This window comes from Lampris incognitus, chromosome 5, assembly GCF_029633865.1.
Source record: "Lampris incognitus isolate fLamInc1 chromosome 5, fLamInc1.hap2, whole genome shotgun sequence".
Classification (NCBI taxonomy): Eukaryota; Metazoa; Chordata; class Actinopteri; order Lampriformes; family Lampridae; genus Lampris; species Lampris incognitus.
Genome location: NC_079215.1, coordinates 25,601,455 through 25,745,633, shown reverse-complemented (window position 1 = coordinate 25,745,633; position 144,179 = coordinate 25,601,455). Strand labels below are relative to the sequence as shown.

The window sequence follows — 144,179 nt, the reverse complement described above, 5'->3', positions numbered from 1 at the left end:
CCAGCTCCAGCTGCAGTTTGAACGGCTAGTTGTCCTTGATTACATCATCAGAAACACAGGCATGTGGTTATTCTGGTTTCAGCACAATTAAGGTTGTGATATGGGGTTGTCATTTTGAATATTTAAAACAATAAAAAAAAAAATCACAAATATATTAGAATTACATTATAATCCTAATTAATTTGATAATTAATTAAAAATACACTATACTACTGCAAATAGTTTGTAAACTCACAACTTTGATCAGGGTATTAATATGTTTAGATATGACCGCATTGTTTTGTCTTCCAGATAGAGGAAATGACAACTGGCTACTTAAGTATGACTGTCCCATGGACTCTGTTGGGAATAGGGTGAGGACACTTTGCACATGTAGTCAGAAATCCTCAGATGTGCTTTTTGCCTCTTGTACTTTCTATTTTTTTCTTGAACATATAATCTAAGACACAGACACAGTGAGAGAGAATATTTCTGAGCATTTATAATATGCTACTGTCACGCATCCTAATGTGTTCTTCCTTATCAATGCTACCCCACTCGCCTTTCAATCTAGGACACAGAATGGGTGGTGGTAAAAAACCCTATTATCAAGCTGGCAGCCATAGACAACGGCCTAGCCTTCCCCCTCAAACACCCTGACTCTTGGAGAGCCTGTAAGTATTTCCACTGAAATTCTATTTAATCGGTCTGTCAAAACTAAGAACATACACATACATACATACTACTTCGGATGAGTGGTGAAGCGTTTTCGAAGTGACTGATGGTTCAGTCACTTTGAAAGAGAGACTGACATGCCCTTTCTGAACACATTTTTTAACATTGGGAGGTGTGGTTTTATGAATTCAAAGCTATTGGCTACTGTTTTCCTGGGTGGTCAGTTGGGTGTGGCTTGGTGTTTGCGTGGTTGGGGCTTGCTGGGGCTGGCGCTGGTGCTCGGGCATCCAGGGACCACGCATTTCGCATGCGACCACGGCATGGTGGTAGACCTACGGCACGGCAGTGCATTACAGCTTGGCGAATAATATGTTCGATGATACAAATAACTGTTAGATAGATAGATGGTAGATATTTAGATAAATAGATAGATAGACGGATATATATATATATATATATATATATATATATATATATATATATATAGATAGATAGATAGATAGATAGATAGATAGCATTACGTCATAGCAAGATCGATAATAAAGTCTCAGCAAAATAGCACAAACTCGAGCCACGTAGCTAGCAGGGGGAGGTGAAAGAACGGCTTCTCTGTGGTTTTATAGCATCTCGCTACAGACACACCCTATATGCAGATTGACTGGTGTCTACGTATCCACCGGCACAATTTGTCATTGGACACCATCTACAGTCAATCGTAGATCTCTCTCGAGTGGCCGCAGATGCGTTGTTTTGGCCACTGAATTTCTCCGTGGTCACATTCCAACTCGGAACATAGCCTATCAATAGGAATTTTCAGATTTTGATGTCAGTATCACTTGAAAACGTTTCGCCACTCATCCGATTGGCTTGTTCATTTCTGATGTCATGTGCCAGCTCTTATTTCACAGAGAAGTCGCTCCCTTTGGTGAATGAGGATATAAGTGAGGACATCCATTCCAAAGGTGGCAAACGGATACCCTCACTTATGTCCTCTTTCATATGTAATCTCTCTGATTTATACTTCCAATTATAATCGGATATAATTGGATATAATTATATCCAATTTCCCCTTGAGGATGAATAAAGTATTTCTGATTTCTGATTATACTTGCTAAATTAGTTCTATGCCCACACACTACCTTTTACAGTTAGAGAATCATTGTATTCAAAGTTATTTGCTGCTTTTAGCAACTCGGCATATGTCCTTTGTTAACAAAAATATAATTTTTCTGTTTTCACCAGTCAGCTTGATTACGTATATACATGTATTGAGCTTTTTTTTTCCCCCAGTACATTTTTGTTGTATTAAGTCTAAATATGAGTTTTGAGAGAGATTTTTCCTTTGCCAATCACCAGACCCGTTCTACTGGGCGTGGCTTTCCCAGGCCAAGGTTCCTTTCTCACAGGAGATCAGAGAGTTAGTGCTGCCCAAACTCTCTGATCCCAACTTCATCAAAGACTTGGAGGAGGACCTCTATGAATTATTTAAGGTACAGAGTGAGTGAGCTTGGAGATTTAAAAATAATGAATGGGAGGCATCATGTAAATACAAATAATGTGGGAAAAGTCGTGAGTAAAAAAAATGAGAGGAAAAATCATCTTCCCCAGAGGGCAAACTGCAGGATGGATGAAAGTTCAGATAGATGGGTTGTAAAAGCTTCCAGGAGTAGAGGGCTTTAGTAATAGACAGCCTTCCTTAGTTGATTGGTTTCAATACATGTAAAAGCACATTTCTCTCCTTACTCATGCTTTTTTACTTTTCTGTGCATATTTTTTTTGTGTTACAGAAAGACCCTGGTTTTGACAGAGGACAATTCCATAAACAAGTAGCTGTAATGAGAGGGCAGGTGAGTCTCTTTTCCTTTCTATTCCAATGACACACAAACAGTCCTCTAAACATGCCTGTGAACCCATGGTGTATTTGTGCAGTATCTCCCAAGGCATGCAAACAGTCTGTTTTCCCCACACACACACACAAAAAAAAAATTACTTATATTTGTTCATTTGAATTTTATTACAAGGTAAGGTATCCAATCCTCATACAAATAAACAACTGCAGTTCAGACTTCACCAATTGATGTTCAGTCACTCACTTAGTCGAGGAGGTTTTTCTGGGATGTAAAGCTTTGAAACAAGGTTTTGTGGCATAGAGTTTCAGTCCTAAATAATTTTTCCACACACAGTTTGTGTTTGTATTTTAACTCCATGTTCCTGAGAGGGGAAAATATGCTCTTGCTTCGTAATTGGTTGTGAACAGTATTAGTTGTCAAAGCGTCCTCTGGCTACGCTTAGTGCTTGGTATGTAATAACCACAAATCTGACAACTTGTGTTGAAACTGTGCTTTCAGAGCCTCACATGTTGAGACGTCAAGTCAATTTATTTGTATAGCCCATTATCACAAATTACAAATTTGCCTCAGTGGGCTTTGCAGCAATACAACATCCTGCCTGTAGACCCTTGCATCAGGTAAGGAACTCCCTAAAAAAAAAACACCAACCTTTAACAGGGAGAAAAAACAGGAAGAAACCTGAGGGAGCGCAACAGAGGAGGGATCTCTCTCCCAAGACGGACAGACATGGAATGGATGTTGTGTGTACACAATTTACAGAATACAACATTGAAAGAGGATAACAGAGTTATAATGGAATTAAAAGTTGTTTGAAGAATATGATGAGGAGGATGCCAAGCAGTGTCCAGATGCCACCAGAACAGCCTAGGACCTTAGGCACACGACCACCATCACTATGTAGACCTGACAGAAGGACAGACTACACATGCACACAAGAGACACATCACAACATTTGCATACATGGGAGAAGAGACAGGAAAAAACATTAGTCACACATCGGAGTGAGAGAAGGATATAACATTGAAACAGGATAGCAAAATTATATATATATAGATATAGATAGACGACAAGGATGCTAAGCAGTGTCCAGGTGATGAGGAGGATGCCAAGCAGTGTCCAGCTGGTAACCACCATCACCATGGAGACCTGGGAGGAGGAGAGACTACATGGGCACACAGGGGCGACTCGCATCATACCATTCACATACACAGAAGAGAAAGGAGAAGACATCATTCAGAGAGAGAAAAGACACGAGAGAAGAGAACAGTTTGCAATAGTCAATCTATACTCTATAATCTTGTCAGCAGAACAGTGCTTGATAAATTCATTGAGACAGAAACTGACCCACTATGCAGTAGGCCTGCACGATATATCGTTTATACATCGTCATCGCGATGTGCGCATGTGCAATAGTCACATCGCAGGGCCTGCGATATCTTTCCTACTAGTATGTAGCCGAAGGTACTCAAATTCATGTCATACTGCAACATTTTTGCTCCGTCGACTTTCTTTTAGCAACAAACTCTCAACACCCCTTACTCTGTTATTTTTTTATTTCTTCTACTTCTTCGTCGCTCAACTCAGGCCCGTCTAGACACGTTGACGTTACCTAGCAATGTTAGTGCTACGCGTGTGCATAAATGAAGAAGACGAATCCACGTGTGTTCGGGAGAAATGAAAAATGGCAGAGCCAGAGAAAGGAGAGTTAAGGCCCAAACATACTCGGGCGGAACGTACGCGTAGCGGACTCCGCCGGACTAAAAGCGGGCTTCCGCAAGCCCTGTGCGCGCAAAGCTCAGATTTTATGACCGCGATGAGTCCGCGCCGCGCACCAGTGTCAGCAGCGCGGACTCATCGCGGTCGTAAAATCCAAACATCCAAACGGCAGATCGAAATCACCAAAGCCATAACCTTTCACCTCGCCAAGGATATGATGCCACTCAACACAGTTACCAAAGACGGATTTCAGAAGATGGTCCGCACAAGCGCTACGTTATACCATCGCGGATCTGTTTTTCCCAAATCGCAATCCCAGGGCTGTACGACAAATGCAAGGCAGAAGTAGACCGAGAGCTGGCACAAGTGGAATACTATGCAGCGACAACAGACCTGTGGTCAAGCCAGACAACTGAGCCCTACATCAGTTTAACAGTCCACTTTATCACTGAAGACTTTAAGCTGAAACTAGTTGCCTGCAAACCGCGTCTTTCCAGAGGATCACACAAGTGAAAACATCGCAACAGGGTTAAGAGAAGCGCTGGCTGCTTGGGGGCTAGAAGAAACCCGACTAGTCTGCATCACAACAGACAACGCGTCAAACATGATCAGGGCGGCCGCTCTGAACGACTGGTTCAGGTTGCAATGCTTTGGCCACAGACTCCACCTCCTATAGCAAAAAGAATGAATGTGCATTATTGTGCATGCACTTTTTTACTACCCACGCCTTGTTTAATATAACGCAATACATCGTGCAATATAGCGCAAAAGATTACATCGCCGCAATGCATGTTTTTGTCAATATCGTGCAGGCCTACTATGCAGCAGAGGTCATGAAGTACTCAATTTAAGGGCAACTAATTGTATATTAAGGCAAAAAGATGAGTTTAAGTTTGGATTTAAAGGACTCAACAGACTCTGATTGTCTGATGGCAGCAACCAGGTTATTCCACAAGAACGGGGCCCAATAGGTAAAGGCCCTGCCACCAGCTGACTTCTTTTTAACTTTGGGTACACACAGGAGCCCTGTATTTTGAGAGCAGAGAGCTTGAGCTGGAATGTACGGTTTAAGGATATTGGACAGGTATGATGGGGCAAGCCCATTTAGGATTTTATAAGTCAGCAGAAGCACCTTGAAGTCTGATCTAATGTGAATAGGGAGGCAAGAATTTGTATAACATGCTCAAATTTTCTAGTTTTAGTTAGGATTCTGGCTGCAGCATTTGTAACATGTGGCAGACCTGAAAACAGAACATTACAGTAATCAAGTCTGGGTGGAACAAATGCATGTATTAGAGTCTCTGCGCAAGCCATAGACAGGAAAGACCGAATTTTAGTTATGTTACGTAAGTGAAAAAAGGCAGTCTTGGTGATTTCTTTAATGTGCTTATCGAAGGAAAAGCTGGGATCAAACATAACGCCAAGATTTTTTTGCTGTCACACGTTGTGAAATCACAGAGTTGTCGATTGTTATTGTTACTTGATCAAATTGGTGTGTCTAGCAGGGCCAATGACCAGTATCTCAGTTTTATCCAAATTTAAAAGCAGGGAATTTAGTGACATCCAATTTTTAACAGCAGGCCTCTAAATTAGTAATTTGAGTACAATCATCAGCCCTTATAGGCACATACAGCTGAGTATCATCCGCATAGCAATGGAAATTTATTCTGTGACTGTGTATAATTTGGCCAAGAGGTGAACTATGAAGAGAGAAAAGGGCCAAGAACTGAGCCCTGAGGTACACCATATTTAAAATCGGAGAATTTCAATGTAATTTTTTTAGCAGACACACTGTGTTCTTCCAGATAAGTAGGACTAGTAAGTCTACATCACAGTAATTACTAAAGCAAGCGAATAAGAACAAGAGCCTCAAAAGTTTGGAATTTAGATTCCAGTTTTTGAAGTTAAATTGAGGGGTGTCCGGGTAGCATAGCGGTCTATTCTGTTGCTTACCAACACGGGGATCTCCGGTTTGAATCCCCGTGTTACCTCCGGCTTGGTTGGGCATCTCTACAGACACAATTGGCTGTGTCTGCGGGAAGGAAGCCAGATGTGGGTATTTGTCCTGGTCACTGCACTAGTGCCTCCTCTGGTCGGTCAGGGTGCCTGTTCAGGGGGGAGTGGGAACTGGGGGGAATAGCGTGATCCTCCCACATGCTACATCCCCCTGGCGAAACTTCTCACTGTCAGGTGAAAAGAAGCGGCTGGCGACTCCACATGTATTGAAGGAGGCATGCGGTAGTCTACAGCCCTTCCTGGATTGGCAGAGGGGGTGGAGCAGCAACCGGGACAGCTCAGAAGAGTGAGGTAATTGGCTGGTTACAATTGGGGAGAAATTCCAAAAATCCATCCATCCATTATCATCCCAACCGCTTATCCTTACTCAGGATTCCGGGGATGCTGGAGCCTATCCCAGCAGTCATTAGGTGGCATGCGGGGAGACACCCTGGACAGGCCGCCAGGCCATCACAAAAAAAAAAAAAGTTAAATGGAAAATACACTTATATATATGAAGGTGGCATCCCCATCTTGTTTATTTGCCCAAGCTACATGGGCATAAGTATTGTCAGGTGGGGAAGCTTCATTTTATTTTACTCTTTTACTCTTACTTATTTTGCTTTATTCTCATTTTTGCATTGTCTGGTTTAATTTCTTTGTAAAGCACTTTGTTTTAGAAAAGTGCTATATAAATAAAGTTATTTTTATTATTCAATTTAATGGAAGGAAAACATTTGGTTTCAGCCATGTTTCACATAACCCAATTATATCAAAACTATGTTCAAGAATCAGATCATTTATTAGTAAGGCTTTGGTAGACAGTGATCTGGTATTTATGAAACCAAATTTAAGTGTCTTGTTGAAGTGATCAGTAGTAGTTCAGAATTTTAGAGCTACCACTAGATGAAATATTAATTGGAATTAGACACCTTGTATTATTAGTTGACAAAATTGACTGTTGTGCTGCTAATTGAGACTTCAGTTCTGGCAATTTTCTGGTTCGTAGAGCTGTTTTCACTGGGAAATCTGTATCATTTAAATACTGCTCCAAATTAGTCTTCTTCGGTGTAGCCACAATCACATAGCAGATCAGACAGATGGATTTTGCGTTGGAATAAATGAAAAAATAATCTTCCTCCTATTCATTGTGGAAATAAGTTTTCGATCTTTCGGCTCCTGCCATTTTTGTTGTTTGTTGTCTCCGACCACACAAAAGAAAATTAAAGAGAAGTCAATCTTGTTAACGTCAGTCACAACTCTCGTCTCCTCTTCTCCACTTTGACACCGACAGTGAATGTCAGGTTACGCCTTCATACGTCAGAGCTTGCAAGTGAGATAATTCGCCAATAATATCTTGATTGATGATGAATCTGACTAATACAGCACTAATGCAGACCTTGCCTCTTAATGGTTTGTCAGATTCGATGTCAATCAAAATGTGAACACAAGGGACCGCATAATTTTTATTAATTTTTTTCAAAAACTCAATTTTTCAAAATCATCTCACGATCGACTAGCAATCAGCCCGCGAGGGACTGGTTGATCACAATCGACTGGTTGGGCACCCCTGATCTAACCTGACTAAGCCTGCCCAGGCATGCCTAAGACAACGTTTGCATAGCACCTGAACTGAGTGCATGCCCAGGCATGCTTGGACTGACCAAAACAGCTTGCTTTGTGGGCAATATACTAATAGACTTAAAACATGACGGGAAGGTTATATCTATAAAATGGTGTGTGATAGGAACATTTAAAGGTGATTTTCGTGATCAGCAGCCCAAAATCCGTAAAATACACCCGAAAGTGTTCAGGAAGCAAAATTGTCATTGTCCAGTCAACAAAGCCTGATTCCTGCTAATTACAGTAATGAACCAGCCAGCTGTTAAATTGAGGGGTGTCCGGGTAGCATAGTGGTCTATTCTGTTGCTTACCAACATGGGGATCTCCGGTTTGAATCCCCGTGTTACCTCTGGCTTGGTTGGGCATCTCTACAGACACAATTGGCTGTGTCTGCGGGAAGGCGGCCAGATGTGAAGGCAGCCAGTTTGTGCCTTTCTGACTAGACCCAGCTTGGTCTTGTCAGAAAGGTACGAACTGAGGAAGCCTCTTGGATGAGAGGCGAAACGTCTTCACGGATATATACCAAGTCCAGTTGCACTTGATTCAACTCCTTTGGATAACCATGACCACAGACAACCGAACAGAACTGACAGGAAAGGAGGAGTTGAGAGGCAAGGATGTCATTTGAATGGCAGCTCCTGTGTCCCATACACTGCACGACCCCAGTAGTGCTCCTTTATTTTGCCCCTCCCCAATGGTTGCTGAACAATGGCTTCCCTCAATGAGGTCACTATCGAGAGCACCAGTCTGAGTCACGGTCCTACAGTCAGGAAAATGGTCGTCTACCCAGTCCGAGTCAAACCCCCAAACAAACAACGCAACAATAATCAAATCATGAACACAACATTACTAAAACAATAATCTGAAGATGAACATTAACAGTCCCAGAAACCCTTGCACTTCCCCAGCGCATAGCTGTCAATAGTCCAGCGACCGCCTTCCCTGGTCGCTACAATATAGAGAAGAGATAGTAAGAAACAGCTGGCAGTGATGCGCAGCATGTCCTGTTCCGAGATGTCATTAAGACTCTCCTGCTCAGAAAGTTATGGGGGGAGCAGAGGTGAAGGCCTACAGATCCAGTCATGTGTTTACTGTTTTTGGGAAATCAGCTGCACAGTGTGATTACTGCTCACTTTGTCAGCTCACGCGCAGAAACGATCAAATTAAGTTATGCTAAAATTGGTAATGCTAGGAATTTTTTTTAACTTTTTATTGCAACTTCAAAGCCCACCAGAATCCATCTTAGTAGATAAATGCATAATAATTGTATGCATAAACAAAAGCAAAATTGTCAAATAATGTGGTTGTAGGTTGTACATTATTACAGGTGATCTTTTTAACACCCCAATGCAGATTTCAAATATGCCAAAATGGAGATGGATGTGGAGCCCTGTACTTGGAAATCAAAATTATTACACACCAGAGGTCCATGGTGTAATGCTTTGCTACAATGGCAATGCACACATACAATTGGGAAATAAAACATGAGTGGAAGTGTAGTTGCTTTCTTTTTTTAATAGCTTTGCATACTCATTATCCCTGGGAGTTGGCATCTCAAAGTTTGCGAATAATGGCTATGAACCCCGTGTTAATGTTTAGATTATATACTAATAGAGACTACAGGGAGAAGTGTACCTCATGAAGTTGTTTTTTTAAATCTGAGGAAAAACATACAATACAACCTTCTTTTTTTTTTTAATAAAGTGGCACCAGGGAACTTTTTGCTTTAACATATTTAACATATTAAATTCATTGATCATATAATGTGATGGCTATGGGAGAATGACACAATTGCCATTTGGCTCATTTCCCAGAACAGCGTTTCCCAACCCAGTCCTCAAGGAACACCTATGCTGCAGATTTTCATTGTAACCCTGCATAGGTAGCCCTGCTTGTACTTACTCAACCAATCATCTCACAGCACTTAATTATGCAAGGTGTGCAACATCTGACATAATTCATTGCTGATTGGTTGAATAACTACAAACGGGTACCTATTCAGGATTGCAAAGAAAATCTGCAGGATAGAGGTTCCTTGAGGACTGGGTTGGGAAACACTGACCTAGAAGCCTTATTTTTACTCTGCATTTTGTCTGCCACCGGGCACAAAATCTCCACGGAATTATAAGGTTTGCTTTATGACACTCATACAAGTAGAGCAGTTTTACTTTTACCTCGTCTATAAATATAGCTCCTCTTCCATGATAGTGTTTTGAGCTTTGGCTTGTGAATAAATGCATGTATCTTGAGCGACACTATGAAGAAATGGAGAAAAAAAATAGCCCCTTGATTGTCTATGCCAGTGGTTTTCAGACTTTTTTGCCCAAGGCACACCAAATGCCAAGCCACAATCTCAAGGCACACCTGTATTCATATCTGTGCAAAATAGTCTCTATAGGTCCGCGGTGGTTTAGCGGTCTAAGCATCGGCTTTGTGTCGATGCAGTTGCCCACTGGGGACCGGGGTTCGCGCCCCGGTCTCGTCAGCTCCAACTATGGCTGGACTCTATGAAGCAGCAATAATTGGCAACGCTGTCTTCGGGAGGGGGGTGGAGTCGGCTTGTGTTCATCACATGAATGCGTCTCTGTGTGTGTCGGAAAAAGCAGTGGTTCGGCCTGGATTCGCCTTGTCACGAAAGTGGCGAGGTGTCTCCTTCGAGACTGCCGGCCAGGGAGATGCAGTTGGCGAATGCATGCAGTACAAGGGTGGGTGTTTGAACTAAAATAGGGATTGATTGGCCACTAAATTGGGAGAAAAAGGGAAAAATCAGAAATAAAATTATTTTAAAAAAGAATGGCCTCTATAACCCGTTATCACTCTGTAAACGTTTATTTTTATTTACTAATCCTAAACAAAATTTGACAAACAACTACATTACTCATGAAATATTTAACAAAATAATTCAATAATTAATTTTAAACTTTGTAAAATATCATCAAATAGAGCAGCAACACTATCATTTAAACCAGACAGGTCCCACAATTAACTGAAAAGAGGGAGAGACAGAAAAGCATGCGAGTGAAAGAGAGAGAGAGAGAGAGGAGGAGAGAGATAGCTTAAAACAGCAGCATCCCTGGTTGAGCGAGATGCAAGCAGGGAGGATGAGTATCTCCACTATTGTGTGAGGTTTCTTCTGCTTTGCAGTAAGCTCCGCTAGCATATAACTTTCCTCCATCGCCTTATCAGACACTTTCACACAATCCATCAAACGGTCTTGCTGCTTCTGGTTCAGATCCTGCACTCCTTTGAAGTACGCCAAGTCTCTCTCAATGTGGAAGGGATGTTTGGTTTCCAAGTGCCTCTTCAACTATTATTAAGGGCAGTTTGATACCTTGCACATCTAATTCCATTGCTAATGGTTGGGGGATCACCAGTTTTCAAAGATTGGAAAAAAATGTTGACTCGGCAATTCATAATTGCACCAAATGAGGAAAAACAAGTCTTTTCCATAATAGCAATTTTTCCATTTTCAGGAAATCACTTGGCGTGGGAGGCCATGGAATCTCCTCCTTGGAAAATGTTGTCATTTATAAGACTCATTTCTATAGATTGTTAAAACGTTCCCACACCCATTCATTTTGCTCCTTTTCTTTTGTGAAATGAATAGACCATAAAGCTTTCTGATCTCACTCTCTCTTTGTCCTTTTTCACCCCTAAGATCCTGAATCTGTGCCAAGCCCTCAAAGATGGCAAAACACCCCTGCAGCTGGTCCAGATGCCCCCAGTGATCGTAGAGACGGCCAGGGCGCCTCAGAGGGCCAACAGCGAGTCCTACACACAGAGCTTCCAGAGCAGAAGACCCTTTTTCACCTGGTGGTAGAGTCAGAGGAGGGGAAGGGTGAATGGCAAGAAGAGGATCTTAAGCCAGGGTGAAGCTGTGTGGAATGGAGTGAATGCGTCTGCGAGTGCAGATGTGTGAGACAGGACAGTTTATCTGAGAGTGCGTGGTTACCCAAGTTGAAAAACATCATCATCATCATCCCCTCCTCTTCTTATGGACACTGGTTATTGGCAGTAGTTGAGGGGTTGAAAGATGAGGCCAAAGGAGAGGAATATTTTGTGATAGATATCTCTCCCTGTTTGCATCTGTGCCTTGTGTGAATGTGAATGAAGACAGATGACTAAATGGAATAGATGAAGGTTGTGGAGCTTTTAAGAAAGAAAGAGCCTCGAAGAAGATTTCTATGTAATGTCATATTTTTCCTGGACTCTTTAAGCAGGTGTACATGCACACATACACAACCACCAGTCTGAGGCCTCTCATTTTTGTTCGGATGGGAGGTTGCGCATTCCATTTTCTTTTCTTCATTCCCTTCTGCCTTTTAAATATACACCTGCACACTACTTTCCACAGAGAAGTGAAAGCAATGGTTGGTGAAACATAATGACACTTATAATTAGCCTTTTTCAATCAAATAAGGGTGCCTTTTGACAGTGTTTCAAAGAGTTAGAAACTGGGCACTCATTGTCTTTACACAGAACTTACTTAAGCTATGCAAATTGGTCTTACATTTATTCCCCGTCCCCTTCCATCAATTTTGATCTGGACCTGCATGAAATCTGGAGCAATGGTATCAAGAGATGAACTTTGGCAATGTAAATTTTGCTCCTTCCACTGAGTAAGAGACATATTGATGGAGGAGATGTGCAGCTCTTTAGAAGTTTACCCTCTGTCAAGGCATGGGGAAATTATTCAAAGCTAGCAAAAACATAGCATGGGCAGAAGTATCCCATAAACAAGTAGACAGGCGGTGGTTGGGGCTCCCTAGGTTCAGGCTCCCGTTTGTCTTTCAGTGGTCCATTTTGATTTCTGTCCATTTTCTTTCTGTTAACTTCCTGCTGTATGTAACTGACATGAAATGTATTGTGGCAATGCACTGTATAATTTGTATGTAATATTTAATGACAGATTATAACAAAACTGCAATCCATGAATACCACTGGCTCTGGTGTCTTTTCCCAAAAATGCAAAAGGATACACATTCAAACACATGAAACAGATATGAAGAGAGAAATTCAGCACTCTTAATATTCTGGTTTTCCCAGGACAGAGATGTAACTGCTGTCACACTTACGTTTTTGTTTTATTCCTTTTAACGATGAAGTTCAGTTGCTCCATTAAAATATATTGTACCCACTAGCAGTGTCATTTAACATTGCCTGTATATGGGCGTTCGGGTGGTACGGTGGTATATTCCGTTGCCTACCAACGCGGGGATCGGCGGTTCGAGTCCCCGTGTTACCTCCGGCTTGATCGGGCGTCCCTACAGACACAATTGCCCATGTCTGCGGGTGGAAAGCCGGATGTGGGTATGTGTCCTGGTCGCTGCACTAGCGCCTTCTCTGGTCGGTCGATCGGGGCGCCTGTTTAGGGGGGAACGCGTTCCCTTAGTTACATGCACCGAATGTGCGTGCGCAGATTGTGGGGCAAAAAGGGGCCACGAGTCTTGTGTTTCATTTCGAAGAGATCGTCAAGGGGAAATTGATTTGAAACGAAATGCCTCACAGTTGTTGCGCTGTCGGTTGTACAAATCGTAAAGATGGTAAAAACAAGCATCTGCGTTTTTATCGCATGCCGAAAGGGAAAACTCCAATCGAAAAACGAAGAAGACAAGGCGTGGATTCACGCGATCCGTCGGGAGGACTGGAAGACGTGGCGAGAATAGCAAATATCAAACGCGAAGATTTTGCGGAGAACATTTCATATCCGGTATGTATCGGTTTCTTACACAAATAAGTGTTGGGATTGAACATAGGTAAGTAACAGCTCTAAATGTGATACCGTCCTAGTAGAGCAACTGCCAAACCAAAGTTTGAGTTAATGTCTAGCCTTCCTCAAGTTTCATCAAGGCAATTTGCTATGAAGAAAATAATACTGAAATGTAGTTTTTAACAGCGAAGAATTTCTAAACTGGCCCATATGATATGACAAAATCGCAACCAGCATATTCTGTTAATTCCAATTTGCTTTTTGTGTTTTCAATCATGCAACATCACTTGGTTTTAATGAAAGGAAGTCAAACTCTTGCACTGTTTCTAAAACGTCACATGGAGTTGGTTTTGTCAATCAAAAGATGAAGTTGAATCAGTTCATCTGGTTTGGACACAAACTTTAGTTCGAGAAACTGTTAGAAGACTAGACTAATACTTTATGTCTATCTCTGCGCAGATGAAGTGGATTATTAAACCGTTATAAAGAATCGTACTGACTACCGAACTTCTGCTGGAGGGAAAAATGCAGCTTCCGTTTATTCGGTCGTTTTGGGAGAAGAAAATGAACAGCGTCTCAGTGACGTAATCAATCCGCGCATGCAAGCGCAACACCGCCCACTTGTGGACAAACAAAGTCGTAAACAAAATAATAGTACACAGTAACACATAGTCATACAAATACACTGGTGTCATATCTCAACACTCCCACTTATGAATCATGAGCTTACTGTATACCTTTTCATATTCATAGAACAAAATGAAAAGAAACTTGGTATAACCCATACCACTCATATTTCACACACCAAACATTGCCTTAGCAAATGTCTTCAGTTTTACCTTGGATGCGGGCTTTGTCATTACATCCGCAACCATTTCGTCTGTAGGGCAATACACCAATGACATCCTTTCCTTTGACTCCTTGGAGTACACACAATGGTCTGATTGGTTTTGTGTAAAACCATCACCTGTCAAACACTTGTGTAACAGTAAGTTCCAATTGCGGCCAGACTGCTTGAGGCCGTAGATTGACTTCTCTAGTTTACACACTAGTTTTTCTCCCTTCTCAATATAACCCTCAGGTTGTTCCATGTATATGTCATAGTCTATGGGGGCATGAAGATAGGCCGTCTTTACATCCATCTGGTATAAAATAAAGTCATATTGAGCCGCCTTCTGTAGAAGTACTCGAACACTTGTTAGGTTGGCTGTCGGCAAAAATGTCTCCCCATAATCCACCCCAGCTCTCTGGCTATATCCCTTTGCTACAAATCTAGTCTTGTACTTGTCGTGTCCGTCTATATCTGTCTTTATCGCATACACCCACCTTCCTCCCACTGTTTTCTTGCCCTCTGGCAATTTCGTAAGGGTGAATGTTTTGTTGTCTCTTAGAGACTCCATTTCCTCGTCCATTGCCCTGGACCACTTTTCTGATTCTGGCGATTCCATGGCCTCTTTAAAGGTCAGAGGGACACCGCACACTGCCCTGTATGCATAATCTATAGTAGTGAGTGAGCTGTCATCACTGTCGCCCTGACTATAGTCAATCAGGTATCTCGGAGGGTTGCGTTCCCTTTGGGGGTACCTCCCACTGGCTGAGGCTTGTGACGTCACCCTTGGGTGCTCCTCGTCATCATCCTCGGGTGCTGACTGTGTACCGTCAGTCTGTAAATTTTTCTGTACTCTAGGCTGAGTTGCAGCTGTCTCAACAGACTTTCTCTCTCTTACCCAGTCTTCTGGGTACAGACCTGGTGTCTGAGTCTCATTTTCACTAGTTGCCTTGTGTACAAATTTAACTAGTCTGTGTTTCTGTACTTTCTCTTGGTCAGGGTAGTAGACTAGGTAGGCCGGGCTGTTCTTGTCGTGTCCTACAAAACGCCCCCTCTCACATCTAGAATCTAACTTTCCCTTGTCCTGCTGGTAAGCATAGCATTCTGTCCCGAACTTTTGCATTCTAGCCATGTTGCACTTTTTTCCTGTCATTGCCGTGTATGGCGTAGTGCCTGTGTGCTTGTTGAAGCATCTGTTTCTGGTGTGGGCTGCCTCCTGTACAGCATAATGCCAGAGGCTCTTTGGTAGACCACTATCTATTAGCATACACCTTGCCATCTCCAATAGTGTGCGTCCTTCTCTCTCTGCAATGCCATTTTGATGGGGAGAGTATGGGCAGGACATCTCATGTCTTATTTTGTTCCGTCTCAACAGGGTTTGAAACTCCTTGCCTGTAAACTCAGTTCCATTATCCGACCTTATGCATTTCACTGTCCCATAGGGAGCTACATCTGCCAGAAATGTCTCGGTCGCTTGCACTGTGTCACTCTTTGTTTTTAAGAAATAAACACACACTGCCCCTGTGCACACATCTGTAAATGATTGCATGTACCTGAAACCATTAATGGACTCGTTTGCCACAGGACCGGCTAAATCAGTGTTTACCAACTCCAGTGGTGTCTTGGCTTTGTCTGTAGATTTCCTATTCCTGTTTTGGGTAAACTTCCCTTCTATGCATACTGCACACTCTTTGTCAGGTTTACACACTTAACCCTTTATATGCATACCATCAGTGATATCCTGTAGCTTTATGATATCGTCATAGTTGCAGTGGCCTATTATCTCATGCCAAGTTTCTATATCATGGCTCACATGGCACTCTTCAACAACACATTCAGTTTGCAAATAGTACATTTTCCTCTGTACAAAAATGTCAAACCTGGTACCATCCGGTGACATCAGGGCATCTCTGCCCTCTTCGAAGAACACACTGGCTCCGTGTGCTGTCGCAGACTTCACAGAGAAGAGCTCTTGGGGGTACGATGGAATATATAGTGCGTTCCGCAGTGTCACTCTACACCGTCGCCCCTCACTGTCGAGCAGACATACCGTAGCATCTCCCCTGCCCTGCACCACACCAAAGGTGCGCTCACCGTCCGCCAGCTCCATGCAGTGTTTCTCTGGCTCGAACGAGCTGTCAAAGCTCTTGAACTTCTTCTTATCGTTGACTATGTGGGAAGAAGCCCCACAGTCCACAATCAATCCTGGTTTGAACTGTTGCCGTCGTCCTGGTCCTGCTGAGCTGGTCTCTCCAGCCTGCACTGAAGATGTAGTTCTCTTCTTCCGCAGTATTCCCCGGTCCCTGACCTCGACCTGCTCCGTGACCACCACCGCCGCCGCCACCTTGCTCGCGTGCACACCTGGCTCCATCAGCGCGGTCCTTCTTCTTGCACACTTTGTCCGTGTGACCCTTGACCCGGCAGAAGCTGCACCACACGCTGCGTGAACAGTCCGATTTCCGATGGCCTTTGTCACCGCATCGCCAGCACACCGTTTGTTCATCATCTCCCTCACAGCATTTCACTGGCTTTTTCTTAGGCGCTGCGTGGGCCTTCATCACCCTCTCGGACGTCTCGTCCGATGCTGTAGCATTAGCTACATCTTCAGCCGCCTCAAAGTTTCTCAATTTGGCCTTAAATTGTCCCAATGTCAACTCACTGTCGCCATGTGTCACCATTAGAGTGAATGGCTTATCTCTCGGGTAACCCCCTCATCACCATGGCCATCATTAGCCCCTCACTCGGTGCTTCTCCCGCCCCTTTGAGAGCCGTAATGATTTGTTCAGCTCGGATAATGTATTCGGTTATCGTCTCATTATCAGCTTTCTTTAGCCCAGTCAATGTTACATACAGAGTGACAATCCGGGGTCTGCCCTTACCAATGTAATGTTCCCGCAACACCCGTAGACTCTCTCTACCTTTGTTCTTCGTTTCTCTGAAGATCAATCCCAAGCTTGTGTTGTCCAATAAAGGCGCCAATGCGCAGTTGGCGTCCGCGTTCCGCTCCTCGTCTAGGGCCTGCTCTTCCGCTGTCAAAGGTCCCACCGACTCGGTAAGAATGGTGGTTTTCAGCCCCACACCAAGCATGCAACAGAGCATTCGCTCTCCCCACAGTTCATACTCATCGGCCTGTCCGTTGAATGTGGGCCACCTGCTCTTCTTCCGCTCCATCTCCCTAGGTAGCGTTAGCTTAGTTTAGCGTTCCGTTAGCTTCCCGATAGCCTCTCTCGATGCTAACTAGCTTCACACTTGCTAACTTGCTACTCGGCGCTAACCTGCGCGCATCCCGCCATCCGAGGTTATCACACTTCGTGTACTTCTTTTATCCAACTACTAAATAATCCAACGTTATCTGGGCCCATAACCTGTTAGAAGACTAGACTAATACTTTATGTCTATCTCTGCGCAGATGAAGTGGATTATTAAACCGTTATAAAGAATCGTACTGACTACCGAACTTCTGCTGGAGGGAAAAATGCAGCCTCCGTTTATTCGGTCGTTTTGGGAGACGAAAATGAACAGCGTCTCAGTGACGTAATCAATCCGCGCATGCAAGCGCAACACCGCCTACTTGAGGACAAACAAAGTCGTAAACAAAATAATAGTACACAGTAACACATAGTCATACAAATACACTGGTGTCATATCTCAACAGAAACGTTTCATCACTCATCTAAGTGAGTTCGTCAGTCTCGCTGACTGCACGTATTTCCAATCTTATAAACAGCGGAGTTGCATAAAAACCCAAACCAGCAATCGGTTCCATATGCAAATTTCTGTGACCATTAATTAGAGTTACACTCAGGGCCGCCCATAAGGGGGGGGGACGCTTTCTGGGGCACAGCCGCTAGGGGGAGGCCATGGAGGCAGGTAATAATCATTCACCCACCCATCCATTATCCAAGCTGCTTATCCTAATTCGGGTCGCGGGATGCTGGAGTGTATCCCAGCGGTCATTGGGCGGCAGGCGGGGAGACACCCTGGACAGGCTGCCAGTCCATCACAGGGCTGACACAGTCACACCTAGGGACAATTTAGTATGGCCGATTCACCTGACCTACATGTCTTTGGACTATGGGAGGAAACTGGGCGTCACGGTGGCGCAGTGGTTAGCGCGATCGCCTCACAGCAAGAAGGTCCTGGGTTTGAACCAGGACCTTCACTCTTCATCACTCTTCATCCAACCAGGTTTGAACCAGAGGATCAGGTCGTCTTCTGCATTTGCATATTCTCCCCATGTCTGCGTGGGTTTCCTCCCAGTAATAATCATGTTAATCCTAAATATAAGCAATGATAATGGCAATACTTGCCATTGACTGTGAACTAGCTAAACAGATGAACTTTAAAGATATTATAAAGTACTTTGTATCCAGTAAGACAAGGAAATGGCTGTATAAGAAGCAAAGATGAAGTCATAAGGTAAGAAATTACATTTTCTACTAAGAAGTGTGTGGTGTAAGTGTAGCAGATCTTGTTGACCTTTGTGTGAAGTGTGTCAAAAAGTTATTATTGTGTGTGTGTGTGTGTGTGTGTACATGCCTATGCCTATGTAGCCCCCGTTACTGAGTAAGTGTCTCTCAGTTTACATGTATGTGTTTAGTCGGTGAGAGCATATGCATGCATTGATGCGAGTAAAGCAGATTTTTTTGGGGGGGGGGCATTCACTGGATTTGTTCAGGGGCCTAGCCATTTCTGTGGCTGGGCCTGGTTTCGATGACCATGTAAACTCATCACAGAGGATTGGGGAATAACTGCAATCGCAGCGTTGGAAGATGGAGACAGATGTACTCGTTTAGGCCCCCTTTGGCCTCTTTGACTTCCCGTTCAAATCAGCATTCCTCCCTATCAAGGATGGTCATACCCTCATCTTTAAAAGAGTCAGCTGAGGCTGATGAAGTCTCTTCTCCCACTTAACCTTGTGTCCAGATGAACTGAGTCAACTTTCTGGAAGTTCCTTACCTGAATCATTGAGCATGTTAGGCACAGTGACAGCAGGTATGGTCTGTAACAACGTCTATACACTGACAGTGAAACTTTGGCATATCATTTAAAAAAGACTTTGATGTGGTGGTGGACTTCCTCTTCTGTAAACTGTGATGTTTGATGCACCATTAATCTCATGGAGGAATATGCTATGGCTTTAACTCCACTCAGCTGGAAGAGAATCTTGTGAGGTCATGCTGAATTTGTTACCAAGAAAACAACATGACAGGACCTATTACAAGGTGGCATTGCTGACAAATGACATAACGCAATGACTTCTGCTAGGCATGGACTTGGCCTGTAAGCAGTTGTATTGTTTTATTTTATGAACTAAATGGACAGTACTTACTTAATAGGAATGTAAATAAATCCTCAAGTGTTGGCTTCAATTCTTTTCAATGCCCCTTCTAAATTAGGAGGTTAGAAACGTATAACCCATTTTCTCCAAAAATGTCTCCTCTCTTTAATGAACTTCCCTTTCTCTCTCTTTTCTCCATCCAACCAATTCTAATTGTCATGATGTAGGTGTTTAAAGGCTGCAAGAATCTTGTGTTGGCTGTGCCGTCTGCCCTGATACTTGTTCTGCCTCCAGTTTTCCCTCTGAGCCCTTCCAGGGTCTTGACCAGTCCTACCTTCTTTGGCTTCATCTCTCTTTCTTCTTATTTTTCTCCACCTCTTCGCCCTCAATATTATTTCAGTTCTCCTCTCAACAGCTTCCCCCCTAATGCTCGCCATTCCCCTCTCCCACTCTTCTGTAGAGGTAGTAAAGAGACGGGAATAGCTTGACATCTTGGTGTGTTGTTCAGACGTCTACCAGCATGGAAAGACAATCCTCAGAGGGATGCCTGGTCTGCCACCATATTGCTGCGATGGAGGGACTTTTTTTGTCTATGTTCATTGCATTTCTGTAAAAGTGGGAGATGTGGAAGGTTTCTATGGCATCTGCTTCACAAAAAGAAAAAAATAAGGGTCAGAAATTGTAGTTTCATTTGCAATGAATAGAAAATATGGCTATATGAGCATCTCTATTTCCCCTTTTCTTGATCTGCATCTCTACTTCCTTCCCGTTCTTTTCTTTGAGCACAGAGACAAAGACAGGCTACTACTACAACTACTACTGCTACTATTACTACTGCTACTACTACTTTCGGATGCTCCCGTTAGCGGTTGCCACAGTGGCTCATCCATTTCCATTTCTTCCTGTCCTCTGCATCTTCCTTTGTCACACCAGCCACCTGCATGTCCTTTCTCACCACATCCATAAACCTCCTCTTTGGCCTTCCTCGTTTCCTCTTCCCTGGCAGCTCCATATTCAGCATCCTTCTCCCAATATACCCAGCATCTCTCCCCCACATATGCCCAAGCCATCTCAATCTTGTCTCTCTTGCTTTGTCTCCTAGCCTTCCAACCTGAGCTGTCCCTCTAATATACTCATTCCTAATCCTGTCCTTCTTCGTCACTCCCAATTAAAATCTTAGCATCTTCAACTCTGCCACCTCCAGTTCTGCCCTCTGTCTTTTCGTCACTGCCACTGTCTCCAAACCATAGAACATAGCTGGTCTCACAACCATCTTGTAAGCCTTCCCTTTAACTTTTGCTGGTACCCTTATGTCTCAAAGTACTCCTGACACTCTTTTCCACCCACTCCACCCTGCCTGCACTGTCTTCTTCACCTCTCTTCTGTACTCCCTGTTACTTTGTACAGTTGACCCCAAGTATTTAAACTCATACGCCTTCATCAGCTCTACTTCTTGCATCCTCCCTTTCAATCACGCTTATGTATTTTTACTGACTTTCATTCCTCTTCGCTTCAGTGCATACCTCCACCTCTCCAGGCTCTCCTCAACCTGCACCCTACTCTCGCTACAGATCACAATGTCATCCGCAAACATCATAGTCCATGGAGACTCCTGACTGATCTCATCCGTCAACCCGTCCATCACCATTACAAACAAGAAAGGGCTCAGAGCCGATCCTTGATGTAATCCCACCTCCACCTTGAACCCATCTGTCATTCCAACCGCACACCTCACCATTGTCACACGTCCTTCATACATATCCTGCACCACTCCTACATACTTCTCTGCAACTCCCGACTTCCTCATACAGTACCACACCTCCTCTCTCAGCACCCTGTTATATGCTTTTCTCTAAATCCACAAAGACACAATGTAACTCCTTCTGGCCTTCTCTATACTTCTCAATCAGCATTCTCAAAGCAAACATCACATCTGTGGTGCTCTTTCATGGCATAAAACCATACTGTTGCTCGCTAATCATCACCTCTCCTCTTAACCTAGCTTCTGTTACTCTTTCCCATATCGTCATGCTGTGGCTGATCAACTTTATGCCTCTGTAGTTGCTACAGTTCTGCACATGACCCTTATTCTTGAAAATTGGTACCAGTATGCTTCTTCTCCACTCCTCAGGCATCCTCTCATTTTCCAAGATTGTGTTAAACAATCTAGTTAAAAACACCACTGCCATCTCTCCTAAACATCTCCATTCCTCCACAGGTATGTCATCAGGACCAACTGCCTTTCCACTCTTCATCCTCTTCATAGCTGCCCTCACTTCCCTCCTTGCTAATCCACTGCACTTCCTTATTCAATATCCCCACATAATCCAACCTTCTCTCTTTCTCTCTCTCATTTGCTTCATTCATCAGTCCCTCGAAGTACTCCTTCCATCTTCTCAACACACTCTCCTCAATTGTCAGCATATTTCCACCTCTATCCTTGATCGCCCTTACCTGCTGCACATCCGTCCCAGCTCGGTCCCTCTGTCTAGCCAATTGGTACAAGTCATTTTCTCCTTCCTTAGTGTCTAACCTCTCATACAACTCATCATATGCCTTTTCCTTTGCCTTTGCCACCTCTCTCATTGCTTTAATTGCTTTACGTTGCATCTACTTGTACTCCTGTCCACTTTCTTCATCTCTCTGTTTATCCCACTTCTTTTTTGCCAACCTCTCCCTCTGTGTACTTTGCTGTACTTCCTCATTCCACCACCAAGTCTCCTTGTCTTCCTTCCTCTGTCCTGATGACACACCAAGTACCTTCCGAGCTGTCTCCCTCACTATTTCTGCAGTGGTTGCCCAGCCATATGGCAACTCTTCACTACCACCCAGTGCCTGTCTTAACTCCTCCCTGAACTCCACACAACAGTCTTCCTTCTTCAACTTCCATCATTTGATCCTTGGTTCTGCCTTCATTCTCTTTCTCTTCTTGGTCTCCAAAGTCATCCTACAGACCACCATCCGATGCTGCCTAGCTACATTCTCCCCTGTCATGACCTTGCGACCTGCAATCCCTTTCAGATCGCGCCTCCTACATAAGATATAGTCCTCCTGTGTGCACTTTCTTCCACTCTTATACGTCATCCTGTGTTCCTCCCTCTTCTTGAAATATGTATTCACGACAGCCATTTCCATCCTTTTCGCAAAATCCACCACCATCTATCCTTCCACATTTCTCTCCTTGACACCATATCTACCCATCACCTCTATGCCCATTGATGTCTGCTCCAATCACCACTTTCTCCTCCTTGGGTACACTCTCAACCACTTCATCCAACTCACTCCAGAATTCTTCTTTCTCTTCCATCTCACATCCAACTTGCGGGGCATATGCACTGATAACATTCAGCAATACACCTTCAATTTCCAGCTTCATACTCATCACTCTGTCCAACACTCTTCACCTCCAGCACACTCTTGACATACTCTTCCTTCAGAATTACCCCTACCCCATTTCTCCTCCCATTTGCACCATGGTAGAAAAGTTTGAACCCACCCCAGATGCTCCTGGCCCTACTCTCCCTCTACCTGGTCTCTTGCACACACAGTATACCTACCTTTCTTCTCTCCATCATATCAGCCAGCTCTCTCCTTTTACCAGTCATAGTGCCAATGTTCAAAGTTCCAACTCTCACCTCCACACTCCTACGCTTCCTCCTCTCCCCCTGTCTCTGGACATGCCTTCCCCCTCTCCTCTTTTGCCCAACAGTAGCATAGTTTCCACCGGCACCCTGCTGGCCAACAGTACCAGTGGTGGTCGATGGTAACCTGGGCCTCGACCGATCCTGTATGGAAATCTGATTTATGATCCGCATATTTGACTTTGCAAAAAATGTATGCCGGTTGCCCTTTCTGATGCAACCCTCTCTATTTATCCAGGCTTGGGACTGGCACTAAGAATGCACTGTCTTGTGCATCCTTAGTGGCTGGGTTAAATGTCAACATGATAATTAACAGATAATGAACAGAAAGAAAGACAGAGGCAGACGAAAATAAATTTAAAAAAAGTATGACAAATACTATTATCCATCCATTATCCAAGCTGCTTATCCCAACCAGGGTCATGGGATGTTGGAGCCTATCCCAGCAGTCATTGGGCAGCAGGCTCACTCACACCTAGGGACAATATATGGCCAGTTCACCTGACCTTCATGTCTTTGGGAAGAAACCAGAGGAAACCCACACAGACATGGGGAGAACATGCAAACTCCACACAGAGGATGACCCCAAAGTTTACACTACCCCAAGGTTTGAACCCAGGACCTTCCTGCTGTGAGGTGATTTCATTAACCACTGCGCCATCACAGTCAAAGTAACAGTAGAGAGCAAATTAAACCTGACCAACACTAAAAATTGCTAAAAATTCCCCATGCTCCTTTGATTACAAGATTGAAAATAATTTAGTGTCATTACCCCTAATTGGGATACTGAGCTTATCAGAACAACAACTTAATTATGTTTCCAATGCATACCGTACCCCCCCCCCACACACACACATACACAGGATTAGTTTCATAATTTAATCAAGAGAACAGGCAACAGCTTCAGAGGAAATCGGTGGAGGGCACTGGAGAAGTGAAAGACAGAGAAAGATGAAAGAGAGGAACAAGAAAACATTCACGAGTTCTTGTACATGTCTGCATGTTATTTAAATCAAATCCTCACTCAAAATCCTTTCACTTGAGGGAAAATTCCAAATTCAGAAAAGCCAACTCCAGTCTGCTGCTATCAATTATACAAATCTCAATGTTTTATATAGAATAATTCTCTCTCTCTCTCTCTCTCTCTCTCTCTCTCTCTCTCTCTCTCTCTCTCTCTCTCTCTCTCTCTCTCTCTCTCTCTCTCTCTCTCTCTCTCTCTCTCTCACACACACACACAAATTCATTCTCTAAAGAGGAGGCTCACTTTTTTTCTGACGTTTGGACCTCTATTTGGACCCTGGAGATCTGTGTAGAAAGGTTTGGCTGAGCTCAGTAATGGTGCTCATTCTGCAGGTGTAGCTGCTCTGGAGTCTTGCATACACAGTGCAAATATATACATATACAGCCCATTTATTTTTATATATATATACACACACACACACACACACATACATACACACACACACACACACACACACACACACATATATATATATATATGTGTGTGTGTGTGTGTGTGTGTGTACATACAAATGTATACATATACAGTCCATTTATATATAGGCTTGTACTGTCTCATAAAGAATATACTTGACTCACTTGATTATTTTGCTCCTTATTTGTTGAGCACTTTCCCAACTGTGGAGTGTTGCTTTAAACAAAGCTTATATATATACATACACACACACACACACGCACACACGCACACACACACACACACACCTGTGATAACTACCTGTGCTCTGCAAGATATCTCGACTATCCGACGACTCGAAGCTCTGGCTTAGTTGCTGCGGTCCCTCTTTCTTTCCATTGAAGTGCTGCTGGGCCATGGCTGGGTTACCGAACCATGTCCCGCAAAGGAAATACAATTTATGGACTACATTCCCATTAGAGTGGTGCCAGGAAGTGGACAACACAGAAGAGACAACACCGAGATTGGTGTGGGTTGACAGGCAGAGGACACTGACCAGCAAAAACATTGCCGAGTGAGAACCTGGACCATGCAGCCGTTCCTGGACCTGCATGTGAACAGGTCCGGGGAGTGGGCAGTTTACAGCTGATGGTCTTCTCTGTTGACCAGATGATAGACCAAGGTCTGAAGTGGCTTATCTGAGTCAAACGGAGGCTGTGAACATAGACACAGTGATGGTCGTGTAGCATGTGAGCATTTTGTCAAATGGATGGATAATCAAAGCATATTGCACTTATTTCATAAATGTACTCACATTAAAAAGAATGGTTAGAACCTGAACATTTAATTTCTACTACTATGAGTATGAAGAATTAACTAAATGATAAAAGATATTCTATCAAACTGGTCAAACTTTAGCTAAAAACGTTACATATTTACCAAACCATCTCATCATATCGGGTACATTTTGCATACATAAATGCAAATGATCAAATGAAAAACCAATTTTCCTGTACTAATTCAAATTTCAGTGTGGTTAGTGTATAAAAAAGCCCAATAATGTAAACGACTTCAAATCAAAGGAACCCCTATATATATGGAAAAAAATTATTTACTTTTTTCAGTCACATTTACCCCTATGTTCATTGTTATATGGATACTTTATGTAACCCAGTATTTTTCCTTTCTTTTTTTCTCTTGACATTGACTCTTCGGTGAAGATGTGAAAATGACTGCGTTATCTACAGAGCTGTGCTGTCTGCGGGAAAATAGAAGTACGAGCTGCTTTGCATCATCACACAGTTTACAGTTTGACTTTTGTGCTTTTTGCAGAATGAAATGAAGTCGGGGGGGGGGAGGGGGGGATCTTGCGCTAAACGCGAAATTGATTCGATCGGACATCAGCGTCTTTTCTGCAATCCATTAGCCAAGCCTGGATCATTGAGGAAGTGTAGTTGTTGACGAAAGTCGACGACAACTGGTGATACCAGTCATCTCAAACGATATTACGGTCCTCCCGAGACATTTTCTAAGCAGGGCTTTCAACACAGATTTTAAAAACAGCGTCGTTACATAAAGCAAATACCAAATAAGGACGCCATGGCACTGTTGCATGAAGGGACGCGTAGCTGGTGGAGCGACTGATTTTCAAAGTTTCTCTTCCCTCTCTGGCAGATGGTATCAGCTGGGCTAGCTAGCCACGGCTACATAGCTTTTGTCAGCATCGCTGCTTGAACTTCTTGCCTGCGCTCTCGTCAGGTAATATTAGTAGCATATTCTCAGCAGTACATCTTTTTATTTTTTATTTTTTACAGCGCTCACATACATAGTACGTGGTTTAATTGTGTTGTGTTTCACACGCGTTCACTTACAGCCAAACTTCCTTGTTTTTCTGCCCCTCGGAGGCCAACACACTCGATGACATTGACATCTCTCAAAAGTAGGGCTTTACGTCACTGAAAAAGTCAGCATTGGGATTTTTTTGCGATTTTTTAAATGTAATGTTAAGGAATATGTAGAAGTTACCTAATTTCACCAGATATGTCTGGCTTTTTACTTTCAAAGCTCCATTTGCAAAAATATAATCATCCCAGCAATGACAAGGGTGATTTTAGAGTTAGACATAAGGCAGCTGTCCAAGAGCTCATTGAATCAGACTGAATTATATTTGTGTCGTGCGCTGGAATAATTTTCTTCAAGAGTAGTCATAATAAACAGACCTTCCAAGAGTTTGTTTTCTATTAATAAGAGTTTTAGTCTAACATGACTGATGGGTCCATTTTGCTTAACTTTGCATCATTGGCAGCGTGACACGTGCATATTGCAATGTCGATTCTGAAGTGATATATTGTTCTGCCCTATTCAGTAGCATTACTGAAGCTAACTCATGTAACACCAGAGGCTATCCGTTTCAGTAGTGCCTTTTCTCCTTCTGATTTCAGTTTGCTTTCTTTTTTCAAGGTTTAAAGTAGTGATGATGCACAGTGCAGGAGTGTCCCAGGAGCCATTGCAAGGTGCAGGTGAACGGGTAGAATTTGCACACATGTCGTCAAAAGAAACCCCCGGATCCACAGACGCCTCTGAGGTGGGGAGCCCACGCTCCGCCCCGAACTTTGACCTCCTCAACATGGTTGTGTCTTACAAGAAAATGGCACTTTATCTAGAGCCTGTTACAGATGCAGTGGAGTTGACTCGCTTCCTACTTGGGTATGTTTTCAGGTTCACAATGAGACTTCTCTTGAGCATCAGATGAAATATGTTTTTAATTTTCATCTTTGATCGTAAGAGCTAGAATAGTGATAGTATTTGTGGATGTGTGTGTGTGTGTATAAAAGTAAAGTTATGAAGATATCAGGGAAATTGATTTATTTTATTTTGAACATGTAAAAAAGAAAAAATAACAACAAAAACAACAATGATATCAGGAAAATTGAATAGTCAAGACCAATCACTAGACTTCACTTTCTACGTTTTCACTTCACATTTTCTATTCCCAGGTGGAGGATGCCTCTGTGCTCTCTGCTTGTCTGTATTCTCCTCAATATTTTCTTCTTCACTATCAATGAGGGTAAAATGCCGTAAGGCTCTTTAGACCACGGAATTATTTTATCATATTAAACCTATTGAATTATTTAGTTAACTTGACATGGCAGGTAACGCTCTTTCTTTTTGTCTCCTTGGCATTAGTGGGTTGTTTCTCAGTGTGTGTGCTGGGGGTGTTGGCACCTGCTGCCCTGGGTTACCTGCAGGACAGGTGTGGGAGCAGGGCCTCAGAGTCTGAGCTCCAGAGAAGCCGGTACCACACCATGCATCGCAGAGACCTGCAGACTGTACATCTCACCAAACAAGAGGCTATGCTGGAAGTCAAAGACCTGTAAGGGAGACACTTAAGTAGTTGGGGTTGGGTAGGGTCCAGGTGGGCTGGGATGAGGGGTAATTAAGGAGTTTGTACTTGTTTCTCATATATTCAGGACCTGGGTCAAATAGTAATTTGCAAATAAGACTGATTGTTTTCCTCTGGGGCGGCACAGTGACACAGTGGTTAGTTGGATTTGAGCTCCAGGGTGGTCCAACCTTGGGGGGTTGTCCCGGGTCGCCCTCTGTGTGGAGTTTGCATGTTCTCCCCGTGTCTGCGTCGGTTTTCTGCGGGCGCTCCGGTTTCCTCCCACAGTCCAAAGACGTGTAGGTCAGGTGAATCGGCCATGCTAAATTGTCCGTAGGTGTGAATGTGTGTGTGTGTGATAGTCTGGTGGCCTGTCCAGGGTGTCTCCCCGCCTGCCACCCAATGACTGCTGGGATAAGCTCTAGCATCCCCGCGACTCTGAGAGCAGGATAAGTGGTTTGGATAATAGATGGATGGATGGATGTTTTCCTCTGTGTAGATTATCAGATGGATAGGGTTTACCTCATTGGAAAATATGATAAAAGCCTGATGGTTAACTGTATGAAAAGTAAGCAGCCTTGTGGGCATAGATTAATAAGGCCATGTGTCCACTGAAGACCTTTTTTGCTAGTAAGCATTTGGATAGTGCTGGAAGGAGACTCTTGATAGTTGTTCCTATGCAAAACAGAAGTTTCATGAAAAAAGGAAAGATTTAATCATATTTGGTACAAAAATCTGAATAATAATATCAAAATAATAAATAAAATAATAATCAAAATGGGTGGCACAGTGGTTAGTGCTGTCACCTCACAGCAAGAAGGTCCTGGGTTCGAGCCCTGGGGTAGTCCAAGCTTGGGGGTCGTCCCGGGTCATCCTCTGTGCGGAGTTGGCACATTCTTACCGTGTCTGCGTGGGTTTCCTCCAGGTGCTCCAGTTTCCTCCCACAGTCCAAAGACATGCAGGTCAGGTGAATTGGCTGTACTAAATTGTCCCTAGGTGTGAACGTGTGTGTGTGTGTGTGTGTGTGTGTGTGTGTGTGTGTGTGTGTGTGTGTGTGTGTGGGGGGGGGGGGTGCTGTGATGGTCTGGCGGCCTGTCCAGGGTGTCTCCCCGCCTGCCCCCCAATGACTGCTGTGATAGGCTCCAGCATCCCTGCGACCCTGAGAGCAGGATAAGCAGTTTGGATAATGAATGAATGGGTGGATAGAATATCAATATAAATGGGTTTTCTGTCATTAACGCTATTTATTATTTCATTTTTGTTTGTCTTTGTGTAGCCTCTGCTCCACTTTACAAGTCTTTGGTGGACAGTTGACCTAACAAACAATCAAACAATACACACACAAAAAAACAACAACAATCTGTCTTCAATATTCACTCTCAGACCTCCAACCCCCTCCGAGCCAAACCAGGCAGCACTGATCAGGAGTGCAAACAACAGAGGATTGTTTTGCATTACATAATAGAGCCGAATTAGTGCCACTGTACAGTAATTCATACTCATTGATAAATGATGGTTAACCCTAAACTTATGCAAATTAAGGCAGTAAGAGCAAAATGTGTTGCAGTGCTCAGCATAGGAGTTTACACACCCTTTCCCTCCTTTAACCAAAACTTGTCGACAGCCAGTTCTTAGACCGGCTGCTCCTCTGCCTTATTTTACAATATGCATCGGACCTTCAATGAGGGTGTTGAGCCTTAACACTTAATAGTGGTTGTATGGAATAGATCTATAGCAGAGGAGAAAATCTGCTGTTACCTTTCTATGGTATATGTTGGAAAAGTGATTTAGAATACGTTCTATTATTGACATCTCTTCTGATCTGAGTTGACGATTTGCAAAATTTCTCCAAGTCTAGCCTCCTTAAATTACTATTACTGCATCTGATTCATTTTCAGAATACGCTCCACTATTATAACCTCTGTGTAAAATCAACACTGTAAATAAACTAAGCTGACTGTAGCTAACTTATCTCGGAGCAGATTCAAGCGTGCCTGTTGATGGTTTCTTCATTATGTGTCAAGTATGGCCTTTCACAAAGTTTATTCCATAAAAGGCACTTCTCTTTGTTAGATTTGGGTTTTTGTTAAAAGAATGAAAAATACATTGCCCTCTACTCGCTCATAACATAAATCTATTTCGCAATTTTCATCAACAATACTTTTTCACAATTCCTCTCTCCTTCAGTTCTGTCTTTTTACTAATCTAGCATTATCTAAAGTACATTGCATCAAAGCTGCCCCCCGTGACTTTCGGTTGGTTGTCAGAGCTCAGTGTCAGAGTACGTGGAGACTGTTGAGTACCGGTTAGTTGACTGCTGCGTCAATCACTGTATGCAATCGGTGAATTGGCTCCATACAGTAAACTCAACCCATCTGGTGCGCTTAAGTTAATTTAGATATGGGATGAACAGGTGCATTGTTAGAACCTTGCTGTGGGATGATGTATATGTGTGTACTGTCCTCAACAGGTTAAAGCAGTTAGATGGTATGCTGTCCTCTGCCTGCTTGTCTGCAGAATCTGTTTACAAAGTTCTATACTGGGACAATCAGTCCAAGTCATCAAGGTATGCACCTGCGTGTACACACACACACACACACACACGTGCACACAATCATGCATGAAGTCTTATCTAGTTTTCACTCACTCAGTGTATTGCACAGAGCTTATTAATCAGATACATGTTGGTCTTTGTGTGTCTCCATCTATTTGTGAATATGTGTGTGTGTGTGTGTGTGTGTGTGTGTGTGTGTGTGAGTGACCTTACTTTTTTATTGTCCCGGTCAAGGTTCTATGGGGTGGTGTTGATTATGGTGTGTCTACTGTACACCTGTCCAGTGGGGCTGGTGCTGGCCGTGCTCAATAGCATCCTCTTCTTATGGAACAGTGACTTCTGCAGAGGTTAGTTAATATCATGGTAATGTGGAGACTGGGCGATTTTTTTTTTTTGCATGATTTTTGTCCTTTTATTTTGCTAATTTAATGGTCTGCCTCCTCGAGAATTCAACTTGGTAAATAATTAACCTGTAAAGTGCAATTCAAAGCGTGCACAAATAGGAACTGGCTGTTGGAGTTCGGCCATTTGCATGTTTTTGTTGCACTGATTTCTGATGCGTCTTCACAATACAGGGCAGTGACTAAATTAGTGGTTGCTGTCCAGTCGATTGGTGCTGAAAAGCAATGTCAACTTTAATGCAATATTTGAGAAGCAATATTTGAGAACTAGACCAAAAACTGCGTGCAGTTGTGCACCCTGATCATTTAATAGCATAGTTATGTTATCCCCACCTATTTGTTCATTTGGAGAGTGCAAGCAGAGACATCCTTCTCTGATGCCGTCGAACTTTTTTTTTTCCAAATCGTGTCAGACAGCTGTTCAGCCTGTCTTTACAGCTTATTGCTTTGCAAAGATCTCAAGGTGATTTATTTTGTTTAATTGAGGAAAAGTAGCCTATAGGCTGTAATGTTTCAGTAAAATTAGATTTCCACATTGTTGCTCGTGCAAACTGGTAGTGTTAGAATCTTTTGCCGGTACTACCCGTTTGCAGCGACTGCAAATTACTTCATTTATGTTCTTCCGGTTGTATTAAGTTTAAAACCAAAACATTCCCAAAAAGGGGATCTTGTATTCTTTTCCGCAATGAGCTCTTCCATGTTTCTATGGGGGGGGGGGGCAGTAATAGCTGATTGTTGGGCTGACGGTGGCTGGTAGGAAAATATTGACATATTGCCCAACCCTCTTTTACCTCTTGTCACTTTTATTTGCACTGTTATGAGAATGTAAAGCTCTTGTTAAATATTGATTTGATTGTTCCTTGGTGGGCCCACCCAGTTCTTCTGGGCCTCCGGGAATTGTTCCACCTGGGTCATGTCGAGGCGTCAGAGAAGGAGACAGATTGCTCTGAACAGGACCGTGGCAGCCTGCTGGACAGGACCCCCACGCCGACTAGTTTGGAGGTGGGAGAAGTGTGTGTGTGTGTATGTGTGTGTTTGGGAGTGGGGGTGAGGGGGTATTAGATAGGTTGCTTGATGCACTTGATGCAGATGCTTTATAGAGCATAATGATGTACATTTAAACCAAACAGCACGATAAGCTGCTTATCTAGTTTATCCTGTACTCTCCCATACATGTATCATGATGTATATAATAAAGCTGGTGTGTGTGTGTGTGTGTGTGTGTGTGTGTGTGTGTGTGTGTGTTTGTGTCTGTGTCTGTGTCTGTGCGCGTGCATGCATGGGGGGATGGGGGTGGACTTTTTGCAGGATCTGTCTCCTGGCAGCGTGGAGGAGGCCGAGGAGGCAGAACCTGACGATGAGTTTAAAGATGCCATTGAGGTGCAGATTTCACCACATTTCTGTTACTTTGTTTCTATCACTCTTTTCTGCTCTTCTTACCCTCTTGCCCTTGCTTCACATATGCAAACATCTCGGTGACTAATACCAATGAAGTTTTCCCTGCTCCCCTTACCACTTTACTTAAAAAAGTGAATCTGATATGATATGAGTGAATCTAATATGTGGGACGAGATGTGGGACAAGAGACATCCAGGCAGCTGATTGTCTTATTGTCACAGATTAATGACTCCAAAGAAAGGAGGAGAGAGAGACACTTAACTTTGGTACTGTAGGAAAGGGATGCCAGTGAAATGCAGGTAGATAGGTGTGCACCTTTCTGGCCACGTTATCTGAAGGATGTTTTCCAAAAAAAAGAAAAGAAAAAAAGTCGACCTCTGTCCAATGTTTGTCAGCTTTTGACTTCATTCCTGTTCTTTCTTTGCCATCCTGTTGATCTCAGGAGAACTCTGTCTCCCTGCAGGTGAGTGTTTCCCCTCTCTGTTTAGCAGAACCTATGACATCGATGCCATAGAATGGACATTTGACAGGGTTATTAGAAATGTCGTTGATTAATTTCGTGTTAGTGTTCCCACCTTTGAGATATATTTCATGTATTGTTTTTCGATGTGTGTGTGTGTGTGTGTGTGTGTGTGTGTGTGTGTGTGTGTGTGTGTGTGTGTGTGTGTGTGTGTGTGTGTGTGTGTGTGTGTGTGTGTGTGTGTGTGTGTGTGTGTCCAGTCCTCAGTTCTGTAATATAGGAACTTTCAATCTGGTCTTTGGGGTGTGTGTGTGTGTGTGTGTGTGTGTGTGTGTGTGGGGTGTGTGTGTGGGGGGGGCAGTACTGTTTTTATTTATTTATTTATTTTTTTACATTCAACCAGGTAGTTCATTATGTTCACCTGTTGTGCCCGTTATTCCAGCCATCTAAGCAAGAGCTGTTTCCGGAATCGTTCCCTCATTCACTCATTTGCTACACATGAGACACTCAACTGGGATAACATATAGGGAGTAATAAATGGACGTTCTGGACACTACAAAAACTTTAATTTTGAGGCGTATTCTCATCTTTTAGTGTGGTATGTGAAAAAGAGTGCACAAGCAGAGCAGAGAAGAGCCGAAGCGTTACATTATGGAATTTTTAGTATAAAGTAGAGTACATACGTTGGAGCATTAGCGTGGGAAGTTGGGGGCTGGGGGGCTGCAGCTCCCCCTAGTGTCTTCATGGCTGTGTAATATCTTAGACCCAACAATATGCCTAACTTTTCCTAGCATACAAATGCAAAAAAAAGAAAACATACCTCTAATTTAAACAGTGGGCTAATGCTGTGTGGAATGTACATTTTTAATAATAAAATGAGTACACACTCCATTCTAAATCTGCTACACACGCACCTTACAAACAAAACAATGATGTCATACTGTAGCGACCGGGGGAGGCGGTCACTCTGACTGTCGGCGGTTCTGCGCTGGGGGAGCGCAATGGCGGATGGGACTGTTAGTGTTAGATTTAAAATGGTGTTTTAATGGTGTGGTGTTCATGTTGTGGTTATTCTTGTGTTGTTGTTTTATGGGTTTGACTCAGACTAAGTAGGAGACCGTTTACTGACTGACTGACTGACTGGGACTGATGTTGCCACTTGGAGCATGGGGGGGGGGGGCTCGTTACGTTGTTGTCCGTTCTGGCCGGTATGAATAAAAGAGCAACCCCGGGGGTCATGCGGTGTATGGGGCATGGGAGTTGCGATTAAAAAGAGATCTCTGCCTCTCGACTCATTCTTCCACGCCGGCTTGCCACCATACTTTCTGTTGCAGCTAGCAGCCCCCTACTTAAAACATCTTTCCACGCGCCTGTGTTGGAGGCTATATTTTCTGTTTCATTGTGGGAGTTTTTGAAGGCGCTATATAGTGACTAAATCTTACAGTTAGAATTTGGAAACTCAAACAAAATGAATGAAGGGGAATATGGTACGCTGTAGTATGACACTAGAGAGTGATTTTCAGACACAGCTCAGGTGAAACTTTAGACTTGGCACAACAGGTGAATGCAGTGAACCACCTGCCAGAATAGAAAAACAGCAGCAATGAGGAGGCTCATTGGACCGGACTGAGAGCCACTGCCATAATATACATGAAATGTTAAATGACACTGCTAGTGCATAACAGTGTTATCATATTTCATTCTTCTCCCTAACAAGGAGACCCCTTTGGCCATAGTGGTAAGTGGATTTTCACATTTCCATCCATTTGCTCATCCAACCATCCATTATATCATTCCTCTGTCAGCATGTTAAGGTTCCTTTTGGCATGGATTATATAATATTAATTGACAAAGAAATCTTGTTGTAAAAAAAGAAAAAAAAAAGAAGTGATGCATTATGTTACAGTCTTTTTGTCCAGTAATTCTTCTCTTCAAGTGTCATCTTCAGTGTTCGACTTTTTTGGAGTTGGTTATTGTTATGTGAAGGTTCTGCCCATATTATTTGTGTTGTTCATCTGGATGAAAAAAAGGCACACATCCACAGACAATGCTATGTTGAAAAGCTATGTACATATTACAAACGCGGTAAAGGGGGAAAAGGCTTAGCCTATTGCGTAATGTGTTTTTGTAGGGGAAAAAACGTTTGTTATGACCTTGCGTATTTTTTTTTCATCCCAAAAGCACCAATTGTTTGGCCATTTATTATTGTAATGGACCAATGGAAGTTATATGTGAATGCTTGTATAGAGTTGTGAATGCTGAGACTAGAGGTCCGGTCATTAGTGACGAGTGATGGATTATCAGTGATTATCGCCATTCCCAGGATTTGAAACTCAGGAACATGTCAGGATTTGGCTGGGAAAGCTTAACGAACATTGTCATAACTTGATGTATAGATACGTCTCTCGGCCTGCTCCGGCATGACCTCGTGTCTCCTGTCTCCCACAGGAGGATGACGAGGGGACTATGGGGACGCCAGACTATGACACCATCTCTGACAATGGCCTCCTGAGTCGCAATGAACCAATACGTAGTAAGGTGTCCAAGTTGACAGAGAAGCTACGCAAGCGCTACCCCACCACTAGCACAGGTCCGTCTACTCTCACTCCTCCACCTCCACCTTCTTCACTCCTTCACCCCAGTAATGATGTAGGGGAAAAGAAATAGATGTTAAGACCTTTTTTTTTTTCTTTTTTTTTTGGCAGCAAGAATGCACTGTATTAAACCATATCTTAGGGCGTCCGGTTAGTGTAGTGGTCTATTCCATTGCCTACCAACACGGGGATCGCCGGTTCGAATCCCCGCGTTACCTCCGGCTTGGTCGGGCGTCCCTACAGACACAGTTGGCCATGTCTGTGGGTGGGAAGCCGGATGTGGGTGTGTCTTGGTCGCTGCACTAGCGCCTCCTCTGGTTGGTCGGGGCAAATGTTTGGAGGGAGGGGGAACTGGGGGGAAAAGTGTGATGTGCTACGTCCCGCTGGCGAAACTCCTCACTGTCAGGCGAAAAGGAGTGGCTAGTGACTCCACATGTATTGGATGGGGCATGTGGTAGTCTGCAACCCTCCCCGGATTGACAGAGGGGGTGGAGCAGCGACCGGGACGGCTCAGAAGAGTGGGGTAATTGACCAAGTACAATTGGGGAGAAAAAGGGAGAAAAAAAAATCCCCCCCCCAAAAAAACATAGCTGTGTATGCAAATAAAATTCATGACACTGTTTATCTTTTCAATGATTAAAGGAAAGGCACACTGTTTAAAAGGTCTCAATTATTTAACACTGCAACATTTTGACCCAGGGTCTTCATCAGGCTATCATCAGGGTTTACCTGACGAAGACCCTGCTGTGGGTCAAGGCGTCAAAACGCCCTCTCCTTTTCTCATTGTTTAGCTTATTTTCTGTTGCACCTGTACCCAACTGGAAATGGATGTGCATACAAACCTGCCTTTTTCTACCGTTCATCTTTTCCTCACTCCATCTCATATCTTTTTGTCCCTAAAGGTAACTGTTCCAGTTGCAATGCTGTCTTCAATGTGCTGAAGAAACGGGTGAGAATGAAAACCAACTGCTAAAAAGCATCAAGACACATTTAAGCATCGGTGTTATTCCTTGGACAATATTCACGTCTGTCATATGTTTTGTTACGGCCCAAGTCTCAACATGATGTCTTGTCCTTTTTCAGAGGAGCTGCAGTAATTGTGGGAACAGCTTCTGTTCTCGGTGCTGTTCTTTCAAGGTCCTCAAGTCCTGCATGGGGGCAACAGGTGAGAGGCGAATGAGTCACGCCAATGTGGATTAGTCTCATGTTTTACATGTGCAACAGATGAAATGACACGATGATTACATGATGATACGCCCATGTTATTTTGTCCTTCCACTCTTCCTCCATTTTTTAGTTAATTGAAATCTATAGCTGGGCGTCTGGGTGGCATGGCGGTCTGTTCCATTGCCTACCAACTCGGGGATCTGCGGTTCAAATCCCCGTGTTACCTCTGGCTTGGTCGGGCGTCCCTACAGACACAATTGACCGTGTCTGCGGGTGGGAAGCCGGATGTGGGTATGTGTCCTGGTCGCTGCACTAGTGCCTCCTCTGGTGGGTCGGGGCACCTGTTCAGGGGGGAGGGGGAACTTGGGGGAATAACGTGATCCTCCCACACGCTATGTCCCACTGGTGAAACTCCTCACTGTCAGGTGAAAAGAAGCGACTGGCAACTCCACATGTATCGGAGGAGACGTGTGGTAGTCTGCAACCCTCTGCGGCTTGGCAGAGGGGGTGGAGCAGCCACCAGGACGAGTCGGCAGAGTGGGGTAATTGGCCGGATAGGGGAAAACCCCCACCAAAAAAAACAACAACCTATAGCTGTGACCTTTGTCTTTCTCGTCCCTTCAGCTCCAGAGGCCCAGAGAGAGACCGTATTTGTCTGCGGTGTCTGTAACTCCTCCCTCAACAAGTTATTATGAAAAAAGTCATTGTAAGAGAATACCTGTCAGTCCTCTCTCCGGTGGTCCGCTCAGTGACATCCACTGTTTTCCCTTCACTAGCCTGCTGTCGATGCCTTTCCAAGTTAAGGCACATATATGTGAAGATGGAGCCCCTTCCTTCAGATTCCCTGTTTTGATTGCATCCCTCTTTGGCTTTTTTTCCATCAGGGAATTACTTTCCTGTGCTACGTTACTGTATCGTGTTCTCATATCCTTTACCTCAAGGCGTAATGGGGATCTTCAGAGTTGGATGTGGGAAAGGGGGGCATATTAGCAGTTCTGGCATCCCAGGAACTTGAAACTATAGATGAATGATACTGATACAAAGCAATGTTTTAGGACCTTGGCATTTCCCCTCGCTGGGCAGAGGAAGACAGCATAGTTTTAGTACTGAAGGGCGTTAAGTTGGGTAAATAAGCCTATGGTTCTGGAATGTTGTGCTTTTACATGCTTTGCTCATCCACTTACATGAGTTAAGAACTGATCTGTGTGTCGCATTTAAGTTATTTGATGGTAACAAGGCTATTTTATTTAAAAGCATTTCTGTGGGAGTATCATAACCCCCCCAAAAAAAAAGATCAGGGGGGGTGTGTTTTTATGCCAATTCGGACACAAATGATTGTAGTTGCTTGCTTTTAATTTAATCATATAAACATGTTAATGTAAAATGGTCCTATATGTATCTGTTGTATTTAATTTAAACCCCTGTAAATTCTCTGTAGCTTGCTCACTATGGATGATATATGCTATCAATGAATAATAAATTGTAATTATTTGAATATAAGAAATCCAGTTTAACTCATACTTGAAAAATAGGTGAGCTGATTTAGCTTCATCTCCCCAAATAATACAGAAAATTGTAGTGATTCTTTAATAATGACTCAAAGCTCATTATGAGAGGTTGGTGGCATACTATATTCTAACGAAAGATGTAACCTAAATGATGTCCCATCACCTTCCTTTAGATGACATCGGCAGCGAAACTTAAAATCCACACTCTCTAGTGGTCATGTTCCCATGTGAGAAGAGTCTCCATTCATGTCTCTACCAATTTTCAAAGAATGATTACAAATCTGTACCAGTATAATTGCTAGTATAGCATGTTTTTTTTGTGGGGAATATATACAGCAATTGACTGAAATATTAAATAAAAATCACAAACTATATAAAGTTTATGTTGCAATAACCTGGAGATAATCAGAGTCAATCAAGGTATAGTCAAATGGCATTGCTGCCTTGATACTGCAGTGTAACCTTCGATATTTAATTTCCCCCATAAAATCCCCTATGGAAAATTCAAGCCATTTCACATCACCAAATGGTGATGATCACTCTCCCTGACCATTGTTGATTTTGAAGTGAACTTTGATAATCAGAGTCAGAAAACTTTATTCACCAACTGCAGATGTAATGGAATTTGGTCTTGGAGCAGGTATCAACATACATATAATAAAGGTATGGAGGGAAACTATAAAAAGAATAAAATACAAGATAAATACGATATACAATATAGTGCAATATACAATGCAGTGCAAATATGCAGAGAAGATGACAGATAAAAGCTATGCACTGCGAGTCATGTGCTAAGAGTTGTGTGCAGACATGATGATAAACACGAGTAAGTGGGGCCAAGTACTTCTGGAGAGAAGCAAAGCAACTCTCACTCAGCATCTACCGGCACTGTTCAGCACAGGAAGTGCAGAATGACTCTATGGAGAGCAGCCCCCAAAACTGCCATTCACAGCAGTCAATATATTTATCATTACTATCCATGTAATTGTGAAATGACATACATTCCTATAAATCGCTGCACTACTCAGAGGTATAGCCATTCCCCATTAATTTGTGTAAAAAAGAGAACAATTTCCCTGTTTTTGCTAATAGATTTAAATGAGTTTGAGGACATACAGTGTCGTGTAACCTGTGGCATTGGATTGATTGTTCCATCCCTCCATGATCCAAACCGGATATCCTGCTGTCAGGGTCGCGGGGATGCTGGAGCCTATCCCAGCAGTCATTGGGCGGCAGGCAGGGAGACACCCTGGACAGGCCGCCAGGCCATCACAGGGCTCACACACGCACACACACGAAATTGCTATATTATCAAATCAATCAAATTGTAAAGTCCACTATTTTAATGATCATAATGTTGGCAATTGGTGATGAAATTATGCCCAACGTCTAAGAATTATATCGATATTGATTGGTACCCTATTGTGTCCAATTGATATAATTCCTAGCCGATTCGAGCTAATGGCTAGTTGGGCCATTGCTGTCGATTAATTTAAAATTTTCTTTGAATTGGAGTTATATAAAGTCCAATTAATACAATCTGAAAATACAGGAGAGTCTTATTATATTAGCAGAGTGACTGCATGGTTGTAAACGTTATATTAATATTCATGAGCATCACAACCAATCAGCTTCAGGTAGCTGTGACGCTAGCGCTACCACACCTGAAACAGCTTTCACATGAGGCAGTTATTGGTCAGGCTGACAAAAGAAAGAAAGAAAGAAAGAAAGAATACCAGTTACTTAGTTGTAATGATCGCCAAGAGGAAATTTATGTGGGGACATTTTTTATTTTTGTAGCGAACAATTTGGGCATTTTAGCCCAACAGACTCCAAGTCATTCTGAGAGAATGTGCAACCCCCTCTGACTCACCGATGCCTAGCGGCAAAGGCTATAATTGCAGCCTCAGTGTAAACCTATGGGAGAAAATTGGCTATAGCTCCTGGATAGGCCCCGGCCTACAAATGGCTTGCACGTCCATGGCCCCACCCTTGGCGTCAGTTTTCTCCGCCTCCACCCCCCCCTCCCCCGGCTGATCCCCCCTCCCTCCCCCTGCCTCCAGTCCTTCAATCCGGCGCGCTGCTAAAACCGTTTCGCAGGGACTCGTCCCTATACGGTCACGGATGGCAACATGGCGACGGAGGTGAGAATTTATCTTATTATTTAATGTCTTGCATATGTTGGCGCGTCGTTGATAATCAGCAAGCAAAACAACAAAAAACAAAACAAAAAACAACCCCACTATCTTCTGAATAATGCCAGAGCATGTCGATGGAAACGGGGCGTTTAGGCTTTACGAGGTGAAATTGTGCAACACAGAATCAGTTGCAGATTCAGGGCGACCCTCACCCCATCCCCGTATTCGCATTTGTGCTATTTTGACCGCAAAAGAGATAAAAGGCTGTACTTCATAAAAAACAAAAAAACAAAACAAAACAAATGGGTCAGAAAGAGCGGATCATCGTGCAACACTCGCGATGTCAAGCTGTTTTCAGAAAACCTCTCTCTCGTCCACTGAGTCGCTCCCCTAATCCCGTGGCAGGACACACACACTGCGTTAGCCAGTCATTCAGCACCACGGACAGCGACCGATCCGCCTCGTGGCCCCCCTCACCCGGAATTCTGGATAAATATGGAAAAAAAAAGGTCACATGATTATCAAAAAGGGACACTCATCCCACTTCTGGCTTGGCTGCCGTTCAAAAAAAAAAGAAAAAAAAGGGCCTACACTCCGATTTTATTTTGACGTATTGATTTGTTGTGAGAGCTTTGTTTTGTCACATCTCCCTCCAGGTCTACTTTCCTGTTGTCTGTGTGTCTGAGAGAGAGAGGGAGGGAGGGAGGGAGGACGTGTGTATGGGTAGGATAGTGTATCCAGTGCTGGGCTCAGATCCAACAGGCAACAAGGCAGAAATGAGTCCTGACAGCCAGCCAGAGTGATTGATCACATGCTGTCTGCTTCTCCTCTATCATCCTTTATCAATAGAGACGACAAGATCAGCTGTTTGTTTGTACACATTACTACTGGACAGAAGCAGATAGGAGGGGGGTATAGGTTTTGCTTAAGCCTCACTGATGATATACTAATTTTTTTTTATCATTGTATTTGTGTGTTTGTGTGGATGTGTACATGCGAAACTGTCTGTCTTAGTTCCATAATCTGCAGGAGCTGAGGCACAGTGCCTCATTGGCCAACAAGGTCTTCATCCAAAGAGACTACAGCGAGGGGACCACCTGCAGGTTTCAGACCAAGTTCCCATCTGAACTAGAAAGCAGAGTAAGGAGAGGGGTGGGTGCAGATGGGTAGGTGGGTAGGTGTGGGCATTTCCTGTAAACCTTCCCCAATTAAATTGGTTATTTTGGTCTTTGTCCATATGTATGCACATGTGGATACTTATTATTATTATTATTATTATTATTATTTTTTAGTTTTGTTGACCCAGGAGAGATCAGATCTCAAAGCACTGCAATGTTGAATACTGTGCCCCGCCCTCAACCATGCACAACTGTGTGTTTTTTAGATTGAGCGTACACTGTTTGAGGACACCGTGAAGACCCTGAATAACTACTATGCAGAGGCAGAGAAGATCGGGGGCCAGTCCTATCTGGAGGGATGTCTGGCCTGTGCTACTGCCTACCTCATCTTCCTCTGCATGGAGACATGCTACGAGAAGGTCAGACCAGCAACCCCACGCTACCACTTATGTAGCGCTCCTAAACAAGGATTAACATTTCTCTGAGCAACTAGGTGAAGCCTTTTTGTTTTTTTTCTAATTTCTCTGATAACATCTATGCGCTAGGTATTGAAGAAGATAGCCAGGTACATTCAGGAGCAGAACGAGAAGATCTATGCACCCAGGGGTCTGCTCATCACAGACCCCATTGAGAGGGGAATGCGAGTCGTATCCTTACGCTTTGGCATGCCCTTGTTTGTGTGCATTTGGCAACTCACTTCTGATATGTATAGAGTCGAGCCAATTCAAACTATTCGCCAAGGCTTGAATGCAGTCTTATGGTTTTTATTTGATTATTTCTCTATGTCTGGCAGATTTCTATTGCCAAACTACAGAGGTCAGTAAATCAATGACGGCTGGACGAAATTACCTGGAAATACCTTTAATGGCTCATTCTGACTTGTCACAATTTCATTCAGGCAAGTGAAAATGTAATTTTGACAAGTTGAAATGTAAGTGACTCATAGGCTTGAGTGATTGAATATTGATGCGGTTTTCGACAGTCCCTTTGCCTACCTTTGCTGTACTCCATGCTTTGTGTTTGGTCCCTAACTCTGATCGGGTCAGATTGAGATTTCCATCTATGAGGACCGCGGATCCAGTGGCTCCAGCTCAGGCAGCAGCTCTACATCTGGTAGCACAGCTCGATGACCGGATGCTTCGTCCGTCGCAGCCCCCCCCCCCGATTACCCACCCCCCCACCCCTGGAAGTCCAACTGAGAAACTAGGACAGTGACGCTCCTCTTCCGACACAGATCACACATCCACGGGCCATGTTCACATAAAGGATATTGCTAGAGAGAGACACAGACAGACAGACAGAAAGACAGACAGACAGACAGAGAGTGAGTGAGTGAGTGAGTGAGTGAGTGAGTGAGTGAGTGAGTGAGAGAGAGAGAGGCTTGCTGCTCCTCATTTTAGCCAGCATAGCATGCCTGAAAGTGAGCTGCAGTCACTGAGAGAGAGAAACGTTGCAGGATGTCCCCCATTCTGTTTATCTCAACAACAACAAAAACACAATTAGCGATAGCTTACTTGTACACCTTGTGGGAACATGCTGTTAATTGCCTTCAACTCCTCAAAAATAGCCGCAGGTTTCATAGTGGTCCAAAGGAAGACGAAGCTGGAGAGAAGAATAAAGTACTGTAACAGGAGTGAAGGAAAAAAAACAAAAACAAAAAACAACCCTGCGCCTGACCAAACCTCATACCTCAGCAACCACAGCTCCATCACACGGGACTGAACCACCAGGACCACACTTTGACCATATGCAACCCACAGCTACCCCTTCTAAGGCTAATGTATTGATTGATTGATTGATTGATTGATCTCCCAAGTTCAAATTTGACCGATATGGGTTTTAAGACTTAGCACTTGCAGAAGCATGGTGTGCAACAGTTTAAGGAGAATAGTACACGTTTTTTTGTCTATGCAGAACATTGAAGCCTGGACAAACAAGAGCAAAGCATCTTCCCACCTCTGCTGAGATATAAACCAGGAGCTGTCGGTAGCAGATGAATGTAACTTAGCCCGTCCATGTACTTATTGTAGCAGATCTGTAGTATTCCTAACACACAGCTTGTATTTCAATCATCACACACGCACGCACGCACGCACGCACGCACGCACACACACACACGGATGCACGCACACATGTATGTGCACACACGCACGCACGCACGCATGCACACAAATATACACATACACACACGCACGCACAACTGACACACTAATATCTTGGTTTCACTGAGTGGGGCCAACTCTTCCTTAATGTTGATTATGCAAATGTGAACTGTACAGTTAGTGTAGCAGTCAGTAAGAGGAGAATGAGTCAGAAGTCTTCCTTTATTTCATCTCTTTCCTTTTTTTTTTGGTGTCCAAACCTCCAAAGAACCATAACTGCCAAAATTGCCCCTCAAATGTGAACGTTTATTTTATTTTTATGACATACTGTATATGTGCAAAAAGTAACAAACTTTAATACAGCTAGTTGGTACACATGATGAGGATGAATAAAGCTTCACCATGGCAACCCGAAGCGCGTGTTTATCACTCCACGATATCACAGCCATCATTCTCACTGGGCTTATTAGACAACACACAAACTCCATTCCTGGATCATTGAGTTTATTGATTAATTACAGTAAGGAATATCAACTCTGTGGTATTTCTTATATAATTAACACATTTGCATGCGTAGCCCCTTATGGCCCTCATGCTGTACGAGCGATCATGTGATACAGTAAAGTAGATGTGCAAGACTGTCTAATTATTATTATACATATTAGGGATAATAAAACAATATGGAGTTGAAGGGTTTGGTTCAAAAAGAAAAACACCTTACAGATTTTATCTTAACTAGAAACTTTGCTGTTTTCTTTATGACGTCCCTTTTTCAGACAAAGCAGTAATTTGGAGCACGGCCGCTTGCGCATCTTATTGGGTATAGAGAGCAGTACAATAGTAAGGAAAGAAGGACGTTAAGTTTACTTATATTGCACCTTTTACAGTCACAAAAGGTGCTTCACAATGAAAGAAAAGGAAAAGAAAAGGAAAAGAAAAGGAAGAAAAAACCCCAAATAGCAACAATCTAAATAAAGATACATCGTGCCAGGCTTTATTCTCATTATCCTTATACAGAATAATGTGACAATCATAGTCATCAAATCCACAGCAGCAATAAGGAAGTGTTTGGAGTTAGTGGCGTGCTCAGTCCTCTCTGTAGTTAAGTAATATATATATTTTTTTAATATTTTTGTTGGGTGCTCTTTGGTCCAAGGTTAGTAGTTTCAGATGAGAAAAAGAGAACAAATCTCTCTGACCAAGGCACTCCGTGTAATTAAAATGTCGTTATTGGAACTTGGACATATCCAAAAAGGACCTAAAAATGCCATTTTAATTACACGGAGTGCCTTGGTCAGAGAGATTTGTTCTCTTTTTCTCATCTGAAGCAATAAGGAAGTATTGTATTATCCAGAAATAATGGATCACATGCATATGAAAAATCCACCGGACAATCACAGTGTAGATATAGTCACTAGAAAGTCCATCAGAAAATGTATTAGGAGCCTTTGGAGCAGTAATTTAGTTATTATTGTTTTTTCTGTTGATGGTGCTTTGGAAAACGGTTATTTCAAATGAACATCCTCTTGTCTGGAAAGAAGGAGTAAGTCAGTTGTTGAGCTATCCTTGGTAAAAAAAAAACAGTTTGTCAAACTTGGTTAAGTGGATGAAAGCTGTATTTATCTGGTTCATTATTTACATGAGGCACCACGGTGCAGTGGTTAGCACGGTTGCCTCGCAGCAAGGTCCTGGGTTTGGGCCCCAGGGTAGTCCAACCTTGGGGGTTGTCCTGGGTCGTCCTCTGTGTGGAGTTTGCATGTTCTCCCTGTGTCTGTGTGGGTTTCCTCTGGGGGCTCCGGTTTCCTCCCACAGTCCAAAGACATGTAGGTCAGGTGAATCGGCCATACTAAATTGTCCCTAGGTATGAATGTGTGTGTGTTGACCCTGTGATGGCCTGGCGGCCTGTCCAGGGTGTCTCCCCGCCTGCTGCCCAATGACTGCTGGGATAGGCTCCAGCGTCCCCGCGACCCTGTGCAGGATAAGCGGTTTGGATAATGGATGGGTTATGTACTTGAGAAAAGTGCGTGAAGATTCAGAGCAGTAAACCAGAACATGTCTCTGGATCTGGAGATGGTCTTCAACCATCAGCACTGGACAATGAAGTCATGCTTTCACATGCATTATTATCCAGGTGTGTATAGTTATCGCCCAGCTCTTGAATGCCAGTGCCTGGGTAATGGAACTTCACTGGGGTTGTGGCCTTGGTGGCTACCGTAGCCTCCAGCTTGTCAGTGTAGACACACTGCCAGCAGACACTGTACTAAAATCTCCGACCAGAAAGCTTCAAACATAGAAGTGGTGGCAGAACGGAGCCCATCGTATAATGGAGCCGAGGCTGGATGGAGGAGGAGAGACAATAAGGGAGCAACAGGACGGCAAAGTTGAAGGAAAAATCAAGACAGAAGAAAGTCCCTAAATAAGCACTGGGCCTTATTCATCAATCGTTCATACATACAAATTTGTTCTTACACATCCATGGATTTTTTTTTTAGCTCTCAAACTTGTCTGACAGTCAGCAGCCAAGTCTGATGGTTGTTTGTAATTCCTCCCCTCTAACAGCTATTGTCTACCTCTTGCAATGAGCAGTCACCCAGACTTGCAAAGACATCAATGTTAGCCAATTGGTGTCTAAATTCAGCATCAGAATCAGAATCAACTTTATTGGCCAAGTCGGCCTATGCACATGAGGAATTTGACTCTGGTTCACAGCGGCTTCTAGCGCTTGCAGACATCAGTCACACAAAACAGAAAACAAAACCAGAAGAAAAAAGAGAAGAACTAAATGGAACAACAACAGGACATTGGAGGCAAGCATGTATGCACAACAGGTATGTCGCTACTGTACAGTCTTGTTATGGTTGAATAATCAACAACCTATGCCCATATATTATGCCATATTGCTTATATACTATATTGCCCATATACTAATACCACAACTCAAAAACCCACCATGCCCACATACAATACTATATACTCCCGCTATATTATCTTATATTCCATAATTATACACTATATATTCACCTACCATCTACCACAACTACAAACTATATAATATACCTATGTTATAACCACAACCATGACAGCATTTATTTGTAACCAGTGTATACAGCAGTTGTATGTGTATTTACAATTTTACATTTATATTGCACAAACATCTGTAATTGCACATCTGGTTTAAAGAGGTTTTGCACACCATAGATATGTGAGTTATACATCTGGACCAGAGGAGGCTATTTACAAAGTGTCATATTTACATAAGAAAGAAAAAGAAAGACACTTTATTTTGTCATTGTATTCTTACAACGAATTGTATTGTTGCAATGAATTTGTTCTCTGCATTTAACCCATCCTATTGTATAGGAGCAGTGGGCAGCTGCAGCGCCCGGGGACCAACTCCAGTTCTTCTTTCCATTGCCTTGCTCAGGGACACAGGCAGGAGTATTAACCCTAACATGCATGTCTTTTTGATGGTGGGAGGAAACCGGAGCACCCGGAGGAAACCCATGCAGAAACGGGGAGAACATGCAAACTCCACACAGAAAGGACCTGGGACGGCCTGGGGTTTGAACCCAGGACCTTCTTGCTGTGAGGCAACAGTGCTAACCACTGGGCTACTGCGCCGCACTGAGTGTCTATTGCTGCCCCATGCTGTTAAGTGTTGATGAGAGAGACGGCCTGTGGGGAAAAAACTGTTCCTATGTCCGATGGTTTTGGTGCACATTGCTCTGTAGCGCTTGCCAGAGGGTAGGAGTTCAAACAGACCGTGTCTTGGGTGTGGGGGTCTGTGTTGATTCTGCCCACCCGTTTCCGGGCTCTAAAGTGTACAAGTCCTGCAGGGTGGGCAGAGCAGTACCAATGATTTGTTTCTGCTGTCCTTACTGTTCGCTGCAGTCTAAATTCGGGGTTACCCAGGTGCTACACTGGTCTCTGAGACAAACCTCAGGGCTAAACAATTCCATGGGTGTGTAAGAACAAATTTGTATGCACGAACAACTGATGAATAAGGCCCAATGTAACTGAGAGTGAGCTTAGCGGATGTATTGAAGAAAGAAGTAAAACAGAAGAAGGGATGACTGATATTATCTGACTGCGTTGTGGGGAAGATGCTTGGGGACAATAATGTTCTTTAAGATAAATTAAATCTAACAAGTTATCAATGGGTGGCACAGTGGGCTTGCCTCACAGCAAGAAGGTCCTGAGTTTGAGCCCCGGGGTAGTCCAACCTTGGGGGTCGTCCCGGGTCATCCTCTGTGTAGAGTTTGCATGTTCTCCCCATGTCTGTGTGGGTTTCCTCTGGGTACTCCGGTTTCCTCCCGCAGCCCAAAGACATGTAGGTCAGGTGAATCAGCCATCCTAAATTGTCCCTAGGTGTGAATGTGTGTCGGCCTGTGATGGCCTGGCAGCCTGTCCAGGGTGTCTCCCTGCCTGCCGCCCAACGACTGCTGCGATAGACTCCAGCATCCCGCGAACCCGAGAGCAGGATAAGCGGTTTGGATAATGGATGGAGGGATGGAAGTCAGCAGTGATGTTTAATTTTTCATGATAACTTATCTCAGCTGTGGAAGAATATCTTTTCTTTCAATTCCTCCATCCACAAACACAAACACATGGCCCACATCCCATCTTTGTCCCTTTATCAAAATACAAGCAAGTGGTAATCTGACGACACAGCCAATGTATTGATTTAAAACAATTTATTTGAAGATCAGAGCCTAGCACTTAAAAAAAAAAGACAACCAAACATAATACAGCAAAGAAAAATGTTCAAGAAAAAACTATGTTAATAAGGGGAAAAAAATGTACAAAAACCCATGAACAACCCTCCTGGAAACTACTCATAGAGTAAAGAAAACAACAGTGTGCTGCCTTTAGGAACAATTAGGGGGGGAAAAACATGCAAAAATGTTTATAATGATGTTTTCCTTGTATGTTCCTGCATTTTCTTTTCAAAAATTCTGATGCCGTTTTAAGTCATCAAATACCTGTGGAGACAAGGGGGGGGGGGGAAACTAAAGAGTAAAATAAACAAAAAACTTTTCAAAAAAATCTTTTATGAACCCAAATTTCAATCTTTCTGAAAACAATGCACGCACGCACACACACACACACACACACTAACATCTTGGTTTCACTGAGTGGGGCCAACTCTTCCTTAATGTTTATGCAAATTTGAACTTGCTTTGAATTTGTTGGAAAAAAAAATATCTCGCTATATTACAAAGATATTCAGTCCAAAAAACTTTGCCTACCTTCACAGCGACCATTTGTGACAGCAAACCCTTGACCGCACTGTATGGAAAGGAGAAATTAAATGAGAACTAGCTTTGTTAAGATCTTACAATGAGAAAGATTGAGTACATAAAAACTATAATCGAACAGATTTGACTTGCTAACAAGTTAAATATCTAGCAAATGAGAAACAGCAAAGATAAAAGGGACACAGAGAAAGGGAGGAAGAGAAGATGGAGAGGAATAAAACAAAAGACATGCAAATTTCCATTAATTATTCTCAAATTGATGGCTGACAGGTTAATGAGGCTTACTGGATTGCTTGATATGACTGACAGAAATTGGCTGGAACTCCACCTGTGATTACAGCCAGCGGTCTATGGCATCTACCTGTGTATCATTGCTCAGAGCAGATATTTCCCCGTCTTTTGGATAGGCTACTTCCACCACCGAGTTCATTTCACCAGACTGAAGAGTTCGGGCGATTGAGCTGCCATCTGGCCAGGACACCTCCAGTACAGTTACTTCATCATTTCCTTTGCGTTATTGGGGTGACAGAGGTTAGTTGAGTTCAGATCTGTGACTAAGAAAAAAAGTCTCACAACATCATCCACCCATCCATCCATCCATCCATCATCCAAGCTGCTTATCCCAAATTTGGGTCACGGGATGCTGGAGCCTATCCCAGCAGTCATTGGGCGGCAGGCGGGGAGACACCTTGGACAGGCCGCCAGTCCATCACAGGGCCGACACAATCACACCTAGGGACAATTTAATACGGCCGATTCACCTGACCTACATGTCTTTGGACAGTGGGAGGAAACTGGAGCACCCAGAGGAAACCCACGCAGACACGGGGAGAACATGCAAACTCCACACAGAGGATGACCCGGGAGGACCCCCAGGGTAGTCCAACCCTGGGGGTCCCAGGACCTTCTTGCTGCGAGGCAACCACGTTAACCACTGTGCCGCCTAACAACATCAGACATACCATATAAGAAACTTGACATATTGTTATTTAAAACATAACAGACTTTTGTGTTCTCTTAATTAAAGATATAAGTTTATTGAAAAAGCTCATAGCACAGTACAGGAAGTTCCCAGGTTATGAATGCCCGTACTTACCGACCTCTGTAAAGCCTATTATATTACAAAATGAAGTTACACACAACGGTTCGTACTAATGAACTGGCGGACTACTTTGCATGACGGTCAACACACTACGTGTTTTAGGCAGTTCGTCGCCCCGAGGGAGAACAACGCCATGTCGTCATCGCAATTTTAAGTCGGATCGCGTAAACATTGTTGTGTGCGTTGTGTTTGACAGAAATTTTTTGTATGTTTACCCTCATAATCATGGCTTCAAAGCGTAAATCTGATGCAAGCGATGGTGATGCAGTGAAGAAAAGGAAAACGATCACAACTGAAACGAAAGTGGACTGCATTATTCTATTTCTTGTACTAAGCAGGATTACTGTTGCAACAACACATCAGTAGGGTAAAACTAACCTGTCTCACGACGGTCTAAACCCAGCTCACGTTCCCTATTAGTGGGCGAACAATCCAGCGCTTGGTGAATTCTGCTTCACAATGATAGGAAGAGCCAACATCGAAGGATGAAAAAGCGACGTCGCTATGCACGCTTAGCTGCCACAAGCCAGTTATCCCTGTGGTAACTTTTCTGACACCTCCTGCTTAAAACCCCCAAAAATCAGAAGGATCACGAGGCCCCGCATTCACACGGTCTGTACTCATACTGAAAATCAAGATCAAGCGAGCTTTTGCCCATCTGCTGTATGGGAGGTTTCTGTCCTCCCTGAGCTCACCTTAGGACACCTGCATAACGGTTTGACAGGTGCACCACCTCAGTCAAACTCCCCATCTGCCACTGTCCCCGGAGCAGGTCGTGACCGGTAGAGGCCGGCCATTTGATGCCAGAAACAAGAGCCCGCTCAGGGCTCACCTCCCCGCCTCACCGGGTAAGTGAAAAAAATAACAAGATTATATATTACTGCATTATCATATTTATGATGTTTTAGGTAAAATATACACTACATATTAAGAGAAACACTTGACTAGATGCAAACTGTACGTAACTGTTCCGACTTACATACAAATTTGACTTGCGAACAGACTCAAAAACGGAACTCGTTCGTAATCCGGGGACTTCCTGTATACAGTGAGATACCTAATCCAAAGTGGGCGACTGGTTCCATTTCACACAGGTACCCGGAGCCTCCATCAATGATGCGCATGTGAGCGCCACTCTGATTGGTAAAGACTGTGACCTTGGCACCACGGGCAAAAGAGCCAAACTGTGTGCGAGGGATTACACGCAGCCAGTTATTGGTTGAACCCTGGCAAGATTGAAAAAAAGATGGTTAATGCTTATAGTTAGATTAATACAATGTATGGAAACACACACACACATGCACACACACACACACACCTGTGTAACCTTGAAGACAGAAATGGGTTGGGAAGCACTCTCGCCATGTGTGAGCACTAAGTCCAGCTGTCCATCACCATCAAAGTCTGTCACAGTGCCACCTGTCCACCAGACAGACCAAGTCCTTTCAATGTACTTGGCTTACATAACAGTGTTGATCCTCATAACGATGCAAATGTATTCCAAAGAGCTGTAGCTCAGTAAACCTGCACACAGATGCATGCACAAGACTAACCTTGGCAAAGACAAAAAAATTTGAAAGTGTTCTAATAAATAATTCTTGCGACCACTGCCCTTTGTTTAGAGATTAGAGACAGGAGTGTTGACCTGTGCCACGCCCCTGAGGCTCCTCAGCTTCTCCAACATTCAGCTTTTGGATCAAGGGGTCTGAGTCAGCTCTCCTTGACACCCTGCACACAAGTAAAAGCTTGAAGGAGAGGGAGACACAAGGTTGATTCCCATACAGACACTAGAGGTCTGCAAGCCTATTCGGTCCCGACAGGTCCCGACACACTAAGTTGATTCGGGCCGGGCTTGGGCCATTTAAAAAAATGTTTTTTTCCGTAGATCAGGCTCAGGTTGGACTCGGGCTCATTTAACCTCCCGTATATGTGTAGAGCACACATAGAGCCACTGCATAAGATATTGTTCTATTGATTATAAATATTATAAAATTAAAATAAATATTATAAATATTAAAAATGATAAATATTATAAATATGCACATATGCATGCATTACACATGACAGCTGACCATGCCGTGTGTGTTTGTGTGTATCAGAGAGTGCGTGCATCAGAGAGAGCTTAAAGAGATATAAGGTGTCAGTCTCGGGCAGTTTTTAGCCCGTGCAGGGCTCTAACAGACACACATAGCCGCTGCCCCCAATAGGTTGAATAGACATTCCTTTGATCCATTTTACCGAGAAATGAATCTTGAAATTCTTATTGTATATATTAATCATGCATTTTGCACAAGGCCTCCATTGGTCTAAAGCCTATCATCTTTTTGAAGGGTGTGCACCATTTTTCTTTTTTTAATGTTGGCTCTCTTTTTGCAACCAAGCATTTCATGCAATTTATAGCATTATGTTCAAATGCAAGGTCGTACCTGAAGAGTCTGTTGGGAGCGTTTCCCATGTAGGCAATGTTGTTGAAGAACACTTCCAGCTCCTTGTCATTATCAAAGTCAGCAGTGATCGCAGTGCGAATGGGGGAAGGGGCGGCAAATTCTGCAGTGGCAATGTTCTAGACAAGAGACCATATTACAATCAATTAATTTTACTCAAGAATTTTTTCCTTTTACCTGTTTTTTTTTCTTCTTATCCCTCCTGTTATTGACTGCTCATGCCTGTTGACCACCGATTCTCTATTGAATGGGATCCCCCGATTGTCCATTCTCACCCGGAACTTGCTATCGCCGCCCTGCAGGAAAAGTCTGTGTGGGCCATTCCAGTTCCCGTAGACTATGTCTGTCTTTCTATCACCATTGAAGTCAGCCAGAGCGACTCCTCTGCCATGTTGGTACTGGTCTTCCACACCTGAAAAGACCGATGCAGAGTTATAGAAGGACAAAGTGTCATAGTACAGAGGTCGGAAGAATTAAAAATAAAAACGACCATTTGGACATTCTAAAAAAATGACATTTTATCATCTTTGTTCTTATTTATTTCATTTGTGGATCTTAATCCAAATATCTGTATTCAAAAATATGCATTGCCATCACTAATAATGTACTGAACTCATAAATAATGACCTTTTGGAGCAAAATACAACTAGAGTAAACCCCGAGAATGGTTCTTCCAATCTTAGTGTAGCCAACAGCCAAATAGATTATAACTTTAAACAGAGTTCTGGACATAGAATTTTCCTCTTAGAATGCTTTTTTTTTTTTTTCTCAGTAGTAAAACTTACTACTACTACTACTATTACTATTTTTGGCTGCTCCTGTTAGGGGTCGCCACAGTGGATCATCTGTTTCCATCTCTTCCTGTCTTCTGCATCTTCCTCTGTCACACCAGCCACCTGCATGTCCTCCCTCACCCCATCCATAAACCTCCTCTTTGGCCTTCCTCTTTTCCTCTTTCCTGGCAGCTCCATATTCAGCATCCTTCTCCCAATATACCCAGCATCTCTCCTCCACACATGTCCAAAGCATCTCAATCTTCTCTCTCTTGCTTTATCTCCAAACCGTCCGACCTGAGCTGTCCCCCTAGTACATGTACTTAATAGATAAACATTGTGGAGCGAATGATTAAATTTTGTTTTAACAGTGGGACAAATTATGTTCTCCATGTTGAAAATTGTCAAATTAAGTTATTTGCCCCTTAAAACTGTACTCAAGCCCTATGCCTGATTGAAGACATTCTACCTCTACAGTAGCTATACAAGTTATTCAGCCTTCTCAGTTTCTTCTCCTTAAAACACACCTGTCTGCTTGGCCATGTCAACAAAAGTCCCGTCCCCGTTATTCTTGAACAGGAAGTTGGGTCCATTCTCATTGTCACAGAACACGTCAGACATGGTTTGGCTCAGGATTGGTCCAACTGTCACACCCCGCCCACCTGTATAACGGGCAAGTTAGAAGTGTTGCAGTTATTGGAGCACAGCAACTTAAGGTTGCAAAATGACATGTCTCACTTGTTTTTTTTAATGTATGTCACCCCCTTGAACACCTGACCTGTGAGCTTATTGACTCCAACCTTGGCTGCTACGTCAGACAAAGCAATAATGCCCTTAGCCACATCACTGGCTGCCTCATCCATTTCTATGAGGGCATGGGGACCAATGCTGCCCCTGGCGTAGTTTGCCACATAGACTCCATAACGCCCTGTACCCTGGGGAGAAGAGAGAAAACAGGTAAAACAGTGACTGGAAGGTTTAGAAGAGGGGAATGGGAAACAGCAATAGGGATGTGAGCATGCAAAGGATCAAAGTGAGGATGAAAGTTGAGAAATAAGAGAAAGTGGGCAGGATCTAGACAATAATACATTTTGCTGTCCTCACAGGAGTGCTAACAAAGTTGGTTTATACCGACCTTCCTATCCACACAAGCCACAGAACGTCCTGCCATGCGATTAGCCACGCCATGGCGCACATTGATATCGTCACTCAAAAGATCTTCAAAGTGGCCATTGCGGAACTTGAAGAGTTTGTCTGAGTAGGTGGCCTGCCCTGTCAAGGAAAAGTTAGGTGTCACGAGTTTAAGTCTCAGAAGATGTCCAGCTATCTAAAGAAATGACTGACTGGTGCTTTGCATTGTGTACATAATAAACTGCAGGCCACCATCCCTGTGAAGAAAAATGTAAGGTTTTACCAGAGTAAGCATTGTTTGTGTTGAGGAAGTAGATCTCCTCTCTCCCATCTCCATCCACATCACACGCAGTGACTCCAATGGCATTTCCTGCTGTGTCCCTCAGGGCATAGAATGGAGAGTTGCGGTCATCCACCGCGATGTTCACCAACTTGCTCAGACTACGATCATACTTCAACACCAGATTGGGTCCGTTGTAACTGAGGAAGGACAAGGAAATCACATCACTTTGTTCCTCTTGAATTTGGACAGTTGGATGACATTCAACAACTGTGCACTTGGACACACACACACACACACTCTTCTCTTCTTCGGGTTGTCCATCGTGTCCAATGATAATGCCTACTTTTGTTTGTTATGAGTCCTTTGGTGGCTGTAAATTCCAATGCGGGATGCACACTGTCTTCCACATGCAATGCACACAAAGGCAGAGGGTGGTGTTGGATTAACCGTCACAGTGGATTTGTGTTTCCTGAGCTTCTTTGCCAGGTGCTTTTCCTCCCTTTTTTTCCTCAGCCACCTTCATGCCTTCATGACAGAGAGTACCAGTTGGGTTGATCAGTGGCTGCTGTCGCTAGTGTGTCAGGGTGGAGCCCACACTGCTTAATGGAGTCCTTCAGCTGGTCTTTGAACCTCTTTTTTGGTCCAGTGGCTGAGTGTTTCCCTAGCCTCAGCTGGTCATAGATGACCTTCCAGGGAATGCGGTCCTCTGGTCCTGACGAGGTGGCGAAGTCATCTGAGTTAGTGGTAAAAGACGGTGGCCTCTATGCTCCTGCTGCTGGTGTGTTTTAGGATCTCCAGATGTGAGAAACGATCCTACCAGGTCACTTTCAAGATGCACTGGAGGCATTTTATGTGAAAGGCCTCAAGTCATTAGCATGGGAAGGCCTCAAGTCATTAGCATGGGAAGGCCTCAAGTCATTAGCATGGGAAGGGGCACCCACCTCCCAGTAGTGGCACGTGGCTGTGTAACATCTTAGACCCAATAGTATGCCTAACTTTTCCTAATGTACAAATTATGCAACAGTCAGAGCGATTGCTCTGACTGTTGGCAGTTCTGCGCTGGGGGAGTGCAATGGTTGATGGGACTGTTAATGTTAGATTTAAAATTGTGTTTTAATGATGTGGTGTTCACATTGTGGTTATTCTTGTGTTGCTGTTTTGGGGGTTCGACTCAGACTAAGTAGGAGTTTCAAAAAGACACACCTTTGCTATTACCACAGACATAAAGTTATATGTATTTGCACGTCATGACTGCTGAATCCAGATAAAAGCAGCTGCAGACTAGGGCTGCGCAATATATCGAACATTTACCTTCATCGCGATATCAACATGCGTACGCAAAAGACTGCTTGAACGGCGATAAATGGTATATGCAGTTTGTGTTGACTTTGGTACCCCCTTCTGGTAAATAAGCGGTAGTGTCACTTGGCTGAGTCCGCCTCAGTAACAACAAATAATGTAAAAAAAATAAAATTCGAACATTACTCACTCTGCAAAACTGGTAAAACATCAGTTTTAAATTGAGACTGGTACATAATCATTTATAATATAAACTCCTAGTAGCTGCTTTAAATAGGCCTAGATGTTCTGTTAAAGTGATGAAGAAACTGTACCACCAGGCAACGAATGTGGTTATTTGTTCATTGTCATTATAGCGGCTGTAGCCAGGTGCATCCCCCCCCAATAAAACCATGTTGCTGGAATGGAAATAATCCATTTCTTTTTTTTCCCAGTGTGCATAGGCTGTTCATTGTCTGGGGTCTGTGTTAGCAGCAAACCTAAAGCAGTAAGACATTAAAACTGTATACTTCAATATTTGTTTATCGCGAGTCATGTCGTCATCACAATATTCAACAACGTCATTGCATATCACATGCTTTCCTAATATCGTGCAGCCTTACTGTAGACATATATAAACATGGCTGTTGTGTTCTTATGGACAAAGTACCCGGAGATGACTTTATGTGAAGGAGCTTTTATTCATATCTCTCGGCTGTACATGTCCACCTGACTGTCAAGGCATTGGAGAGCGCAGTTCTGGGTTTTGGCGCTTTTGCACCTAATATTTATATCCTTTCTGGGCGGGGTTACATCCGGTCAACAACATGTAAACGGTAAGTAGTTCCGTATCCACAGTGAATGATAGAACATTTATCAATACATCACATTCCTCCCCAGAAACTTCAAACCTCTCATATTTTCATCTGAACAACAAAAAAAATAAAACCCGTTTTCCACCCACAGCAGTGACATTCTTTTTCCTATTACAGTCAACACTCAATGAACAGTTGTTTACAATCAATGTTTCTCCTAAGCAGATTATAAAGTTAACCTATCAGGTGCTCGTCTGTTTTGCTGTGGTCTGGTGCGTGGTGCTTCCGTAGCGGCAGATGCTTCATCTCTTTCCAGTTCACCACTGGGTACCACCTCTGTTTCTGGAGCCCTGACAAACACATGTTCTGCAATGTCAAATTCTGGGTCTCCTGTGTTGTCTGTGGTCTTATCTGTGATCAACTGGTCAATGTGTTTCTTGAGGGTTTGCCCCTCTACCTTGACTAAGTAAGTCATTGGCCCTAGAGCTCGCTCTATCACCCCTGGTTTCCATTTCTTCCCATCCCCTCCCCGAAAATCCCTAACCTTCACCTTCTGATTGGGCTGGAGGGTTCTAGGACTGCCTGTAACCTTTGTGTGTTTCTCTTGCATCTGTGCTGAGAATTTTGGCTTTATCAGCAACAACCTGGTTCGAACCTGTCTTTTCAGAAAGAGCTCAGTTGGGGTTTTCCCTGTGGTTGTTGATGGAGTGTTCCTATAACTAAACAAAAAAACTATCAATGCACTGTTGCACTGGATACCCATATTCCTTCTGCTTCTCTAAAGACTGTTTAAAAGTCCGGACCAACCTTTCTGCCTGTCCATTGGAAGCTGGATTGTAAGGAGCGGACTTGATGTGTTTGACACCATTTTGTTCTAAGAAGGTTTCAAACTCCCTTGACACTAGCTGTGGGCCATTATCTGAAACGACCACTTGGGGGAGCCCCCACGCTGCAAAGAGGCCCCTCATTGCATCTACTAGGGCTGTAGCTGTAGTCCTGGTCATAAGCTTGACCTCTGGCCAGCGTGAGTATGCGTCACTGACCAAAAGAACCTGCTGTTTCCCTTTTTCTGCAAAATCGATGTGGATTTGTTCCCATGGCTGCTCTGGCCATTTCCATGGGTGTACGGGCGCTTTGGTGGGCAGGTGTCTGTTTGCTTGGCATAAAATACAATTGTTTATCATATTTTCTATTTCCTGATCTAAGCATGGCCACCAAAAATGGCTTCTGGCTACTGCTTTTGTCTTCACAATGCCCAAATGCTCTGCATGCAACTCTTTCAAGAGTGTAGGTCTCAGTGTCATGGGTACGATTACCCGTAAACCCCATAACACACAGTCGGCTTCTACTGTGAGCTCGTCACATCTGTTCCAGTATGGCTTTAATTCTTCATCTGCTACATGTTTAGGCCATCCTGTCTGTATAAAATGCCTAACTTTTGTGAGCACCCTGTCTTTATCTGTTTGGATTTGAATATCTTTGGCTGAGACTGGCATTGCTTCTAACCAAGACACTCTGTACTCTGGGTTACTCGTTGGTGCTTCTCCCTGTGCTGGGAGCCTGGACAGACCATCTGCATTTGCATGCTGTAAGGAGGGTTTGTAGACTATGTCATACTGATAGGCAGAGAGGAGTAATGCCCATCTCTGCAGGCGGGCAGCGGCTAACGCTGGCACCCCTGTTGTTGGCCCTAGAATCTTTACTAAAGGCTTATGATCCGTCACTAATATGAATTTCCTTCCATATAAGTAGTCCCTACATTTTTGTATCCCAAAATGATGCCTAGTGCTTCTTTCTCAATTTGAGAGTAGTTGATCTCAGTCTTGCTAAGCGTGCGTGAGGCATATGCGATTGGACGTTCACTACCATCTGCCATTCTATGTGCTATCACTGCTCCTAACCCACAGGCACTTGCATCACACGCTAGTAATAGTGGTAGCTGGGGGTCAAAGTGAGTCAGCACTGTGTCTGATGTTAACTGGCTCTTGGCCTTCTCAAAGGCTTCCTGGCACTTAGTAGACCATACCCATGGCTTGTCTTTCTGTAACAACTCAGTCATAGGCTTTATGATAGTGGATAAGTTGTCCATAAACTTCCCGTAATATGTCAGTAGGGCTAAGAATGCTCTCAGTTCTGTAACATTCTTTGGGGTGGGAGCATTTGCTATGGCTGTTACCTTCTCTTCTATGGGGTGTAACCCTTCCTTGTCTATTTTGTGCCCTAAATATGTAACACTTGGCTGGCAGAAGGCACACTTGTCTTTGTTCACCCTTACACCTCTGTCTTGTAACCGCTCCAGCACTCGTTCTACATTTTCCCAGTGTTCGGCTTTTGTTGTCCCTGTGATGAGTATATCATCTAAATAGCACACCACCCTTGGCAGCCCCTGTAATACCTGATCCATGATGCGTTGGAATATTGCTGGGGAGCTTGCTACTCCATATGGCAACCTGTTTAGACGATACAGCCCCTTAGGCGTGTTTATAGTTAGGTACTGCTTGGATTCATCATCCAGCTCTACTTGCTGATATGCTTGTGTGAGGTCTAACTTGGTGAAATAGCTGCCACCTGCTAGTTTAGCAAACAGGTCTTGTGTCTTTGGCAGAGGATATTTGTCTACCTCTAGCCATGGGTTTATTGTAACTTTATAATCCCCGCATATTCTGACTTCTCCATTTGTTTTGGGGATACATACTATGGGAGTAGCCCATTCACTATATTCTACAGGGGTCCATACTCCTTTTTCTTGCAGTCTGTCTAGCTGCTGTTCTACTGCTGTAGTCAGTGCATAAGGCACTGATCTTGCTTTGCAAAACTTGGGCGTGGCGTCGCTAACCACCTGTAACCTTGCTTTTACTCCTGAAATGACCCCCCTGTCTCTCTCAAACACCTGGAAGTATTTCTGATACATCTCAGTCAGTGGATCTACTACCACCGGTACATGGTTCACTCTAGACCAGTCTAACTTTAAGAACTGGATCCAGTTTCTACCCATCAGTGTTGGCCCATGTCCCTTACACACTAACAAAGATAGCTGTTCTGTTTGCTCCCCACACTGTACTTTCACTTGGAATTTACCAAACAATGGAATCGGCTCTGAAGAATAAGTTTTTAAACTTGCATCACATGGCATTAGTTGACACTTGCTAAACCTCTGTCTGTACACTTTCTCATTTATGATACTCATGGCTGCGCTTGTATCTACCTCCATTTTGATCTTTACACCATTACATCTCACCATGACCATAAATGGTCTGACATATTCATTATCATTTTTAGGCCTACCGGTAACGGAAAACAACCCCAAGTCTTTTTCAGTCCCCGTTACCTTGATGACGGTCAGCTTGTGGGTTTTGTTGGAGGCCCTGTAGTCCTCATAATCAGTCTCTTCCTCCGATGCACTTTGCTGCTCGTTGGGAGACTCCTCCCTGGTGATGTAGCGAGTCTGCCTCTCTGCAGGATTGGCCCTCCTGCTCGTCCTAGGTCCCCGTCTGGAGCTGCCGCCGTGGTTGGCCGTCTCCGACTCCGATGAGTCAGTGGACCTGCACGCCCTCTCCAGATGGCTCTTCCGGTTGCAGGCTCTGCACTGGAACTCTTTGTACCTGCATGTCGCTGCTTGATGTCCCTCTCCGAGGCACCGGTAGCACGCCGTGTCCCTGGCGCCCTTTTTCTTGTCGTGTGCCGCGTTTCCGCGCGCACTGGCGCTCCCTTTGTAGCTGCTGGCTCTCACAATGTCTGTTCTCAGCGGAGCTTGCTGGAACGCTCTAAGACTCGTGGATGTGCACTCAAAATTGTTCACCGTGTCCATCACTTTAGCCCAGTTTAGCTCTTGTCCATAAGCAGCACTCAACAGCTTAGTTCTCAGCTCTTTACTACTGATACCATATACTAGCTGATCTCTCAGTTGTTCTTCTAGCGTCGCGCCAAATGCGCAAGAGGCTGCTAACCCTTTTAGCGCGGCAACATACTCGGCTAGAGACTCACCACTTTGTTGCTTGCGGGCACGGAAGCTATAACGTTCGCTCAGGACATTCTTCTTTGGCACATAAAAGTCCCTCAATGCTTTAAAAATATCAGCTAATGGCGTTTCCGATGGCTTCTTTGGCGCTACCAAGTCTGTCAGTAAAGTGAAAATCTTTGCACCCACCACGGATAGGAACACAGCCCGTTGCTTCCCCTCCTCAATCCCGTTGGCCTCGATAAACTGTGCAAAACGATCCTCGTACGTGCTGAAGCTTTCGTTAGCCTCGTTGAAGCACAAACCCGACTCACTGCTAAACACAGCCATTTCGTGACTGACGTTGCTAGTTGCTCCTTTGCTTGCTAGCTAGCGCGTTGCTCCGGTTAGCTCTCTTCTCTCATACCTTTTTCTCCGTCTCAGAAGAAAAAGTTTTCGTGGAAAAACGAATCCCCCTCATCGCCAGTGTTGTGTTCTTATTGACAAAGTACCCGTAGATGACTTTATGTAAAATGAGCTTTTATTTATATCTCTCGGCTGTACATGTCCACCTGACTGTAAAAGGCATTGGGGAGCGCAGTTGTTGGTTTTGGCGCTTTTGCACCTACTATTTATATCCTTTCTGGGCGGGGTTACATCCGGTCCACAACATGTAAACAATAAGTAGTTCCGTATCCACAGTGAATTATAGAACATTTATCAATACACCACAAATGCAATACAGCTGTGCGGTGCTCCCGCGAACGGCAATTAGTTTTTTTTTTGCGGTCCATGACTTTTTAGCAGCACAACTGTCCGGGCTCTAGAACCAGAGTTACTTTGATGGAAAAGGGGTATCTGTGCAATTCCACTCACCCAGCCACCACTACTTCCAGGTCTCCATCACCATCTACATCCGTGACAGCCATGCCATAATTGAGCTGTGTAGGGTTGTGCACGGTGTCAGGGGGAAGGACCCTGTCTGTTACCGCCTTAAACATGGGCTCAAAACCATGGGCAAGCGACTGGTACCAGAGTCCCAGGAGGAAGAACAGATTTGAACCCCACATCGCTGCTACCTGGAGGAAAATAGGGCCTCATTCATCAATCATTCGTATGTACAAATTTGTTCTTACACACCCGTGGTATTTTTTTAGGCCTTAAGTGTGTCTCAGAGACCAGTGTAGAACCCCTGACTTTAGACCCCAACTGGATAACACCGATGTCTTCGCAAACCTGGGTGATTGCTCGTTGAAAGAGGTGGGTAATAGAAGTTAGGGGGAAGGAATTACTAATAACCATCAGGTTTTGCTGCTGACTTTCAGACAATCTTGAGAGCTAAAATAAATAAATAAATAAAAATGCCATGGGTGTGTAAGAACAAATTTGTGCGTATGAACGATTGATGAATGAGGCCCATAGAGAACAGGGTTGGATGACACATTTTAGATGCAGTTGGGAATTATTGCACTCTTCATAGGGAGCCGCAGGGTGGAACTGAAGTCCATTCGTCGTGTTTTGGAGATCAATAAGTAGCATCAGCTTATTTTACTGTTTAGCTAACAACGCAATGAGTACAACGCATAGACAGACAGCTATACTATCACCCATTGTTATGTTTAGGGAACCGCTAGAATTAAAAACATATTACGGCAGCTGCCGTAACATATAGTATACATTTTTTTCTTTGACAATTGAGCTTTTCTCTCTCCACCAAGCTTAAAATTTGGAACTGAAGGATAAAAAATGCCCCGATAACGTTTACATTTGTAATATGAAATCATGCTCTTCTTCACTTTTGTTTACCTGCCAAAATCCAACTAGAACTTGCCTTAAACGGTTTGCTCTTACTGAAGAAAAACGTTTTTCGTTTTCAAAACCACCGCACCGTCGATATCAAATTACCTGTTATCAATGCGTAGTGATGCAATTTATCAGGTCCGCTGCAAATGTATAATCCTTATAAACGCCGTACCTTCTTATTTATGGGGAGAATTTTTACCCTTACACAACTTCTGCATCTTAATTTTATGCAAGCTCTTGTGTAAACATCTGACCAATCAGAGGACCACAGTGGGGCTGGGATGGGGGCTCTGACAAATGACTGTCCTGCGCGCGTGATGTGCATAATAATTAATGACAGAGATAATTAACAAGATAACTACTGAGAGGTCTGTAAATGAATAAACAACAAATGCTCTGATCATTAGGAGAATTAGAAGGGCAAAGGAAACACACGGAGCCGGAGAGTGGAGTGATTTGTATGCGCCACACGGTAATTTCAACTCCCGCGATGCATTGCGATATTAACGTCAGAGACGCGACAAACAAAACTCTGGGATGAGCCTGCCATACAGCAGGTGGCGGTATGCAACTTTAAAGTAGGTTTGCGATCAGCCAACAAGCACAAAGAATTGAAGAAGAACACGGGCGAGCAGACGGATTTGCAATAATTCAAAAACGCATTTGTTCTAAGGTGAATTTAATGGAAATAAGCAGGATATCAGTTTGCTGTACTGTACAATTACACATAAATTCTTGTCTGAATAGAATGTTTCACGATTGTCATTATTATCTTACTTTAGCGAAATTGTTTACGAGCCTTGCTAGCATTGACTGATGTAGCAAGCGTTATGGCCTGGAAAGCGATACAACGAACTTGCTTCTGGGATTAATGTTTTAAACATGAAGAACAGTGTTATGCAATTATTAAACAAATGCAAAGCAAACTAATTTTGGTAAACATCAGACGGTATTTCAATGACACGTTTATTGTTTTTTCCTTACTTCCTATTATGTACGGACGGTCAAGTGTTTTCTCTTATTCCCACTGATGTAGATGCTGATTTGACGGAATGAATCATTCAGCCATGGAGAATGAGCAGTCCAAGGTGGAGAATTCTCCAACTCAGACCTCATCCTCCACTCCCTCTCACAGAAAAAGGCCAGATAAAGCCCACTATGTTCCCAAAAAGCTACAAGTTGTTTCCAAGGACACAGCCCTAACCCAGAATCAAACCAAACCGAGACCACAGCCTCGCTACACAGACAAGGCTCGAAAGAATGCCAAGAACTCGAAGAAGAAGGCTGGAGTAGCGGACATGAGCGCTGTTGGTGCAGAAGGTGGCGACGCTGGTGCAGAAGGTGGCGACGCAATACCCAACGGTGACTCTAAGACAAATGAGACAGATGACAGGTTGCAGTATCCAGAGATCCAGCATAATGTACAACCTGACTCTACTAATCAGGGAGCAGATTCAGAGATTAGCTCACGGCCTAAAGCATCTCCTTCAGAGCCAGAAGAAGAAAGTTGGGATGCATTGTTCGATGACGATGGGGATTGTCTGAATCCACACCTTTTTGAAGAAGTGAGTTGATGTTTGTTAACTAATAAATCTTGTAAAGGAGGTAGGTCAGTGGACCTTAATAGTGAACTCCTGTGTTTCTCCCATTTCATTTTTGAGCTCACAAACACACAGGAGAAGGAAGAGGCAATAAGAGCATAAAGTCACAATAAACCTAATTTGTTATTGTATGTTATCCGCATTGCCTGTTCTTTCTTTCCTTCTAGCTGAAAAAATTTTTGCTTTTAACATTTTCTCTATACTCATAATCCACCATGTCCCCTGTTTCCTCCAACCCCCCACCTACGCCCTCCCTTCTGTCTTCCCTCACTTATATATTAAGCTGTCTGTAAAGGAGGATAGGAAGCGAGGGTCGATCCAAGAAACTAGGTTTGACTACTACAACATGGACAGAGACGAAGATGGAGACATCGACCTCAGAGAGGATGAACTATCTCACATCGTAGAGATCTATGATTTTCCTCCAGAGTTCAAGACAGAAGACCTGCTCAGATCTTTCCAGGCCTACCAGTATGTATTATAGTGTAGGTAGTAGGGCAGGTATCTTCTGATTTAATTTGTGATTCAGAGGGCGAGGATCCAGTTAAAAATGGTCCTTACTGCATCATGATGTATAAGGTTTAGTACATTTTGATTTGTTCCGTTTTCACATGCTCAGTAGTGTGAAGAACATGGTGTAATATTTGATTAAATTAGTCATATTATTTCCTAAGATTTGGTTGCTGAAAGATCAGCATATATCATATTAATTCCCCTCTTCCAGCTTCCCTAAGGAATTCTGAAATGAACTTGAAAAGAAATGTATCTTGGGTTCATTTTTTTGTACAATGATAATGGAAGCATTGGTTTTTACCAACAATGTGGTCTTAAATCTTTAGCTGTTAATATTGCAATGCACTTTGTCTTTCTTGTTGCCTGCTCAGAAGTGGGTGCAAGTTTTTGGGATTTAAGAAAAAACTATGCACCCGATTGCTTAAATTTCTCATATTCCTAAAATACACACTTTAAATGCAGGGTTGCTCTTTTCAAGCTTGAGATTCCTTTGAATCTCATAAACATAAAAAAAGTGTTTTATTTTGTTTTTTTACAGCAAAGTAAGCTGACCAAATGTTTTATTCAGTGGGTTTGTTTAGCCATACTAGCTGAATGAGCTTGTAGGGTACTGATATAAAAAATAACACATACCCCCCCCCCCCACACACACACACAAAAACACACACACTAAACTTCTACTACTACTTTCGGCCGCTCCTCTTAGCGGTCGCCACAGTAGATCATCCGTTTCCATTTGTCTTCTGCATCTTCCTCTGTCACACAAGCATGTCTTCCCTCACCACATCCATAAACCTCGTCTTTGGCCTTCCTCTTTTCCTCTCCCCTGGCAGCTCCATATTCAGCATCCTTCTCCCAATATACCCAGCATCTGTCCTCCACACATGTCCAAGCCATCTCAATCTTGCCTCTCTTGCTTTGTCTCCAAACCATCCAACTTGAGCAGTCCCTCTAATATAATCATTCCTAATCCTGTCCTTCTTCATCACTCCCAGTGAAAAGCTTAGCATCTTCAACTCTGCCACCTCCAGCTCCGCCTCCTGTGTTTTCGTCAGTGCCACTGTCTCCAAACCATATAACATAGCTGGTCTCACAACCATCTTGTAAACCTTCTCTTTAACTCTTGCTGGTACCCTTCTGTCACAAATCACTCCTGACACTTCTCCACCCACTCCACCCTGCCTGTACTCTTCTTCACCTCTCTCCTTCACTGCCCATTACTTTGGACAGTTGACCCCAAGTATTTAAACTCATATGCCTTCGCCACCTCCACTCATTGCATCCTGACCATTCCACTGTCCTCCCTCTCATTCGTGCATAGGTATTCCGTCTTGCTGCTACTGACTTTCATTCCTCTTCTCTCCAGTGCATACCTCCACCTCTCCAGGCTCTCCTCAACCTGCACCCTACTCTCGCTACAGATCACAATGTCATCCACGAACATCATCGTCCATGGAGACTCCTGCCTGATCTTGTCAATCAACCTGTCCATCACCATTGCAAACAAGGAAGGGCTCAGAGCCGATCCTTGATGTAATCCCACCTCCAACTTGAACCCATCTGTCATTCCAACTGCACACCTCACAATTGTCACACTTCCCTCATACATATCCTGCACCACTCCTACATACTTCTCTGCAACTCCCGACTTCCTCATACAATACCACACCTCCTCTCTTGGCACCCTGTCGTATGCTTTCTCTAAATCTACAAAGACACAATGTAACTCCTTCTGGCCTTCTCTATACTTCTCGATCAACATTCTCCAAACAAACAAGGCATCTGTGGTGATCTTTCGTGGCATGAAACCATACTGCTGCTCGCTAATCATCACCTCTCCTCTTAACCTAGCTTCTATTACTCTTTCCCATATCTTCATGCTGTGGCTGATCATCTTTATACCTCTGTAGTTGCTACAGTTCTGCACATCGCCCTTGTTCTTGAAAGGAGTACCAGTATGCTTCTTCTCCACTCCTCAGGCATCCTCTCACTTTCCAAGATTGTGTTAAACAATCTAGTTAAAAACCCCACTGCCATCTCTCCTAAACATCTCCATGCCTCCACAGGTGTGTCATCAGGACCAACTGCCTTTCCACTCTTCATCCTCTTCCTAGCTGCCCTCACTTCCTCCTTGCTAATCTACTGCACTTCCTGATTCACTATCCCTACATCATCCAACCTTCTCTCCTCTCTCGCTCATTTTCTTCATTCATCAGCCCCTCAAAGTACTCCTTCCACCTTCTCAGCACACTCTCCTCGCTTGTCAGCACATTTCCATCTCTATCCTTGATCGCTCTAACTTGTTGCACATCCTTTGCAGCTCAGTCCCTCTGTCTAGCCAATCGGTACAAGTCCTTTTCTCCTTCCTTAGTGTCTAACCTGTCATACAACTCACCATACGCCTTTTCCTTTGCTGTTGCCACCTCTCTCTTCACTTTACACTGTGTCTCCTTGTACACCTGTCTACTTTCTTCATCTCTCTGACTATCCCACTTCTTCTTTGCCAACTTCTTCCTCTGTATAATTTGCTGTACTTCCTCATTCCACCACTAAGTCTCCTTGTCTTCCTTCCTCTGTCCTGATGACATACCAAGTACCTCCCTAGCTGTCTCCCTCACTATTTCTGCAGTGGTTGCGCAGCCATCCGGCAACTCCTCAATACCACCCAGTGCCTGTCTTAACTCCTGCCTGAACTCCACACAACAGTCTTCCTTCTTCAACTTCCACCATTTGATCTTCGGCTCTGCCTTCTCTCGCTTCCTCTTCTTGGTCTCCAAAATCATCCTACAGACCACCATCCGATGCTGCCTCGCTACGTTCTCCCCCGTTACCACCTTGCAGTCTCCAATCCCTTTTAGATTGCACCTTCTACATAAGATATAGTCCACCTGTGTGCACTTCCCTTCACTCTTGTACGTCACCCTGTGTTCCTCCCTCTTCTTGAAATATGTATTCACCACAGCCATTTCCATCCTTTTCGCAAAATCGACCACCATCTGTCCTTCCACATTTCTCTCCTTGACTCCATACCTACCCATCACCTCCTTATCACCTGTGTTCCCTTAACCAACATGTCCATTGAAGTCCACTCCAATCACCACTCTCTCCTGCTTGGGTACCCTCTCCACCACATCATCCAACTCCCTACAGAATTTTTCTTTCTCTTCCATCTCACACCCAACTTGCAGGGCATATGCGCTGATAACATTCAGCAATACACCTTCGATTTCCAGCTTCATACTCATCACTCTGTCTGACACTCTCTTCACCTCCAGCACACTCTTGACATACTCTTCCTTCAGAATGACCCCTACCTCATTTCTCCTCCCATTCGCACCATGGTAGAAGAGTTTGAACTCACCTCCGATACTCCTGGCCTTACTCCCCTTCCAGCTGGTCTCTTGCACACACAGTATGCCTACCTTTCTTCTTTCCATCATATCAGCCAGCTCTCTCCCTTTAACAGTCATAGAGCCAACATTCAAAGTTCCAGCTTTCACCTCCACACTCCTACCCTTCCTCTTCTCTCGCTGCCTCTGGACATGCCTTCCCCCTCTCCTTCTCCTTCGCCCAACAGTAGCATAGTTTCCACTGGCACCCTGCTGGTTAACGGTACTGGTGGCAGTCGTTGGTAACCCGGGCCTCGAACGATCCAGTATGGAAATCTGATTTATGATCTGCATATTTGATTTGGCAAAGATTTTACACCGGATGCTCTTCCTGACACAACCCTCCCCATTTATCCGGGCTTGGGACCGGCACTAAGAATGCACTGGCTTTTGCATCCTCAGTGGCTGGGTTAAAAAAAACCCACACACAAACACACTAAACAATCTAAGCTAATTGTTTTAAAATACATTGTTAACTAGGTCAATGTAATTTATTTTGATTATATAATATCTGGAATAATATTTCATATTTCCATATTCTGTGAAGTAAAATAATCAGTGCAGAATCTTCTGTGAAATAATTCTGATAGATCTAGGAAAAGATTGTCTCCACCACTGCTTGTTGCATTTGAGGTTCTCAAAGAGGTCTGACAACAAACAGTAGTATTAATCTTCTTTTTTAATCTTAGTACTTGTAGAACTTGTATTCAGTTAACGCAAAGAGTATATATTCACTGTGATCTGAATTTGTTCCAAATCTTATTTTCTTAACCTCCAAATCGCTTCCTTCCTTCTGCCACTTCTCATCACTTCTATCCTTCCTCAACAACTTGTCTCCAAAAAGTGTGCTTTTTTTTCATATGTATTTTGTCTGTAGACAGAGAGGTTTTGATATCCAGTGGATTGATGAAACACATGCCATAGGCCTCTTCTCCAGCCCAATAGCAGGTCAGTGAAACACTTTTCTATACTTATAAAATAGACACTACAGTATCTACCCAAGTTAGAATTTCTTTTTTTACAATTTCTTGGGATGTACTCGTATTGCAAAATATGACACAAAATGACACATTGGATCATCTTTCTCCTTTTAGCTCGTGAGGCCTTGAGGTCTAAACATCCACTGCTGAAGGTGCGACCCCTCTCCAAATCCTCCGCCACAACAAGGGCCAAAGCTCGCAGTTGCTCAGGTTTGAATTACACCCATCCATCTTTCAAGTTGCTTATTCATTTGACTGTTGTTTGACAGAGCTATTAAGAGATACATATGGTGTCATCTGCCTAACACTTAGTAGTTTGATGCTTCCAACAGGTTGTCAGTCTTTTTTTTTTCCATCTGCTGTTTCTCTGCTTGCCCTGATGCATGTTCAATAATCCAGGTGTAGAATCCCAGAAAAGTTTTGGACACACTAAAACTTGTGTCCAGATGAACTGATTCAACTTTCTTGGGACAATTTCTAAGTTTTTACTCGCCTTCCCCTGTGGTAGCTATTTATGGCTTGAGAAGAGCAGCCCTGCATGGAGAAGAGGAATATGGCACTAAAGCTAAACAATTCATCATGAGGAATTTTACGTCGATGACGGGCTTGCCTCATTCCTCGCCGTCGAACAAGCCATCTCTATCCTGAAAGGGACAATGGAGATGTTAGCAGAGTCAAGCATCAAGCTACACAAGATGGCCTCTAACAGCGGTGTGGTAATATATGCAGTTCCAGAAGAGCGGGCCAAAAAACCTTAAAGATCTGGGGCTAACTGCAGACCCTTTGCCACTGCAGTGCAGTCTAGGACTTACTTGGAACCTGCAATCCGACACCTTCACCTTCTGTGTATCCAAAGAGAAGAAGCCATTTACTAGAAAGAGAATCTTATCCACAATAAATGGTCTCTATGATCCCCTGGGATATGCGGCACCTGTGACAATTCAAGGAAAAACGTTGCTCAGGGAGCTTTCTGCTGAACAAATTGAATGGGATTCTCCTCTACACTGTAAGAAAAGATACATTGTATCTACTCGATAAAATTAAGGCAACAGTTTACAAGCAATATTATTAATTAAATATAAGTAGTTGTGATATTGAGTTAATATAAATTAAATGAGATCCTTTATAGTTACCCATTTAAAATGAGTAACATTCAAATATAAAACAAAAAGGAATCAATTAAAACCTAAACAAAAATATTGAGTTGATATGAAAAACAGAAACACCTAAATTTGTAAATAGTACTTATAAAAATTAATTAAACTCTACATATGATACTATGTAATTGAGTAATAATTATTTACATTAATCAGTGCTTTGATTAGAATTTATTCACTGCAGTCAAGTAAATCTAAATATTCTTTCTTAGTAATAACAAACTCAAGCGTTAATATGTTAAGCATTAAAAAGTCATGTACAGCTAGAACAAAAAAGGATCTTCGTGTTGTATGTTAAACCACAAAGTACAGTTTTAAAAACGGGCCAGAAAAGTCATGTAAAACTAAAACAAGTCAAACAAAAAATGATCTGTGTTGTATGTTAAACCACAACGTGTGGTTTTAAGAAACGGGCTGCAATTCTACAAAATGACCATCTGAGTACTGTAAATACCTAAAGTGGGAATGGGCTCAAAATAGAAGTTTAAATGTCACAGACATTACACACTTCCTGTGTTAAAGTGGCGGGTAACTGAGCTCAAATCTGTGTTTTGGGATACCCATACCCCAGGAAAACATATCAGTAACCACCCAGCCAATTCTGTATGATTAAAAATGTCGCGAAGTATATAAAACAAAGCTTCAAAAGCCGGCCAAAAAATCAAGAAAGGAAAACGGGAAGAATACCCAAAAACGGTCTAACTCCGCAAATCAGTTCTATACATGGTTCAACACATTTTAACATGTCAAAAGCAATACATCTCCCACATTTATAAAGTATTTTGAAGCAAATCTGTCAATTTGGTTACCCTGCTCTTTAATCATACAGAATTGGCTGGGTGGTTACTGATATGTTTTCCTGGGGTATGGGTATCCCAAAACACAGATTTGAGCTCAGTTACCCGCCACTTTAAAAATGTTGCAAAGTATATAAAACAAAGCTTCAAAAACGTGTAAAAATCTGCAGTGTCCACTGGTTTCAGACTCTGGGGGCATGGCACCGAAAGGAAGACAGCGACGTCACCAAGGAAGCCGGCCAAAAAAATCAAGAAAGGAAAACGGCAAAATACCCAAAAACGGTCTACCTCCGCAAATCAGTTCTATACATGGTTCAACACATTTTAACATGTCAACAGCAATACATCTCCCACATTTATAAAGTATTTTGAAGCAAATCTGTCAATTTGGTTACCCTGCTCTTTAATCATACAGAATTTGCTGGGTGGTTACTGATATGCTTTCCTGGGGTATGGGTGTCCCAAAACACAGATTTGAGCTCAGTTACCCGCCACTTTAAAAATGTTGCGAAGTATATAAAACAAAGCTTCAAAAACGTGTAAAAATCTGCAGCGTCCACTGGTTTCAGACTCTGGGGGCATGGCACCGAAAGGAAGACGGCGACGTCACCAAGGAAGCCGGCCAAAAAATCAAGAAAGGAAAACGGGAAAAATACCCAAAAACGGTCTAACTCCGCAAATCAGTTCTATACATGGTTCAACACATTTCAACATGTCAACAGCAATACATCTCCCACATTTATAAAGTATTTTGAAGCAAATCTGTCAATTTGGTTACCCTGCTCTTTAACTTGTGCATGGAGACATTAATAATAATCAAAGAAAACCTGAAGTTTTAAAAGTACTTCAATGCAACTAGAACAGTGCATTATAACCATTATCTCATGTCAAGTAGCCAGTTTCCTCTTTAGCAGCAGCTACCCTGTTTAGGACGTTGCCTGTCAATCATTATGAGCTGAATAATTTTTGGAACTGGTTCTCAAATTTCAACACTTAAACTTGAACTATCTGGGATACCTAATTTGGTGCATTTGTCAAACCAAAGTTGAGTGTAGTCTGTTAAAAACCTTAGATATTAAGCAATCTTACATCTCAATTTCAACTACTTTCAGCAATTATATATATATATACACTACCGTTCAAAAGTTTGGGATCACCCAAACAATTTTGTGTTTTCCATGAAAAGTCACACTTATTCACCACCATATGTTGTGAAATGAATAGAAAATAGAGTCAAGACATTGACAAGGTTAGAAATAATGATTTGTATTTGAAATAAGATTTTTTTTACATCAAACTTTGCTTTCGTCAAAGAATCCTCCATTTGCAGCAATTACAGCATTGCAGACCTTTGGCATTCTAGCTGTTAATTTGTTGAGGTAATCTGGAGAAATTGCACCCCACGCTTCCAGAAGCAGCTCCCACAAGTTGGATTGGTTGGATGGGCACTTCTTGCGTACCATACGGTCAAGCTGCTCCCACAACAGCTCAATGGGGTTCAGATCTGGTGACTGCGCTGGCCACTCCATTACCGATAGAATACCAGCTGCCTGCTTCTGCTCTAAATAGTTCTTGCACAATTTGGAGGTGTGTTTAGGGTCATTGTCCTGTTGTAGGATGAAATTGGCTCCAATCAAGCGCTGTCCACTGGGTATGGCATGGCGTTGCAAAATGGAGTGATAGCCTTCCTTATTCAGAATCCCTTTTACCCTGTACAAATCTCCCACCTTACCAGCACCAAAGCAACCCCAGACCATCACATTACCTCCACCATGCTTAACAGATGGCGTCAGGCATTCTTCCAGCATCTTTTCATTTGTTCTGCGTCTCACAAACGTTCTTCTTTGTGATCCAAACACCTCAAACTTGGATTCATCCGTCCACAACACTTTTTTCCAGTCTTCCTCTGTCCAATGTCTGTGTTCTTTTGCCCATCTTAATCTTTTTCTTTTATTGGTCAGTCTCAGATATGGCTTTTTCTTTGCCACTCTGCCCTGAAGCCCAGAATCCCGCAGCCGCCTCTTCACTGTAGATGTTGACACTGGTGTTTTGCGGGTACTATTTAATGAAGATGCCAGTTGGGGACCTGTGAGGCGTCTGTTTCTCAAACTAGAGACTCTAATGTACTTATCTTCTTGCTCAGTTGTGCAACGCGGCCTCCCACTTCTTTTTCTACTCTGGTTAGAGCCTGTTTGTGCTGTCCTCTGAAGGGAGTAGTACACACCGGTGTAGGAAATCTTCAATTTCTTAGCAATTTCTCGCATGGAATAGCCTTCATTTCTAAGAACAAGAATAGACTGTCGAGTTTCAGATGAAAGTTCTCTTTTTCTGGCCATTTTGAGCGTTTAATTGACCCCACAAATGTGATGCTCCAGAAACTCAATCTGCTCAAAGGAAGGTCAGTTTTGTAGCTTCTGTAACGAGCTAAACTATTTTCAGATGTGTGAACATGATTGCACAAGGGTTTTCTAATCATCAATTAGCCTTCTGAGCCAATGAGCAAACACATTGTACCATTAGAACACTGGAGTGATAGTTGCTTGAAATGGGCCTCTATACACCTATGTAGATATTGCACCAAAAACCAGACATTTGCAGCTAGAATAGTCATTTACCACATTAGCAATGTATAGAGTGTATTTCTTTAAAGTTAAGACTAGTTTAAAGTTATCTTCATTGAAAAGTACAGTGCTTTTCCTTCAAAAATATGGACATTTCAATGTGATCCCAAACTTTTGAACGGTAGTGTATATATATAAAAAAAACTTACACATAATCTTTGAACAGACCACAATAGAAGTTTCATTGACATTCAGGGGAGCAGATGTAGGGAGTTTTTTTTTTTTAAATTCATAGCAGTACAAGCCTGTTTCGTCCGTCACACACTTATCAGCTGCCAAGTTGTCTGAGCACTTTTATCAACACCATTGACGGTTTCTGAAAAAAAAAGAAGAAAAAAACCACCATATATGTGTGTGTGTGTGTGTATAGATATATAGATAGACAGATAGATACTAGATAGATAGATATATAGATATAGACACACACACACACAGACACACACGCATATATATATGACCCATCTGACCATATCATTTTTTTTCTACAAAGAAGCACATAGGTTGTTTTGGTCAGCCATGGTGAGGCACCACCTTGCTTTAAGAAAAAAAATATACAAAAAACATTTGTCACACATCAGTATCAAACTACTTGACAACAGCATCTAATCTAATTAAGGAATAACAGTCCTTGAATTAGGTTAATGAAAATTAAGTTCACCTAAGTTGAACTCTTTGATAAAATGTTCTCCATGTTCTCTGAGATATTCTATAAGGCAGGGAAGGACAACCTCTCTGATCCTCCCAACTGAAGAGAACATGGAGTCCTGGAGAGGAAAGTAACCACTGATAAGTCAATCACCCAAAAAACCCAAAAACTTTTCAACTTTGAGCTGGCCACTTGTGACTGTAAACATAACTGACATTGGCCCTTCATGAATGCAAGCATGAATACAGCAAGTATCCAGGCTGGCCAGAATTTTTTTTCCATCTTTGATCGATTTGTCAAAAATACAGTATCTTAAATGCATGAGCTGTGACAAGTTTTTCTCTTCATGATTTCAATATTGGCCCACTCAATAGTTATTCATTATATTAGGGCAAGAGCTAACTTGTGCAGGATCAGGATCTGAATATTTTTTGATCTAATAGTCCATGGGCCACGCCAGATTTTGGTACTACTCAAGGTCAGGCTCTGTACTGCAGTAGACAGCAGGTAGGTGGGATCACGCCCTAAAGTTTGCCACCTCTGTTGATGCAAATATCTGGGGTGGCCCATATGTCCAACTCATACGTAGCCGTACATGTTTCACAGAAGGCTACTGCTTTTGCCTCTTCATATGTTGTAAAGCACTTTGTAAACGTTGTTTTTGAAAAGTGCTATACAAATATTAATGATGATGATGATGATTATTATTACTGTATTTGTACGAAACTTGAGAAGTGATCTAACTACTTTTGAGGCCCAAAATGACACTTTTCAATGTGATAGTATGGATATAGTTACTTAATTATATATTTAGTGAAGGCGACACGGTGGCGCAGTGGTTAGCGCGGTCTCCTCACAGCAAGAAGAAGGTCCTGGGTTCGAGTCCCGGGATGGGAGTTTTCCCAGGTCGTCCTCTGTGTGGAGTTTGCATGTCCTCCCCGTGTCTGCGTGGGTTTTCTCCAGGTGCTCCGATTCCTCCCACAGTCCAAAGACATGTAGGTCAGGGGAATTGGCCGTACTAAATTTTCTGTGTGTGACGGCCCTGTGTGATGGCCTGGCGGCCTGTCCAGGGTGTCTCCCCGCCTGCCGCCCAATGACTGCTGGGATAGGCTCCAGCATCCCCGCAACCCTGAGAGCAGGGTAAGTGATTTGGATAATGGATGGATGGATATATTTAGTGAATCCTTAGGGTCATGGCAGTATTTTAGTTTTTGAATTTGTGTCTTTGATGTTCCTTGATAGTACATTGCTCAAATACAAACTGTGATTTAGGTGAAAATCATGAAAAAATTTGTGCTGTTGACAGTTCTCATGGGCTCTTTGTTTTGTGTTGTTGACAGTTCTCATGGGCTCTTTGTTTATCAAACAGACCCACAGTCCATCAAAATAATACCATACACATAACAATAGAATGATAATTACTCTCCTAAAATAAAAAAAGAAAATAAGACAAATATCATTTACAAACGTGTGTTTTCAAAAACTAACTAAATTTTGCCACCTTGAGTGGTACCCAGGAGTTAAATTTTGGGCCTTTGACCATGGACGACAAGCATTTTTACTCTTTTGAGCTTTTAGCGTGCAGTTTTAGATGAGTAAAACATTAAAAAAAAAAATAAAAAAAATTATAATCAATAGGCATGATGTCCAAACCATGAAAATAAAGACCAAGGTTGTAAAAATAAAATAAAACAAAGATTCTCTATTTAGATGAAAAGGCTACATGAAATTCAAACAGCAAACCAACACTGTAGGGCACGTGTCTCAAAACTTCCACCCATGTAAAAATTACATTTTAACTCCTATTTTGGATTCTATTTTTTTCTATTTTAAATCTAATTTTGAGAAGTATTGTACCTCCAGCCATTGCATTATGATCTTCAGTCTTTCTCCAAGTGCTCCACCTTTGGCATGAAATAGTGTCAGTAGCGTGGGAGTTTGAAAGTCCAACGCAGACATAAATTTAGCCTCCAGATGCACTGTCATTATTCAATGGAATTCTGCGCTGATCTGAAACATAATGGCAACAAAACAGACAAAAGGTATCACATTAGTTATTAGACAGTTCATACAAAATTGGTTTAAGAGGCTAAGATTCAATACTTTTTACCGCTGTTGAAGTACTTGATCAAGCCAGTTAGACACAATTCTGTAAGAGTAACCCCTTACAGGATCCATTTCACATTATTTTCATTTCTTATCTCCTAACAGAATTACAAATCACAACTCACTTGAGAAGGATCAAACAGGGCAGGTCAGTGGTCCTTCATGGCTCGAACACATGGACACTGATTGATGACTTCATGTTGTCTGAGGGCAAATGTTTTGCTCATTTTGTCCTCGACTATTTTTTCATTGTTCTTCTTTGACTCAGTGACTAGCTCTTCCCTTGCTTTTTCCAAGCTGTGCTCATCTTCACGAGCTGGGTAGGGCGGGAGATAATTAACCTCTGCTCTCCTTGCCTTAATAATATTTTTTGCAGACTTCTTGTCATGAGGGCTTTTATGTTTCAGAGCATTACATGTTACATCTGGAATACCAAAGCCTCTTAGCTTTGTTCTGTAGTTAGCCATCTTGTATTTAATGCTAGTCTGCCATCCACTGAGGCCTGAAGTGCTCCCCCGATCCTTCAAACATGAGTGTGCCTTGATAAACACTTCATCAACAGAAAGAATTTGCAGAGCTGATGGATAGGCAGTGTATGTATAAATGCATAAATTTCACAGTACTCAGTGGACAACCTAGGTCATAAAGAGAAATGTTTGCCCTACATGTACTGCATGTGTGTATACATAATATTCATACCTACCTATACAGTTTCTTTATTGCTAAAGCAATGCCTTCTTCTCCCTGAAAAAAAAAAACAATATTTCCAGAAATAAATATACAGTGCCATGAACATAATTCAAGGCTGAAATTTTGACTAAAGCAAAAACCAGATGATGTATGTGTAACATTATAAATAGTCATTACGCCTTGGCCACACCACTTACCACACCTGTATGAACGCTACCTGGGTGAGTGACCCAGAAAACTACTGCCTTTTATCTAATGTTCTGTTAACTTAATAACATAATATAATTGGGTTTCTGCTATGACTAAGTAGTACATATGTAGCCTCCACTTTCTCCTTTAATAACATACAGTTGCTAAAATGGTTAAAAAATGTTTTATAATTTTTTCATGTCTGTGTCATATTCAGATACAGCCTAGACATTGAAACCATGGTGAAAGGTGTCAGTTTTATGTAGTGTTGCTAATATGATGTGAATAAGACTATCAACAAACAGTTTCTCTGTCTATTTTAGCTGAGAATCGCGGTTTGAGCCGCGCCGCAGCGACACCTCATGGGGCATGTCACACTTCAGACTTGCTCTCATGCAGGCTGTGGCTGTTAATATGGATGCCGAAATGTAAACCAAGACATTCTGTGACCGTCATGCACAGGTGAATTAGGCGGTGTGGCCCAGGCGTCAGTGCCCCATGCTAGCGAACAGTCTCAACAGTACACTCTAGCTGACAAGCTGCATGGCAGGCCTAGACAGAATTCTCTCCAAATTAGCAGAGTTGTGCATGAAAATGAATAAAATTGCAACTCTAAAGCGTAACATTGTGAATACACTGAATTTCCACATGTTTTTAAGTAACTCTACTTCACATTTACAACAAAATCAGTGAAAGTGCAGGGAGCAGAAAGAATGCCTACCTTCCCAGGCAAAATCCCAACCAAAAGAGAAAGTAAAGCTAATGGAAGGGCAGTGAATGCAGTTAGTAAAATAAGACGCTCATTGTACTTTCATCCCTTAACCAACATTTCCCTTTATGGAATGGTGTCTGACTGTAACATGAAACCCAATATACTTATTTTACACAATATCATAATGACATACTGACGACATATCGTCAACACTAAAGGAACATGGGGAACATGTTAATGGAAATGTTAACCCATCATCATCATCATCATCATCATCAGTTCCGTAAACTATGGAGGTCGTAGGAGCATAGCTGATGCCTCAACATTGGTTGAGTCATCATTGTGTTTCAGTAGGGAGAGTACCTGGTGGTCCCTATCTCCTCTCCAGGTATGGATGGCCGTTGGTTCACAGAAGAACTCATCTGCCCTTTGACAGATTTTGTTTTTAGTCCTGCTGGGTGTCCACACACCCTCCTCACAACAACCCAAGGGTTGAAGTCGGGGTGCCAGTTTAGTCGCCAACGACCCGACGGTTGCAGTTTAACGTCGTACCCAGGACGAAGTGTTAACCCACATCCTACAAAATAAAAGTCAGCTTCGATCCATATAGAATTCTTTCAAATTGGACAATGCCCTGTTCATAATAAAGCGTAAAAATGTACTACCAACATGGTGAAAAACACCTTAAAATACACACCATATGAATAGTATAATGTAAGGAACAGTTTCCAGGTGAAAACAAAATACGGTTCCTTACCTTAGTCAACCAGCTAACATAAGTATTTGCGAGATGATTAATGTGGAAGAAGAGGAGCACTCACCCTCTGCACTCTCTTCAGATATCTTGTGGCTGGATGATTGGCTGCTGCATCCAAAAAAAAACGCTTAGACAGGAAGTACTTTTGAATTAAAAACTGCTTAGTTACATTAGGTTGGATTAACTCACATAAACACTTAAATAAACAGAAAGTTTGTTTTATTTAACTAGAATAAGTGGATTTTATTCCAAACATTTTTATTTAATATTTATTTAAATATTCATTCATTCATTCATCTTCAGCTGCTTCTTCGGGGTAGGGTCGCGGTGGCAGCAAGCTAAGTAGGGCACTCCAGACGTCCCTCTTCCAGCAACGCTCTCCAGCTCCTCCTGGGGGATCCCAAGGTGTTTCCAGGCCAGATTGGACATGTAGTCCCTCGACTGAGTTCTGGGTCTACCCCGGGGTCTCCTCCCAGTTGGCCGTGCCTGGAAAACCTCCAAAGGAAGGCACCCAGGAGGCATCCTGATCAGATGCCTGAACCACCTCAACTGGCTCCTTTTGACGCGAAGTAGCAGCGGCTCTACTCCGAGCTCCCTCCCGATGTCCGAGCTCCTCACCCTATCTCTAAGGCTGAGTCCAGACACCCTACAAAGGAAACTTATTTCAGCCGCTTGTATCCGTGATCTCAACCTTTCGGTCACTACCCAAAGCTCATGGCCACAGGTGAAGGTTGGAACGAAGATTGACTGGTAAATTGAGAGCTTTGCCTTCTGGCTCAGCTCCCTCTTCACTACAACGGTCCGGTACAATGTTTGCATTACTACTGATGCTGCACCAATCCGCCTGTCAATCTCCCGCTCCATCCTACCCTCACTCGTGAACAAGACCCCGAGATACTTGAACTCCATACATGTAAAATACATATCACTTTCATATAAAACTCAAACCAGTCTAATACATCCACTATTTGTACACACAACCATGTAAAGATGAAATAAACGGACTACAAATCAATGCGTTTAGCTTCAGGCTAATTTACATTACAACTTCCTTTGCTGCGCTAGCAGCTAGCTTCGGGCTAATTTACATTGCAATTCCCTTTGACATGCTAGCGGTTAGCATAAGGCTTCGGATTAACTACAGAATGGACTTTCTCTTATTATTACTGATTTTCATGAACTTTGTCTCTGTAAATTTATGAGCGAACTGAACATAAAAACACTTAACAGGCAAATGTTTTATGGCCAGACAATGAGAGACAAAAGAGAGGACGATACAATGTCTGTTGTACATATTGTGACTTCTGCACGGGCTACGGCAACTGTACAGACACAATTCTAAAGGCAAGAGCACAATTGCAATCAACCCCAAACACCGCCACAACACCCTTGCAGCCAGACAACACACCATGTTTCTTCTCCTCCCAGCATGTTGGCCCAGTGGTTAGCACTGTTACCTCACAGCAAGAAGGTCCATGGTTCGAACCCGAGGCCGTCTCCGGTCCTTTCTGTGTGGAGTTTGCATGTTTTCCCTGTGTCTGCGTGGGTTCCTCCGGGTGCTCCAGTTTCCTCCTACCATTAAAAGACATGCATAGATTAATATTCCTGTCTGTGCCCCTGACCAAGGCATGGCAAGAAGAACTGGAGTTGGTCCCCCAGGCACTGCACGACAGCTGCCCAATGCTCCTAGTTACAGTGTGTGTTGGGATGGGTTAAATGCAGAGGATGATTAATAAATTAATTAATAAAGTACATATTATCTTATCTTAACCCTTAGACTACCTCCTGCCTGCCAAGGAGCGGCCTCAGACAAGTGCAGCGCTGGCCCGTCGACTGGTGATTGGAGCCCTTGGTGTTAAGAGCCAGCAGACTAATGAGGAGCGCGAGGCTGAGAGAAGGAAACTGCAGCGGGCGAGAGGTATATCAAACGTTGGGATATACTCAACTTTATAGAATCTGGGTCTCAAACATCCCAGCAGTGGCCGAGAACTTATTTAGAGTGAGCTTTGTCAGGGGAAAGTTATTCTTTGTGATATGCCTTGGAAAATATTGTTAGGGAACTGATTGAGGGTGGTGCAGTGGTTAGCGCGGTCGCCTCACAGCAAGAAGGTCCTGGGTTTGAGCCCCGGGGTAGTCCAACCTTGGTGGGTCATCCCGGGCCGTCCTTTGTGTGGAGTTTGTATGTTCTCCCTGTGTCTGCGTGGGTTTCCTCCGGGGCTCCGGTTTCCTCCCACAGTCCAAAGACATGTAAGTTAGGTGAATTGGCCATACTAAATTGTCCCTAGGTATGTGTGTGTGTGTGTGTGTGTGTGTGTGTGTGTGTGTGTGTGTGTGTGTGTGTGTGTGTGTGTGTTTGTTTCTTGTTTGTTTGTTTGTGTCGGCCCTGTGATGGCCTGGCGGCCTGTCCAAGGTGTCTCCCCGCCTGCCGCCCAATGGCTGCTGGAATGGGCTCCAGCGTCCCCGCAGGCAGGGTAAGCGGTTCGGATAATGGATGGATGGAACTGATTGAGAAACAATTCCCCCCCACTCAACATTTGCTGTTGAGGAACTCAAAACCCAATGGCCAATTAAGTGATCACAATGAAAAACTACTGTTTGACTTTGCAGTCTTCGGGTGTGAAATTGTGGATTGTCTGTTTGAATGTTAAAGAGATTGACACTGAAAAAAGAGCCTGGGTGCTCAGTCAACCCCACTCTGATAGTTAGGGTTAAAAGCAGCCCAGAACTCTGATCGGAAAACTCCCACATTTGTATTACAAGGGTTTAGCCACAAGTGGGAGCTGTTCTTAAAGCTATCAGATGAATTTAAAGTTAGAGTTGCAAGTTGATCCCCATGCTTCCTTTCCTGTATTGTCGTGCAGATCATAGCAAGTCTATAATCAGGATAGCACTTATTTCCCTTCACAGTATGAACATAAGTATATAGGCTCAGAAAACCACAAGTGGCTGTCCACCGACCAGTGAAGTCACTCGTGAAGTCAGACCTTTGAGTAGAACAAACTAAAAATGGGTCTTTTGTTCTTGGCATGAGTACATCATTGTGCTCTTTATATAAAATCACAACAGACAGTGGAAATGTTGTTGCTGAAGTGCATCAGTCACTTGAATGTTTTCAGTGCTTTGAATGGATGCCATATTGCATTGCATTGACAACCCATTTATATGGTATAATCCATAAAAATTTGCAGTATGGAGAGGGCCATGATCTGAAACGGAGTTTACAGCCAATAAATCACTTAGGTGTAATTGAGGTGAGAGGGTTTGCACATTCATATGCTTACCAATTTTTGATATTTTATTTTTCAGACCAAAAGCGCCTGGCAGCCAAACAGAGGGAAGATGCTTGGGAAGGAAAGTGACATTGGAAAAGAAGCTCACCCTTTTGGTTCTCTTTAATGACCTTGATCTTGTGCGGGTTAATGAAATCTCCGTCTTTCTCCTTGCCACTGGATGAACTGTCTCCTCCTCTTCTATTTTTTTTACTCCCTCTACAGCTGTAACCCTGAGAACTGGATTCTCAACTGTGTCCAGCCCTACCCCTTCACCAATTGCTTCTGAACACTTCATTATCCATAGTCACATAGCTCTTTACACCATATTGAAATTTCATCTGTGTAACAACCCTTGCACCCCCCCCCCCCTCACTTTCCTCACATGCTGTTCTGTCCTTGCAGGGGCTAAAAGCCGGGTGTTTAGTAAAAGCAACTGTGGATCAGAGGTATTTTCACCTCTTTTAACACTGTTGTGTCCGGTGCCATGGTTTGAAAAATAGCCTCATCCTTTGTAAATGGCAACCAAGGAGAAGTTTTTTTTTTTTTTACGTTCCAAGGTTTTATATCAGAAGAGTAATACTTGCCTATTTTAAAACCCTGGTAATTTGTGTTACATAGTTTGACTTTTTTTTTCTGGGATGTAATTGCGTCACATGAGATCTAAGTAGCTGTAGTTTCAGATTAAAAACGATCCCTCATCCGTTGATCTAAGGCATCCATGACCCTAACTTCAGTGCTGCTCATGAGGGAAGGTAGTCAGTGATGCTTCAAAATAAGTGTCAAAGGGCAACGTTTGATTGATTCAGCATAGAAAGATTAGAATTGGCCTAAGTCACTATACATTGACAGAAAAATGGATCCACTGCTTCTGTCAGCAGAGAAGGATTTGTGCAGCAGAATTAGGATATAATAATTTATGATGTCGATGTAATTCATACATAACTTTTTAACTTTTCTTGCATAATTCCCTTAGCCTGCATGATCTCTACTGTGTCTACCTTCCTCCATGATTGAATTTACAAGTCAAGACCAATCCCATTACCGCAAACAATTGTAATTCTTTTGTAATGAGCCATTTATTTTCAACACATCAAGCAACACACTCTTAATTCTCATTTGGGAAGTGATCTGAGACGAGTTTGCTTTGTACTACTTGATCTGTTTTTATGGCCATGTGATTTGAAAAATGAAAGCCGCTTTATTTATCCCCCCCCCCCCCCCGGCTTTTTCACCTCAATTGTATCCGGCCAATTATCCCACTCTTCCGAGCTGTCCTGGTCGCTGCTCCACCCCCTCTGCTGAGCCGAGGAGGTCTGCACACTACCACATGCCACCTCAGATACATGTGGCGTTGTCAGCAACTTCTTTTCACCTGACAGGCATTTCGCCAGGGGGACATAGCATGTGGGAGGATCACGCCATTCCCCCCAGTTCCCCCTCCCCCCTGAACAGGCACCTCAACCGACCAGAGGAGGCGCTAGTGCAGCGACCAGGGCACATACCCACATCTAGCTTCCCACCCACAGACACGTCCAAGACCTTTGCTATTAGGAGTCTGGAAACGAGCCTGCAATATCTGTATGAGCAGTAACCCTATTAATTTTGTTTTGATCCCATGACCAGCTTTGGGTAACTTAGTCTGACTTTAGTGTTCAAAATCTTTGGGTTATCAGCAGTTTTTTTTTTTTTTGCCTAGAATTTCAAATACTTTAACCAAATATGTCTACTGCTCTCATGTTTTAAAGCGAAAGCCTGACATTGGTGAAACGATGTGCAAGTGTTTCTATTCCAGATGTTATTGTGTGACAGAAGAAGCGGTTTTATATCGTGATAGTTTGAGTTGCTTAGTCATTTACAATCCTTCAGCTTTGGCAAATAAGTCCCGGGTCCATTTTTACTGATAAAATTGCAGCCCGCGTGGCGAGTGGGACACACAAGGTGTCTTGACGTTGCTTCTTAATACGGAATCTAGACAAGCAGGACGGACTTTAATGTGTGTCCTTAGGTATGTAGAAGAGGGGCAGACCTCCCCTTCTGCTGGTACGTCCTTTATGCTGGGGTAGATATGGCTCGCCGGCCAGCCTCATCCCTGTGCTTCAGCCTATAGCAACACTTAACTCCCTTTTTAACCAGCACCATGTGAGATGTGAGCCCTCCCTGTTACGACAAGCCTCGCTCGGTTTCGTGAAGGAGTGATTTACCCCAGAGACGGTTGCCTGGGTCCCACACACAACAATCATTAGATTAAGTACACAAACACAAACCACTTCTGAAGTGAATGGTTGTTTTTCCAAGTACTAACCTGGGTCTCATATTGTTGTCCAAAAGTGCTGCTCTGTCACTGAGCAAATAAAACCCCTTTAAAAAATTTGGGGTAACGTGCACAAACACGTTTGTCACAGTCTTAAGTGAAGGAACGTCTGGTCAAGTGCTCCACCTCCGTACACAGTGGCTTTGATGGTTCTGTAGTGCTGCAGAGTGCTTCCTCTGGCATTAAACATATTCAGTCACACTTTTTCACACAAATTTCATTTAAGTAGTAAATGAAACAACTTGTTGTTCAAAATGTATATATTTTTTTACCTTTAAAATTATTTTGGAAAGAAATTCAGAAATAGCCAACGAATTTTAAGATTTTGAAAAACATACCTACATTCATTCAGTTGGGTGTCCAAAGGAGCGGGTGAATGCTAATACCCGGTTATTTACAATGTTGTTTCCAGTGATCACTGCCATAACATCTCTTTTGAGCGTGAGTGTCTTGAGTACGGAGCCCTAAAAAGACGTGAGCAAAATTGTACACCCCCCCCCCCGAGGTTTTTTTTTAGGATGATAGTTCTCATTTGATTAAGGCATGAGTCGTCAGCAAGTGGTTTGATGTGCATGACAGTCATGGTACCTACGTGTCAGGGCATCCCCAACGCCTAGATGTAAATATAAGTAATCATCACATCGGGGATTATGTAACTGAGACGATATCTTCCCCCTTGTTAATTGAAGATGGTGGATAGATTATCTGTTGAAATGATTTTCAAATGACCTTTTCAGGACAGATTAACACCGGTCTTGATCTCAACAAAAGAACCGGTCTGGAAACGTAGGAAAAACACTCGTCGTTCTAGTCACCATCAGTCGTGTGTCGTACCATTGTATGCTGTACTGATTATAAAGCCCTTCGGGACTACATTGTGAATTTGGGCAATACAAGTAAACTTGACTAAAATGTTCTTTGTTCTGGCTTTTCTTTCAGTAATACCCCATATTTTGATACCTCGTGAAAAACAAAACTGTTCTCATGGCTTGTTTTTATTTTTACCTTAAGAATAGGAAAACATTCTGCGAGGGGAAAAAATTACACCAGAGTAAGTAGCATATATAAACCATAGTCTAATTTATTTAATCACTCAAGGCAGCTGTGAGACTTTCCACTGTGGTGGTGGGGTGTGTGTGTGTGTCTGTGTGTGTCTGTGTGTGTGTGTGTGTGTGTGTGTGTGTGTGTGTGTGTGTGTGTGTGCGCATCAGTGGGAACAAGGTTGGAAACCCATAAAAAACACTGGTTGATCTCAGGCTCCCTGGGAAAGGATGGGAAACCTGCTTACTGAGTGTAACTTGTTCAGAAAAGGCCAGCAACAAACTTTGGATGCCATAATAAATATATTGATGGGTTTGCCTTTCAACCTTGGCAAACTAAGGCATAAATCGATAAATCTGCTTCATTTAATTAACATTTATCGCTATGTCATTTTTTTATCCATTCCATTCATCTATTATCCAAGCCACTTATTCCAATCGGGGTCGCAGGGATGCTGGAGCCTATCCCAGCAGTCATTTTTTTATACATCTCTAAATTCCCCGATTTAAAAAAAAAACCTGTCTTTTAACATCAGTTATTTGTCTTAAGGGAATTATCAAATAACCATACCTGAGGTAACCATATGATTTTCCAATCTCATGTTTATTCCTTCACTACTATTACCATGTAGTGTTGAAGGAGCAAAACAGTGGCACACTCAGCTCTCATCTGATAATGCCAAAGTTCAACAGATGACGAACAAACAAGAAAATTATTTATAATAAAATTAACATTATATAACATAGCTACACAGGGAACAAGTATCAAGTACATAAAATTAATGCATAAATTATCGACCGCCAGAACAATATTCCAGAGAGGTAATATAAAACTGTACATGACAATATCTTTGCAATACATTACAATATTTATTCAAATAAGGCAAAATAGCACCATGAAAAATTTCAATTTTCGTTAAAAAAAAAAAAAAAAAGATGACCCAAACCAACAAAGAAATAACCACCAACAGTTTTGACAGTAAACACTGTTTGTATTTCTGAATGGTGAAAGCACAGGAAGCACATCTCAGGGTAAAGTTGTACAGAGTTTTGTAGACAAGTCTCTGTTCAGAAAGTATCTGTATGGAAAAGATGGCGACTTCGAGATGGACTCATAACATACAGGTTGTGTTGTATTCATGTGCCTTCATGCCATTACTTTGGAACTGTGGTTTCACACCTATCACTTGTGACTCCCGTATCCCTACCTCTGTACCTTGCTGTTTTCCTTTTTCCTCCATTTCTTTTTTCCCCCTTCTACGTTCAACCTCACTGTGGTTGATGATTTAACAGAAACTATAATTGGTGATGATTCAGGGATCTTAATGATCCTCTTTGCCCAAAATCTTTCCCTTTTCTCTTTTTTTTACTTCCCCTTTAGTCATGTTTCTCCCTCTCAAACCCACTTTCCCATCGGCTAGCAAAGAATATTCTCGGCAGGAGGAGTCAGTCACATTGAGAGTGTGTTGCTTTGCGTTCATCTCTCTTTCAATATTCCTGTTCTGTTCGTTCAAACTGCTTCCCCTACTTCCCCTGATTTGCTGAGTTGTGGTGGCGAGGAGTTGTCTAGTTGGTCTCCTCTGAGTCCTGGATGTTCTTTATTCAGAGGAAGTTGTTGGAGATCTGCTGTTGGTGGTCAAATAGGTCCTCCACGTCACGGCTATAAGCATCCCCTGTTGAAGAGGGACAGAAGTAGTGAAAGTGTTATTGGGACCGGCTGATTCCAGAACATCACAGCCCCTTTCACACTTCCACACCCGCGTACCACACAGTCTACTGGACCTGGATCCAACCTGTGCGTGACCATTCATATACCATGCTACGATCTCAGGTAAATACTGGGTTGTCGCCGTTCACACGAGACATGAGTCAGCAAATTTAGTTCCATACATGTCATGGCAAAAGAGGTTGTTTTCGCATTTTGCAGTCGTTAAAAGTGGCTGTTTCAATATTTTTGTTTACAGTGAAGATTCAACATGGTGGACGGTGCAGACAATCTTTTTTTTTTTTTTTGGATTCTTCCCCTTTTTTTCAGTCATCTAGTACATTGGTAGGTTTCATTTTCACTGTCATCCATCCTTCATACTGGACATTCCATTCCATTCCATTATCCAAACCGCTTATCCTGCTCTCAGGGTAGCCGGGATGCTGGAGCCTATCCCAGCAGTCATTGGGCGGCGGGACTGCACATATGGCTCCAATTTGCCCCGTTTACAGTTAAATGCAATTAATGAGGATCAAATCAGCAATTCTTGTTCAGTGCGAAAAAAAAAAAACTTCATCCAAAACTGATGCTACAGCAGTCTCTCATAGTGAATTTAAATGTTCATTTCATAAACATACTGTCGTTTCTAGTGCTAGATTTCCTCTTCATGAATGCTTTGTGTCACAGCAGAGTGACTCCTGCTGGTAATCGCTGTAGGTTGTATTACAGGAAGTAACAGTTACCAACTAAAAAAATGCCAGTTTTATAAAATGGCCACTCAAATTCACTCTGATAGTCTGCTGTAGCATTATATTAGCTTTGGCTGAACCGTGGGGTGCTTTTTTGCACTGAAGAAGGATTGTGGATTTGTCCCCCATTAAAGACATTGATGTTTGCTGCAAGCTGGAGATGCATGTCCAGTGTGAAAAGGAAACCTACCTATATCATATCAGTAGTCAGTATAAAATAAGAGTAGATTTCAAAAAATATTAACTATTCCTTTATTGTAACAACAAGCTTAGAAATTTGTATTGAGTGACGTTTATGTCATACTAGTGCACCACCTACTAGTGTGATTATAACCAATGACGTTCCCTGATCAAAACCTGCATAGAGTATGGCTACAGTCACACGTGCAAAGGCCAGCGAATGACCATCACCTGCTGAGGCGAAATTCGTATCTTGTCGTGCTGAATGTGGGCAGTGTTGGATGTGATGCACACGGAAATCAGTTAGCTGGATTATAGTCCATTTGAGTGGTTGTCGGTTTTGTGATGGGGAAAATGTACACTGAAGTCCGGAGAAAGATAAATAAATGTTTTCACTTAATTGTCTCATTTGTACATGTTATCGTTATTTTGTGGACAAATACGGAGGAAGAACATTGGTTGTATACCGCGAATGTGAATTGATATTTCTGACATATTTTCCATTTATTTGCATTCAATGCCTGTCTCCCGGCTCACTGCTAGCCAGGCAGTATTTCTCTTGTGAGGCAGTTTATAGTTTTCACGGGCAATGTCGTACAGTACCGACTGGTTAGACACAGAAACAATCAGTCTCCTCCACCCTGGCTCACTAAGAAAACTACAGCCAAGTGGGGTCAACCACACACACTTCTTTGCTATTGATTGAGGCTGCGGATTCACAGGTCAAAGTTCGCCAAAGTTGAACTCCATGCGAAGCAAAGACGCAAATTTCTTTTGCCACCGAAAGTGAACGTTTTATTTGCCCCTTCGCTTGTACAGAATGGAAGCAAACGGGAGGCAAATATTAGCCAATGTTAATTTCACGCCTGTGTGACCATAGCCTAAACCCATATTCCCTCTTTCATACCAAAGCCGAGGAGTGTTGGATCTGCATAATATCCTGGTTGTAACTAGGATTGCTGACCCCTTGTTAATCCTTTCACATCAATGGGTTTTTCCCCATTGATTTTTCCAGTTTTCCCAAAAACACATGTTTTTCCTAGGTGGTTGCTTTGGTGCGAAAGTGGAACAAGTGAAAGAAAGTGGAGCAGTATAAATAAGATTTAGGATTCTAAGCACTGAATCAGTACCTGCATGGCAACCGAACATGTAAACACGGGCTCCGTCATACTTGCACCGGCAGCGCATGACATTGTTCTTGAAATCAGACTCAGCCATGTCCAGCGAGGGGTTAACCTCCACCTATACGGAGACGGACGGAGATGAGAGAGATGTGTTAAGTTTCACAGGAATAACATTTATGAGAGAAAATGTGGAACAATTGTATGGTTAGGAAAGAAACAGTTCATTGTAGTCGTGTAAAATTCCTTTCCTTCGTTAGCACAAATTATAAAAAGGCTAAGCAAGAGACGGTCTGTTAATTAATTATGGGAACAAGTGACTGAGCGTCCCTTCAGCACTTCAGAGAACTGGGAGACAAGCCACTTGCCATGGCACAGACAGAGGGAAGCCACAGGGCTGAATTTTTTCTTCTTCTGTGTAGCGCCTAAAATATAAAGTGGGGTTTCTGCTAATACATGACATCACTTTCTAATATTGTCTTGCCTAAGGAGAGAAAGGGCTAAAGATGATGATGGCACTTTGGTTGTGATTTGAGTTCAATCTATCTTTACAACTGTGCCACAGTTGGTTGTTTTCACACCCTGTCTGTCTGTAATAGAAAAGAAAAAAGAAAGAAAACCCTCACAAATGATTTTCCTTGAGGCACACATCAAACAGACCCCATGTTTAATAAAGTCACTCTTTCTTTTTTCTTTTTTTTTACATTTGAATTCCGTAGTTTCCATTTGAAGCAAAAGATTTAAGTCGGTAAAATACTCGTAATTATGATTTTGTTTCATACCGTTTCATCCCTAATTTGTCTGACGGCTATAAAATATATCCCACATTGCATGTTTAAAGGGGCCGATGATTTCAGCACATTTTACAGTCCCGGTGTAAAACACCATATTAACTTGGTTGCAACTGATGCCCTTTAAAATCCCTTGCAATAATATGAAACAAGGGGCCCACAGCCTTTTTTTTACAGTACAAATAACAGGTTTTCACTGTCATATAAAAGGCTATGAAGCCACACTGTTGATTTTTTAAATAACGGCACAATCAGGAGCAATCAAGCTGAGGTGGACGTGACTCATGGATTTAAATGAATGGTCCTAAAAATGGCTGCTGCCTTACATTTTTTGGCTCAGTGTCAAAGCAACACCCAGTTGCATGAAAGACAGGCAGACATCGTTACACTCCCTCAGTCATTCACTCCTAACACACATTTATGACCAAGTTAACTACCGTTGCTGCACCACTTTCATAGGAATCACAAAACGGTGCGGGGCCATATTGTCATGGCAACACTGTCTGTCTGGTTTATGTGTTTACATCTATTAAGGCGTGACTCAGCATGTGTGCATGTGTCCGCAGAACAGATGGACCCTTCATGTGCGTACTTTACATGGACATGCACAGAGAAACACAAGCACCTTGTATGCACGCACGCACGCACGCACGCACGCACGCACGCACGCACGCACGCACGCACACACACACACACCTTGTATGCACGCACGCGCACACACACACACACACACACACACACACACACACACACACACACACACACACACACACACAGACGATTAGATGAGACATCTTGGTGTTGTGTGTGTATATAACTCAAGTAAACATTGTCCCTGTCTGTCACCGTACTGTCAGGATTAAAGATAGAACAAAAGATGGGGGCAGGGGGGGGACAAGGACAGCGTGGTGATGTCACCCAAGTAGATGGGATGTGAAGAAAAAAAATGAAAACGAAGCAGAACAGAAGAGTGAAGAAGACATGACTGAAACGGCAGATGAGAGTGAGAGCAATGAACAAACATCAGTAACACTTTAAAATAAGGGTACATTAATTAACATGAGCTAATGCAATGACAAGCATTAACTAACAGTTAATTAACCCTTAACTAACCCCATTAACATTAGTTAATTCAGTAATAAGCATTAACTAACGCTAACCCTAATAAGCATGAAGTAACAAAAGTTAACAAATTTCTCTTGTTAACATTTATAAGGGGTTTACAGGTGTATTAAGGTACTAACTGTCAGTCAGTGCTTATTAGTGGTTATGAATGTACCCTCATTGTAAAGCAGCGGTCGGGAACCTATGGCTCGCGAGCCACATATGGCTCTTCCGGTGACGGCATATGGCTCCCAGACAATTTTGAGTTGAAAAAAAAAAATCAGTTTGGAACTGATTTTAAAATACTTGTGATATTTCTTAATAATACTGTGTCATTTTAAAGTAAACAGAAATTAGTTTTGAAGATAAATTTCACGGGTCACAGGTCACCCGTGGGTCGGGTCGGGAACCAATGGCTCGCGAGCATGTCCGGGTCATTGTAAAGGTGAAGAAATCAATTTTATCAGATAGCCAACTAGTTTATCCGCTTCAACCCTTTTAACGGAAAAGATGGCGAAAAGAAAAAAAGACGATGATTACCGTGCATTCCAGGCTGCGTGGACAGAGGAATTTGCATTTGTGGAGAGAGCAGGATCTGCGGTATGTCTAATATGCAATGATAAAATTGCATCGATGAAACGGTCAAATATAAAGCGGCACTTCGATACGCACCATGCTTCATTTGCATGGAAATATCCAGCGGGGGACAGCAGGAAAAGGGCATGCGAGGAGCTACAGCGGAGAGTGCAGACGAGTCAGCAGCAACTACATGTGTGGACCAAGCAAGGTGACGGGAATTCCGCTAGCTTTGCGGGGGCTTTGGCAATAGTAAGGAATGGAAAGTCATTCACAGATGGCGAGTATGCCAAAACATTCATGCTTGATGTGGCCAATGAACTGTTTGATGACTTCCCAAATAAAGACAAGATAATCAAACGAATAAAAGACATGCCCCTGTCAGCAAGAACTGTGCACGATCGTAGCATCATGATGGCAAATCAAGTCGAGGAAACACAAATCAAGGACATAAACGCCGGGACATACTTTTCTCTCGCGTTAGATGAGTCAACAGACGTTAGCCATCTATCTCAGTGCAGTATAATTGCCAGGTATGCTGCAGGTGACACACTGCGTGAGGAAAGCTTGGCTGTTTTGCCAATGAAAGGGACAACAAGAGGAGAGCATTTATTCACGTCTTTCATGGAGTTTGCTAAAGAAAAAAAACTACTGATGGATAAACTTATTTCTGTCTGTACTGACGGTGCACCCTGTATGTTGGGGAAGAACAAAGGATTTGCAGCGCTTCTCCGTGAACATGAAAAGAGAGCCATCCTAAGTTTTCATTGCATCCTGCACCAGGAGGCGCTTTGCGCTCAGACGTGTGGCCAGGAGCTTGGTGAGGTGATGTCGCTGGTCATTCGAGTGGTCAACTTTATTGTTGCCCGAGCTTTAAATGATCGCCAGTTTAAAGCTCTGTTAGAAGAAGTTGGGAATCATTATCCCGGTCTGCTTTTACACAGCAACGTGTGTTGGTTGTCAAGGGGGAAGGTGCTCAGCCGTTTTGCAGCTTGCCTGAGTGAAATCCGGACTTTTCTTGAAATGAAAGGCGTCAAGCATCCTGAGCTAGACAACACTGACTGGCTCCTGCAGTTTCACTATCTCGTGGACATAACTGGCCATCTGAACCAGCTCAATGTGAAAATGCAAGGTATTGGAAATACAATCTCATCCCTTCAACAAGCAGTGTTTGCATTTGAAAGCAAGCTGGATCTCCAGCAGCTAGCTGGCTTTACGTCCAATCTCCTGCAGTCATTCAAAGCACGTTTTGGAGAATTTCGTGCGCGCACTGGTCTTTTTAAGTTCATCACTCATCCACATGAGTGTGCAGTGGACAAAATCGACCTGACATGCATCCCCGGGGTTTCTATCGGAGACTTTGAGCTGGAAGTTGCTGACCTGAAGGCATCAGACATGTGGATGAGTAAGTTCAAGTCACTTAATGGAGAGTTGGAAAGTCTTGCGCGACAGCGAGCAGAGCTGGTGAGGGAACACAAGTGGACAGAAATGAAAAATCTTCAACCTGAAGACCAGCTGATTCTTAAAACTTGGAACGAGCTTCCTGTGACATACCACACAATGCAGCGTGTGAGTATTGCCGTATTGACCATGTTTGGCTCTACATATGCATGTGAGCAGTCATTCTCGCATATGAGGAACATTAAGACCAACCTACGCTCACGTTTAACTGATGGAAGCCTCAACGCCTGCATGAAGCTCAACCTCACCACATATGAACCAGACTACAAGGCCATCAGCAAAACCATGCAGCACCAGAAGTCGCATTAAAAGTAAGACATATTTAATTTATTATACGTTAAAAATACTATATGGCTCTCAGTGAAATATATTTAGAAATATTTGGCTTTTATGGCTCTCCCAGTCAAAAAGGTTCCTGACCCCTGTTGTAAAGTGTAAGCTAAACATTTCTTCCACCACTGACTGACCCATACACACAAACAACCCTGACAAAGCGTTATTCATTGGTGATAATCAAGCCATTTTTCTGAACAGCAGCCCTAATAGTCTGCTTTCTCTATAAATGTGGGTTCAAGTCACGATTCATAAATATTATGTACACACCCTTCAACGTACACATGAAAGCCAAGAGACCCCCGCCAGGACGCATTAGGCCTAAATTATAGGCTCTATTACAGCTTTTTATCTCATTTGCCCCTTTGAAGGTTGAAATGCAAACCTTTGTTTTTCCTCCCCTTTGCCTCATTAACTTATGGCTTTCACACTCAATTTAGGAGGAAGTCTAAGCAACTAAAATTAACGATGCTATTACACCGTGACATGTTGGATTATTTTCATTTTGGTTAAATGGATTGTTTTAAGAATTGTTAGGACTGTTGACTTTTGCTTTAAATAGCAATGTATGGTATGTCTGACTTCAGAATTAACTCTCCTTGAGTTATTTTTTTCTTTCCTAATTTTTTTTGGCATTTCTGCTTTATTTGACAGTGACAGTAGAGAGAGACAAGAAAGGTAGGGGAGAGAGACAGAGGATGACACGCAGCAGAGGGCCCGGGCTGAATTCGAACCCAGGCCACTGTGGTAAGGACTCAGCCTTGATATGTGGTACGCACTCTACCAGGTGAGCCCCAATAGTTGTATTTTAATGGGGAATTTTGTAACATATTGTGCAATGACTCCTGACCTGGAAAATGTATTCTCCGGGACGTACGTCGGTGATGTCAACCCACTGGCAATCAATATCATGGCGGTAGGTATCCCAACATCCAACAGAAATTCCCTGCTCACCCATGTTATAGCAGGAAAACCGCTTTTGAAGACCTGGGAGAAACAGACAGATACTTGGGAGTTTGGCTGTAGCTAAAGAGTGCGAAAGCATTAATGTGTGAAAATGTGTGTTACACAATGGGTATATTGAGGTATGCTGGGTTACAGTGGTTGGTGGAGGGACGTGTGATTTGAGAGCAACTAAATTTAGTTTAAGTTCACAAATGAACTTGGCAAAGAGGTTTGAAAATGAAACTCATAAAATGATCTGAAATGTTGAAAAAACATGTTTTTCTTGGCAAATTTTAAACGATTACAAGGAATCTTGAGGCACATTTGATAAGGAGCTGTCCACACTATTATTTGTATTGCCAAGGTCAATTTAGGCTTGGCCCCTGTTCTTGCTGGTCCTTTACTGGACAACTGCCACTACAAATATGGTCAGCACTCATTCTGACTTTTGGATTTGCATGTCTTTACAATCACATCTTTTATGTGGTCTTCAGTGCATTTACTATGCACAATGATGTGTGGTGTATATCTTTAGGGTACATGTCTTATGAATTTGTCGTAATAATCTTTTTTTAATTTTTTAACATTTTTCCCCCCCTTTTTCTCTCCAATTGTATCCGGCCAATTATTCCACTCTTCCGAGCTGTCCCGGTTGCTGCTGCACCCCCTCTGCCGATCCGGGGAGGGCTGCAGACTACCACATACCTCCTCCGATACATGTGGAGTCACCAGCTGCTTCTTTTCACCTGACAGTCAGGAGTTTCGCCAGGGGGACATAGCAGGTGGGAGGATCACGCTATTCCCCCCAGTTCCCCCTCCCCCCTGAACAGGCGCCCTGACCGACCAGAGGAGGTGCTAGTGCATCGACCAGGACACATACCCACATCCGGCTTCCCACCCGCAGACACGGCCAATTGTGTCTGTAGGGACCCCTGACCAAGCCGGAGGTAACAAGGGGATTCGAACCGGTGATCCTCGTGTTGGTAGGCAACGGAATAGACTGCTATGCTACCGGGATGCCCTCAATGTGACTATCTTGACAAAGATTGGTAACCAATACCAATATGATGAATATGTGTCTTACCATCAGGACAGTAGGTGTCCTCCAAACAGAAGCTGGCCTTGTGACCCTCAGCGATCCTGGTTCCATTTAGGGTTAGGAGGTCATAATGGGTGAACACCTCAATACTGTGGTAGTGCCTGAAAAAAGCAAAGAGAAAAAAGGAAGGGAAGAGGAAAAGAGGAAGTGAATTAAGGAGAGGATGTACACGCATGGCACGAGCACTGAAGGAAATGCTAACCGGCTAACCAAAGTTAATGGTAATTTCAGGGCTGTTAGTATTTTGTACTTCCGCTTCATCTTAGTAAGATAAAGATCCGTCCTCCCCATTGTCCGCAATGTAAAAAAGCCAAACTTATGTTGCCTTCAATTCTGTCTGTGATCACTTATTTTGTCGTTCAACACAAATGTATAACAAAATGCAGGTGTTGTCACTGGCACAGCTTTATGTTTCTGTTGTTAGGTAACTGCAGGAATGTAAAAAAGTGATTTTATTGAGGATCACGTCTGCCACGCCTGCAATCATACATATATCCATCAAGTGCACGGACCAGAGTTTCCTCTCTCAAAGACTGCAGAAATCTGGATGCAAAATTAGAGCCTTGTAATGTAAATTGTAGCCCTCTAAATATTAAAAATAAAGATTTTCTAAACACCTTTGAAGGTAATAACTTTTGTTGACATAGTCCGTGGGGTTTAACAACAAACTCTATGTCTGCATGTGTGAAATTATGAATGTAAAACCTGTGTCTGTTTACATGGAAAACTCCACAGCAGGGGCGGACTGGCAACAGAAATCAGCCTGGGAATTTGCTGTCAAGTGGCTCCATTTTGAAACACCAAATTTTAATGACACAACGGGCCCTATCTGACACCAGGTGCCAAGCACAGTGCAAGCGTCATTGCTAGTTTCAGATCGACGCAGTTGTCATTTTCCCACCAGCGCCCATGTTGTTTAAATAGCAAATGTACTTGCGCCCATTTGAGCACCCATGGGTGTGTTGGTCTTAAAATGAGGTTTGGTCAGGCAAATTGTTGGCGCATTGCTATCTTGAGGCAGCGGAAAGCGATTGCACCACTGACCAACAAAAACCTGGTCTAAAGTCAATGGCGCGGTATTTACATTATTTTAGGGCCGCATTATTAAGATAGTAACATGGGCCTACATTGGCAGGTGCATAATGTGCAATATTTTGGCAAATCCGCCATTACAATAGCAATCCACCAAGGTGAAAGCATACCTGGCTTTTAAAGGGAATGGGAGATGACGATCAAATGTTAGCTTAGTTTTGATCTTCCTCTCACTACACAATCATTCCTAGCACAGATTCTACCAAAAACGTAAGCGAAACCATGTATTTGCTGGCCAGGAAGGTTGTTATTGGGCTGTGGCTGAGAAAGACACTGAGTTGTGCTTCTCTTTTTGGTAACACAGAACCACAACCACCAAGATAAGAAGCCAGGCCAGTCTGGGCCCAGTCATAGCTGTGACTCTTAACAGCTGGGTGTCCAGTAAAAGGAGTTTTTTGTCAGCTTCATTTTCAAGTGGATTAGACATACTGCTTACTGTGTGAAATTACAGACTTTCACAGGCCATTTGTTATTTAAGGAACAAATCTCAGATATACCAGTGCTACTCTTACGATCCTGATTCAGTTGCAGCGTCTTATATATTTAAGCTCATTTTCAGCTCGTACTGTAAACAGTCATTACTTTAACATGGAATGGTTATTTTCTTTGACGTCTCTGATTTCCCTCATTCCAGTCTATAATGTATGGCTGGTCCGGATGCTGGTGCCTTTCAGTTCCCACACAACACCATGTCTCTCACCATCTGTCCCAGGCTTACCGGTGACACTGGTGCCATGTCCAGCTTTCTCTGTTGGCTCTGGGACGGAAGTCTGCTCGGCCCAGGTTCATGATTCTGGAGGAAAAGCGCAGAAGGCGGCGGTGGCCATAGGGCCAGTTCATTCTGGCAGCGGAGGAGGACAGACAGTTCTCTTCATTGGCGCAGGACAACAGGTGGAGGGGTCGGTCCTCCAGGTAGGCTGTCTCCTGGACAAGCTGGGCATCCAATACCAGGTCAGGAGCAGCTGCAGAGATCAAGAATGAATGTTTAATGGTCAGCCATTGTTTTCATAGATAGCAATGATGTTTGTAAGTGCACAGTGACATTGGGCTCACTTTCTACGCAAGTGACCCCAGCAGCTTTGCCCTCTCCTCCTCTCGGGCAGTAGACCTGTGTGTTGCGACGACACTGCTGGATAGATATCTCTGTACCATCACAGTGGGTTCCACTAAGAACCATATCCCTGGCATCTGGAGAGCCAGACCAGTACCAGGTCTCCTGCACAGAGAAACAGAAGGTACACACACACATACACACACACACACACACAAGTCAATTTTGAGAACTGAGTTGTGAATCTATGATAAGCGCAGATCACAGAAGTCTAAGGAATAAATGCACAAAGAATGACAAAACTTGTCGAAATAAAAGGAACATATAGTGCCAAAATCAATAAATCCCATTTTTCATGGCAACAATCAAAGTCATTAACTGCACATTTTAACATTTTCCATTCTTTTTTCACTATTTCAGTAGTGTGTGTTAAATGCTTCCATCAAACCCACCCCCATCTCTCCAAAACACACTCAACACTACTGCCCTCTCCAAGCACACGTCTATTTTGAGTTTGTTTGCTTGCTGACTTTTTTTCCCTCCCCCAAATCTCTCTTTGCCTGGTTTTCCCTCTTATATTTTTGTTCCGCTGGAAGTGGACATTTCAGAAGCCTGTAATTACCTCAACCCTTTGTAATAACACAGCAGAGGCATACAAACAGCAGAACAGAGTCCAGTATGGTAGAGACAGAGAAAGAGGGAAAGAGTGAGTAGAGGGGAAACAAGCAGAAGATTGAGATTAAAGAACAAAAAACAAAATCTTAGAAAATGATCAAGAGGGTGTGACCAAAGTATTAGAAAATTGAGAGGGGGCAGATATGTGAAGGGACAACATAGAAGCCTTTTTTCACACCTGATGAGCACTGGAAGCAAAGCCAAAGCCCAGTTGTCGACAGACCACCATGGCCTCGTTGATGCCCCAGTTCTCGCTGCAGACGGACCCCCAGCGCTTAACACCCCCCACCTCCAACAGCACCTCCACCCGACCCTCTGCGGACGCCCTGCCTCCGGCCAGCCGCACCTTGAGTATAGAATTAGATACGGTTAGGTGAATCAACATGTAGCTTGCTGTAAATCTACTGGTCCCAGTGGGGAATGCGTATCATTTCATCAGCTAAGACGAAGATGTAAAACAGAATAAATAAACAAATACAATAATGTGCCATCAAAAAAATGCAACCCCTTGAATTGTGGCACCTTTTCTCCTCATCAAAATCAAACTGAAATGCACTTGTGGGATTTTTGTGTCTGTGGTATATACCAAAAAAAAAAGAAGTAAATACGTTTGTGTGGCTATAGATTTGAGCATTCACATTCTCACCGTAGACTGCAGGCCTGTGTTGGGAACATTACAGCGGACTGCTACATCCTGACTGTGTTTACAGCTGTACAGTGGGACTTCTCTGTAGTGGCAATCCATGATGGACTTCTCTCTACCAGTACACTGGACACTATTCATGTGGATGGGACCGGTCCCTACAGGGCAAGCAGAGAAGGATGGTGACTATCATGCATGTCTTAGAAAAAATAAGTTGACATACATACATGCACACAATTCCATAAACCTAGCAGTCATTCATATTGGGCTGCTGGAAGCCATGACCCACACATCATTTTAGAAAGGGATTAAAAGACCAGACATGATCCGAACCTCTGATGTGGCTCCGACACCGAGCAAATACAGAGAGCCCTTAGTCCAAATTACACCGTACGCTACACTCTGCACGTATATTTTACACTAAGATAGAAGTGAAACTGCCTGAATGGAGGAAAAAGTTTCAACGCGTAGTGTTCAAGCCCTATAATTTAGCCACAAATAGTTAATGACGTCATCAAGTCGGGCTGGGTAGACGTGTCACAGTAGTTGGTGGTGTGTCTTCTCTGGCTGTTCTTTCCGTTTCTCCAAAGAGTCACTCCAGTGCAAAGAGCCAATTCATGTGTAGCGCTTGCATCGCATCAGCAAACCTTATCTGTGGTGTGGCTAGCTAAATCTTGACATTTAATGACAGTTCTCCTCGGAAAAACTGCAGCTCAGCATGATGCTCACAGAGACCAGCAAAACATGGAAACACTAAAATCGCTTCTGTGAACTGCTTCACGAAGAAAAGTTGGGAGGAATAGTGAACACCATTACCAAAGATGCTGCTCAATCGGGCAGAAAAATGGCAGTAAATTTGTGTGATTATAGTTACTGCAGAGGTATAGCAACATCAAAATAATTATGTGTGTGAATATATGGTCTACTTGGCAGAAATAAGTTTACATTGACGATTATTATATCTTAATAGTTACATGTCCAAACCCTTGAATAACAGCAAATAGATCATCCATCCATCCATTATCCGAACCGCTTATCCTGCTCTCAGGCTCGCGGGGGCGCTGGAGCCTATCCCAGCAGTCATTGGGCGGCAGGCGGGGAGGCACCCTGGACAGGCCGCCAGGCCATCACACAGGGCTGACACACACACACACACGCACGCACGCACGCACGCACGCACGCACGCACGCACGCACGCACGCACGCACACACACACACACACACACACACACACACACACACACACACACATTCATACCTAGGGGCAATTTAGTATGGCCGATTCACCTGACCTACAAGTCTTTGGACGGGAGGAAACCACACAAAATGCGGGGAGAATATGCAAACTCCACACAGAGGACGACCCGGTACGACCCCCAAGGTTGGACTACCCCGGGGCTTGTATCCAGGACCTTCTTGCTGTGAGGCGACCACGCTAACCACTGTGCCAAGATCATAATCTTTGTAAATGCTTATGCTAAATCTGCACCCTGTTGATTTCGTTACATCTTGTTCTCGCTACACTAACCTTTCATGCATAATATAGAGGAATTATTTTAACAAGAGCACATTCTGTTACTTAGTCTGCTGGAACTGGGACACAGAGTTTACACTCGTATAATCGGTCATGGGTAGAATACTACAGCAATTCAGCTTTTCAAAGAGGAATAACAGCCGGGCTGTAAACATTTTCAATGGGTTTATTTGTTATTTGTCCACTTGTTCATCAGTTCTCTGAGCACCGAGTAGCTTTTTTTAGGAATGCACATTTAGTCCGAGAAATTCTGTTTAGTCTGAGCAGAGCAATGATCAAGGCTGATGTCAAACTCAAAGTGCCTAGTGGAATCACATTAATCCAGAGTTGCTATCTTTCAACATACTCACAGGTCAATGCCCGGGGGTTTGGGTTGTGTTCAAATCGGAAGTCTTTTCGCCCAAACAGGCCACGCTTTCAAGAGTCCTACATTAAAACAAACTTTGAATAATATGTATTAAACAAGAAGGAAATTTAACTATAACCTTAATCCTAATTCTAATCTTACATAGGTTCAAGAAACCTATGTAAGATTTCTTGAACCTTGTCTGGTGCATGTATAAAACTCCAAAATAAGGATAATACCCACCTTTCCCTTACCCTCCTGTTGTGTTCAGTCATAAGCACACAACCATTTCCTTTCTTTCTGTCTTTTTATTGGCTGGTAGGCTGAAACGGGCAGCACACCTTTGGTGGTTTGAGGATTAACCTGTGCCTTTAAGGAAGGCATATAACAGAGGAACCCTATTGCCACTGACAACCTGAAGCTGCCGGACACTTGTTTGTTTGGCACAATTACTTTGTTGTATTGGTCCATTAGACCCTACAAACATTTTAAAACCGAAAAGAGTGCAACTTTAAAGGCAGCCAGTTAGCTGGTAAGGAGAGCTTTGAGGGGCCAAGAAGGAGCACTACTACCTAGGATAAGAGGTGCACCCTAACATTACCTCCAACCATCCTTCTCTGCCTTTCCAGGTTCTTTATGCTAAGGAGTAAGGTTAGTGTACAATTTGTAAGGACCCAGGAAAGCCCTGTAACACACCCTCACAGCTTCACGTCTTCATTACACATCCGATGTCGTTTTTATGATTAAAGTTATCCCATCCCTTAGGGTAGAGACCCTGGCAAAACCAAATTGCAGTTTTGTGTGCACTGCTGCAATGAGACTACACAGTCCCATAATCATGACCTGGACCTGCTCTGGTCATGGGAAATAAAACTGAATGATATTTTAAAAAACAATAATAACAACGACATGAAAGAGGCTGAGAACGCATGTGTATGTGGGCATATGTTTAATATCCCATCTTACCTTGTCCGAGCTGGGCCCTGTTGAGGGCCTCCTTTGCTGTTCCAAAGCCCAGCTCCCTGCAGACGACACTGGCTGCGTTGATGTTCCAGAGGTGGTCGCACACAGTGCCCCACTTTCCTTCCCTCAGCACCTCCACACGGCCCTCGCCCAGACGGGGCCCGGCCTTTAGGCGGACCACCAGCTAGAAGAGGAGATAGATGAAAGGGTAGCAAGAAAGGGTAAAGAGACATTTTACAGAGCGGTTCACGGTAACAGTTGAATTATCTTTAAATTCCAGAGCACACTCACTCAAAGTCACCAGCAGTGAAGAGAGCAAGGAGCAGAGCCAAAGCAGCATGACAATATTCTTGGTGTTTTCATACAACACAAAGAAAAGCAAACAAAAGAAATAACAGCTATGGTGAAATGTAGGAGGCATTGTTATCCTCTTATTTTTAGTCTTATTTTTGGACCCAAATTAGTAATCCGATTGAATTTTTCACATCCCAAAACCTCAGCAACATTTTTTTTACGTGTAATCGACTTAATATTTGTAGTTTTTATACCTATGTCCATAACTGCTCTCAATTGTCTCAAGCACAATGAGGGAGTGGTTTAGTCATTAATATTCATGAACTGACCTCTGAGAGACAAGTACAGGTTGGCAGTAAGGTTGGGCGGTGTTTCATATTTTGATGATTCAATCTGATTGGCTGTGTGTAAATGAGTGTCTGATGAGAATCACACACACACACACACACACACATATATATATATATATATATATATATATATATATACATACATAAAACTTTGTTAAAAGAATCACTCAACGGTAGGGAAAGTGCTCAAAAAATGAGCAAAATAATCCAGTGAGTCAAGCAAATTCTTTATGAGACAGTACAAGCTTAATCCATGCCATAAGCAATCATTCCATTTACTGCCTTATTTATTTTTTATTAGCTTTATTGACAGCTGATGATTGCTTATGGCATGAAACAGGCTTGTACTGTCTCATAAAGAATTTACTTGACTCACTGGATTATATATATATATATAATCTGTAGGCATGGATTTTGGTATCAGAAGCATTCTTCTTTCCATTTTTTTTTTTTTGGTAATGTTCCCTTTTTTTCTCCCCAACTGTATACGGCCAACTACCCCACTCTTCCGTGCCGTCCGGGTCGCTGCTCCACCCCGTCTGCCGAGCCGGGGAGGACTGCAGACTACCACATGGCTCCTCCGATATATATGGAGTCGCCAGCCGCTTCTTTTCACGTGACAGTGAGGAGTTTCGCCAAGGGGACGTAGCGCATGGAAGGACCACGCTGTTTCCCCCAGTTCCCCCTCCCCCCGAACAGGCGCCCCGACCGACCAGAGGAGGCGCTAGTGACCAGGACACATACCCATATCTGGATTCCCACACGTAGACACGGACAATCGTGTCGATATAGGGACGCCCGACCAACCCGGAGGTAACACGTGTTGGTAGGCAACGGAATAGACCGCTGCGCTATCCGAATGCCCCTTTTATTTCCATTTCTGTTCTCGTTTTAGTCCGAGTAGTATTTATCAATCACGTATTAATTATAATCACATTCATACAGGCGACAGGTATGGGCGCAAGTCCATGAATACTGGGATGGCAGCGTTTGTGTCAGGAAGGGTATCCGACGTAAAATGTTTGCCAAATCAGGGAGCAGCCGAAAGTAGTAGTAGTATGCGGATTGACAAAACCATACCAGATCGGTCGAGGCTCCATACCGGATCGGTCAAGGCCCGGATTAACAACGGTCGCCATTAATGCTGTGCCCTCACAGGGTACCGATGGAAACTAAAATCCGCTGTGGTGACCCCCTGAGAAACAGAGGATAAACCGGAAGAAGTAGAGTATTGACCAGTTACGTTTGAGTACGCAGTGATTTCTACAGGAACATGCTTTGGTTGCATGTTGGTAACAGTCCGTGAGGGGCGCGATAGGCGGAACTGGTTGGCTAAAGTGTCGTCTGGATCTAAAACACCTACAAAAAGTATCGATGTTTGTGTATTGTATGGAGAAACGTTCCACTCATGACGACTACTTGTGAAACAATCCGATCGTAGGCGTCGCCTCTCAACTCCAATTTCTCGCGTCTGAAATTGCTAATCCGACTGTAAACAAAGATGGGCGCACGGAAGAGGAAGTCTTACTAGGAAACGGAAGCGAGCAGCCAGCAGCTACAAGCCCCGAAATATTGGCCGTCGTCCCGTCTGGCGACGATTTTAGACTCCCTGCCCCCTCTCTTTATTATATAAAACACATGTACATTACATTATGAACACAAACTGTTAATGCCAGGGGTGCATACACAAAACAAAAGGTGAAGAACTAAAAAATATATATATAAAAAATAATACTCTTCTTCAAAATTAAATGTCAGTCTGTAAGAAGTTGATCAGAAACACAATACTGTAGCGAATTCGGGGGACAACGCAACCACAGGAAATGCCGCGGCCGGGAAGAGAACCCGTATCGCCCGCACTGCAGGAGGCATCGCTAACCGTTCGACTAAAGGGTCATACCCGCGATCCAGCGGCCAGCGTGTCTTCTTATCCATGCACGTTACACTACCCCCCTCCTTCGGGAAGCGCGTCCCCGCGCTTAAGCATTACAGCTCCTTCACGCCTAAGGGCGCATACGCTTCCGATGGCCTTACGGTCGCTCCATCCCGCTTCTGACACCAATGTAGCGAATTCGGGGGACAACGCAACCACAGGAACTGCCGCGGCCGGGAAGCGAACCCTTATCGGCCGCACCGCAGGAGGCATCGCTAACCGCTCGACTAAAGGGTCACACACGCGAGCCAGCGGCCAGCGTGTCTTCTTATCCATGCACGTTACAATACGTTCTAATTGCCTTCTTGTTTTTAGGTCCTCTTATCGTAGTACCATAATGGTGCAATTCTTGATGAAAATGTCCAAAATTTGGTTTGGAGTCTGCCCATTTCTTCTTATGAATGTGGAATCTTCCCAATAATAATGAGGAACCGGGAACACTTTATTTGTCATTTCGCTTCATGCGCTTGCGTACATGAAATGAAACGAAATGCCGTTTCCTCCAGCCCACAGCAGTACAACGCAAAGACAAAAACACATCCAAAAACTACAAGAGCACACATATCCAAACTAAAAAATAAAATAATAAAAAAATCACTGTCCAAGGGAACGAACGCCAGCCAGGATGACAGTCGGAACCGCCGGTCTGCATGGGTTAGCAGTTAGCTTAGCCCGCCCCGCTTCCGCGTCCTGTCAGACCGCCCTCAGCGTTTCCTCCTCGGACGCAGCTCCGGGCAGGGGCTGTGGTCCCCGGGCCCACCGGAGGAAGCAGACCAAGCTCTGCTAGCCGATCCAGCGCCAGCTCCCCCAGCCAGACACCGTCGACGCACCTCTCCGCACTCCTCACGACGACATCAAAAACGCCAGTCAACGCCAGGTGAGGCCGCTGCCAGACCGCCCTCGATGTTATCAGAACTGCCGGTCTGCATGGACTAGCGGTCAGCTTAGCCTGCCCCGCTCGCTCAGCCGATCCAGCGCCAGCTCTCCCAGCCATCAAACGAAGACAAAACTTAGACGCTGACATGGACGAAGACACTGCATGAACAGTACAGGGTGAGGCCGCTGCAAGCGCGAATTCGTGCAGCCATCTTCCCACACCGGAAGCAGGGGGAAAATTAACTGTAAGTGTTGTTTGTCCAGTTTTCCTTCTTTTATGATGCTGAACATCCACCTAAAATATTCTGATATTCATACGGTGATAAAATAAATGACAGATTGTTTCTTCTAGTTTACAAAAATGACAAGAATATTCCATATCAATTTTAAACCTCTCTAATGTCTTCTTTGCCGGATATATACGATGCATAATTTTAAAGGAGACGTCCTTAACTTTATTATTAAGAGAAAATTTGTCCCCAACAAGCCAAATCTTCTGGCCAATCAAATTCTCAATAAAGGGAGGCCCAAAAGAATCTTCCTGGGGGTAGAGCTACAGCTTGTATTTGATTCCTGATGTATTTATTCGAGGATTCATTTTTAGTAATATCAACCTATCCAAGAAATATACCACTACTGAATGGATCAATCATTGAGCTCTTGTTTACTGAACCTCTAAGAAGCTGCAGCACACCCCTTGGCACAGCAAAAAAAACTACTGCATACTCTTTTGGCGTAACTGGTAGCCTGAATTTAGAGAAATGTATTATATGTTAATAACTGTCCATCAGCATTAAGAAGTTGTTTAACCAATATAACACCATTGTCAACCCATTTGTTACAATAGAGTGATCTATTTTTATATTGAATATGCTTGTTATTCCAGATGTGGTAATTAGTTGGTGAAAAATTATGTTTGTAAATTAGTTTCCAGGCCAGTGGAGCTTGTTTATGAAAATTTGATAACTTAACAGGTAACTTGTCAATTTTATAATCACATTTAAGAAGAAATTTAAGTCCACCCATTGAATTAAATACATATTTAGGGAAGGTGTTCCAAATGTTGTCTTTTTCTTTCATCAAATTAGTCAACAATTTCACTTTAAAGGTATTGTTTAATGTCTCAAAATTTAGTACCTCCAGACCACCATTTCTTTTTGAGTGCACAAGATATATTTTCTTGAGTAATGACATTTGTTCCTCTAAATGAAATTAAATAAAATCTTATACAATTTTTTTTTGTATATTCCAGTAGGCATTTCCAGTGATAAGGACACATAAACGAATCTGGATATTCCCTCAGCTTTAGACAACAAAACTCTACCATTCAATGAAAGATCTGTCATCAACCACATATTAAAATGTTTCGTTTGTTCAACTATAGGGCTGAAGTTTAAGTTACTGCAAAGTTTTTCTTTCTTGTCTATGACAACACCCAGGTATGTAAGTAGCCATGTTCTTCACAGAGATACCATTCACTTCTGATAGTCACATTCCTTGAGTGGTAATAGAACAGATTTGCTCAAGTTCATTTTCAAACCTGACAGCAGAAAATTCCTCAATACATCTAACTGCTTTGGTAACCTCATGTCTATTAGATAGACATATTGTCAATCATCAGCCAGTTGGGATAATTTACGACGATTTTACACTGGGTTCTGAGATTGATCTGATGACATCATGTATATCAGAAAGAGAAAAAAAGATTGACTGAGAGAAGCTGAACTAGGGGGAGCTCTTTTCTAAAGGAGAAAATAGAAAACCTGAAATCTCTCTTTTTTGCTCATTTATTATTTCTTTTGTTTTTTTTGTTTTGTTTTATTTTTCATTAGAAAGAGACATAATGCATAACAATTATAGCCATAAGTGATACTAAACTTTAACTTATTTTTATTTTTGCCTTTTTCAAAGGCCCCTATCCAATACTTTGTTCAAACTCCTCACTCATTGTACCTTACATTTTCTAAAATATTATTTCCCACTAACCTGCATGGCTGGCGGTGGGGGAGTTCTGCCAAGGCGTGTGAATTGGGCTCCTATGATACAACGCATCACAGCATGCATGCCACCCCGACAGGGAACATCACTCCTTGAGAGAGACAGCTGGACTCGGCACTCAGACAGTGAGACCTCCACACCCGTACAAGTGACCTTCTCCACCCAGTAACCCTTCTTACTGGAGAGCGTCCTCAGCCTTGGGGGATGGAGGGGAGGAGGTGTTATGTAGATTAAGAAAGAGCAGAGACCTTTGAGAGAGACTTGTGATCATCATCACTGTGATACTGATCACAGTCACAAGGATGAAGACAATCGGCATTATTAAAACTGATGACAGGTGATGAACTCTGAAGAACAGACTTCAACTTTACCTTGAAGATGGATCTGCGAGCTTGGCGTCCCAGTATTTCCTGTAAGACACACACAGTGTGAAGCTATAAAACCATGCTAGCCCTGCTCTTCATTTATTTTGTCTTCATGTTTTGGGTGATTTTGGCTCTGCATGCTAAACAACAATTATCTTAAAAACTAATTCAAATCCTCATTTACTGTCCCCATATTCATTACCCATGTTTCATCTCCCCCTGAATCTTTGTCCTTTTGGATCACAGCTTCACTCGTTTTCTTCACTTACCTCTCCCCTCCCTACTCTTCATGCCTATCTCTCAGACTGTTAAGCCTTGGATTTAGCTGTAAATACTAAGGAGATATAACAGGGTGCAAAGACTTTGTGGCTAAACACAATCCCAATTAAAGAGCAAGAGAAGGGGGGGGGGGAGTGAGGTGGTGAAAGTCAGGGAGACAGTGTCCCACAATAGGACAGCACATAACCACTCTGTCTGTTCGCCTCTCTCCCTCACCCTTTTTTCAAACTAGCACCATCCTCATCATGCCATGTCTTTTTTCAGTCATCCATTCATGGATATTTCTGTTTTAATGTCTGTCTATATTCACTGGATGTCTGGTCGGGGACATATATGTGGAAAAATCCTATAAATACAAGCAAAGTACCATGGAATTAATCTGTGGTAGTGGCCTTATAGGAAGCTGCCAAGCTTCCACATTGTTTACAATACTGCATTCATTTTAATGGATATTAACTTAAACTAGAGTCACAATTCTAAAGGTAAACATCAGGGGGACCGCAAGCGCACGCACGCACACACACACACACACACACACACACACACACACACACACACACACACACACACACACACACACACACACACCACCACCACACTAAAAGCCAGCAAAAGGATGAAATAAAAACCTAAAACAGCAAAGGAAAAACAACAACAGGAGAATTCAATAAAAAGCATGATTCACAAACCAGGCCGAGTCTGGGAAGTATTCCCCCCCATGACATGTGTACACAAAGACACAGACATACATGCACGCACACACAAACTGAAATTCACTCACACACACACACACACACACGCATGCACACACATGCACAAACATGCTCACTTGAGCTGACTGGTCACATCACCCAGTATAACCACAGGCAGGTGCAATGTGACTGACGCCCTTCATGGAAGTGTCCAAGCTAAAGGAGTCACGATACCAAGTATAGACAGAAGGAACATTTACTCCACAACCAAAAGCATGTTGCACTAAATATTTGGCATACTAAAACTAGAGACACACCGCTTGCAGGAAAACCCCAGACCCCTACTATTGCACATGTTGTTACACTCATCTCCAAGATCAACTTAGAAAACAAGGCCACGAGAAACTCACACACCATAAACTGCACACAACAGATCTGAGAGTAAAGAGAAAAGCTTTGGAACAGTCTGTCTTTTTCATCAGACTGTATGGAAGGCTGTTGGGTGACAAGACTGTTGAGGTATAGTTTGTTTTCCTTCCCTAAGTAAGAATCTGTGCAAGGGGATGATTAATGTGAATGGGTATTCATGCATGTGCATATGCAAATATTGTGTGTAGGCATGTGTTTATATGAGTGAGTGCATTTTGTGTATCACACAGACACAAACTGTATTTGTATCAGTGAGTAGATGCGAGCATGTATCTGTGTGCACTGCATGCACGAGTGCCTTGTGTCTGTGTGGCAGTTCCAATCGTTTCATAACTCTGCGGTGAATTAAAATGAGACTATAAGACTATAAGAGGTTGTTAGTTCAAGGGGGGGAAGACGGGGGGGGGGGTTGACAAGAGGAGGGAGTGCTGCCCATATAATTGCCTGAAATGCTTGGCTGTGTCTGCTGTGCGGTCGAGCAGTAGCATGTCGGTTCACACACACCAGACACGGAAATATGCATACGTCCATATCAACTTTGCCTGCCACAGCTCTGTAAAAAGAAGGGTGTTTAAAACCCCAGCCTCGTCACCCCATATTATGGCTGGTTGCTGGGAAACAAGAGCCAAGTGATGTAGGATTGCAGTTTCTATGAACTGGGCAAATTTTATGGGCTCCACATCTTCACAGAAACAGGAAAAGCATGTTCTCATGGTGTTCGGCACTTAAATGACACATTTGCATCGTCCACTTGAGAGCTGATAATGTCATGTGTGACTGAAACTTTCCTTGGGCTGCGGGCAGAGAGAAAGACAGGCGATGGTGAAACACGGAGCTCTCTCTGCATTTCTGTGTGCTTTCAGAGAGAACCAAGCCACAGCAATTTGCCCCGGGTCACACCAAACACCTCCATCCACAACAGTATGCTGCTAACCTGGAGAACACTCATATCCCTCTCCTACTTCCACAGAATGTCTCTGGACTGCTTCCAGAAGTTGTGTGCACTTCTGACCACACAATACCATAAACCACAATGGAAACTAGAAAATTGACTAACTGGAAAAGCAAGATAACCTGTTATTATACATATTCAAAACTGCTTTGCCTGCATTGATATAGTAGTCTTAGGAGACGGTGGGTTAGGTTCTTGCACAAACTCCATAACATTCTCTACACGGGTTCATGGTTCCCAATAGATAAAGTGTTATGGTGAGATTTCTTAAAATCATAATAATAATAATAATGTATTTTCTATGGAATTATGTTTTCAGCAGAAGTGCCTGTTTGAAAAGAATAGCACCTGACTAGGAAGGTAGACCGGTAGAAATGAGGAGTTGGGGGTGGGGTGGGGGTTCAAGTAAATTTGTCAGACTCAAAGAGCATGTTTCCACGATGAACCAGGGGTGCTAGAAATTGCTTTAGCGCTTCTCTATTTTCAGCAGAGTGGGGGAGTATTAAAACATCTGTTAAATTACACAGAGCAATATAACCGGCAGAGACAAAGAGAGTCACACCAAGAGCCACATGGCGAGACAACATGCTGACACAGCAAAGGGCGTAGAGCAGGTTGAATCAAGGGAATATCCTAGATTAGAAGATCTCTCCTAGCTCTTCCCAGACTCAAACCATAATTACGGTGGCTGTAATGGACACAACCCCCAAAATGACTAGATGGCCGCCAGCATGGCAACTAGGTCCACAAGTCCTCGCTGTTATCATGTGGCTCTATAGAGAAACTCTTATCACAGCTGTATTTTTTATTTTTATTTTTTGGTGCTACTAGTGAGTTAGTTTCCTCATCATTTCAGAAAACTTTTTCAAAGAGGCAGCCACTGACACAAATATCTACCTTGAAATAGTTCAGTCCATAAAGCATATCAGGTTTCTGTGGCTTCTTCCTCTCTGGCTTAGGGGGTGGGGGGGAAGCCCTTACTCTCCCCCACAGCTGTTTACTGTGGGGCAGAAATGGATGCTTCATTCATCTCCTATGTGGTTAGGTGGAGGTTGACAAAAGAAAATAAACAAAATTCTCTGGCATCATCTAGTCTTCAAACAAGCTTGTGTTTGGGGACTTGCAAAGGCAAGAGCACGTTCCCCTAGTGCATTTGTTAGTGCAAGGTGTGCATTTGTTAATGTTGTCTGTATAATGATCAATAATGCCAAAGTCTGCTATGAGTAAATTTAGATACCGATTACAGATTTGACTAAAAAGCCTGGCAGTAAAATAACACTTAAAGAGTAACTAAACCCTAGAACATTTTAGTGAGTTTGCTGACATGTACAGGTTAGGGCCATGTAAAGGTTAAAAACATGCCAGGTTGGTCAGGAGCGTGTCTATGTTCCCTCAACCCTACTTCACAGAACTTACCTAAATTTAATCTAACTTACCTTAACCGGACTTATCCTAAACCTCTACCTAACCCTAAACTTAACCCAACGCTTACCTTAACCTCACCTTAACCGATAGTTAACCTATTCGATAGCTAGGATAGGAAAAAAAATGCAGAGGGTTACCTTTCTGGAGAGAACATGATTATGCGTATATTCAAATGATGATTATGCGTATATTCAGACGTGTTCAAGAGCTACAGCCATTTTACTCTGGCTGGGCATCTCAACGGCTTAAAATAAAACCAAAGTGCAAAGGGGATCTTGAATTGGACGACTTAGATCCAACGAGGCAAATGGCCTGGAAGTTTGTTTTCCCTCAAAGTCAAGAACAATCCCACAGGGTTTCTTGATCCGGGAATGAACCCAGTTTTACTTCTGGGGAGAAACCCTGTGAGATGAGTGAGTCTGAGAAGTTAACAGTTTAGTTTGATTCAGAATGTGGGAGGCTGTAGTTGTGGAATGGTGAATAGGGCAGTTGAGGGGAAGAGGCTTTTACCGGCCGCCTGAGCAGAGCAGGATGCTAGGTGTAATTATTGGAAACGTGGAGAGACAGATGGTACAGGGCAAACCAGTGGTTGGTTGATTCATCCTGCTAGCCAAGCCATAAAAAGACTTCAGTGGGCAGGCAGACAGACAGGCAGACAGGCAGACACACAGAGAAGGCCTGTGTGCATGTGTGTGTGTGCATGCATGCACATGCATGTGTGTGTGTGTGTGTGTGTGTGTGTGTGTGTGTGTGTGAGCGAGAGAGAGAGAGAGAGAGAGAGAGAGAGAGAGAGAGAGAGAGAGAGAGAGAGAGAGAGAGAGAGCATTGGGGTTTTGATGGTGACTGCATTAGGGCTTGGTGGTTTTGTGTAGGTTCTTTTAAGGATATTTATGACTTCGTTTAGACAGGCAGGCTGAAGCATAAGGATAACAGCCTGTCATTGCCAAAATAAGTTATTGGCCCTCAGGGCAACATAAGAGTTATGAAAGACAACAACCGATATACTTTAAATACTAATTATTCCTTTCAAAGATGACTTTTGTTTTTCATCAGTAAAATGGATGGGACTACAAATGTGCAAGCAAGTGTGATGACTGCATGACTCCAGAATGGCAAAACTGAACGCTTCTTGTCAAATATCTGAATCATGTGGATAGAATCTAACCTTTCCTTAACCCTTTAAAAAACTAATGATTAATACTACCAAGTGATTAATGATTAATACTAGAGAGAGCGCATGAGAGAGAGAGAGAGGGAGAGAGAGAGATACAGGAATATGCCGTGACAGGAACCAGTCTGTTTTGTGAATCTCTCATGTATTCTGCATGGCAACAGCAATTGCTGTCACATAAAACTTGTTTTTTATATAGGCTGTGTCTTAATTATATGAGATTAAAGGACATGCATGGGTGGTTTCATCTGAAGATGCATACCATGATGATAATAGTCCCGGAGTTTGGGTCAGACATTAATAACATACTCCTTGATACTATTTTAGAACTGTGCTGAGGCCCACGAAGCCTTAGGCTGTGAAGGCTGTGAAGGCTGTGCAGGCTCGGTTTACGCCACTGTGGACCAAGGCTGGACCAGAGCCATGCCATGTGTGGTGGTAGTAATGAAAGCTGCTGTGGTTAACCTCCACTACCGAGGAGAATGGAACAGAAGTCCCAGCGTAGATCCACCTAATCCACAAAGGGATGTGAAGCTAGTCCAATCTTGTCCATCCCTTTCACACACGCACACACAAATACATACATACGTGTGCATACTAGACGCACACACACACACACACACACACACACACACACACACACACACACACATACTGACCCCTCTTTCTTTCACTCTCTCCCTTCCCCTCTCTTTTATTTCACTTCCTCTCTCGCTCCACTCTTACTCCTCTCACCCCTCCTCACCTGTAGGCGTTCTGGTCCAGTGGTTCTGCTGCAGGGTATCCCAACATGCCGCAGGCCACACGGCTGCTGCTGAGGTCCCATCCCTGGTCACACACATGACGCCACCTCCCAGCATGCTTCACTTCCAGTACGCCCTCCGTCACCAGACCACCATGGTTGGCAGACAGTACCGGTCGTAGACGTACCTCTTCAAGGCGCCCCCTGTCAGAGCCCTGACCAGCAGATAAGGACTCTGTTTTAGGTTTGTCAGGATGCGAGGGCTAAGCCAACAGTTTTAATGAGCATCTGACAGAGGGGTTTCTCTGAGTTGCAGAGGATTATTTGGTATTTGTTAAAACAACAATTCATCTCAGTGTTTATTCAGCTCTGACTGCATGGCACGTGATTTTGATAAAAGTAACATGATAATATGTTATGGTATGTCTCTAATTTCACCCTCTAATCATACTACATAACATAGGAATTGGGAAGGAAGCCAGCATAGAAAACAGGGTGTGCATTTAATGCATTAGCGTGAGTGTCAGAGTGATAACAAGTGGCTAAAAGAAAGTGAAAACCCCGTGATGAAAGTCTTGTTATTTCCTTCGAGGGGAACTCTTGGTCTGAAATAGTGGGATGTAACAGTTAAGGCTATACAACAAAATGTGGTTTGGTCTGAAAACCTAGGCTTTGCTGGTAAAAATGAACTTAATTTGCAGGAAGCCTTATTTAAAGTTGTCTGTAATTATGCATGCCTACTTGTCTGTCGTTCTGCCAATGAAATATGTGAGTGGTAGTCAAGCCTACTGCAGCAGCAGGCACAGGATGTAGTTTATGTGCTTGCGTGTGTGTGTGTGTGTGTGTGTGTTGAGAAAATACATGGTTATACCATTAATACATATTTTCCTACCTGGGTGTAGTGTGTATCGGTCTCTGGTTCGATGTCTGGGAAATTAGAGTCTACATGGTTCCCAACAGGCTGCTGATGTCTCCTTGGTGGGGACTGTGGCTGGGACAGCCTGTTCACCTGACTCTCTGCCTCCCGTCTCACTGCTTGTGGACTAGTCCTTCCCGTCTCCTGCTGCTGCCTGTAGGCTGCGCTGTTAGCCAGACGGGAGGGTAGCTCGTGCCCTTGGGGCACCGCTAAATTGCTCTGCTGAGCTGCCCTTGAGCCACCACTGTTTCGTCGCAAGATTTGTATCTCGTGGCCATACGTCTGTGGTGAATTGCTGCTCCGCCGGGAAGAGGATGGCCCGCGGCGGAGGGCGATCTCATGTCCTCTCCTGGAGGAAGAGGAGATTTGGTCTGGGGCTGAAGGTGGAGCTGGAGGGGCCGCGGGTCGTGATTGTGAAGGTTGGGCTGGCTGGCTTCTCCCCTGTGGTCGTTGTGGCTGTCGCTCTTGGCCTGAGGGGGCCGCCTCCGAGGAGACTGCGGGGAAGCCAGGCCTCCTCTCAGGGGCACAAATGACTCCCAGGTCCTCTGCATGGGTGCAATCATTGATGCCCCAGCCATTGGAATAACACTCTGCAAGAGAGGGCTCTGTGCCTTGGCAGCGCACATTATCCAGCCAGATCAGACCTGTCGGAAAGAAGGTGTAACCTCAATGCAAAATCAGTTTTACCAAATACCTTGGAGATCATATCAATTATGTCTATCATAAACCCTGTGGTACTAATGGGTGCTGCACATTTCAGTGTTAACCCCAACGCTATCTCAGATCTAAATAAAATGGCATGCCCGGATTTACCTTGGCCCTCGCCAAACTTGGCACTATGCGCCCATGTGAGGCTGCGCTTGAAGCCCAGCTGTCGACACACTACATTAGCGAGGTTAATATCCACCTCATCATCGCACACTGTGCCCCAGGCTCCATTGTAAAACACCTCCACACGACCCTCATTTGCATTGCGGCGGCCTATCCCGGCTAGACGCACAAGCGCCTCCTGGGCAGACAGCAGGGGGAGGAAGAAAAGGAGCAGGAGGAGGATCGGGGAGAGGGAGCTCAGGCACTGTGGGTGACCCATCGTCCTGAAAGAAAAACAACAAGAAGAGCAAGAATGATTTGAGAGTGAGTGTGTGGACATAGAGAGGGAAGGCTTTGAGGGATGGCAAAGCTGATAGGTTAGACGAAGACAAACAAAGAGTGACCAAGTAAAGAGATGGGGATTTAGCAGGCAAGAGAAGAGAAGGAGAAATTGAACTTGGAGGCATTGGGCGAGACAAGGAGACATGAAGGAGAGAGGCAGGCTGATCGGGCAGAGATCCATGGAGTATTTTCTATCTATGATGCGTCATAATGAATGTGCCCGGAGAGTCACAAGAGGAGAAATGATGAAAATGTAGATTGGAAAAAAAAAGATAATGGTGGGTTACTTCATCTGCTCTTCTGAAGTTTGTCAACACACAGAGGTGGACAGCATTCTTTTGTGAATTCAGTTAAATCTGTACTGTAAGCTAGCAAAAAAAAGAGAAAAAGACTCATATAGTAGAAAAAAATAATGAACTATACAACAATCCATTTTTGTGCCAGTGTGCTTGCAAACATTATTTTCAGTTGATTCACTTTCAAGAATTAATGTGCAAACACAACCACAAACATCCCAAAAACAAAACAAAAAAATTCACATTCCGTTTCCCGAGTAGACATGTAATTATAACGTGCACTTGAAACCCTGAAGGGATGCTCCCAAGTATTTAAAAAAAAAGTGTCTGACGAATGTTTTCTTGTTGTTCCTGCATATAGCAGCTCTCTGTAAAATACAATCAGAAAATAAAAATATCTTTGAATGTGGCTTTCGGTGCGAAACAGACAAGGTGAGGAGGGAACAGTGGGAGAAGCGAGGCTATAAGTAGCCCCCCGTATCCGAACCGCAGAAACCACGGCTCTCTGCAAGACCTCGAGCATGGCTCCGTGTGTTTAGTCAACACAAGACATTAGCGAATAAACACCGTCGTAAAAATGTTTCACACGCATGAACGTGGCCCTCGGTACGACTACTACTTGAGGCACATCGGTTGAATATCTGTGTCTCTCCGTCCGTCTCTTCCAACTGTCTCCTCCGAAGGAGAGGGAGAGCGTGAAGGAAAGTAGATTCGGAGGATGTGAAGGCACGTCTATGCTAAAATACATCCACTCAGTGTTCAGCGGCGGGTCGGATACAGACGCCATGCATGCATGCTGTGCAGGCAACTGAAACGAGAGAGAGAGACGGGGGACAGGGGGGGAGACATGAGGAGTGAAAGTAGGCAAAGCAGGTAAAAGTGCAGATTAGTGGAGGGTATGCCTTTAAATAAGGTAGGCCGATGTGATGCCGTGGGGGTATTTAATGGAAAAAGGAGAGCAAAGCAGCAGAAAGGGAAGGATGCGACAACGGGAAAGCGGAGACAAGGCTGGAAAAGGCTGGAGCAGGAGCTCACCTCTTGGTTGATGTCATCCTAAAGTCAATGCCTGCTCTTCACTGACAGCGAAGAAGGCTGCCGGGGCAAAAGAAGGGAGCAAGACTTGCTACCGCTGTCTCTCTATTCTCCTCTTTTCCCTCCCTCTCCCGTTCTCTGTCACTCCCTCAGACCTGCCACTTGCTCCGTCCCTCCCATTTTCCCCCTTCATGTTAGGATTTTTTTTTCCTTCCTCCCAATTCAATGGCTTTTGTCTCTTCAATTACTTATCGCCCATCAGAACAACAGAAGAGGATATGCAGGCAGGAAACTAGACTGAAAAATAAACACGATTTCGAGAATGAAATCAATACAAAGGAAATGTACCAACTGTTTGGCTTTTCCCTCTTTCACACATTTATTTTGATAAGGAGGACCCAACTCTCAGAGAAAGAAACCCTGTCATGTGCATTGTGCTTGTTTTGGGGTGGGGGGGGGATAAAGCTCATTACTGAGCGATAATGCTTTTTGCTTCATGTATGCCACATCCATGCAGCAGGTACTTTGGGCCACCTCCCTAACCAAGCCTTCGTCTGCCAGGCGGTTCACATGCCAGGCCTCTCACCAACACGTGAGTTCAACTTACACGAGACCAGGATTTTATAAGACCTCTCACTGCCCCTTTTCCTCTCTCATCCAACACACACACACACACACACACTTGTTAACAAGTGCAAACATGTATACACATTTAAGCACACATACACATACACACATACACACAAACACACACAGGCAGGCACAGACACACACGCACATATACACAGGCATGTGCACACACACACACACACTTGTTAACAAGTGCAAACACACACGCACACACCAAACTAAGATAGATTAATATTTTGTTCATCTTTGATTCAACTTATTTGTCTAGTACTCAACCTAAATGTCACCATTTCACCTCTGATGCTGGTGTGTGGGGGCGGATGCAATAATAGATCCCATACAATGATAAACTAGCGCGCACGCACACACACACACACACACAAACACACACACACACACACACACACACACACACACAACTTTTTAACAAGTGTAAACACGTATACACACACACACACACTTGTTAACAAGCGTAACCACGTATACACACACACACACACACAAACACACACACGCTTGTTAACAAGTGTAAACACGTATACACACACACACACACACACACACACACACACACACACACACACACACACACACACACACCAAACTAAGATTAATATGTTGCTAATCTTTGATTCAACTAATTTGTCTAGTACTAAATGTCACCGTTTCACCTCTGCTACTGGTGTGTGGGGGCGGATGCAATAATAGATCCCATAAAATGATAAACTAGCACACACACACACACACACACACACACACACACACACACACACACACACACACACACACACACAATTGTAATTGTAGCCCATAAGGGGAGCCCTGCCACCACCCCATACCCACAATTAGTGGTGTCATGAAATAAGTGCTATGTGTTTTCCAGTAAGAATGAAATATCCTGTATAAGATTTCCCTCCCATAGCTTGCATAAAACGGTTTCATAACATCTATAGTCGTGGCATCTTTTCGCTGGGAGGAAGATCATTTGAGGGGAAGAGAGAGGTGGTGGCACGTCCTTAAATGATGAGTGGGGATGAATTAAGATGCTGCTGCAATGTGTTAATGACTCTTCTTTATTATTATTATGTGAGACCCAAGAAAGACCATGGATGAAAAGAAAACGTAAAGAATATAAATGAAACCTGTGCAGTTGCTGCTCCTCGTCATATCATGTGAAATATCTATTTAACTTCTTTACTATGTTAAATAGATACCTTAGATACCTTATATTGATTCACCTCCACCTTTTCCGATATGTGTAGCTTTCTGTACAACAGGGCAGGAGCTCAGCTCACAGGAGTCAAATATATGAATTTTAGAGTGGTTTATATTTCTATAAAATATAGTTGGTAGGCCTTCAAATGTTAACATCTTATTATCTAGATTTAGCATCGATATAAAAGAGAATAAAACAACTCAAAATAAAAACACAAGTTCTCATTTGATAATTGACAAAATAACACTGTGAGCCTTCCAGAGCTTTTTATGTTAAATCAGCGTTGGAAAACAGCTTGGTAATGACATTGGAGCAAAGCAGACATGTGGTGGCTCACGACCTCCCCCTAGTGGAGTGAATGAATACTGCAGTCATCTCTGCCCTTTAATATTTGAAACGCTGATGTCTGTCAGCGTCACGTGTTGTCCCTCGGCGTGTGTGTGTGTGTGTGTCGGCCCTGTGATGGCCTGGCGGCCTGTCCAGGGTGTCTCCCCGCCCACCGCCCAGTGCCCAGTGACTGCTGGGACAGGCTCCATCCCCGCGACCCTGAGAGCAGGATACGCGGTTTGGATAATGGACGGAACGGATGGATGTCTGTCAGTGTCACGTGTTTCACCACATCATAGTCCTCACATTGAAAGAGTCATATTAATAACAATAATCTTTATTTTCTACAAATGTGGAAATTTGCCCTCAGCTTCACAGGTTGAATAAAACCCACCACAATAAATCACAATAAATATGATAACAAAAATAACACAACATGCACAGTACAGACAACAATAACATGGTTCCAGAGTGAATGGTGTTCACGAATTTAGCAAATTTGGTATGAAAGACTTGTTCTAAATGTTGTTGTAGCGGCTCTGTGGCATCTTCCCGAGGGCAGGATGAACAGTATACATATATACACTCACCGGCCACTTTATTAGGCACACCCGTCCAACTGCTCGTTAACGCAAATTTCTAATCAGCCAATCACATGGCAGCAACTCAATGCATTTAGGCATGTAGACATGGTCAAGACGATCTGCTGCAGTTCAAACCGAGCATCAGAATGGGGAAGAAAGGTGATTTAAGTGACTTTGAACGTGGCATGGTTGTTGGTGCCAGACGGGCTGGTCTGAGTATTTCAGAAAATGCTGATCTACTGGGATTTTCACGCACAACCATCTCTAGGGTTTACAGAGAATGGCCCGAAAAACAGAAAATATCCAGTGAGCGGCAGTTCTGTGGGCGAAAATGCCTTGTTGATGCCAGAGGTCAGAGGAGAATGGCCAGACTGGTTCGAGCTGATAGAAAGGCAACAGTAACTCAAATAACCACTCATTACAACCGAGGTATGCAAAGAGCATCTCTGAACGCACAACACGTCGAACCTTGAGGCAGATGGGCTACAGCAGCAGAAGACCACACCGGGTGCCACTCCTGTCAGCTAAGAACAGGAAACTGAGGCTACAATTCGCACAGGCTCACCAAAATTGGACAATAGAAGATTGGAAAAATGTTGCCTGGTCTGATGAGTCTCGATTTCTGCTGCGACATTCGGATGGTAGGGTCAGAATTTGGCATCAACAACATGAAAGCATGGATCCATCCTGCCTTGTATCAACGGTTCAGGCTGGTGGTGGTGGTGTAATGGTGTGGGGGATATTTTCTTGGCACACTTTGGGCCCCTTAGTACCAATTGAGCATCGTGTCAACGCCACAGCCTACCTGAGTATTGTTGCTGACTATGTCCATCCCTTTATGACCACAGTGTTCCCATCTTCTGATGGCTACTTCCAGCAGGATAACGCGCCATGTCATAAAGCTCGAATCATCTCAGACTGGTTTCTTGAACATGACAATGAGTTCACTGTACTCAAATGGCCTCCAGTCACCAGATCTCAATCCAATAGAGCACCTTTGGGATGTGGTGGACCGGGAGATTCACATCATGGATGTGCAGCCGACAAATCTGCAGCAACTGCGTGATGCTATCATGTCAATATGGACCAAACTCTCTGAGGAATGTTTCCAGTACCTTGTTGAATCTATGCCACGAAGGATTAAGGCAGTTCTGAAGGCAAAAGGGGGTCCAACCCGGTACTAGAAAGGTGTACCTAATAAAGTGGCCAGTGAGTGTACATCCCAGCTGTTTCTGCGCTTTCCCAATAAGTTTACTGCTCATGTTCGTAATTCTTGTAGCTTTCCAGCCGGACTTTATTCAGACGATGCACTCCAATAACGACTCACAGTCGTTCAATATTTCGAGGCTCTTCACATGAGACATTGCGTCTTGGCAGGCGTTCAAGAAGTCAGAAAAGTCTCTAAGTCCCTCTGCATCCCTTGGTTGGATTTTTGGCCACTTTGTGAGCCTGTCTCTGAAGGCTCTCTGTATGATGAAGGCCTATCCATATCGGTGATTCAGTTTGCTCCATGCGTCCTTGTAAGACTCGCCGTCGTTTCTGTAGAAGGTCCCTTCCAGTGTCTTACGAGCTGGGCCGCCTACATATTTCCTCAAGTAGTAAAGCTTGTCTGCTGAGGAGATGGCCTTTGAGTCAATGAGTGACATGAATGAAGTTCTCCACTCAATGAACTGAATGGGGTCGCCATTAAATACTGATGGCTCTGGCACTGGAAGTCTATTCAGGGCTATACTATCTTGGAGGGCCCGGGCGAGGGACGACACGTTTACGTCAGGTGACGATGCCGTTATATTGAGGGTTTGGTTGCTGGTAGCTGGGGAGCCGTGAAGATTTCTTTCAGGATCATTAGAGTGGACACTGCCGCCCTGGGATGTTCCCTGGTTATAGACTTGAAGTCTGGCCCATGCAGCCCTTAAGTCCTTTTTTGCCTGTAGATGTTCAAGAGCGCGTTTTTCAACTTCAAGCTGCCACCTTTGTTGTTCCTCTAGCGTCCTTCGTTGCTCCTCTAGTGTCCTTTGTTGCTCCTCCAAACGTTGTATCTTCTCCCTTTGCTTATCTTCTTCAAGCAACCCTTCAAACTCCGCTTCCTTTGCTGCAAGCTCTGCTGCCGTGTCCACACGTTTCACTGTTAAAGTGCTGCCTTCGTGGCTGTGGACTGACTTTGACACTCTTGAGACAGTGGATCCATAGACTGAGCGCGCATAGCCGCCCATGAGTAGCTCCTTGAGACGTCGTTGTGCTTGTTCTGCATCAAAATCAAAATCGATGTCTACAATCCTCTCGTAGGCGATTTTCTTAATCTCTGTTGTAGCTGCCTCACATGCATCAACACGGCTTCTCATTTCGGCTGAGGGTGTGAAGTGACCTCGTATGTCATTATAGGTGTTCAACACAGCCTCTTTATCCTTCTCCAAAGTATCAAGCAGAGATGCCAACTCAGTTTCCTTGAGGTCTTTCTTTAGCCGCTCTCTTGACTCACGAGCTCGACTCTTCCATTTTTCGTACGCTGAGAGGAGCTTTCTCTCCTTCTTCCTCACCTCCTCTTGTTGCAGTTCAAGCATTTTAGGAGTCGAGATCTTCACTCGAGTCGAGCGTCGGAGGCTATCCCCATTTTGTTCTTCAAGTTGACTTTGGAGGCTATTTAGTGTTTCTTCCTTAGTTTGAATTTCCTTCTCTAAGTGTTCTATCTCGGTAGTCTCTAGCGTTTCATTGAGAGCCTCTTGTAGTTTACTAATTTTAATCTGTAGTCTATTTATCTGATTCTCTAGCTCTGACTGTGGGGCAGGATTCTCTGTTTCGGTCATATTCAATTCTGCCATGATAAATGTGATGTAATGAATTGTTTGCCTTTACTATAGCCCATAGACTACCAGAAGAGAGGAGCAGAGAACCTGGTATAGCTACAGACTGCTTAGAGGACTAGAGCCTATTACTGTAGGCTGACTGTTATATTACTGACTGCAAGGTTATAATATAAATCTCTCCACTGAATACAACATTCAGTTACCATTCAGACTGTATAAATCATGCACTAAACATTTTTCCCCTTTTTTTTACAGTCAACAGGAAGGATGATCAGTAAATGGATAGTAATAATAATAACAGTCAATAAACAAAGTCACTTGATTCACTTGTTACTTTGTGTGAACTTATTTGTTCTATAAAGTCCCATCAGCTTCACATTGAGAAACATCAAATTCAATAAATGTCCATTGTTGTTGATGTTTTTTTCTTCTTAGACCTTTTCTTCTCAAACCATATGTTTATCAATGTTCTCAGTGAAGATGAATTGTTCCTTATCAATCAATGAACTGTTCCATACCTTTAGAGTCTGACCGTCACACCAAACCTTCAAGCCAGCTGCCTGATGACAGTAGAGTTCCTTTGTCCAGAAGACCCGTAAAATGGCGCCGAATTGCCCGATGAAATGGCGCCAAGACGCCCGATGAATTGTCCCTTGTAGACTAGTAGCAACTTAGCTCCGTGGCTCGTCCTCATAGACCTCCTCTGGCAGCGTGGTGGCGGGGTTGATGAAGAGGCTAGCTCTTACTGTAGCATTCCAGCCGGACTTTATTCAGACGATGCACTCCAATAACGACTGTTGGGTCCATGGTGCGGTATCAGACCATTTATTGCAGCATTTACTAGTCACACCGTAGACACACCATAGACCACCGTAAGAGCTGTTCGCCTTCCAGCTAGGTGCTAAATAAATGATGATCATCAATGAACTATAAGTTGTGAATTCGTTCTGTGCATAGCGAACATGACCATCGTCTCCAACTTTCAGTTTTATTCTGCCGTTTTCTCGCAGCAGCGCACAGCATCATGGGAGACCAGAGTTTTTCAAAGTAAAGGTCACATAACAAAAGGAAGTGTAATTCGCTGTTAATATATCAATCAGGACTGTACTTTAGGCACCAAATACAAATCAATAATGAGCACCATACAAATCAATAATAATAAAAAATATTATGACAAAATTATATGGGTCATTTACAATTCTGGACAGTCTGTTTTTGTTCTTAGCCCTCAGGTGCCCATACCGCGTACACATATTCAACGTTAAAACCATTTCAACAAGACTTCTGTCAACAGTCTCTGAAATGTTCTCGCTTATGTCGTGCGAATCCAATTTCCTGATTAGGTACAAGCGCTGCATTGCTTTTTTATTTATTTTTATTTTTTGGAAGATTCTGTGTTGGCTGTAAGCCCTAAAGTGCATTCAAAAGAAGTTGCTATATACGTATATATATATATGTCCTCCACTGCTCCAACAGGCGGATCATTAACCACAGTGGGTGGAAAACGATGACAGCCATTTTGGTTAATGGTTAACAGTCACTGTAATTGACAAATCAACCTAATAGATAAGAGTAAGTAAGAGGATTAATAAATCTTTGTGATTCATATCTATTTAGGGCCTCCGGTGCAACATGAGAAAAACAAACGACTCAGAAACACCATTAGTAATGGCATTACGTGTTAAAAGTGGCGGTTACTCTGGGGGTCCGGGTGGCGTGGTAGTCTATTCCGTTGCCTACCAACACGGGGATCACCAGTTCGAATCTCCGTGTTGCCTCCGGCTTGGTCGGGTGTCCCTACAGGCACAGATGACCGTGTCTGCGGGTGGGAAGCTGGATGTGGGTATGTGTCCTGGTCACTGCATTAGCGCCTCCTCTGGTCGGTCGGGGTGCCTGTTCAGGGGGGGGGGATAGTGTGATCCTGCCACGCCCTACTTCCCCCTGGTGAAACACCTCACTGTCAGGTGAAAAGTAGCGGCTGGTGACTCCACATGTATCAGAGGAGGGATGTGGTAGTCTGCAGCCCCCCCTGGACTGGCAAAGGGGGTGGAGCAGCGACCTGGACAGCTTGGAAGAGTGGGGTAATTGGCCAAGTACAGTTAGGGGGGGGGGTGTTGGTTACTCTGAATTTAGGATGAGTGCTAAGACACCCTCACCAGCCTTGTCACTCACAGCAGCAGGTCATTTTCAACAAGGTTTTCAGATACAAACGACGAACCTCTTGTTTGGACCTCTGCTTGCTCTGACACACGATATTGTCGTTGCTGGTGTAACGACCCTCATTTGTGCAGGTGTTCGTGATAGAGATTCAGAACAGGGGTTCCTAACAGTGGCTTTTATTGCCTGCATTCACAAATAAAACAACAATCCATGGGATTTCTGCTGCAACGCGACTGCATACAAGTCTCCAGCTGAGATGGTCTAGCTCTCAGGTACGGATAGCGCAAATGCCCAAAATGTGTCAAAGCGAAAGTAAATAGAGAAACAGTCGCGCAGCCTCATATTTAACCTTAGTGAATGCGGTACAACATCTGGGGTTTACACAAACCATCAAAAAGCATTGGATTACAATAACATGTTAAAATACAAATTTTGGGAGAATTCACTTTATCTGAGTGAGGTCATTTTCAACTCTGTTACACCCACCCCCACTGAATTCTGGACAAAATTATACACATGTTTGCAAACTATAGCTATGATTCATCTGGTGTCATGGGACTACACACAAGAAGACCGACTCTAGAAGTATCCTTTAAGGATGCGGTGGACAGAGAGCGACGTCAAAAACCAACCACCGGTCATAGAATGCCTTACACATTCTACACTTGCCTAAAAACTGTCAATACACATAGAAGTAGGTATACGTGTTCATCTAGTACCGCACTTCTAAGGACATTAGAAAGATCTGCAAAAAAGAAAAAAAAACAGAGAGACTTATGCCCTAAGAGCTTGAACTACAGCGCTGCATACAGTCTGAACATTCTGCCGCAGTCGTCTAGTGACATCTCGTCCAGCTATCGTGTAAGGGAGCCTGTTAACTGGTCGAACGACACGACCCAGACGTGTAGTGCGGTGTGGTGCAGACTCAGGCAGTTCAGTGGGTGCAACAGTATGTGCAGCGTCACTTACAGAGTCAGAAGTAACTGTAGACAAAACTGTGTGATGGCCACTAACAGTCGAGGTGTTTTGATACACAATGTTTGTTGACTGAAATTGAGAAAAATTGACAAAATTAAAAGTTGAATCAAAAATATCGGTGTCTAGCGAGTGGGAGGATTCTTTATGACCTGTATTGCCTCCCTCTGAATACAGGTCAGCTAGTTTCCCTAAGCCGGGCTGAGTTGGGGCGGGGCATTGTTTGGACAGTGCTGCCTTGAGTGACCAGGGGCCAGACACTTGAAACAGAGATGGTCAGATTTGCAGTGAAACAAGGTGGAGTGATTAACATCTCCACAAACTCTACATGGCGGTGCGCTGAAAGGGCTGGGGCGTTTCTGACTACGATCAGGATTGCGCGGCTCCACCCTGGCCAAGACTCTCTCAAGCATGCTCATCATGCGGCCAAGGACTCCATCATCAGGCTGCTGAGCATTCTGTTGCGGCGGGACGTGCTGTGGTCGCTGGACGTTCTGCTGGACACATGCAGAGTCTGAGCATGAGCTGGGAGTCTGAAACAAAGACGTGGCATGAGAACATGGTGGACAAGTTGACTGGGGGTCCATCCGATGAGAATCAGAGTGAGCGCAGGTGTTTGAATCATTGTCGAACACAGCTGCAGGGTGACTTTTCAGCTGTGGGACACTGTAAGATGTTGCAGACGCACCCCATTCCCTTTGATATTCATCTATCCTGAGCTGGATGTCTTTAGAGGTCCACTCACTGACAGGCTTGCATTTCAAAATTGAGGAAAGCTGCGGATCAGGGCAGTGCTTCGCGAACATTTGTGCCACCTCTCCACTTATGTTCTCCATTCTCATACCCTGACGGTGCAGTCCCTCATCAGCTGTGTCTGCTGCTTTGTTTAGTCTGATCCAGTAGTCGACTGGATTTTCTTTTGGATTGGGCAGTGTGGTGTAAAAATCTTGCAACGGAAGTGATGATGGAGACTGACTGAAATATCGCTTTAGAATGTCATACATGAGATCTGGGTTCTGCTTCACATCAAGTGTGTCATCACTCCTCAGAGCTACTTTGACCACGTCTCTTGCCTTTCCTAAAAGCCTTCCTTGTATCTCATCTGCCTGTTCAGCTGTTGTGTAAGACTGTTTCCTAAGGTGAGCTTTCGTCATGGCTATCCATTCCTGAACAGAGTACTTGTCAGAACTATTTCCCCTAAAAGTCACAGGTTCACTTTCAGTCTTGACATGAACTACTACTGGCGTTGTGTTTTGTTGTGTAGGGCCTGAAGTCAGAACAGTCGCTGGTTTGTCAGTCAAAGGTGTATCATGTGTATTAGTACGATCAGTAAGTCCAGAAGAGAAAAGTCTAGCTGCAATGGAGTTACCTATTTGCTCTCCCAGCTGGCCTACCATATCAGTCAGGCGCTGCATGGCAATGCTATCATTCACCGGAGTAGAAGTCTGTGCATCCACCCTCAAAAACTGTTCACTAGGAGACCAGCCCGGGCTCACACTATGCCCCCTGTCCCAAACATCACTAACATGTTCTTGAAGACCACCTGCACTCTCACTTCCATACCCACTAGACAATGTGTTAGCATTCAGACCATTAAAATGAGCACCCCTGCCCCTATTCACGGAGAAGCCTTTAAACCCATTGACCTGACTGTTATTTCCCTCAGCCATGATACCTTTAGAAACATAAAAATAGAAAAAGAAATAATAATAAAACTAGAAATGACAAATGCAGAAAATTGCTGTCACACCACCTGAAAAATACTGAACACTAAACTGTAGTATGATGTGAGAAAAATATTTCTAAATATAGCAATATAGTACACAGAAATTAAAGAGAAATGGCTAGACAATGTACAGTGTAGTTACACTTCCTCGTATCAAAACTACCATGGATATATCTTAAATGCAGTGTTAGAGTGTCCCCTAGCGGTCATATACGGAATCACCAGAAAAATCACGCTGCACATTCCAGGAAGACAGCGCAGCGCAGCCCCCTCGGCGATCTGCTTGCGGAGCTGATCCAATTGATCCAGAAGAAGTCACGGCACCAGTGTAACGACCCTCACTTGTGCAGGTGTTCGTGATAGAGATTCAGAACAGGGGTTCCTAACAGTGGCTTTTATTGCCTGCATTCACAAATAAAACAACAATCCATGGGATTTCTGCTGCAACGCGACTGCATACGTCTCCAGCTGAGATGGTCTAGCTCTCAGGTACGGATAGCGCAAATGCCCAAAATGTGTCAAAGCGAAAGTAAATAGAGAAACAGTCGCGCAGCCTCATATTTAACCTTAGTGAATGCGGTACAACATCTGGGGTTTACACAAACCATCAAAAAGCATTGGATTACAATAACATGTTAAAATACAAATTTTGGGAGAATTCACTTTATCTGAGTGAGGTCATTTTCAACTCTGTTACACTGGCGAGTAAACAAGTTCAGCAGTGATGCTTCTTTAAACGGCCTTTTTCCTTGGGATTTCCTTGCTTGGGGGTTTCTCCAACATCAAAAAGGTTTAGAAGGGCTTGCTTCAGTTCAGTGAACAGGTGGTGGAGTATAACACCGCCCCACAGTAGTTGAGCAGGTTTCGGGTTTGTGCTCGTAACCCTCTTTGTCAAAATCTGAGAAAGTTTAAGTAGGTGCCCTTTTAGGCTTTCAAAGCAACATTTTCTTGACTCACTGATTTGTGTCGTGTATGAAACACTAATACTGTTCTAAAACTGTTTAAGTAGATAACTGTAAAGTGCACACGGCAGACTTATGACAGTAACGTAGTATATTTATTATTACGCTGTAACAACCTAGCTATCCCGAGTAGAGCGGAGTACCAAGAGAGCGCTCTGGTGGCGATTCTGCGTTATATACTCTTCAGGAACAACCAATAGCTGACCTCCACCTCATTCAGCACCAATCACATTGGTCTGTGCACATTCAAAACCAACCAACCCACACTGGTTAATATTCTGTGTTGGGAACGCCACAATTTTAGCATCCTAGAGGTTTGCTTAGGGATTCGGTGCCTTGCTTACGGACACTTCAGCAAGGCCAATACTTGCTGTCACGTGGGCATAAACTGGGCCATCTGGTTGAAAGGTGGTCTTCATATGTACTACGCCACTTGGCTGCCCTGTCTTATTGCTATAATTTGAAGCAATAGTAAATGTAACATAAATACACGGACATTTTTTTAGTTTGCTAGCTTTCTAGTTTGAGCGCTCATAAGAAAAGTCAGGCATGTTTGACCATCTATGAGACAATGCTGTTCTATCTAAGTATTGCTGTTGTAATGCTGCCATGTTGTCGGCTGCATATTGCCACATAGGCTCAATGCTGCGAAACTTGATGTCACTCTTCACTACAGAGGGGGCAAAACTCGTATCGTCAGCATGCACAGACAAGATGGCAGAAAGTGACTCGGAGGGCAGCGAGTAGGAATTAGACTAACAGTGTCCTTTAGTGCAGGACAATGGTTTAAAAAACGGTTGATGTAATGGCCTGCATTTCCATTGCTATAAATCTCACTTGCATGTTGCGAACCATATTGTGACCACGTGTAAGTCTAAGCTATGGTACATTACAGCATTGGTGCAAGTGAGCAGAAGGCTTTCTGAGTGTGAGTCCGTCTCACGCTCAGAAATCTCACCTCACATTGGCGTCAGAAGTGGGACGGTGAGACCGTGAGGTGAGTCTGTTATGTATGCACACATCGACAGTGCTGCATTTGATTTGGTGCTGTTCTATTGTGCTGGGATCGATTGGTGATGCCTGCGGGCTCTGGGTTGTTTGATCGGGTCTGCCTTTGATGCTGTGTCAGTCTAAATAAAGAATGCCACGGAGAGGTTGTGTCGAGCGACAGCGCTGTGTCCTGACGTGATTTCTAAATACAATAGAGTCCATCCCTCTTATATCAATTGGTTAACGAAGTTTCAATGATGGCATTCATAAAAACCATACAAGATGAGGGAGATGGATATTTTAGTTGTATGAGCTCTTTATTTTCCCTGCATGAAACATTAGTTCATATCATAACCACCTTCCGAACCACATTTTGACCACGTGTTTACTTTTCCTGTAATAATAAGAGTAGTATTACTCTCTGTAGCTAGCTGCCCTTTCGCAGGATTACGTTTTATAAAGCTTTAGCTTTAGCGAGAGTTCAGTCAGGAAGACTATCTTTTGCATGCATAGGCATGTAATTATATTTCTTTTTTTATCCTGTCATTCTCATCTCTTATGCATGCCCACTCACATTTTCCCCCTGCTGCTCTTGTCTGGGCTGTTTATTGCGTTATCAGCTGAGCACATCACTTGTTCTCGTCTCTCCAATAGCACATCTTGCTGCTGTCTTTTTTAAATGTTTCTCTCTCCACCTCTAGGCATTCATGTTGCTGTTATATGCGCCCCTCCACCTTCCCATCACTGCCTACTCCTCGCAGATCATAAGTTTCATCTGTTCATCAGCCTTAACGAACTTATGGGGCGGCACGGTGGCCCAGTGGTTAGCACTCTTGCCTCATGGCAAGAAGGTCCTGGATTCGAACCCCAGGCCGTCCCAGGTCCTTTCTGTGTGGAGTTTGCATGTTCTTCCCTGTGTCAGCCACAACCACCAGTGTCTGGACTCCATGGGGGCATTTATTATGCTGATGCCCCTCAATTAAAAAAAAATCTTCCTGTTGAGTCTCACTGCCAAAGACATTCTTGACATGTATTCATTTCTGCTATATCATTTGTTATAATAAAGAATTATTTTTTACCTCATTCACTATATCTCTCCTGACTGAAATTTGTTTTGCAAAGTCCCTCCTTCTTCAAATAGCCCATCAGCCAGACAAGTGACTTTCATAGCTGTTTGTGGTGCTTAATCTCACCACAGGTATGATTTCCTGTAAGGGAGTGTGCAGAATGCTCAACCATAACAATCTCTCATAGCGTTGATGTGCTCAGATTACCAGAGACCCACGGAGGAGGAAATGGCCCAGTAAATAAACGAGATCTTCTGATACAACTTGGCAGCATTGGTACATTTCAGCTGCAGCCCCCTTGGATTTAAAGAAACGTGAAGAGAATGGGCGAAACCTTCTGAAGACTTTAACAAATATGGACCCAAGTTACCAATTAATAGCCGAGAATAGTAATCATGTTTGAAAAACACACTCCACGGGGAAAGGCTGTCAAAGCTCTTGTCAACAGCATACGAGCCATTTAGTTAATTAGAATTATTTGCCTCTCTACGAAGGACAGCGATTGCACCGTTTGCCTACAGGAAATGCCTCGCACAATGAACTGCACTTATAGCTCCCGATCCTGCGTTATCCATTCTGAACCAAGGTGCAGAAAGTATCCTACAGCTTCAGATTGTAAGGCTTCCTTTCTGAGGCGACAAGTTGGCTATAAAGCCTTGGCACAAATTGTTCTTCTTTATATAACAAATGCTGTAATTGGGGATTTACATTTTGACATTTACTTATTTGGCAGACACCTTTCTCTGAAGCATCTGACATGAGAGTCAGCAATGAACAGACACGTTTGGGCGTTATGAGCTGGCATAGAAATATGTCATAGATCCTATCGCCTACAGTGCTGATCATGTTCAGTGCATTTAGTGTAGGTACGCCTAAGATCATCAAAGTACAAGTACAATGTGGATTTGTAATGCCGCATATAATCCAGTCGATCTAACTCAAAATAGGGCCCAATGCAGGAGAAACAGCAATAGTAATGCTTCATAGTTTTTATTGGTGCCAGTACCCTCCTGAATCACATATTAATAACATACCTTCATGGATTTAATGGAACATACCCCCCCTTTTTTTTCACCCCAATTGTGCTTGGCCAATTACTCCACTCTTCTGAGTCGTCCCAGTCGCTGCTCCAACCCCTCTGCTGATCAGGGGAGGGCTGCAGACTACCACATGCCTCCTCCTATACATGTGGAGTCGCCAGCCACTTCTTTTCACCTGACAGTGAGGAGTTTCACCAAGAGGACGTAGCACATTGCATGAGAGGATCACGCTATTCCCCCCCAGTCCCCCCTAGACAGGCGTCCGAGCGACCAGAGGAGGCGCTAGTGACAAGGACACGTACCCACATCCAGCTTCCCACCCGCACACACGGCCAATTGCGTCTGTACGACGCCCGACCAAGCCCGAGGCAACACAGGGATTCGAACTAGCGATCCCCATACTGGTAGGCAACAGAATAGACCACCACACCAGCCGGACGCCTGGAACATACTGTAACTGCTTCACATCAGTGGAGCACAGCATTGGTTTTTGGTTCCTACCTTACCTCACATTTATTAGGCTTTCACCGGGGCGGAACTAATCTTCATGACATATGTTACCAGGGGATTGATTAATGTAAACACAGAGAGAAGCGCGAAAAACGAGGTCATATTTCAAGCGCAAATAAATATTAAGAGATTTATTATTTCATGATCGAATTGTAAAGAAGAAAGAACAAGATAGTTTACAAGCAAAAGAAGACCTACTAGCCCCTCTAGTGTCATAGGCAGCCTACGAGTTTTTTACCGTAGCTCCTCTAGCAATGAACACGACGAGGCATGAGTTCTCGGTTTAGAATACTGGGTTTGTCCAACCAAGACAGTAAAGCCCAGTATTCTAAACCGAGAACTCATGCCTCGTCCTCGCAGGAGGACACTTTTTGAATATGAAGTTTTCCGTATGTTTTTAATTTTCGAATGACATTTCTTTTTCCAGATTCCTCGATTCAGATGGGGACTCAGCGGTTGGAAAATATTTTTTGTCTAAGCAGATGAGCCACCGTTTGTACATGATTTCTCATGGCGACCTTCATTTTTGTTTCCCTTCTCATTCCTACATAAACTGAAACCATGACATATCGGTGGCCTTTCAAGTCTCTCTTCCCCTATTCTTTCTCAGGAGTGACTTGACCCCGAAAATCAGCATTCATTCAGCTCATCTTCAATTTCTGTTCCTAAATTATACAATCATACATATAAACTATACATTCCTTTTATAATCACAGGCAGGAGGACACTTTTTGAATATGAAGTTTTCAGTATGTTTTTAATTTTCGAATGACATTTCTTTTTCCAGATTCCTCGATTCAGATGGGGAAAAACTATATATATATATATATATATATATATATATATATATATATATATATAATGGCGGACACTATTCCTCATCCTGCCACAATATATAAAGCTTTTCAAAGGAATTAAAGGAAAAGGGAGTCCATGAAACGAGTCATCATACAGGACAAGAAATGCAGTTTGCAAGCTATATGTATATATACAATGATAATCACCCATTCGAATTTTAGTTTACATTCTTTGGGATTCTATGAGTCCCAAAGAACGTATACTGAACCTACAGTGATGTGCATTTATGATGCCTCATTTTTAACTTTTTACATACCAACTATCTATCCATCCAACCATCTATCCATTATCCAAGCTGCTTATCCCAACCGGGGTTGCGGGATACTGGAGCCTATCCCAGCAGTCATTGGGCGGCAGGCAGGGAGACACCCTGTACAGGCCACCAGTCCATCACAGGACCCACACACACACACACACACACACACACACACACACACACACACACACACACACACACACACACATTCACACCTAGGGGACAATTTAGTATGGCCAATTCACCTGACCTACATGTCTTTGGACTGTGGGAGGAAACCGGAGCACCCGGAGGGAATCCACGCAGACACGGGGAGAACATGCAAACTTCACACAGAGGACGACCGCAGATGACCCCCAAGCTTGGACTACCCTGGGGCTCGAACCCAGGACCTTCTTGCTGTGAGGCAACTGCGCTAACTAATACCAACTAATTAACCATAAAGTCCAGACTTTAAGCTGGATACAATTGTGGGCAGTTACCTCTTGTCTGACCTTGTTGTTAAGGAAGCTAAGTCTTCTGGATTGAAGGCACCAAGGCCCTTTAGAGGAAGTGAGAGGGAGATTGACAGTACAGATGGCGGGACTTCAGCTCAGGTGGACAGGAGAAGAGTCATCGTCACTACTGCTGATATCTGACCGTGATGCTGGTGGACAGGTTTTGACGAAATTTGCGGTGACGTAGACAGATGTTATGGCATCCTCTGAGTCTGGGGGTTTTGAATATAATTCCTCATAAACATGCTCTTCGTGACTTCCCCGGAGACGGAAACAGAAGACTTTTAAGGAGAAGGGCAGGACATGAGAGGAGAACAGCCTGTTGCATTAATACCTACCTCTTGGTTGTCCCAAATGTCTTGCTGTTGGTGTGTTGTAGTTGAAGACACTACTCCTGTCAAACGAGACAGAAAGAGAGGGGTAATGGGGCTGTTATATATTAGCAGGGGGTGGAAAAGCACCAAATGTTTTTCGGAAAGCCATACATTTAATTTCAAAACACTTAACCGCTGTACCAAGGCTCAACAATTTTTTTTCTTTTTTGGATTTCCCCCCGTTTTTCTCCCCAACTGTATCTGGCCAATTACCCCACTCTTCCGAGCCGTCCCAGTCAGCAGCCCCCCCCGCCCTCTGCCAGTCCGGGGAGGGCTGCTGACTACCACATGTGGAGTCACCAGCCGTTTCTTTTCACCTGACAGTGAGGAGTTTCACCAGGGGGACATAGGGCATGGGAGGATCACGCGATATCCCCCAGTCCCTCGAACAAGTGCCCCGACTGACCAGAGGAGGCGTTAGTGTAGTGACCAGGAAACATACCCACATCCGGCTTTCCACCTGCAGACACGGCCAATTGTGTCTGTGCCTGACCAAACCAGAGGTAACACGGGGATTCGAACCAGAGATCCCCCATGTTGGTAGGGAACGGAATAGACAGCCATGCTACCCAGACACCCAAGGCTCAATATTTTTTTAACCAAAAAAGCAGCAATGGGCAGATGCTTTTCAGAGATGCCAGTCTAACATGCACACATATAATGACTGCAGATGATGAACGCAAACAGGAAGTGGTTGATATGTATCCACATATCACTGATCAGGTCAACTGGAAAGGTCAATTGGAAAAGGAGAGGACTACTTCTGTGCAGCAAACAGGTGTATGTTATACACCACTGTCGTGTTATTAGTATTGTTATGAGATGGGCAAGGGTCGATTGAAATGATACGGGCCTGACTTTAATTGCAAACCTATAGCACACTCTAGTCTGAAAACAGTGTCAACTCATTGGTACCGTGCAGCTCAAATATTCAGACGCATGTGAAAAATTACACTAACAGCAACCTCCCATTAACCAGTCTGGACTAACAAGCCATTTAAAAAATCATACATACTCAGACACAAAAATGGTCACCGATTAAAATGAATATTTGGTCAACACACATCTGCTCTGAATTTCACCCACCACACATTCATGTTGACAGGAGCTGTGAGCTCTCAGGAGTGTGTTACGGGATTGCCCTATGCTGTGAGCCACACTAGCTATCTATAGTCATTCTCATAGAGCGATAAGCCAACTGAGTGTTTTTGAAGGATGGAAACTGAAAAAAAAATGAAAAAAAAGATCCTGTTCTTGAAGGATCTGGCACAAATTAGGCAGTACAAAAGGGTCTTTCTGGGAGTTCAATCCAAAGACAAAAACACAATACAAAAATGGAGGTGTGTGTGTGTGTGTGTGTTTACTGTTGTGCCTCACCTTGTCCACATATCTTCTGACTGTAAACGATGAACAAGATAACCACAGAGATGGACCCAACGATGAGTGCCGTACTGCTGTCTGCATAAACAGAACAGAACAGAGCAACAATCATAGCAGCGAACCCCTGCAACTTACAACAATCATAAAAAGAACCGCCTTTCCATTTCTGAATGGACATTTGTTAAGAAGAGGCGATGTGGAAATTTCCATCCGCCAATGATAATATGAACCTTACAAGAGATGGATTCTTCTGCATGAGCAACATGTGTTTAACCAAAAGAGCAAGGCCTTACCAAACACCCGGGGCAATGCAGTTGGTGAAGGTAAAATGGGTCTGATGCTTGGTTTTGGGGTCGGCGATTCTGCAGCGGAAATATCAGAACATTTTTATTTAAAGACGTGGAACTTCGGCAGATGAATGAATGTATGAACTAAAAAAAAGAAGGAGGAAAGTTGCAGATCTATAGGTGTCAGCGGAATTGTTCTGTAGTTCATCTTTAGGAAAGGAAGATGCATGAATTAAACTGAGGCGATAAAAAGAACATTTTCAGGTCACTGCAGAGCTGCTTTACAGGATGTGGTGATGTGGCAAACAAAAAGCTGCTACCTTCAAGATATGCCCAAAGATAATTTCATAAATCTCTTATCTGATGCCATTAATCAATGTTTGTTGCAGTTGTGGAATTATGTCAAGTGTGTGGGTTTTTTTTCTTTTTAATTCAAGTTGTTTTCTTTTGAACTCCCACACTATGTACAAATATGCATATACTCCTCTTACGCAGAACGAGGTCAAATCTTTTGTGAGTTTCAGGACTCCACTTCTTCTTGAAGGAACACCAGTAAGTCCCATCGTCCATATTTGTCAGATTGCTGACGTGCACAAAGAAAATTTCATCTTTGGGTCCACCTTGCAGTGAAAATCTTCCATCCACGGCCTCGTCATTTGCTGTTGCAGCCACTATTACACAGTGAAAGGGGTTTTGTCCTTTGCAGAGGAACTTCTCAGTGTGCTGATATTTACTTAAATATGCACATTCGAATGTGACGTTCCCTCCAACAACGGCTCTTTTTCTGATGGACTTTGAATCTTTCTAAGCTGAAGAGACACAGATATAAGGGGTTATTCCACAAAGAAATGTCACACGATATATGAGTGAAAAAAAATGATAAGGTATTACAATTTCCTGTGACTAGGTGAGTGGAAAACTACTCACTCTTGACGCGGAGTTGAATTTGAGTTATAAGAGCTATGTAACTTCCCTCAGCGGTCGACGTTTCCACACCACACCAGTAAAAGCCCGTATCCTCTCCGCTCAGCGCCTTGATGGTCACAGTGTAGGAGTCTTTGCAAGCAGACAGGGAGTACCTGTCTTTGCAGGTGTTCTCCAGAAATGACTCGCTCGCAGAAACGGGAGCCGGACTTGCAGAAATATTTGATGCTTTTCTGGTGGACCTGTGAAAAGTTGCACCTAATGGCAGCTTGTCCTCCTGAGAAAGCATTATGTACAACCTTCTGTTGACAGCATGAATCTGCCGGAAACATAGAGAACAATATAATCACCATTTTCAGAAAAGTGTTCAGAAAAGAGCACACGATCCTGTGATCGTGTGCTCTTACCATTATAGATGTGCAAATCCACTTTGTTAGGATTGCTTTGAGAAGGACGATTCTCCACTCCACATCTGTAAGTCCCCTCATCCTCCTTCTCCAGCTGGGTGATGGTTACCGTGAGGTCGTCCTCTCCAGTCAGTAGGGAATATAGAAGCTTGGATGAGCAGAAAATCCTCTCACTTTTCACTCTGTCCACCCCGGTCACGTTGTCTTCAGAGCCCGTCCTGTTTTCCGCAACTTTGTAAAGACATTTTCTGGCGCTTGCGATTCTCCAACTTTCAGAGTATTTGCAAGTGAAGATGACTTTACCTTTTCCATATCCGTTTATTTCGAGGGAGCTTATACATTCTGTCAATCGACGCAAACACAGAAGATTTGTGTCTCACTTTTGATACTAAACTTTTGGTCAAACGTGTCTGTAATCAGGAGTCTAAGCACAATATCCAGGTATGCAACATAAACATGTTCAGCTGATAATATCTTTACAGGTTAGCCAGGCATCGGCAGGGATGACAAACCTGTTACGATGAGCAGGGTTGTGATTGTGATTATCTTCATCTTGTGGCTCTGAGACCCGTTAGCTTCACTTTATGGCTAACCATAAAGTCTCTTCTCACTTCTGCTGCTCTCTTCACTGTGGCAACATCTTCCTGAGCCTTCCTCCTAAAGAGGAACAAGAAAGCACCCTCCTCCGATCAGGTCATGCCAATCACTCTGAACAGAGATGCTACACTGTAGCGGACTATGTGGGCACAATTCACCATAATTGGTCGACATTCTGCGTTAGGTAGACACCGACCCTTTAACACAGGGGTTCTGGGTTGCCAGGGCGGAGCGAGGACTATGCATGGATGCCCCCCCCCCCACTGACTAATTGACAACAAGTTGTACACAAGGATGTTTGGACCAGCGTCATGTTGCTCGCATTGTGATTTTGTATGGAAGAATAAATGACACGGGTTCGTGTAGTCAATGAGAGAAATTGTCTGTCTCTACTTTCCTGCAATTTCCACAATAGCCCAATATCACAAATTACAAAGTTGCCTCAAGGGGCTTTACAGTGACACAACATGCTGTCCTTAGCTTAGACCCTCGCATCGGATAAGGAAAACCCTTTAACAGGAAGAGAAAAAATGGGAAGCAACCTCAGGGGGAGCAACAGAGGAGGGATCTCTCTCCCAAGATGGACAACGTGCAATGCATGTTTTGTTTACACAATTTACAGAATACAAAATTGAAAGAGAATGACAGAATTACGATGGAATTAATAAAATATATGAAGAATATGATGAGGAGGATGCCAAGCAGTGTCCAGACACCACTGGAACAGCCCAGGACCCGAGCCACGCCACCAGCGTCACCATGTAAAAAACAAACAAACAAACAAACAAACAAACAAACAAACAAACCCCACATTAGTCACATATCTGAGTGAGAGAAGGACATAACATTGAAACAGGATAATGAAATTATATGGATTTATAAAATATATAAAAAGAAAATGAGATGAGGGGGATGCCGAACAGTGTCCAGGTGGCAACCATCATCACCATGGAGACCTGGGAGGAGGACAGACTGCACATGCACACAAGGGAGACTCACATCATACCATTCACACATGGAAGAAGAGAAAGGAGAAGACATCATTCAGAGAGAGAGAGAGAGAGAGAGAGAGAGAGAGAGTGAGTGAGAGAGAGAGAGAGAGAGAGAGAGAGAGAGAGAGAGAGAGAGAGAGAGAGAGAGAGAGAGAGAGAGAGAGAGAGAGAGAGAAAAGACATGCGAGAGAAGAGAACAGTTTGCAATAGTCAGTGATGTATACGCTATAATGTCGTGACAAGATAAAGAGGGGTCTGTGTATGTAGGCCCCAATGCAGCTGCATTACCTGCATATATGGTAGTTTCCCCTCTGATTTGTTGCCTAAACTTAATTCATTACCCCCAAAAGAAGACTTTGCATGATTCTGCCTCCAATGTAACCTCCATCAGCCTCAGTGATTAAGAGTGATGAACTTCATATGAATGTGTGTGTGTGTGTGTGTGGGGGGGGGGTTGATTATTATCCTGCTAAACATGGGGGATGGTATTTTTGCTTACATATGCAAAAAATATCATGTTTACCAACCCCAACTGAACAGAATAGACTAGAATACACTTTGTCATTTGTACAATGAAATTCCCTCTCTCTGCATTTAACTCGCCCTTCTCGCTGCGTTGAGCTCATCCTAGCTGTGCAGGTAGGAGCAGTGGGCAGCTGCCGTGCGGCACCCGGGGACCAACTCCAGTTATGTCTCCCTACTGCCTTGCCTAACTGGAAAATATTCAAATTCATTGTTGTGAATAGCATTGGCCATGGCCACAGTATTCATGACCCTAAATGTTACGTCTACTACACCACCACTGAGAGGTGCTCTTTCTACACTTATGTCTCTACTCAGCACACTGAGGCCTGAGCCTGACTATACTTTACTTGCCAGAGTCAGTATTTGCATTTTCTTTTCTACTTTGTCTGTTGACACGGTCCACATCTGACCGTCCATCTAAAGAAAGAGACTGCAAAGAGTTTTAAAATCAAGCTGGTGTAATTTGCCCACCTAAAACGTTTCCCCCCCATTTGTTACAAAAGCATGTGGCTATCCAAGGATAACTATTTGTCCAAACCCCAATCAACGTTCAAAACTTCCATGGACGAAGATAAGGGGTTATACGCAAACGTGCTGCAAATTACGAGTCGCGTCTGCAGCCAGATGAAATGGGCGGTTGTGAGATTTGGCTTTATTTCAAAAACAATTTGCGATTCTCGTCGGCAATTTGGCTTTTCTTTCATCGTTCACGGCTGGTTTCAACAATTTTTTTTCCTTTTTGTTATGCTGTTGTGAAACTCCAAAAAGAAAATCAACACACACGCGCGACACAAACAATATCGCGTCGCCCCTTAAAACCCTTCCGGGCCCGCCACTTGCCACTCGCCATCGCGTTGAAGACGTGAGCGGGTGCGAACATGCATGCACATAGTATGTGATTTCCCTGAGCTCAGCTCTCTTCTGCTCAGCTGCGCCTCTCACATACTGCAGCACAAACCGTTTCCATATCTCACACTCTCACAATGCAAGGCTGCTAATGCGCTTGTGTAGAGGGGCTGAGTGTGTCCCAAATTAGTGAGGATGCCAAAAGGGAGTTGGGCTGTTTCCAGGGTGTGCTGCCAAGGGGTGTTGAGTATGGCTAAGGTTAGGTTGGGTTTCTGCTGTGTGGCCTGTTTACATGTTAGCCGTGCGCGGGACGCGTGTGTCTTGGCCTTCTCAAGCTACAGCCCAAGACAAACACACACACACACACACACACACACACACACACACACACACACACACACATGAGCACGAGCACACACTCCCCCCCCCCACACATGCTGTGATCGTTGGTGTGTGGTATGTGTGAAGGGGGGGGGTCTGTCATACATAGTATGTGTACATGCATATATATATATATATAGGTGACCCTCTCATGTCTTCAGGTCATGTCTTGACCCTCTGAGTAACATTCGTGGCGTCTCCCTTTTCCCCCCTCTAACTAAATCTCTTTTTCTTTTTCCCCCCCTCACGTGCACTAATTCAATTCAGTTCACTTTAATTCAATTCAGTTCAATTTGATTCAAAAGCTCTATTACCGCGGGAGGCCCGTTCTCCCGACTGCCGCAGCATTGCTGTGAAAAGGAACCCATTAATCTAAATTGAAGCTTAAGAAGAAGCAAACACATGCAATTTTCTCTCGGTGATCTTTTTGAAAAGTGCACACCAGCGGTCATCAGCGTTCCTCCAGTTTTGCTGGAAGTATTTCTACAACTATTTGAACCCCTCCTCCACCCCCCCCACCTCCACAGGGACATTAGGAAAGACATTACTGCAGACCGAGCTCCAATATCATACAGCTGCGTGCTCCAAATGTACTCGATGCACACAGGTGCTCATCAAAAATAGCAAAAAGCCTATTGAAATGCACAATGTCTTACTGCTTTCTGGCATGCCAGAGACATGCTCTTTGTTCTTGTCAGTTCGCGCGCGTGTGTGTGTGTGTGTGTGTGTGTGTGTGTGTGTGTGTGTGGAGGGGTGGGGATTCCAGCAATTCTTGTTCTTCCTGAGGAAAGAAGGCGAGCGTCAAACAGCCCGCTGACATCCACTGGGAAGGGCAAGTACGCAGTTACTCTTCAGAGACGATCATCATCATCATCATCATCATCACATCTGTCTCCTCTCAACTTCACATCAGTCAAACTGGAGAAGCCACGTTGATCGTTCACCAAAGCAGCCCCATTTACCTTAACCCTTAACAAACGGTTATGTTTTTTAAACAAATTTCATCACGTGTTTGTGTGTAAAAGTTTTACCTCCTCACCTACTGCATGAGAGGGGGTTGTTTTCCTGTTGGAGCGAGGTTATCATTCTGGAGTCAGCTGAATTTATGGCGTGGTAGGTAGCTGTGACACACAGGCACCGTTTTGTTTTTTTTTGTTTAAACCCAAGAAGTAAGCTTTGCTCTTAAATTTGGACGGGCATGCTGGATAGTAAGAATGCTTTTCTCTCAATCTCAAATGGGTCAGCTCATATACAAATGTGCATGCACATGCATGTAGGTGCCCAGTGCATGCGCACACATGCACACAATTGTGGCAGTTCTAAATGTTAGTTGAAAACAATACGTCTGTAAATGAAAACAAGATTCCCTCCTCCAAGCCAGCCCCCCTTTGTAGGGGGCAACGACGCAACCACTGACGCACCAATTCACCTGCCAACTATCACGCACAGACAGATCTTTGTAGCTTTTCTCTTGGCAAGTCAAGTGGATGGTATCCTCCTGCTTGCAGTCATAAATAACAAAAGAGAGGGCGTCCGGGCAGCGTAGCGGTCTATTCCGTTGCCTGCTGACATGGGGATCGGGGGTTCAAATCCCCGTGTTACCCCGGCTTGGTCGGGCGTCCCTACAGACACAATTGGCCGTGTCTGCGGGTGGGAAGCCGGATGTGCATGTGCCCTGGTCGCTGCACTAGCGCCTCCTCTGGTCAGTCGGGGTGCCTGTATTTTTTTTGGGGGGGGGGGTGATCCTCCCATGTGCTACGTCCTCCTGGTGAAAATCCTGACTGTCAGGTGAAAAGAAGCGGCTGGCGACTCCACGTGTATCGGAGGAGGCATGTGGTAGTGTGCAGCCCTCCTCGGATCAGCAGAGTGGGTGGAGCAGAGCTCGGGATGGCTCGGAAGAGTGTGGTAATTGGCCGGATACAATTGGGGAGAAAAAGGGGGGAGGGGAAAAAATAAATAAATAAGAGTTTGGCATAATACTCTTCACGTAGGTCCATCCTCCCTTGTGTTGTCCCTTCTTTTCACAGAGTAGCAGCGAGAAGCCGTTGGCATCACAGTTGCTCTACAACCTAAACATAGTGGTACACATAAAGCTGTAAGATAAGAACACACATGTTTGGTACTCTGACCGCACACATCAGTTAAAAGTGAGTCTCATAAAATCTGTTTCATTGCTGCACACTCGGAGAGAACAGGAAACCCATACAAGGGCAGAAATCAAAGCGGGTTTTTATTATTTGCAAACACAAGCACCCTTTACAACTCATCGGCGCGCACACACGCACACACGTACAGTAACAAAGACTCACAGAGCTGCATTATGTACACTTCTGTCAGAAGATAAGACTTCCAAACTTTACATCAAGCTTTTTACAAAGCAAACTTTCATTTAAAAAATGATCATACAAGCATTTGACACATATGCATGACCATGCAAATATAAGCTAGCTAGGCACAATTCATTTTCACAGTCCTCTTTCATTTACCACTTTAACACATTCACCAGTATGCCACTAACCACAGTTACTGCGGAGATGGATTCGATGCAGGCAGTTATCTTCTTAAAAGGTCAAATTGTCAAATTGTTTCTTCTGCTGTAATTCGAGAAAAACCGTTTCAACCAATTGATAGCAAGCGTGAGCTGCACAACCAATCGCCAACCGCAGACAACAGTCCGCCTGTATAAACTCATCTTGTCTCTCCAAAAGCAGTGAATGCAAATCCATGCAAACCCAAATCCTTCATTTTTCCAGCTTTTCACTCGTCGCATCCCTCGGTGATTCCCCGAGGAGCTCGCTGGGAAGTGTTCGACTTCATCCTTCACTACTGACGCGATTGGTTCAGCGACCCCCTCAGTCGGTATCCATTTGACACGGGGTGTTACCTGCTTCCTGTGCTTTACGGTAGAGCTTTGTGAAGTCCTTGTAACGCGGGGCGCAGCCAAGCCAGGCCTCCCCAAAATGCACAAACCCCGTCAGCAGGTATTCATCCCCTCCAGCATGCACACTGCACCGCAGGGGTACACGGACATATCCACTCCAGCCCCTCCCTCTGGTACCCCCCCAAACGAACACCTTGCTCTTCTGACGGAAGAGTCGACTGAGGGTCACCACAAAAGAGGAGTGGTTGTTTGCACCTGATGTTGAAGACGACGAGGAAGTAAATGAGGGCTTGACCACTCCTTGGATGTAGCCACTACCCACTGGTGGGAGAGAGAGAGAGAGAGAGAGAGAGAGAGAGAGAGAGAGAGAGAGAGAGAGAGAGAGAGAGAGAGAGAGAGAGAGAGCGAGATGATGACGCCGATAAAAGCAGATAGGAAAATAATGAAAAAGAGAAAAAAGGAATCTAATTAAACCTGACTAAGCTCCACTTTATGATGGGTGGAGTCCAAAACATAACAGCGCTGAGTTGCAAATTTACGAGCGCAATTGGTCTGTGGGAGTGTTGAAAAACTTACCAAAGTCACTGGTGCACACAGCCATTAGGACCTCTTCATCTGAACATGGCTTACATGGAGCTGAGAGGACAAAAAATGAGGAAGAATAAACACGAGATACTTCATCATGAAGTGACAAAACCAGCTGCATGGTTTTACTTTCGAAAGCCATTTTCCTTCCTAAAGGTGGGCTACTAATCGGTCTAGTTTCACTCTCTGCATCTTCCTTGCAGACAGACGTCCTCTCTGACCAACTCATCCACCGACCAACACATTCGCTTGGTAACTCACTCTCTCTGCATCTACGTGCATGGGCATCAGACAGAAAGGGGAACTTAATGATGACAGCAGGTGTAGGGTGACAGGTAATCAGTAAATTAGCGTTTGACCCTGTTGGCGAAAAGAACAACTATTAAACACCCAGAGACAGATAGGAACCCTCTTACCGTCTTGGTTTTATCCCAAAACTGGGGAAAGCCCTGCCATCCTTTTTACCTACTCCCCCTCCTACCTTCTTCTACCAACCCTCTTTACTCATAGGCTACCCCAACCTCTTTGCTCTAGAGGACTCTTGATTGACAGCTGAGAGCTTATTGGTTGATGTTTGGGCTCGACCCCACCATGACCCTTCAATTGGCCTGCTTGTTTTCATAAGTCTGACAGAGACCAGAAAGCGTGGCGGGTGAAAAAGACGGGGTTAGGGAGACTGGCACAGCATGAAGATGATTGGGAGAGAGAGAGAGAGAGAGAGAGAGAGAGAGAGAGAGAGAGAGAGAGAGAGAAAACTGGGGGGCTTGTTTCAACTGTGGAGCAGTTGCATTGTAAAAAGCCTTTCCTTCCCCACACCTTCTGCCATGACAAGTCGTCATCAGCCATACTGCATGTTGGTGGGCAGAGAGCCTGCGTCGTGTGTATGGGGCTCAGTAATATGACAAGGGACCCACCGACCTCTGTGTCAGTCTGCCTGTGGGTTCATGTTAGCTCACACAACTGCTTTTAAGAAATAATTTTCCGGATC

At 43.6% G+C, this 144,179-nt stretch overlaps 7 protein-coding genes across 7 annotated transcripts in view; 4 read left to right on the top strand and 3 right to left on the bottom strand.

The window, feature by feature from the left end:
- Positions 1–12,970, top strand: part of pi4k2a (phosphatidylinositol 4-kinase type 2 alpha) — a 16,057-nt gene extending 3,087 nt beyond the window's left edge. Inside the window, exons 4-9 of the mRNA XM_056280228.1 lie at positions 1–59; positions 292–353; positions 554–653; positions 2,011–2,144; positions 2,442–2,501; positions 11,497–12,970. The exon at positions 1–59 is cut by the window's left edge and continues 95 nt beyond it. Coding sequence (XP_056136203.1) covers positions 1–59; positions 292–353; positions 554–653; positions 2,011–2,144; positions 2,442–2,501; positions 11,497–11,658 — 577 coding nt within the window. The 3' untranslated portion in view covers positions 11,659–12,970. The remainder of the gene's footprint in view (positions 60–291; positions 354–553; positions 654–2,010; positions 2,145–2,441; positions 2,502–11,496) is intronic.
- A 13,253-nt stretch (positions 12,971–26,223) lies between these two features.
- On the top strand, positions 26,224–38,155 carry zfyve27 (zinc finger, FYVE domain containing 27). Its single transcript, XM_056279994.1, has 12 exons — positions 26,224–26,471; positions 27,174–27,419; positions 27,710–27,780; positions 27,900–28,086; positions 30,566–30,661; positions 30,884–30,996; positions 31,928–32,052; positions 32,359–32,430; positions 35,357–35,498; positions 36,405–36,451; positions 36,586–36,667; positions 37,294–38,155. The coding sequence occupies exons 2-12, from the start codon at positions 27,187–27,189 to the stop codon at positions 37,362–37,364; spliced, it is 1,239 nt and encodes a 412-aa protein (XP_056135969.1). The 5' UTR covers positions 26,224–26,471; positions 27,174–27,186; the 3' UTR covers positions 37,365–38,155.
- A 2,145-nt stretch (positions 38,156–40,300) lies between these two features.
- Positions 40,301–42,563, top strand: golga7ba (golgin A7 family, member Ba). Its single transcript, XM_056280913.1, has 5 exons — positions 40,301–40,321; positions 41,330–41,455; positions 41,700–41,852; positions 41,979–42,080; positions 42,480–42,563. Exons 1-5 carry the CDS (start codon positions 40,310–40,312, stop codon positions 42,561–42,563), a joined length of 477 nt encoding a protein of 158 aa, XP_056136888.1. The 5' UTR covers positions 40,301–40,309.
- A 5,690-nt stretch (positions 42,564–48,253) lies between these two features.
- Positions 48,254–62,566, bottom strand: crtac1a (cartilage acidic protein 1a). The gene is made up of 14 exons (XM_056280305.1): positions 62,462–62,566; positions 61,433–61,635; positions 54,527–54,723; positions 54,248–54,384; positions 53,891–54,047; positions 53,640–53,774; positions 52,615–52,751; positions 52,322–52,458; positions 51,541–51,623; positions 51,214–51,314; positions 50,953–51,121; positions 49,155–49,300; positions 48,785–48,824; positions 48,254–48,517 (listed from the first exon to the last, which is right to left on the bottom strand). The coding sequence occupies exons 2-14, from the start codon at positions 61,624–61,626 to the stop codon at positions 48,510–48,512; spliced, it is 1,641 nt and encodes a 546-aa protein (XP_056136280.1). The 5' UTR covers positions 61,627–61,635; positions 62,462–62,566; the 3' UTR covers positions 48,254–48,509.
- A 387-nt stretch (positions 62,567–62,953) lies between these two features.
- On the top strand, positions 62,954–83,063 carry r3hcc1l (R3H domain and coiled-coil containing 1-like). Its single transcript, XM_056280994.1, has 7 exons — positions 62,954–63,032; positions 63,396–63,924; positions 64,244–64,431; positions 68,740–68,810; positions 68,957–69,052; positions 80,295–80,435; positions 81,824–83,063. The coding sequence occupies exons 2-7, from the start codon at positions 63,412–63,414 to the stop codon at positions 81,874–81,876; spliced, it is 1,062 nt and encodes a 353-aa protein (XP_056136969.1). The 5' UTR covers positions 62,954–63,032; positions 63,396–63,411; the 3' UTR covers positions 81,877–83,063.
- Positions 83,064–86,039: 2,976 nt separating this feature from the next.
- Positions 86,040–116,524, bottom strand: LOC130112643 (lysyl oxidase homolog 4-like). The gene is made up of 15 exons (XM_056280096.1): positions 116,414–116,524; positions 114,744–115,024; positions 113,907–114,574; positions 113,018–113,229; positions 107,331–107,369; positions 106,948–107,155; positions 101,512–101,692; positions 98,669–98,823; positions 98,201–98,368; positions 97,350–97,512; positions 97,015–97,258; positions 95,190–95,305; positions 94,011–94,147; positions 88,905–89,016; positions 86,040–86,813 (listed from the first exon to the last, which is right to left on the bottom strand). The coding sequence occupies exons 1-15, from the start codon at positions 116,428–116,430 to the stop codon at positions 86,743–86,745; spliced, it is 2,772 nt and encodes a 923-aa protein (XP_056136071.1). The 5' UTR covers positions 116,431–116,524; the 3' UTR covers positions 86,040–86,742.
- A 25,414-nt stretch (positions 116,525–141,938) lies between these two features.
- Positions 141,939–144,179, bottom strand: part of metrnlb (meteorin like, glial cell differentiation regulator b) — a 4,908-nt gene continuing 2,667 nt past the window's right edge. Inside the window, exons 4-5 of the mRNA XM_056280646.1 lie at positions 143,183–143,242; positions 141,939–142,927 (exon numbers count right to left, since the gene is read on the bottom strand). Of these exons, the coding sequence (XP_056136621.1) occupies positions 142,578–142,927; positions 143,183–143,242 (410 nt within the window). The 3' untranslated portion in view covers positions 141,939–142,577. The remainder of the gene's footprint in view (positions 142,928–143,182; positions 143,243–144,179) is intronic.

What these genes read in the sequence shown, in the direction of transcription:
- zfyve27 (XM_056279994.1), top strand. Translation starts at nt 27,187, where the DNA reads ATGATGCACAGTGCAGGAGTGTCCCAGGAGCCATTGCAAGGTGCAGGT. An exon ending in GAACAGTGACTTCTGCAGAG is followed by an intron (nt 30,997 to 31,927) that starts GTTAGTTAATAT and finishes GGGCCCACCCAG; the next exon opens with TTCTTCTGGGCCTCCGGGAA. An exon ending in CTACCCCACCACTAGCACAG is followed by an intron (nt 35,499 to 36,404) that starts GTCCGTCTACTC and finishes TTGTCCCTAAAG; the next exon opens with GTAACTGTTCCAGTTGCAAT.
- golga7ba (XM_056280913.1), top strand. An exon ending in CATCTGAACTAGAAAGCAGA is followed by an intron (nt 41,456 to 41,699) that starts GTAAGGAGAGGG and finishes TGTGTTTTTTAG; the next exon opens with ATTGAGCGTACACTGTTTGA. An exon ending in TTGAGAGGGGAATGCGAGTC is followed by an intron (nt 42,081 to 42,479) that starts GTATCCTTACGC and finishes TGATCGGGTCAG; the next exon opens with ATTGAGATTTCCATCTATGA.
- crtac1a (XM_056280305.1), bottom strand. Translation starts at nt 61,626, where the DNA reads ATGTGGGGTTCAAATCTGTTCTTCCTCCTGGGACTCTGGTACCAGTCG. An exon ending in CTGGAAGTAGTGGTGGCTGG is followed by an intron (nt 54,724 to 61,432) that starts GTGAGTGGAATT and finishes GTCCTTCCTCAG; the next exon opens with TTACAACGGACCCAATCTGG. An exon ending in TGGAGTCAATAAGCTCACAG is followed by an intron (nt 53,775 to 53,890) that starts GTCAGGTGTTCA and finishes CCCGTTATACAG; the next exon opens with GTGGGCGGGGTGTGACAGTT.
- r3hcc1l (XM_056280994.1), top strand. Translation starts at nt 63,412, where the DNA reads ATGAATCATTCAGCCATGGAGAATGAGCAGTCCAAGGTGGAGAATTCT. An exon ending in CAAAGCTCGCAGTTGCTCAG is followed by an intron (nt 69,053 to 80,294) that starts GTTTGAATTACA and finishes CTTAACCCTTAG; the next exon opens with ACTACCTCCTGCCTGCCAAG. An exon ending in GAAACTGCAGCGGGCGAGAG is followed by an intron (nt 80,436 to 81,823) that starts GTATATCAAACG and finishes TTTATTTTTCAG; the next exon opens with ACCAAAAGCGCCTGGCAGCC.
- LOC130112643 (XM_056280096.1), bottom strand. An exon ending in CAAGTTTGGCGAGGGCCAAG is followed by an intron (nt 114,575 to 114,743) that starts GTAAATCCGGGC and finishes TCTTTCCGACAG; the next exon opens with GTCTGATCTGGCTGGATAAT. An exon ending in CTCGCAGATCCATCTTCAAG is followed by an intron (nt 107,156 to 107,330) that starts GTAAAGTTGAAG and finishes CCATCCCCCAAG; the next exon opens with GCTGAGGACGCTCTCCAGTA.